At 41.9% G+C, this 113448-nt stretch overlaps 3 protein-coding genes across 9 annotated transcripts in view; 2 read left to right on the forward strand and 1 right to left on the reverse strand.

The window, feature by feature from the left end:
• The window catches only part of TMEM272 (transmembrane protein 272), a 23775-nt gene extending 23143 nt beyond the window's left edge, over nt 1–632 (forward strand). For both annotated transcript variants that reach the window (XM_054272093.1, XM_054272095.1), the window contains one exon: nt 1–632. This exon is cut by the window's left edge and continues 2591 nt beyond it. The gene's annotated coding sequence lies outside the window, so the exon portion shown is untranslated.
• Nucleotides 633–8434: 7802 nt separating this feature from the next.
• DHRS12 (dehydrogenase/reductase 12) lies at nt 8435–34946 on the forward strand. Of its 6 annotated transcripts, XM_054271997.1 has the most exons (10): nt 8435–8502; nt 9101–9234; nt 12163–12245; nt 18666–18758; nt 19563–19644; nt 29056–29117; nt 29849–29953; nt 30495–30585; nt 31901–32038; nt 34584–34946. In XM_054271997.1, the coding sequence occupies exons 1-10, from the start codon at nt 8447–8449 to the stop codon at nt 34709–34711; spliced, it is 972 nt and encodes a 323-aa protein (XP_054127972.1). In that variant the 5' UTR covers nt 8435–8446; the 3' UTR covers nt 34712–34946. The 6 variants fall into 6 exon arrangements, 5 of the variants coding, with proteins under 5 accessions (XP_054127972.1, XP_054127974.1, XP_054127975.1 ...); XR_008482855.1 differs by lacking the exon at nt 34584–34946 and having other exon boundaries at nt 30495–31456; nt 31901–31971; XM_054271999.1 differs by lacking the exon at nt 29849–29953.
• Nucleotides 34947–44099: 9153 nt separating this feature from the next.
• On the reverse strand, nt 44100–102157 carry WDFY2 (WD repeat and FYVE domain containing 2). Its single transcript, XM_054272051.1, has 12 exons — nt 101985–102157; nt 73090–73157; nt 67946–68019; nt 61003–61057; nt 54445–54595; nt 52912–53024; nt 51834–51960; nt 49836–49941; nt 47080–47181; nt 46294–46424; nt 45876–45984; nt 44100–45210 (listed from the first exon to the last, which is right to left on the reverse strand). The coding sequence occupies exons 1-12, from the start codon at nt 102119–102121 to the stop codon at nt 45181–45183; spliced, it is 1203 nt and encodes a 400-aa protein (XP_054128026.1). The 5' UTR covers nt 102122–102157; the 3' UTR covers nt 44100–45180.
• Between the last annotated feature and the right edge of the window lie 11291 nt (nt 102158–113448).

The following is a 113448-nucleotide window of genomic DNA, read 5'->3' on the forward strand; positions in this document are numbered from 1 at the left end:
ATTATACTCAGTTGTCAGTGCAAAAGAAATTTAACAAAAACGTAGCTCCACCCATAGGTCCCCTGTACAAACTTCCCAGTTGGAAAATACTGCTAGAATCACTCTTAATCACCAGGAATTAAGGGCTAATACTCCTGACCTAAGTCTGAATTGACTGTAGTGACCTCACAGCAAGTGATGATGTTCTCCTATTGGAGCAAATAAGAGGAGATTTTAGTTCAGCCCAGAGGAGAAGGGCTGTAAGGTGACATTGCCTTGTGTTTGCTGTGTGCTTTTGTGAGCATGGTTACAGCAGCTCAGCAGATGTGCAATGATTTGCCAAACTTCAGCCACACAACAGTAAACCTGAGGCCTCTGCCTCATTCATGGAGGCTAAGATTGACTGATTGTCTACAGTCTGACATGGAGGATTAATTCTTCAGATATGGGAACCCAGGGCATCCACTGACATCTTGGGAAAGTGCTGCTAAGTCACTGTGCTAGTGTTCAACACCTGGTTGGTAGAAACACAAAATTATAGAGGTTGTATTAATGAGGCAAAAGACATTTTTGAAATACTTTGAAGTTATACAAAATTAACAAAACCAAAACACTTTGCTACAACCAAGAGAGGAAAATTCTGCACTGATAATATTTACCTTTACCTTGTATACATCAATACACTATGGCACATTCAAGTGAGAACATCAACACCTCCAAAATAATTGGAGCCATCAATTCTGTGCCCAAAGGGATCTAAGCATGCCTTCTGCACTTTCAGCAGACTGGAATCTTGCAGGACTGGAGCAAGGATACTTAATTTGGGCCTGTGATTAGATAGGCACCTGAGTCACAGTGACTCTTCTGACCCACCAGCTGCATAGTTTCTCTCAAGCTGCCCCAGTAGCACTCAAATCTAAATGAAAACAGTTTAATTGAAGATGCTTTATCTCACTTAGGGGCAAGCTATGAATGTGTGCATGGTCCACAGCACCTTAACTTGCAGCAGTACTTTGAATTACCACAAACTGATGCTGTCCCAGACAAATGCTCAGGCCCTACAGAAGTAGGTGTGGTACCTCAGCAAACAGCTGTGGGGGAATTAAGTCATTACAGCCCAAAGGTCAAGCAACTGAAAATACAGTCTACACCTTAAAATGTTTAATTTGAATTTTGCCACTAGACTAAAATTACAAATTTAGAATGTTAATTTTCTTCCCACAGTTATATAAATGTCTACTGAAAAACTGAACAAAATAAGCTAATTATTATGCACTCAACGTTGACTACAATGCAGGAAAACAGCTCTGTTTCAGTTATATCAGCTCCCCTTCTTGAGAAGGAAAGCTCTATTTCCAGTATTTAAAGGAAAAAAATATACATTACTTCAATGGCTAGGATAGCCAGCTCACTGCTAGTTGTGAGTACTACAGAAATCTAGTAATATGAAGACCCAAAGACATTCTGCCTGCACACACTGACTCTATACACACACATACAAGTGCACTGTCAGGAGCCATGAAACTAGTTACACTTATTACAGTTTATTGCCCACAGTGTATTTGTCCTCCCACTACTCCACCTTCTTTGGCAATAGGCGTAAGATTCCAAAGCTCTAGAGAGTAGCTTTCCACAGCTATTTTAGAAGCAGCAGACAGACAAGCAATCCTTCACTCCAAATGTTGAACACAGACAGCTCCTACCTGCTGGCCCAAAGAAGAGAGAAAAGAAGAGCATCAGACATGCCACAGACCTCATCTTCTCAGGACTGGAAACCAGAACGCTGTGCTGTCAGAGAAGATGATCTCTCTCACAGAGCACTTGCTCTGAGCTTTATGAGGTCCCAAGACATCAGACTTAAAACTACAAGGTAACTGTGCAGAAAAAAAATTAACCTAGAATAGCTTCTGCTTCTTTGTGCCAAGAGCTGTTTCAAATGTCCCAGATCCTGAAATAGGAACAGTTGGTGTAAAAGATCCTAAATGCTTTGACTTTACAGGCAAAGGGCTACAAAGATGAAACTGATGATAACTCATATATATTGTGCAACATTTTAAACTAGACCAGTTTCTGTAAGTTTTCTTGAATCTTTTCTCAGATAATTAATATTCTCCAAATTCTAGTTGGTAGGGACTTTGCAACACAAGGAGGACGCTTCTATTTCTACATGTAATGCAGAAATGATTGTTACATCGGGACTGCGATTTGAAACTGTTGCTTGGTGGCATAGATTTCTTCAGGTTCCTGTTCGCTGCTGGAGTAGATGCAGATCCCTCAGGTATCAGCCATAGGAAGAAACAGAAAATGTTTTTAGAAAGTATAGTACTTGAGGGAAAATAAAAAAGGCTGGCAAGTGCCATCTGATATTGCATAGTACAAGGAAAGTGCTGAAAAGAACAATGTCATATTGAAAGATTTCTGAACAAATTATATGGAATTCTGAGAAATCATGTATACGTGTTTGTAACAATGAATTTCTACCAAATGTCTCATTTGAATAAAAATGAGTGTAAGTGCATATGACTATGTGACTGCAGTCTAAAAATTAAGGTTCTTTACATTTACCAGTCATGATAATTTTAATCAAGCCTGCTGCAATTTTGCTGAGATGAATAGTTATATCAGAGACTGATTTCGCCCACAGATTTGAATCTCAGCCATACTGGCTCTTCTGTATGATTAGTAATACTCCAGCCAAGGAAGAATCCATGATTCCCTTCCCCATGCTGCAGAACAGCAGCTCAAATGTGAGAGATGAAAACTGGGGGCCTGCAAATCACCATACAAGAAAGCTTTCTTTTTACAAGGTCCCCTTAATGCCCAGATGAGTTAGGTACCTGCATGTGGAAGGGAGCCTACAAAAAAGATGGAGAGGGACTTTTTAGAGCATGTAGTGACAGGATAATGAGAAATGGCTTCAAGCTGAAAGAGAGTAGGTTTAGGTTAGATTATAGGGAAAAATTCCTCACTCTAAGAGTAGTGAGGCACTGGAACAGGTTGCCCAGAGAAGTTGTGGGTGCCCCATCCTGGAAGTGTTTAAAGACAAATTGCATAGAGTACTGGATAACCTGGTCTTGTGAAACATGTCCCTGCCCATACCAGGGGGGTTTGAACTACATAATCTTTAATGTCCCTTTCAATGATATCTTACGGATTTGATTGCCAGTCCTTTTGAAAAATATTTAGCCTTTCGGTGTAATATGAAATGAGTACACAGGATGCAAACAGTGGAGAAAAAAAGTCCACTATTCAGTCTTATTCACAAGCTGCTATAGACAGCACGTTTTTATTATCACCGTTTACTTTTGTATTCCTATTCTACTTCTGCTTCTGGATTTCACAACAGTAGTTCATAACAGACAATATTTATTTTCAGAATGTATCAGAAAAAAAGAGTGGCTTCAGTATTTTTTGTGAACTTGTTTTTTGTAAACAAAAAAAAGTGTCCAACTTGTCCAGGTGAAATAAGACTTCAAGTAAACAGGTCTGGTGCTTATTTGCATGGGAAGGTTTGGCTCCACAGCTTTGCATAGATAAATTTCATATATGTCTGCAAAAAAAGTGTAGCAGGACTCACCTGAGTTGATAAGCCTGTAAGCATTCCTGTCCAACAGCTAGTAGTAAGAACAGTAAGATCCAGAAGAAGAGTAGTAAGAAGAAAAACAGGTAGCTGAAGAAAATGTTAGTATAGATAACTGCATTACTGCCACAGCCTAGCAATAAACACCTATGCATTCAAGTATATTGTTTACAGTAGGAACATAAAGAATTTTTCAGTCATGGAAATCACAAAATTTTCTTTTATTGACTAAAGAAATTATTCTCTAGGATGCATACCAACCATAACATTTCACTTTTATTACTTTGAAAACATTCCTAAGCCATCCTACTATTTTTAAAATAATTATATACACTTCAGCTTGCATAAATTATTTTATATATAGTAGATGAACTAGGTTAGCAGCAGGTTTAGCTGCTTCCCCCAGCCAATACTTTCTACTTTGGGAGGACACTAAGCAGACCTTCTCTTCACCAGGACATGCCTGACCCTGGGAAGCCCTGCAGGCTCCCAGAGATCAAGGCCCTCAGCAGTTCATAAAGCAAACCTATACTTCTGATAAGGCACAGCATGAGATTCCCTTTACTGGCCCCTGAGCAATGAGTAATAGATATGATGACATACAGCCACACTTGTTCCTCAGTAATAAAAGGCTATTTGGTCTGGGGAAAGCCTGACTCTTCACTGGAAACAACACTGCTGATGACAGCAGCTGGCAAACTTGGTTATGACTTGGGTACACAACAAAGGAAACACCCTACTGTTCACAAAAACACAACACAGGCCAGAACTTCCACCCTTCCCTGCACTCAGGATGAGCAGCTTTTGCTCTCTCACCCTGCTACTACCACAAGCACTTCAGACACATCCCTGAGACCTCAGGGACTTCATGTTCTTCTTCAACCACTCACCAAACCATCTCCTTCATCCAGACAACAGGACAAGTGTCAACTGCCTCTCCCCAGGCTGCTGACAGCTCTTGATTGCTATTACACTGACTGGGGCTGTGCCAGGTTTCTAAAGCACAGTCTTCAGGTATTCTACAACCAGACCTGAGGCCAGCATGGTAAAAACAGGGTTGGGAGCAGCTCCCACCACAGTGGCTTGCACACAATTGCCACTTCTTTTGGAAACCTGGCCCCAGTTATAGATGCAGAGCTTTCCTGCAAACCTGGCCCTTAAAGCCTGTGCCTGTTCCCACTGCAATCAGTGGCAACTGAATCAGTTCTGATTGATTTAATAGGGGCAGGCATAGAGACTTAATTAGAAAATTAGTAACTGCAAGGAAAGGAGGGAATGCCCAACAGCCTGCCAGATCCCTGAAAGGAAGCAAAGGAGCCAGTTGTCCTTAATACCAAGTTTTTAGCCTCTCACCAAAAAAAAAAAAAAAAAAAAAAAAAAAGGAGAAAAAGGATAATAAAAGAGATTGGCAAAATGGCCTTGAAGCTGTTTTAAACATCTTGTATAATATATAATTGCTTCTCAGCTCTTGAGCACTCTACTTTTAGATCTGTCCTCTGGGAAGAAAATATGAAACACACTGAAATGCACAACCCTTAACAGCAATCAGCATTTTCAACTTTCCTTTGTGCTAGAAGTAATTAAAACTTTGCTTAAAACTTTTTGCTATTTGACAGGTACAAAGACAAATCAAGTCTCAGGTATGTTTTTCATGTTAGCCCAGCAGAGCGCCAGAGAGGTATTTTTCACCAGCTCTTGTGTTTTAAGAAAATTGAGATCCTCAACTCATTACTCCATGAAAAATCTTAATGCCTGGAGGCTCACAGCCACAACACTCCAGAATTTTTATGTACTTGGAGGATTACCTGCAGTCATGGAGGGCTTGCATAACAGGCTTGGGGGCTATTTGCACACTGGTAAATGCCAGCATCAGAACACAGGACCACCAGGGCCAAGCCAAGATGTGCAGTGTTAACTCTCGTGCATCCCCATCTGTGTTTGGGAAAAAAACAACACCCTTTGAGCAAACTATTCACAATGACATTTGAGCTTGTTTTGGACAGAAGCATCTGCTTAATACCTACTGTGACCTGGGCATCAACAATCTTTACCTGTGGGCAATAAGAGGATCAAGGCCTGGAAATTTGCAATAGAGCACTTGAGAGCATAGATATAGGGTAAGAATTTACTTGGATAAGTTTTATCAGGGATAAACACTGAGTTGTGTTTATTAGCCTGGGTGAAGCCATTTTGTTCTGTCCTCAAATGAGGGAAATATTAGGAGCTCAAGAGTCTCTAGCTCTCCCACTTTCAGCTCTGTATGACACAAATATACCAGTTGCTGGCTCTGACAGGGGTCTGAGATGTAGGATGCCAATCCAAGAGAAAAAGTCTTTGTCTAAAAAAATCCTTCATGTTCAGAGCAGCATCCTGTTGGAGTTAATTGCTAAGCTACCAGCAGTCAAGAATGAAACCAGAAGATAAAACTTTTTGAATTTCCAAAGCTCCAGAATAGGTTTTAATTCCGTTAACAAGATGTATCAACCTAGAATTCAGTACAGAAGGCAAGACATGCGGTCAAAACTTTTGAAGTGGGCAGAAATTTTGCCCGTGAGAATACTGAGGTGCAGGCCCTTCATTAGCAGCACCCAGCTCTTGGCAAAATTACATCTTGCTTTTTTCCTGTAGAACCCTTCATCACTGTGATGGCTCGGTTAGCAGAGAGCACTTACACAGCCTCTACAGCCTCCTGCCTCTGGAACAACAGTACAGAAGCAAAACACTACAGGGGATGAAATGAGGCAACAGAAACATCTAGGTGGTGTTAGGACAGTGTACAACAGCTTACTTTTGATGTGAAGGTTGGACTTGATGATCTTGGAGGTCTTTCCTAACCTTAATGATTGATTCTATGAGGCTGCTGAGACAGACAGAGTGCTGCGACAGTTCATTTCTGGGTGCAAGCTTAGCCCTTCAGTACAGAAAAAGCAAGTGTTTCTAAGCAGAAATGTCACAGCTGAATGTACTCAGGGATTGGTGCACTCTGGAAAGGGCATAATTTCTGGGCATTTACAAAATGTCCTTAAACCACCATTTGTTAGAAGGGTACAGCTACACATTGCAGTAGGGGCATTGCAGTATTTATGTAATATTCTCTGAGAAAATTGTGTATGTACCAGGATGACACTGGTAGCCAACATTACATTCAAACATCTTCTGTAATTTCAGTATGAGTAATATGCTGTAATTGCCCATTACTGCTTAACCCCCAAAATATTATGAGCTGCTCCCATTCTCCGCCTGCCATAATCTCTTTTTGTGTCTGACTCATGGACAGCTTCTGCCAGGCATACTCACTTTGGTTAGCACCTCAGGGCTGCATCAACCAGCATCATGCTGATCACAGTCCAAATGGTTCAGCCTGTGAGGAATTCTGTGTATCTGCATGCACCCCATTTACTTTCAGAGGCTGGCAGACTGCAGGGATGAACTTCCCAATTTATGAGAACACAGGCTGGAACTACAAACAAAACACATCAGAGACATCATCCCATTTTGCTTGTACTAAGCCATAATCACAGTTCTTAAGAAATAAATAGGGTAAACACAGAAATGACAAGGGAATACTGTCTTACTGTATTTAATTTTTTTAATAGAGTCTTTCAATTGTTTTAAAAACGAGCATTTTTAGATTTCATGGAAAGGTACAACATGTAGCTGGATGGCCTCTGCATGGAAGAAAATATCACTGTTAAAATATGTCTCTTTGCCCTCTAGAAACTGTTACTTCACATATAATGTACAGTACAAGCAGACGGAGGTGAGTTCAAAAGTTGTAACTTCATGGTGGGAAGTGCTTTTTGTATGAGCCTAATACTCAAGTATCATGCTGAGAAAGTGGAAGACTTCAGTACAAGGCATTTGCCAGAGCAAAGAGATTTGGAGATTTAGAAAAAGAAGTATCAGGCTATAATAAAGAATCAAAAAAGAGAGAACATCCCCATTTCTCCACTATCTGTGTTATTGAAATCAGGTAACTTAAGCTCTTGAAAACATACATAGGGTTCCCAAAGGAGCTTCTCTGCATGTGGCCCTGTACACCCTATAAAATACGTGAATTTATCCAACCTGAACCCAGAACTTTCTAAGCACATAGACCTTTTGCATAATTAAAAGTGTAATTATAGCTATAATGACAATTTCCTTATTGCTGATGTGGGCTATCCAGATGCAGCTCCAAGTGCTTCTCCTGGGTTTCATAGGTCCAAAGTATATAAACAGAAAACACTTTGAATTTCACTCCCCTTAGTGCAACAGCCACTCGGGTATCCTTTCCTTACTGGAATACTTCACTTCACCAGTAGGAGCTAGGTATTTAATGGATTTGTTATGTAAAACACTACTTCACGTGGCACGGCATCATTCTTCATATTTCTCTGGGAGCATCCCTTTGGCAGCTTTCCAGGGCAGAGGATGCAGGCCTGTAGCACTGCTCCCCATTCCCAGAACACAACAGCCTGTTTCCAGTCCTGCCTTAGCCGGCAGCAGCATCTGCCCCAAGCTGGAGCCCTGGGAAATCCTCCATCCTTCCTCCGCCACCACCTTCGCCAGACACAGCCGCCTGCAGCGAGGCAGGGGCTGGCTACAGCTATCCCTCATGGCTAATGGAGGAGAAAACAGAAAGGAAAAGAAGAACCAGCCCACGAATTGCTGCTAAGAAGGAAGCTGGCACCACTACCCCCACTGTCACACTCGCTGCACTGCCTCGCACCCTCCCTTTAGCGCGGCCGGGCCGAGGGGAGCCGCCCCTCAGGCCTTATCTAACGCGGCCGGGCCGAGGGGAGCCGCCCCTCAGCCCTTATCTAACGCGGCCGGGCTGGCCGGGAGCTTTATGTAAGGCAGAGGCGGGGCCGTCCCGGCTGCGGGGGTGGCGGCAGCAGCAGCGCCATGTCCTGGTACCGCAACACCGTGTGGTTCGTGAAGGGGCTGCGGGAGTACACGAGGTATGGGCGGCGGCCGCCCGGGAGGCGGCGTGGGGCGGGCGCAGCGCCCGGGTCGGGCCGCTCCTGTCTATCGGCGGTGAGGCCGTGTTCATGTGGTGTTTTATGGACGGCTGCCCGCCCCCGTGAAGGCGGGCGGATGCCAGCCCCGCTCGCTGAGGGCCGCCCGGCCCGGCCCGCCCTGGGGCTCCGGCCGCCCCCCGAGGGCCGAGGTCGGGGCTGGGTGGGCTGGGGCGGCCGAACACCCCCGCGAGTTGACGCTTTGATTGCAAAGCACGGGGGCAGGCTGCCCGGGGAAGTGATGCGGACACCATCCCTGGAAGTCTTGAAAACAACCTCTGGATACGGCACTTGAGGCCGTGGGTGAACGTGGGTTGATGGTGGGACTTCATGATCTTAAGGATTTTTTTCCAACCTTAATGATTCTGTGATACATTGCTGTTCGCAGTGTCACTGGTATTCATGGCTTGCCCCATGGGTACAGAGAGTAAATAGGGCAATTACTGGATGCTGAGCTATGAAAGTGCTTTTCACCCACACATGTGTTTGTTTTGGAAGGGCTCGCTTCTAGTTTCTCACAGGTGTCTCTTGATTTGTTCAGAGGTGGTTATGAGTCTGCTTCCAAGCGCTTCAACCCAGCTGATGTGGAGGTGGATGTGGCTGGAAGATCCTTCCTGGTCACTGGAGCAAACAGTGGCATTGGCAAGGCCACGGCCAAGGAGATAGCGAGGAGAGGTGAGCAGGGCTGCCGTGGGGCTCCCAGGAGGCTTACAGAGAAGATGGAAGGCAGGTTTAGCCTTCCAGCACTTGCACACAAACACAAATCCCTGGGATGTGGCATCATTTCACAGGGGTCTTAGTGTGGGTTAGAGGTTTAAGCCCAGTCAGTGCAGTGAAAACTGGGATAAGGAGAGGAGCTGCAAATTATTTTTCAAGTGCATGTTTGCCAAAACTATCTGTGTTATACTGGCATCTAAGGATGTTGGTGACAGATCAGTGTCTGTTTAAGGTTAATTTGGTACAAGTAGCAGCCTGGCTGAATTTGAACTGAGGAATCTGCAAATCTATGATATGATGAAAGAAAACAATTGTCTTTACAAAAATGAGATGGAAGAGCATTAAAAACCCCAGTGTAACTGTTCTTGATTTTAATGATAATACCCTGGAGTTTGTGCCCTTTGGCTGATTACATGTAATTATGTTTTTATGTTGCTATCTGTACACAAGGACATGGTGTAAACTAGGCCTAGCTGCTGCTGAAGGATAAACCTAATCCCTTACAGAGTTGACAAAGTAATTCCTGTTGTGCAAGTGTGACAGGAGTTTTGGCATGTAGAATGAAGGGGAGGAGCTTGTGGCTCTTTTCTCTCTTTGTTGTGCTTAGGTTTTGTAACCATCTTATGAAGGACAGTGGCAACTCAGTTAAACAAAACTAATTCAAAACTGTTAGCATCAAAGAGTCTTTGAGTTTAAGGTCTTCATCAGTGCCAACATGTGATTGATTTCAGGTTCCTACCACTGCTGTTGTACATAATCACTTTATGTAAGTACTGCTTTGTCAGGTGACTGTTCTGCTCACAAATGGCTATCTCTACCAGGTTTTGCAAGTTGGAAAGCTGGCTGGATCTCTGGGATTTGGTCACCATGTTTAGCGGAACAACCTCGGGCTCAGACTGTGTGTCTGATGTGTTGTATGGGCATTGCTGTTCACATGAAGTTAAAATGACTTCCTGGTCCCATCCTTGAACATCTCACTTTGGAACTCCATGTCAGCTGTTAGGGCTCAGGCTTCTAGTTGAATCTCTTCTTGTACTCCATGACAAGTGAATAAGGAATTCTGACTCAGCAGAGGAATAATCAGGCTCTGTTGGCTTTACCTTCAAGCACTCAGATATTTCTAACTGACACTTGATATAGTCTGAGTTCAGCTTTTCTCTGAATTGGTGTCTTATGGATATTTGGATTTGGGCTTTCCTCTGTGTCTTGTGAACTGCACTTCCAGTGTGACCGTGTTCACAGGGGTTTTTGAATGAGGCAAGAGATGAGAATGTTGACTCCATGTTCAGAAGGCTTGATTTATTATTTTGTTATATATATATTACATTATAACTATACTAAAAAGAAAAAGAAGGATGAACTTTCCTCAGAACCTGGCTAAGCTAAGAATAGAAAAGAAAGGAATGATAACAAAAGCTTGCTCTCTCGGACTTTGTCTGAGATAGCTCAGTCCTTGATTGGCCATTAATTATAAACATTCAAGATGGCCCAATCAAAAATCTACCTGTTGCATTCCATGGCAGCAGATAACCATTGTTTACATTCTTTTTCTAAGACCTCAGCTTCCCAGAAGAGAAAATCCTAAAGAAAGGATTTTTAGTGAAAAAGATGTCTGCGACACTTGCAGCTTGATACAGTCTTCTCCCAACTAATCTGACTATTCCCATGTATTACATTCAAATAGTTTCAATCGTTACCAAAGAAAATACATTTAAATTCATTTCCTAATGTGTCAGACACACCTAAACTTCCCCCATCTCCTGGTGCTCAGTGGAAAAATCTCTCCTGTGGACAAAAGGTTTCATTATCAGACCCCAGACTGGGCTGTGCAGTGTGTGACTGTATCATCCAGAGGTAGACTTGGTGTTCTGCATTTGGGTTTTGGATACTAAAAAACGTGACCCGACACAGTTGTTTCTATTATGGATTAATTATGTTTCTATTAGGGATTAATTCTTTGAGCTTTCTATAGGTGGACTGCTAGCAGTCCCTAAAACACCTTTTAAAACAGGCAAAATAAGGAGCATAGGTATTCCTAGCACTGAAATTAACACATAACTTGTAACAATCAGAGAATATGTGATGCAAAAAAAACCCCAAAACGTTGCCTAGTTGTACTTTTATCTTGTGTTTGAAGGCTTTCTTTAATATGATTAAGTGATGAGATTGTGGTAAGTATCCAGGTCTCTGAGAAGAGCCTTGCCTTGTGTCTCCTTTCATGGAAAAACTGGTTGGAAGAGACCTCTAGAGGTCACCTTGTCCAGCTTCTCACTTGGAGCAGGGCTGTTGGCAGCAGTAGATCAAACCAGTCATTGCTGTGTCTTGCTGCTTGATACCCACAAGGATGCAAATTATGCATCCTCTTGAGAAAGCCTGTCTATGGAGAAGAAACTACTGAAAATTATTTTTCTGATGAAAAATAATTCAAATGACCTGAGCCTCCCAAGCTGCATTTGAGGCCGTAGTCCTCCTTGTATTATCTCCCACTGTTGAGAATTCTGATATCTGGCACTTTTATTTCCTTTCTGCAGAGCAATTCCAGTCACTTGTATTGTTCAAGCTCTTTACTGAACTTCCTAAAGCATATATTAAAAAAAACCATCTATGTTGCAGATGCCTTAGCTCCAATTTCCCATTTATCTCTGGTATTTCACCCACTAAACATGATGTACAGACTTGACAGAAATGGTTTGAGCACAGTACTTAGAGTGCAGTGGCCTTTTCCTTGCATGATGACCCTGCCTGCCTTCACAGGAACCAAAGCCAAGCAGAAATATTCCAGTGTTTTTCTTATATCCAGTATCTCACCTAATTAAAATGCTGATGTCTCACCCAAATGCAGTTAGTAATTAATTATCTAATGCATTTCTTGTTGCAATCCACCAGGTGGCACGGTTCATCTGGTTTGCCGAAATAAGGAACGGGCTGAAGTTGCCAAAGAGGAAATAGTGACAGAAACGGGCAATCAGGTGAGTTGTTTTTTAACTTTTAGAAAGGTTGTTAATATTAAAGACCCCAGAGGCCATGAGATACTCTTCAACATCTTGATGTTGTGCTTTTAATAGTATTTTCATACAGACATGGAAACATCTAGCAGTTTATAATTCAAATGATTTGAAGGGATTAACTTCAAACCATTTAAATCACCTAACTTCATTAGGTGACATATTCTGTGATTAGTAACATCATCAGCAGCATGCTGTTTTATTTAATGTTTGTTTGTTGATTTGCTTTTTGATGTCCTACTTACTATTCCTAACTATGTGTCTCAGGCTTTTAAAAGTTAATGCATTGCAACACTATTGCAACAACATTTATGAGTCTACAGCATTGGAGCTGAAGGTTTTATGTCTCTGAATAACATGCTCTTGATTTGCTAAGGTTGGCTGCTCTGTGAAGTCCTGTGTGTGGTACTAATTCCGTGCTCTACATGCCTTTTCATTTCCTTTTCTTATAGTACCTCTTCCTTCCCTCTGTTAGACATTCTTTTTGTTTCTGTATATATCACTGTACAGTCCACCTCTATATTTGTCACTGTTGCTTTCATTAATTGTTCAGGAGGGTGTGCTTATGGAGTTCGCTAGTCATTATCTTTCTTACTTGGTGCCCTGGTTTTGGCTGGGATAGAGTTAATCTCCCTTCCAGCAGTTCCACTGGTGCTATGCTTTGGATTTGTGACCAAACCAGTGTTGACAATCCACAGTTTAGTTATTGCTGAATGGTGCTCACACAGCATCACAGCCTGTTCTTATTCTTACACTGCCCCACCAGGCGAGCAGGCTGGGATGCACAAGAAGATAAGGAGAGGACACACTGGGACAGCTGACTCCAGCTGACCAAAGGGACACCTCTGACCATAGGACATCTTGCTCAGCAGTAAAAGCTGGGAGGAAGAAGGAGCAAAAGGTGGCATTCACAGATCTGGTATTTGGCTTTCCAAATCACTGTGGTGTGGGATGAAGTCCTGCTTTCCTGGGGATTGCTAGATGCCTGCCTGAGAATAAGAAATAGTGAATTAATTCCTTGTTTTATTTTGTTTGCACACACAGTTCTGCTTCACTTATTAATGTCTTTATCTCAGCCCACAAGTTCTGCCTGTTTTGTCCTTGTGCTTGTCTCCCCATTTCCACTGGGAATGGAGTGAGTAAATAGGGTTGTATGGGGCTGAGCTACCTACCAGGGTTAACATAGAGCACATGGATGGAGACCTGTCTTCATTTTAAATAATGACTTGGCTCTTGTACACTGTATTTTGATTCCAGTAATAGGTTTTAATGTGGATCAGAAATTCTGGAGAGTTTTTTATGCTTAGAAATGTCATATTGACTAAATTTCTGCTCTTTGATTTCAGCTCCCTAGTGTGACAGCTAGCATTACTCTTCAGTTCTTTAATGGAGGTGAATTAGATCAGTCCTTATGTAGAAATAAACACTTTCCAACTGTCTATAGCTGTGTAATCCCATGGCTATAGTAAGGCTGGTGATTATCTGTGTTGCCTCCTTCTCTAACTGCAGTCAGGCTGCCTGGGAAGAGAGGTGAGTTTGACCTCTGAAGGTTCCTGCATGTTCTGCCTTCTGTCACCTGATGAAAAACACTTGAGGCAAATAATATTCTCCCTCTAAAGGCAGCATAATTACTGAATTTCCACTTTTTGGTAGGCTGCAGACCTGTCATTTCTGTAGTCATGGGGGAGTGTGAGGGCACTGCAGGACTTGTTTGTGACCCTGGGGACAGGGCACTTGTGCAAAGAGCAGCTCTCACTGAAGTGTTAGATGAGCTGTACAAGGGGCCCTGTGGGACACGTGACTGCACTGGGAAGAGCATTTTAATAAGGAGTCCACAAGAATATCCTTCTTTATAAGTGCTCATTCAGAAGCAATACAGAGAGATAATAAAATGCTTTATCTGCAACTTGACAGGCTGTATCCAGGCTGAATTTGCTCTTCCTGATAATTTGGATGAAGATCCTGTTATAGTATACACCAAAGATTTTTTCCATCTTCCACAGTACATGCTGGAGTGCAGTGCTGAAATGGAGTTATTTGGCAGTCACCTGGCCCTAGATCTGGGAGCTGGCAAGTTCTCCTAATTTGTTAAAATAGATCAAGTCACAGAGATTAGGTTTGCTTTGAAAATGGCTTTGCTACTATTGAGGACTTTTTTAGGGAACAGATCTGAATATCCCTTTCCTGAGTCAATATGACAGTCTTCAGCAGATAAGCATTGATTTAGATCTTTTTCAATCTCTGAAATCCCTTGCAATACTGAACATCTGCCCAAAAACCTTTACTTCTTCTGTACCAGTAGATAATGGTAATAGTTTCAAAAGTAGGAAGTTAAAGAGGTATCTAGCTTGAACCAGTAGAGCAGTGTCAAATTTTTGGTCAGAAATTATTCACAAAATTGATATGGTTGGAAGGAACCACAGTGGATCATCTGGTCCAATCTCCTTGATCAAGCAGGGTCATCCTAGAGCACATTATTGCAATGAGAAAATTCTGATTCAAACTCAACTAAGGAGCTGAAATCAACTGACTAGAGAGAAAGTCATGTGCTTTTTTATCTTCAGGGAAGCAGGATTGCAGGCAGGGAATAATGCCATATCATTTCTTCAGCTTCTTCACTTTTCTTGTTTGCTTGTATAATGAGTATTTAAAGAAACAACTTGGAAAGAGAGGAGGCCCTTTAATGATTATTTGTTGTTTTGCAAGAGAACACATCCTCTGCATAATTATTTTAAAACTGCCTTTTCCTGGCATACGTCACAAGACTATCTGTGGTGTGTCTTTGAGACTAAGTGTTGTCTAGGAGAAGAGTAGGAGTTGATGTGCCTTTGTATGCTGGTAAATGCCACTGTGCTTGTGCTGTGTAGAGCACAAATCTCCAAAAAGCAAAAGAATTGTCTGTAGCAAACAGTAAAAGGCTTTTGATGTTTTGGAGGGAGGAATTATTTCTAGCTTTAGTGGTTTAGAAAATGATAACTTTGCTTTATGTCAACCCTTTTTAAATTTTTTTTTCCTATTGCATCCACATTGCTGGGCATAATATTGCACAACATTTGCAAGAGCATTGTGACGTGGAGTGACTGACAAGGGTTTAGCAGTTCATGCAGCAGTTAGCATGCAAGGGGATGCAGAAGGCACCCAGCACTCTGAGGCAGCTGCAGTGGGTGCAGTGCTGCTCCTGAAAGCAGGCTTTACCACCCTGGCTGGAGCAACTGTGCCTGGCACACGGGACACTAGCCTGGACAGAGCTCCAGAGGGATAATGTGGCAGATGTTGGATTGCAGGGTGTGACTGGGACTTTTCCCTGAGCCTGGGGCAGCACGTGATGGTGGCTTCATGTGTTGGATTCTGCTGTCCTCAGGGTGCTGAGCTGCCAGGTGATGTGACAGCAGGAGATGAGCAGGCTGCAGAACCACAGGGAATAGGAACAGGAGATTGACAGGGTCTCTGCAGAGAGTAGAAGAGCACATTGCATGGAAGGAGGGACAGCTAGAAGCTGCATTTGAATAAGTAGTGGATAGAGACTTCTAAGATGGGGAGGAATTAAAGCTTGTGAATGCTGGCAACAGAAGGCAGCTCCCTCTCTGCCTGCAGATGTGCATTTATAGGATAGGTATAGTGCCATGGTAACAGATGAGGAAGAACAGGCTCTGTCAGGGGAGGTGTTGGAGACAGATGATCCTGAACAGTTGTTGACAGTGGGAGGAAGTCGTGGGTGATTATGGCTGAAGGCTCCTTCCTGTGGGGGATGCAGGCACCCGCCTGCAGTCTTGGCTTGATGACTTGAGAGGTTTGTCTCTTGCTGGGAGCTCAGATGTAAGGTACTGCAGAGAGTCTGCTGGGGCTGCTCTGGACCTTGGCCTGGTACCTCTTGTTGCCCAGCCACATGGGCACCCATGACATTGTGAGGGGTAACCTGGAGTTCACTGAGAGTGTTTAGAGAGCCAAGGGCATGGAAGCCCTAGCAGTGGTCTCCTAAATCCACACAGTGAAAGGGAAGGGCTTGGGTAGAAGCATATATGCCCTGCAGATCAACACCTGAATGGTCAGCTGGTGCCACTTTGGCCTTAGCTTCCATGGCTTCTTGGACCTTCTCTGTTAAATGAGCTTAGCTGAGGAGCAATGATGTATTAGAGCAAGAGTGTCTTTGCCAGCAGGTTTGCTAAGCCTACTGAGGAGGCTTTAAAGGGGTTTCATTGGTTTGTAGTGACCAAACCCAGAAGAGTAGAAGAGTCATGGGAGCAGTGAGTGTCTAGGGGACAGCGAAATGGAGGAAGCTCTCACAGTTTTCATGAGAAAGCAGCATGTCTGGGAGCCCATTTCAGATACTTGTTCATGAGTACACAAAACACAGGAAACACAGGAATACATGCAAGACTGCAGAGCTGGGATCTCACTGGGATTAGGCAGAAATAGTTGGCATGACTAGAGTGCTGGAGTGGATGTATACCCTTGCTCATTGTACTGGTTTTGGCTGGAATAGGGTTTATTTTCTTCACAGTGACTTGTGTCTGTGTTTAAGATTTGTGCTGCACACAGGGTTGATAATACAGAGGTGCTTTTGCAATTGCTGAACAGGGCTTACATAGAGCCACGGCCTTTTCTACTTTTTGTACTGCCACGCTGGAGAAGAAGTTGGGATTGCATGGGAGCTTGTGAGGAGACACAGCCAGGACAGGTTGACTAACTGACCAAAGGGATATTTCACACCATATGATATCATGCTCAGTAAAGGAAGCTGGGGGAAGGAAAAAGGAATGGTGAGATGTTTGGGCTGGTGGCTTCCCAAGTAACTATTATGTGTGATGGAGCCTTGCTCTCTGGGACATGGCTGAACACCTGCCTGTCCATGGGAGGTAGTCAGTTAATTCCTTGTAAAAAGTCTAAAGTGCCTGGTATTCTCAGGCAGTTTCCCATCCAAGTACTATCCAGGCCCAACCCCGATTAGTTTCTGAGATCAGACAAGATTGGGTTTTCTCAGGGTGGTATGCTCATAGGCTTGGGGCATTTTTGCTTGTCTGTGGCTTTTGCTTTCTCTATTAATCTATCTTTATCTCAGCCCACAAGTTCTCTATCTGTTATCCTTCTGATTCTCTCCCTGATCTCTTTGGTGACATGACTCTGCCTGTGGACAGGAGGGGAGCAGTGCTCTCCTTAACTTTGACAAGGCTTTTTACATGGTTTGCTATGATATCCTTGTATCCAGTTTGGAGGGATGTGGTTTGAGCTGGTGGATGAAAAGTGGGTGGGAAACTGTCCGGATCATGTGGCCTTAAAAGTAACAATCAACAGTACAGAGCTGATCTGTTAATGATTTTTAGTGGATTCCCTCATGAATCAATACAACGGCAGAACCTGATGACTTTTTAAGAGCACAGATGACAGAATGAAGGTGACAGGTGCAGTCTTTGCCTAGCTGGCTGGAAAGCAGATGGCAGAAAGGGACCTGGGAGTGACAAGTTGTCCCTCTGTGAGCAGTGTCCTGGGGCAACGGAGGCCAGCCATACCCCAGGCTGTATGAACATGAGTCTAGCCAGCAGGCTGAGGGAAGTGCTCTTCCTCTTGATTAATCCTTTGTGAAACCACAGCAGGAGTCCTGTGCCTGGCTTTGGACTCCCCAGGATGAGGAAGTCCTCAATGTCCTGGAGTGAGTCCAGCAGAGAGTGACTAGGGAGGTGAGACATGTGATGGATGAAGTGACTCTGAGAAGGCTGAATTTGCTCAGCGTTGAGAAGGCTCAGATGGGTCTTGCTGTGTTCTACAGCCATGTGATGGGAGTGTGTAGGGAAGGCACTACCATGCTTCTCTTGGAGGTCTTCAGTGGGAAGACAAGAGGCAGCTGACACAGATTGGAACAGGGACAAAATTCTGAGTAGACAGTAGGAAAAATGTGTTCACCATGAGGGTGATCAAATGCTCTGAGCAAGGGGCTCAGACAGACTGGTGAATCTCCATGTTTGCCAAGCAGCCTCCAGAGGTCTCTTCCAACTTAGATTATTCTCTAATGCTGTGACCTTGAACATTTCCTTGGAAAGTTCAGCCAAAGAGAAAGCTGCTAAATTGTTTAAACTGAAATTTTGCACGCTTTGCAATATTTTTCTAGTTTTCTGTTATGCCTGTCTGTCACATATATTTATTTAAGTAGGACTCTCTGTTAATAACTTTGGCATTAAAAATCTGTGTCTCAGAAGCAGCTGAATAATGACTAAACATGTTTTAAGGACTGGAATTAAATTTTGCAGTTGTGCATGTTAGCCTGTATTAGTTGACTTCTGGAGACACTGTTTTTTTCATACTACTTAAATAGCTTTTCACCTAGACAGGCCTAAACAGGATTTCTCTTCATTTTCCCTGTTGATTGTGACTTAGTTTCTTTTCCTTTAGAACATCTTCTTGCATATTGTGGATATATCTAATCCCAAGGAAATATGGAAGTTTGCTGAAAAATTCCGAAATGAACATAAATTAAATGTGTTGGTAAGTTCATGTACTTTAATCATGTGTATCTGTTTTGGGAGTGTGTAGCCTATGAATTTGTCTGACAGGTCATGTAGACTTAACAGTTTGGCCCACAATTCTCTCCTTAATTTTTTCTAAATGCTTTTTTCAGAAGTCTCCATGGTTTGCTTGCTCTTGTCCCTTCTCAGTTAACACAGATGTGCTACAGAAAAAGAGAAAAGCATTAATTTTATAGCCTCAACTTTGGAGGCACCATACATTTTCTCTTTGACTTTCATTGCTAATAACATTGTCCCTCTTAAAGCTAGACCTTCTGAAAGATTAAACTTTTGCAAAAACTCCAATGACTAAAACAGAGCCAGGGAGAGACTAAACAGTTAATCATCATGGTTTGCAAGGGGCTCAGTGCAGTTCCCCATTTATTTAGCGGTGAAAATTTGCTTGGGGGGGCTGAACCACAGCTGAGGCACCTGGAGCAGCTCCTTTGGTGCTTACTAGATGAGGAACATCTGATAAAAAAGAGGAAATAACTTTTGAGGAGTGCCAGAGAACATGCAGGATGGTGTGTAGGGGCAGAGCTTTTTTTGAAGTGGGAAAGAAAAGTCTGAGCTCCTTCTGGAAGGTAAGGCAGAGAAACAAATGTGTCAGAGACTGTGCTAGCTGCACACAGCTCTCATGTTTTATTGAACAAATAAAAGCTACAGTATGTAGCTTTGTTTTGTAGTTCCAGAAGACAGCAAATTAGCATGGACTGCTCATATGTGTGGATTTCCTTGTAGATATTTGTGTTGATTGCTTTTGTTTAAAGGAGTTCTTTTGCAGATCAACAATGCGGGATGTATGGTGAATAACAGAGAGTTAACTGAAGATGGACTTGAAAAAAACTTTGCAACAAACACTTTGGGTGAGTATTGAAGGTTTTCTTCTGGAACATGCTTATTTTGCTTACAGAAGTGTGTTTTTATAGCTGGGTTCGTGAGGTATGTATTCCTGCTCGAAGAGAGATCATAGCATTGCTATGCCAGGGATGGAGCCAGGAAGGAAAAGAAGAAATATTACAGCTTCTTCAGAGTGTCATTTTGTAATTTCTCCATTTTTCAGTTGTTCTGATATCAGCATCTTTATTTATCATAGCAGAAGTGGAAAAATGGCGGGTTGATTCTGAATTTTGCTGGGGAACTTCATTCTGGGCATTGCTGCTAATGATGCTCTTTGTAGTAATTGTTTGTCTGGGGTTTGGATGGAGCTTGGAACACGTTCAGATGTTTAAAGAGACATTCAAATGTTTGAGTGGGCTTGCAGAACCTGTTGTGTGTGACAGAGGCACTGTGCAGGAAGTCTGTGCCCCGGATGCTCTCAAGCAGGTGCAATCTCTAGTCAAGGGATTGAGCAGCAATGGGCAAGTCTTGGGTGCTCCATGTGAAAGGGGCTTTGTGTGTGAACTGTGTGGCACTGCTGTAATAGGGACAAAGGATGGGAAGCGAGTCATGAGGGAAAGTGGAGATGTGGAAGGGCCGGGAAAATGGCGAGCCAAGTGGAAGCTTTGCCCCCAGAAGCTGTGGAAAAGAGGTGAGCAAACAGCCAGCCAGTAGAGAGAAGAGTGTCTGACACTGGTAATATCTGTAAGGCTGAAAGCTGCACCTTTTGCAAAGAGACACATGGTGCTTGCATCGACCCAACAGTCCTGACACTCTTCTCCCTCTGCCTCCGTGCAGGGTAGGTGGATTTCTCAAGAGACTGTCTTCAATATATTCAAAAGTGACACATTAAGGAAGAACCGTGGTGCTTTGATTCTGTGTTTTCCTCATGTTCATCATTATCTGGAATGAGGACTGGGAAAACCTAGTGTATAAAGATAAGGCATTTATAGAACTAGTATAACCTGGAAACCATTGTTGGTCTTTATTCTTAGCCTTTTTCTTGTGTTGGTTCCTTAAATCTTCTTTTTGTTTGAAAACTAACATTTTTGTATAAATGTCTTGTGCTTCGCTGTTATTGTGCGTACAGCTCATTTTTTCTGCAAGTCTGAATACATTAAACTGACAATTAAATAAATTATAAAGGCAGAGATTCATTTGGTTCAGACTTGTTCTTCTGCTAACATTCTTCTGTTTCTCATGGTCAAAAAATTCAAAAAGAGTTTTATATTGCCATCAAATTTCCCTTGGCTGTGTAAGTACCAGAACTTCTATCCTGAGGGATCTATTCACCTTAAATTAGTTTTTATCCTCTTGTGGTCTTTCAGACAAAAACCCAGCAATGTGCAAAGGTACAGCTCTTCAGTAGAGAAGCAGAGTGAAACAAACACAACAGTCTGAATACATAAGCATATTTTGGTTTAGTTTCAGACATTGAGGATATTAAGTGCTGAGGAACCGTACTGGTGCACCACTTGAATTATATTTTATCACACAAGTGGAAGCAGCAAATTCTGCTTTTCCAGCTGTAAATCAGCCTTCCTATTGGTATACAGCTGCACAGAGGAAGCTGAATTATATTTGTAGCAAACTAGGAAAATGCCTGTATTACCTTTAGTGGATGTTACTTATAGATCTCCGTTACTCATTCGTGTATCACTTGCTGCATGATTGTATAAGAAGGTTAAGGAGTTAAATCATCCTCTGTTGTCCAACTTGTTCAGAGTTCAGACAAGGACTGGGTTGTTTGGTTCTCTCTAGACAAAAATTAGGATTAAATTTTGGATCTTTTAGAACAGGGTGGGACTTGGTTGAGCTGGAAGAAGCTGGCAGTGCAACAGGAAGCCTCTGTGCTTGCAGGCCAGACACACATGAAGGACCAAGGCTGCAAACCACAGGATTTTTTGTCAAAGTCAAGGGGATAGGGTAATAAATCATAATTTCTGGAGCTACAGGAGAAAATTGTGTGGAGAAAGACCTGTCAGAGTAGATGCTCTGTTATTTCCCTGAGTACTAGGTGCCTTTGGGTGTGTTTTTCTTGGGAGAAGTTAATTTCTTTCAGTAACCATCTGTGGTTATAGGTTTTCAGAGCAAATCCTGGCTAAATTAGATATGGCTGGATATCGCCATATCTATAGGTTGGCTATAAATTTGGATGTGGTCTGAAAGAACAAACTAAATTCCCCTCTCTGCCCCAGTAATGCTAAAGCCTGAAGGGTGACATGGGCTTGTTTGGAAAATACGCAGTTGTCTCTCACTTGACTAACAAGGTAGAATAATATCAATATCTTTTGCAAATCTTTACATGTAGGGTGTTCCTTCCATGGTTCTTTCCCTTTTTTTCCTACCTTGTAGGATACTTTTCCTATCTCTGGTCTAGTAAAGGAGCGTGTAGGTTGTAACTATTTAAAAATGCAAGACCAAAATATAACATGCTTTAAATACACACGTCACAGTTTTTGAGTTCTGTATCAGATATCTGATTAACATTTCTATAAGCTGTAAAATTGCTCATTTAGGTGTCTGAAATGCTGTGGAGCTTTTAAATCTAGTCTAGGAATGTTTTCCTCTTGACTGATCTGTTAGTCCATTTTTGAGCATGATGGATGTCAGTGTTCAGTTCTAATTGATGATCTGACTTTTGAAACATCCTGATCTTTTCTTGGACTACATGGGACAAAAATGACTGCATAAGTCCTCTTGTATGAATATGTACAAAAATAACAGTGGTCAGAAATAAAAGTAAAATTCCCTTAATGTAAAACACAGCTGACTGGCTCATTGAGGGTGGCTAGTGAAACAAGAGGTGCATAGTCCTCTCTGGTGCTGTCAGAATATGCAGATGGATAAAGTTCATGAAAATGTAAAATGCAAGTTGATAGTTAAGGCTTTGTATGGTTTGTGTAATATTCAAGTTCAAACTGTAAAGTGCTTTGGGCAGGTGGTGGCAGCTGCATCTGTGCTGTAGTACCCTTACAGTGAGTCTGAGGCACAAGTGCTGCATGGCTTGTTGTGGTTCTGTTGTTGCTGTCAAATGAAACACCTTGCCTTCTTTCCCTGCTAGAGGCTCAAGAACTGTTGTCTGATTGCTGGAGCTCAGTGAATGTAGAGAGCAGAATGGAACACTTGGACTCTAATGTGGGAGCACTGGCCAGGCACAAGTCTGAAATAGCACTTTGCTGATTGAAACACACTTTAAAATAAACCAAATTGAGCGACTCACTGGGGGTAACATGGGCAGATTTCCTGCAGACCTGCCAGTCCTGATGGGCAGATTTTTTTCTCTGTCTTGTAGTTTGTGTGATGTTGCCCTTATATTTCTTCTTGTGGGCTGACCATGTACTCAGGGTTGTACCCAGGAGCTGGGCAGCAACAAGCAATAATTTCTTCTGCTGAGTCTTGTAGACTTCTGAGTCAAAACTCTTTTAAAATTTAGTTTTATTTTACTTTTTTTGTATAACTCCCAGCAAAGACTATTAAAGCTGGTGGTATTCCGTCATTTTGAAAAAACCTTCAGCATTTATAAGGAAATAGAGGCAAAAGCAGCATGTTCCTATTGAAACAGTAGGCATTTAGCTGAAACAATCCTTTTTCCTCTGTTTTATCGCCTACCTCACTTTGCATTTACTCAATATATCTTCCTGCTTGACATGGAAAAATGACATATATGTTACTTTTTTATTGCTACTTACCAGGCAAGGGGATGCTAAAACACACGGAGAGATAAATGATGCTGCCAGTACATATCTTTTCTTCAATCTAATGGGCTCTCATGTTTTAATAATATATAGACATATACTTCCACTCTGTACAAGAAGGGTTAGAGCCAGAGGAAGTAAGATGTTTGTCTGCCATAGTGACACTATAGCCCATCTATGGCAAACTGCCTGACCTGGATTCGCCTTTGGCAGTCTCTTCCCTACACATGAACTGTTTCTAACTGGTGTTAACTGAATCCAGGGCAGCCTGGTCTTCTGAATCACTTGGAAGTCAAATAACTTGAATATCAGCTGTCAGTCTGCTGTAAGTTCAGTGCTTGATCTTTGGCAAGACAACCTCATCTGTGAAAAGGAGGCTGTGGTTCTGGGTTTCTTTCTAAAGAGCTTTGAGACTTGTGGATCAGAGGTGGTATGTGAAAGGATAAGGTTGAATATAATTGCACATGCAGAAACTGTACTGAAGCCTGGTTCCCAGGAGACAGAGGAGCCCTTATTGAGATGAGCTTTGTCATTTGTGGGAAATGTAAACCTTTAGTTTGTGTTTCATGTTCATTACCTCTTCCCATGCACTCTCAGTTATTGCTAGTGCAGTGGAATTGGCCCTTGGAGACAGCACACTGTAATCTTCATTCCTGATCTCTTACTCAGGAGAAGAGACTCAGGGATGTCTCTTACTGGGAACTGCATAAACTGCAGGAAAAGATAATCAGGCCAATGAAGAATGGAACTTTGTTTGTTGGGTGGTTTTGTTTGTTTGTTTCTGTGGTTTGTTTTTACTTGCACTCAAGAAGAGCAAGCCCTTTTAACTGATTTCTACCAGATGAATGAGCCATTGAAATCTGTACAGTGAAAGATTTTTGGTGGTGTTGGGGTTTTTTGTTTGTTTGTTTAGGTTTTTTTTGTTCCCACATTTTTCACAGTTAAAATAACACTTCCTAATAATATTGCAGAGCTCAGGCAGATTAAGCACTTCACTTAGTGTGGTGCTGGCTGCCTGCCCTTATTCCAATGTTAGCAGGACAAAAACCTCACCAGCAATGTGCCACTAATTGCCAGATAGAACATCAAGCAAAAAGCATTCTGGAATCCACCAAGACATTTGGGTCCACAGTAATTGTATCATCAATTAATTTGATGTTATAAGAAGGTAGTGGATTGACAATGTTACTTCTGCTGAAACCATAATTTTCTTCAAGGTTGATTTATAAAATACAGATTTTAGGGTCACATTAAATTTTAAAGCAAATCAGAGTATATGTTTGTGTACTTTTACTTTATGTCATATCATATTAATTTTCAGTCTGAACTATGTGAATCCTAAGGAGTCTTCCAGGTTCTGGCAGACTGATTTAAACCACCAGCAGTTTGGAAATCTGCATGCACAGTGTTTGTTTATATTTTCTGTTAGGGCTATCCTGTGTTTTGATTACTTTTATGTTTTAGTACAGCAAGACTTGCAGTTTTCTGTGAGAAAGGCCAGTGTTTAATACACTGGAGACTGCTGTCCTGTGCATTAGGATAGCTTTCATTTTGTTCATGTCATGAGAACCACAGTAGAATAACTGTTGTAAGAACATGCAGAGCTACCTTTCCACAAGACCTAATAAAAGTGTCTTTCATAGAGTCCCCTCAGCTTCTGCATCATGTCATGGGAAAGGCAGCAGAACTTTATTTAGGAGTTTATGAAGCAGTCAGGCTGATTTTTGTAGTTTTTGGTCTTTTTAAAAAAAACCAACTTACTATATGAATCAAATGTTTATCTCCATCACGGTGCCTCATTTTCTACACATATGTCATTAATATTTCATTCTTTGATTGTGAAACTACTGAATTAGTGCTTATCCAGGTTGGCTGGGGAGTTGACTGTATGGAGTCAAAAATTTGATTTGTTAGTTAGAGCACAATATCAGATTACTCTACTGAATTGGGAAGATCTCAGAACAGGTGGAACAATTACCAGACAGACCACAAGGGAGTGCATGGTGATTCAATATTTTTGGTGGGTTTTGTTTTTATATTTTTCAAGTAAACATTAAACTTTAATGTGCATGAACAAAGTATGTTCTGATTAAATGCCATGCTCATTACTTTTACTGGAACAAGCATGTTTAATGCATAGACTGGCAACCCACCCTGTCTACTTTACCATATGATAAAGTTAGTTTATGGTGTGTAATGGTGTTGCTCTATAGAAAAGTTTTAATTACTCTGCATTATATGTGATTTCCTATTATGGGAGATCAGCTCCAAGGCATAAAGCCTACAGAAGATTTTCCAAAGAAAACTAATGTTAAGAGACTGTTTATCTTTAAAATCAATTGTACTTCTATCCTAGGAGCCTTTTTGAGTGGGGAAAACATGGCCAGCCACTACTGTGTCAGATTTCATTACACAGAACAGGGCAGTAGCTTTTCCAGTAGGTTTTGCAAGTCAACTCTTCACCTTGGCAGAGTTCAGTAAGGGCAAGATGAAATCCTGTATATGGGTGTGATAGACTGGGCTCACCTTCTTCTGCATTCTTGCTGCTTCTGAGCAAACTCCCAAATTCATTGTGCTGGACTCCTTTGTGTCACAGCAAATACTTCTCATCAAAGGGAAATGTTGTATACCATTTATTTCACTGATTTTTTTCAGTAGGAGACAAGCATTCAGGCCATGTGGATAATGTACCTTCCAGTGACAGAAAATGGTGATACACAAATCTGGCCCCTGTCACACAGTCCTCAATGCAGGTAGTACTAGCTGTATGTTCAACAGATACCCAGTAATTACTGCTTTCAGTGCAAGGCACAGCACTGTTGAATGTTGCCTTTCCTTTCATGTACTTTTGTGTTAAACCATTTAAAAAATCAACAAAACAACTCAATTTGTACAGTTTGAACACAGTGATAATTAAGCATTAACCACATTTGATATGCCTTATCTTTTTAAATTAAGTTCTGTGGGAGGAAATTTCTCCTTTAACAGACAAGAATTTTTTTGCATCAAGTAAATGTGTTAGAATGCTCAAGTGCTTGTTTTGGAAATACTGATATCCAGTACATTGTTATTAATAATCAAGTATTGTCAAAAGGACATACAGTTTGGATGTTGTCTTGATTTACTTACATAGGGGCAGAGATGAATGTAGTTTCTTCTACCAAATCAGTCTTGGTTTTCATTGCAAAGTTGTTTTTTTTAACAAGAAAAGTTTCCTTCTTTTTTTTTTCTTTTTTTTTTTTCCCATAAGGACGGTGACAGGCAATGCCTTCATTTGCTGCTTCCCCTTTTACTCAGAAATTAACTTCAGTGTTAGTGCCTGCTGTGATGCAGCTGTGCTGGACAAAGTAGCTGCTGTGAGGTGCACGGCTGTGCCAGGCCCTGCAGTGACCATACTGAGCATTCTCCCAATGTTTGAATGTCACCATCAAACTACAGACCAGCTTTTGCACTGATACAAACAGGGAGCTTTTAGTTGATGATGGTGTATTCTAACCTTGCTGATAAAGTTTATCTGTTCTGCTATTAGTGTTCTAAATTTCCAGGCTGTTTTGCCTGACAGACCAACCCAGGCAAATAAGAATGTGCAACACCCAAGTATGTTTGTCAAAGGAATGAGGAGTTTGTGTTCAAACACTTAATATGGAGACAGTAGTTGGTGAAATATTTAGCAGTGGGAGAAATTAAATGCTGCAGCCTTAATTCCTGATGCATTGTGTCTGTGTGTGTTTTCAGATACTGTTGCTTGCCATAGGAAGCTGTGATCAAAACTGCTCTGTGCTCTGTCTCAAAGCAAATGAGCAAGTGGTCTTGTGGGGCAGAAAGATGGAATGCTCTGGCTTTTGTTGTGGGATTTACTGAATTCTTAATAAACTTGAGGAAGAGAGGAGATGTGGGCTTTGCAGTTAGTTTGTGGTTCTAAATAAGCACATAAACTTCTGACAGGCTGTAGTTGCTCTAAGCAGGATTTTTGGCATTGAACATTTCTCTTATTCGGCTGGAAACAAAACAAAGCTTGGTTGTTAATGAGGCAACATTAGTGCATTCATCTTTGCAGCTCTTTAAAATTAACAAATCAACATGAAGCCCTTTAAAAGTGTAAATTAATCTGCAGGACAGTAAATGGAGCATCGACAGAGATGGTGCATTGCAGCTCTGCCTTCAGGAGAGGCAGCTTATTTAACCAAGACGTGATGTTACTTTTTTTAAGAATCCACAGCCAAACAGCATTAAAACCAGTCTCTCAGCTTATACTGAAGTGCTTTTTTTTTTTTTTTTAAATTTTATTTTTCCCCCACATCGCGGCAGCCTCCCCTGGCCGTCAGCGGGAGTTCTTGTACCGATGATGTCACCGCTCAGTCTCCCCGCCGCTACCCGGGAACGCGACCGGGCTCTCGTCATCCCCTGGCAACTGCCTTTGCTCGCATTTTCTGCTGAAGACAGGCTGCGTTTGCTCATCTGCGGTGCACTTGCTTCGTTTGGTTTGCCAGGGTTTTAAATATATTGTGTGTGTATGGACATACCTCTGATTATGCTGTGACTGACAGGGGAACTGCGCAGTTTGTTCACTAGGCATGTAACATGTTTGATTTTGGTACCGTATTTATAAACATGCTGTATTTTAACTGGGTGATCTCATTGCCTGTGTGGAAGAGAGGTTATAAAGACATGCTGAAGTCTTCATGCTTTGTGAAAAACATGGCTTCAGTAGCTCAAGAAAAAAAAAATGCATTTATCACTGGTATGATTGTTGAACTAGAGCCATTTGTAAAGACATGAGAGGAAGTAGATGTAGAAGCACTAGACTAAATGGGGCTAAATTAATTTTGAATTAAATGTAATTTTTAAAAAATACATTTTAAACCAAAAAAATTATTTCTGTGTTGCACTTGATTGCCTGAAACATCACTAGGTGTGTCTGTGTGTCTCAGTCAAACACACTGACAGTTGGACAGTGTTTGTAATAACAAACTTGCTGGTAATGGAATATATTTGTGTGGTGTGTAAAAATCCTTGCTACATGAACATGATCAAAAGCAGGGAAGGACACAATTAAGTTTCCCCAAGTAATCTTAGCTCAGCCTCGGGCAGGCAACATTAATATTTTTTCCCCCAAGGATTCCTTATCTTCCATAATGGTCATGCTGGGGATTTAAGGGGTGGGTTTTGTGTGCAACACAAAAAGTGTCAGTGTACTCTGAGTGATTTCATAGTGAGAAGGGAAGAATGGACAAATCTTAAGTGTATATGCAGTGCCCTAAGAACTGTAAGTATGAAGTACAGTTTCCTTTTCTTGTTCATGACCCAGCTTAGGTCTGTGTGTATATTTCAGACTTGTAGGGGAAATGCATTCTCCATTTCTTCACTGGAATCACCTTCCCCTACCCAAGGAATTCCATATCTGAGCTATTTTGCCTTCAGATTATCACAGATGAATGTAGGGAGCAGTTTTCTCTATAGGTAGAACAAACATGAAAATCTGTAAAATAATATATGCCTTTTGCTAAGTATATGGCAATGTGAACCACTACAAATTGAGCTGGCACACTGCAGATGAAGCAGCAAGAAAAAATCATTGTCAAATTCAGATCAGATTTCACAGGTAAAGAGACTTTGGGTTTTGGGTTGTTAAGGAGGGTAGAGAGAGAAGAAAGCTTTTTTAAAAGGAGAAGTTAATGTTGGTGCTTGTCTGTCTTTTAGGTACATACATCATGACAACTGCCCTGGTGCCCCTCCTGGAAAAGGCAGCTGATGCCAGAGTGGTGAGTCTGTGATGCTGTTTAAAAGGGATGTTTTACTATTTTTACCTTCTGGCTTGTAACAGCCGTTCTCTGACTGTGCTAGCAATGCAGGATTACTTACAATGCTGTAAGGATCTCTAAAATCCTCTTGGATTTTGCTAACAAAAATCTCCTGGTCTAAGGCAAAGCTCCTGCCTGCTGCTCTCAACCCTTCATTGGAAATCAGAGTAAAATACTTCATTTGGGAACTTACCCTCTTAGATTCCCTAGGGCAAGTCAGCTCCTGCAGCAGAGTGCAAAATATGTACAACAGGAGTACAGGCTTAAAAGAACTTTACAGATCTTGGTGTAAAATAAGACAGCAGGTACATTTTTAAAAATGAAATTTCCCAAGTTTTGTATGACTTCTAATTAGCTTTGGTAAGTGCTAAACATACAAACTACAAATAGTGCTATTCTGCTATTTTCCTTCTCCCCATTACTTTCCAAAAGGAAGAAGCACAAAATTCCTGAAATGAATCAACATCACTTTGAATGAAAATCCCTTCTCAAAAATGTTATGTATCTATCATCTCATCTCTAGGTATGCTCTGCTCCTGAGCATAAGCATAATGCAAAGAGTATGCAGAGGAATCCTGCTCCATAGGGACTTCCAGCTATGGCCTGAAGACTACACTGCATGCATGAGTGCATCTGTGGGGAGTTCCTGGTTTTGCTTTTCATTTGTTTTTTTTTCATTCATTTCATTACAGATCACTGTCTCTTCTGGGGGCATGCTAGTTCAAAAACTAAATGTATCTGACTTGCAGTCGGAAAGTGGGCCATTTGATGGAACCATGGTGTATGCACAGAACAAGGTACAGCCCCTGGGATTGAAAACAAAACCCAGCCCTTCTTTGCTAGGCAGCTCATACCATCTGCTTTGCAACAAGCCTGTTGGTCACTGTTGCTTTCCCCACATGCAGATGCACAGGCAGTAATCTTCAGGAGTATGATGGCATGCCCTTAGGAGTGCATACATCTTGCGTGGAGGAGAGCATGGCTAGACTTCGATTTTATATGAGAGAAGTCCCAAGGGGGAACACTGTCTTTAGCTGATGAACCCTGTCTGCCTGCTTAGTTCTTGCCCACAGTCTGCAGCAAATAGACATGGTCAGTAAAAGCAGTGCAGCTGCTTTAAAAGTAAATTTGTAGCCAGGGTATGGATGGCAATGACTGTGGAAGTCTCTGTTGAAATTATCCAGTAAATCCAGCCAGGATGAGCAAGGGTATATTTCTGCTGTCCATAAATGCTCTGGTATTTATGGCACATTTGATGTAGTTTATTTCCCTGGGAACTAATTTGGTGGACAGGCTGTTGAACGTGGTGCTAGTGTGGCTCTTACTGCTCTATCCTAGAGACAGCAAGTTGTCCTGACAGAACAGTGGGCAAAGGCTCACAGAAATATCCATTTCTCTGTGATGCACCCCGGCTGGGCAGACACCCCAGGTAACATCTGCTTCACACTCTGACGATATTTTTTCTTTTCAGGATTAGTTTAAAAGCAAAGAGAAATGAAACTTCCTAGTATATTTTTCCAACAAGTGCAGTAATTTCTTTTCTCCAAGCTGGTGCTTGAAGTAGTTTTCTATCCCCTTGGTGGCTCTATTCTGCACAGTGTCTGCTAGCTGTGTATAGCTAGAGAATAATAATGGGCAGTGAATGCTTCCAGCCCTGCACAAATGCACAGCAGAGACACAGTTCTTTAAGGTAACCTTTAAATTGCATTTGTAGTGGAACTGTTAAACACACAGATGGACCTTCTGCCTCTGTAAGTACCAATGCGCAGACACTGGGAATTTGTGAGGGCATGTAGGAGAATGCACCACTGTGCAAGCCCTCTGCTCTTCCTCTAAACATTTACTGCTATTGAGAAGCAGTTTTGTCTTTGTCTGAGCTGCAGCTGTTCTTCAGTGACTGCTTCTGAGCAGGTGGGCCAGTATCAGTCATACACTATGCATGTTGCATTCCCCAATGTTTCCAGTCCCCAGTGCCCAAGGCTGGGATGCAGAATAGCAGTTACATCTCTAGGTCTTTTATAGGGATGCAGTTTCCAAAATTTGCTTCTGACAACAGAAGCATTTACCCTGTCTATGCTTGAAAACAGCCCTTTCCAACTAAATATCCTGGTATTTCTTTTTCTTTAAAATACATTTATTTTTGCACTTCCTTTGCAGATTTCAAACTTAATGAACCGTAAAGTTACCCCACCTTAAAGTTCAAAGACTCTCCAACCCCCCAAAATAAACACCTACATTGGATGGGCCCACAGTCACCATCTGTTGGACAAAATAAAATGAAACCAGAGTTTAGACAGCAAGTAAGCAATTTTTAAATACAGTGCTGCAACTGATTTCCTAAAACTGGTGAGAAAAGAAGAGCTAAAAATCCCATTACAATACTGCTTTTTGGAATTTCTGTTTTCCTCGTGTTTTTCATCTTTATAGTTTAGAGTGGAATTGGCAGAGGAACCTCTTACAGATCCTGTTGTCAGTTTTGTCCCTGTAATTTGGCCCAAACAAACAAGTGGTGGATCATCTGGTGGCTTAGTGCTATTCTTCCACAAGCCATCCAATTCCCAGATAGGGGGAAATACTCATTTTCTTCCATAAGCTCCAGAGATGCCTCTTCTCCTTCCTACACAAAAAATGGCAATTTGAAGCTGGTATGGTGGGGGTATTTTGTTTTGTTGTTTGGGGTTTTTTTTGTTTGTGTCAAGAAAGCCTTGCATGGCAGGCCAGCATTCCATTGTTACCCTTTCCAGCTGTGAGGTCATCCATGCCGGATTTCTACGAGAGGATGAAGAACTCTCTGCGCACGGAGGCCCAGGGAGCCGACACCGTCCTGTGGTTGGCGGTGTCAGCTGAAGCAACGAACCTGCCCAGTGGCTTGTTCTTCCAAGGTAAGGAGCAGTGTCCCACAGTGCACACACTGGAGATCCCCAGCCTGCCTGAGCTCAGGATCCCTCTCTGGCCAGGCAGGGGATAAAGGCAGCTTGTGCAAAGGATAAAAGCATTCCTCAAAGTTGTTTCAAGTCTAAATGTTTGTGTGAGCATTGTGTTAAATTGTTATATTCCTGCTTTTGTCCTCTAAAGTAGCTGATAGAGACTTCAAAGCATTTCTTTAGGGAGGGTTGGGGATTTTTGTAATGAAAATGGCTGCATGTAGGACTGTGCCAAGGGAAGGTGAATCACAGCAGTCAAACAGCAGCTTTTATGATGCTAGGAAATGAGCATCTTTCTCACAGAGCACTGGGAGTTGGCTCTGCTTTGACAGGTTCTTCTTCCTATTGTTCCATGCTGGCTAAAACTGCCAGTTCCCCCTTTCTCTAACACTGGGCAAAGACTTGAGCACAGTGGCATTTTTGGCACTGAGCTTAGGGAATGGAAAAGTAGGGCAGAGCCTTTCTTTTCTCCCAGGAGAATGACAGGCATCTTTGTAGGAGCAGCTGGAAGCAAGGATGCCTCAGTGGTGATGCAGGTCAGTCCAGAAAGAGAAAGCTCAGGGTAATTTCTTACAGAAGCTTAGTGCTTCTGTTGGATGTGGCAATCAAATCCTGGTTCACTGAATTGCTATATGGAGAATGCAGGAAGCTCAGACTTGTCTGCATTTGGGTTGACTTTGTTCCTTCTGTCCCACAGACAGTCACACAGGGTTGGCTGACAGATACTAAAATGAACAGTTTTCATGTCAGCGTCCGATGCATGTGGAAACCCCACATCTCAGCTGGTCAGCCTTCTTAGTAGAACCAGGCTTTGCCTTTCTTTTACTCCAATCACTTTCTTCTGGTCCTAATGCTTCTGCTCAGTTCTTTCTGTTTCTTTCATAATTTCACCAGGCTCTTCCCTTTGGCCTTTTTCTACCCCCAGCTTTGATAAACAGGGAACACGCCCTGCCTCTTTAGCTAAAGTGACTGACTTTGGAGAGCTTTGGTCCTGGTATGACTGATCTTAAAGCTGCAAGAGAAGTTCTGTGTCTTGTGTATGTCTTGTGCTTACCAAATAGTGGTGAAGTCAGTTATTTCTTACTTCTATGACCTTTTGGAAGCCACAGCTTAGCTTGGGCACTCTTCAGGCCCTTTCAGTGAAGGACTTGGGGTGCAGGAGCACTTTGCTAAAAACCCCACACTTCTGATCCTAGGCAGCCATTTTCCAAATCATTCACAGTTCCCCTCCATTTTCTGCATTCTCTTCTGTTCCCTCTGAGAGCAAACCAAAGCCACCTTTTTTTTTTTTAAACCTGAGAAAATAATGAAGTGAGAACATGACTAGTACTACCAGAATTCTCTGCATCTGCTAAAATATATAGAAACAGAGACCTGCGTTCCAAAGGCTAGAAGCATCTTCTCTGTGATGCTGAACTTGGCTTTCATACCTAGTTCCCAAACTTTAGCACAGGCTACTGGAAGCACTATGGCTAGGTGGGAAGCTGTTTGTATTCAGTGATGGAGAATGGAACATTCCTCTCTCTCTCTCCTCAGTTTTCCATGTTATGTGGTGTGTGCAGTCAGGTAAACATTTGCTCTTAAGAGAGCAAATACCTCTGCTCTCTTGGGAAGCCCAGTAGCAGCCTGATAGGTTTTCAGGGAAATCTGCTTCCCAGGGTTGCAGCAGCTTGTTCTTTTTGTCTCAGCTGGCTGCTGTGGAAGTTGGGCTTGCTAAGTAGATTTAACAGTGCTGCACCAGTGCTCTGTTGTTCCACAGACACCTGACAGCATTGTCATGAGGCTCCCAGGCTCTAGACACCATGTTTTTGGAGGGGAGGATCCCTTAGAGTGGATGGTGGTAACAGCTGTATTTACAGAGTGAGTGACAGGCATGAGATTTGGAAAACAAAGCAAAGCATCAAACTGAGCAAACTTAGTTGGATACGTGTCACTTATGGTGACTGAGCAATAAGCTCAAGTTCCTTTGCATTTAGAATTTAACCATTGTTTCTAAGGATGAAAGTAAGCATTTTAAGCATTATTTATTGAAAATAATCCTAACTACAAAGTCCCAGCTGGAGATTTGTACAGTACTAAAAGGATTATCCAGGAGACAAGGAAAAATGTTTCAAGTGCAAGATCATCCTCTGCCTGCAGCAACGAACTCCAGTTATTGCTGTTTGCCTGTGGGTGCTGCACTGGTGACAGGCATAACCCCACAGGGAAGCCTTCCTTTTCCTAAACTGTCCCCAGCTGCAAATGGGGGCTTGCTGCACAGTCCAGGTCATATTGTGCTACAGAAAAATCACTCCAGCTCCAAAATACAGATTGAATTGGTTTAATTTTTGGTTTAGAAGATAAGCTTAATTAGCATTATTTGCAGTTACCTAGAAGGTTAATTTTCCTGGCTTCAAGACCATGAGGTATGTTTGGGCAGTACAGAGTCTATCAGAAAACCTCCTTTCTGCTATGAGAGAGTTAAATGTACCTGTAAGATTTTTTTTCTCCCTTTTTCTTCCAGACAGGCAACCAGTCCCTACACACTTACCCCTAGCATACACCCACAGTCCACCAGAGGATGAAGAGAAACTAATGGAGGTGCTGGAAGAGTTCTCCCAGAAGTTTAAATCTGCTTCTCCAGGAATTTAGGGTCTCTGCTGACACAGTGTCACCACAAATCTTCTAACTACACAGTAATCTGCTGTTGAGGGGAAGTAGGATGCCATAGGCCTGTTAAAAATGAATTAGGTTCAGGTGTTCTCATAATGAGGTGGTAGAGTGGCACCTGTGTAATTTTTCTCTGCTGCCAAGTCTCTCCCATTGTGAATATGCAGCTGCTGCCTGAAGACACACTAAGGTTGTGTTCTTTGGATTGGAAGAAAAATTGAGAGGCATTAAAATAAGCTCTGAGACTTTGTAAAGTTACCTAGAATAATTTAAAACACTCAGCACAGAGAAATGCAGAGGAGTGTACTTTCAGTAGCCTTTGTGAAGGACTTCAGGAAAGAAGAGGGAATGTTTTACACAACTTTTAACTGCTGTATTGGACAGGTTGGTGGCTTCCTTCACTGCATGAGGGTGATTGGGCTCAAGTATGTAACTGGGAATGCAGAAACTCTCTTGCAGAGCCTGCTTAGTTTAAAGGGAAGGATTCCTCATGGCCTTTAGTTTCTATAAATTAGTGCTGGTATGCAGAAGTGATCTGCTTCCTCATGTTTAAACAGCAAGAATTTAGGAACACTGCCAAATGCCTTCCACATTACTTTATGGAGCCAGGGCTAAATATTATCCCATTTATGTCAAAATACCATGAAGTAGGAGGTTTCAACACAAGACACCCAGACATGGCTGGATCCAGCAGAGAAATGGCTGCATGACTGTAGGCACAAAAAGAAACAACGTGCTAAGGTGTATCTGCTTGCCATTTCTGTGAGAGATTAAAGGGAATTGTTTTATCATTGTGAATGGATTAAGAGGGGAAGGGAGCACTGGTGTGGCACAGGTTTTAGAGGAGAATGCACCTCCTGATGAGAGGCTTGTATTTTGTCTGGGTGTGTTTACTTCCAGACACAGAGGACAGGATTCATCCTGCCTGATCCGTGGACATTTGAGTTACTCACAGAGTTTCTCACTGTAAATTGGTAGAGGGGAAAATGGACTTTTTCACAGGGATTTACTGGATCCAGTTTGAGAAGCACCGCCTACAGTGCTGAATCTTTCTAAGAGTGCTGAAGACAGTCAGCTCAGACTAAGACTTTCTGGTGGGTCTCATTTTGTCTTAATTATTTCAGATTTACTGCAAAGCCAAGACTATTATTAACAAAGGTAACACCTTTTCTACTGAACTGAGTGTGTTTATTAACCAGCTGCCTCCAGAACCAGCCAAGTTGCTGCAGTGTTTCACGTGTGCCTCACACCAGTGTGGTAAGACCAGGGACCTAAACACAAATATAACACAGATGTTCTTGAGCTCTCTGCAGTGACTGGCAGCTAAAGACTGGTGATGGACAGAGGAGAGCTCCTTCTGTCTTGCTTTACGTAATTTAGTTTCCTCCTGGCTGATGATATTTCCTCACTATTCAAAGATCTCCTATTAAGTATCAGTTTAAGAAAAATCTGCTTTTTTCAGCCTATTGTCAATCTCCCTAGAAGTAAAGACTTTACTGTCAGAGAGGCCCTGACAAAAATTTTCCCATGATAAGCAGTGCTGAGACAAGTCAGGCTGTCACAGCTCCTCCTGTAGAGGCTGGGTCAGCAAGCAAGTTATTGCCTCATTTATAAACTTAACTCCTTCTTGCCCTACAGTTAAAGAAAACAACAGCAAGGCTTGTACAGAGGTTTATTTTCTGCAAATTTGGTATTAACATTTTCTATGGTTTAATACAGTTACCCAAAATGAGAGCATGGCTGGAAGCATGTATAGTAACTACATTTCTTAACCCAATAGCTGCAAGGCTAATAAAAACATTTGCATTATTTAGTATTTACATCAGTTTGCTTCTCAGCTCTGCAGTACAGAAGAAAAGTTTAATGACTGGTATTTAAATAGTTCATAAAAGTACAAACTGTGCACTGTATATGTATATATTTAACACATTTTAGTCCACATTCTACACTAGTGTATTTGAATAGCCTATATTTTTCATTTTTTGTCACAGCTTAAAAATGAAGCCAGTTAAGAAAACTGTTTTAATCAAAGTTTGGTCACAGTGTCTAAGAGCAACATGCTATGGTTTAAGAGCACTTCTGATTTAAAAAGAACTAAACAACAGGAACAGCAAGTAGAAACTAAGTCCAGAGTGTCACACACTTTGGTATTATGGTCCTGCTGATGCTTTATTTCAGCCTGATTCCACGAGAGCAAACATGGCATGTGGCTTGAAGCCAGTGAGAGGATCTGTCTAATGCAATCCAGAGTGACTTGCAACTTCATGTAAGTGAATACATTTACACATTCACAGATTATGCTGGGTCAGAAGGGATCCACAAGGATCATGGTGTCCAACTCCTGGCCCTGCACAGGACACCCCAAGAGTCACACCAGGTGCCTGAGAGCATTGTCCAAATGCTTCTTGAACTCTGTCAGGCTGCTGCTGTGATCACTTCCCTGGGGAGCTGTTCCAGTGCCCAGCAACCCTCTGGGTCAAGAACCTTTTCCTGATATCCAGCCTGAACCTCCCCTGGCACAACTTCAGGCCATTCCTTTGGGCCCTGTCACTGGTCACCCCAGAGATCAATGCCTGCCCCTCCTCTTCTCCTCACAAGGAAGTTGTAGACTGTGATTAGGTCTCCCCTCACTCTCCTCTTCCACTTTAAAACTTCATGACAAAACAAAAACAGCATCCAGTGACAGATGAGCAGAAGATGAAGGTGGCACAGGTCCTTGTTAAGCAGTGCACACTGGGAGTCTGAGAGCACATCTGGTTCTTGGGAATGGAATGACAAGCACAGCAGCTGCTCTTGGCACCCTTTCCAGTCCAGGCACAGCCCCACACTTCTTGTGGCAGCTTTGAGGCTTTTATGACTCTGACCTCACTCTGATGGCTTCATATTTTTCTTCATTTTGTGAAGTCAGCTACTTGGGAAGTTTTTGCTCTCAGGGATCTTGCAGAGGAATGTAGCACCACAGAGCACATGTGGAGTTGGTCATTACCCTACATCCTAATGGAAAGGCACAGCCCATCATCAGTGCAGCAGGGCAGTGATGCAGGGGGCCACTGCAACTTCTCTTTTTGTCTTGGATGAAAATTTTAGGAGGTCAATGTAACAGGTATCAAATAATTTTGTGAATTGCATTTTGTCTTTAGTTTTAATTTGTGGGTCGTCTTTATTCATTGTTTAAAAAAACTCAATAAACTAAATCAACCTGCTGTTGATTAAAGTTGTAAAAAATTGTTTGCCTTTGAATGGGGGCACTCCCATAAATACCTCACAATTTTGGAGTGAACTGCCAATACCAATTGTTGGCATTTGCAGTAACACACACTCCAGCTTCTGTGTTCTACTTAGTGGGAACAAGGTATGAGCAGGGCCACCTCTTTCCCTTCCTGTTAAACAAGGCTCAGGTGGATTTTGAATATGCACTGCCTGGACTCCAAGGGAGTTCTGCTATATCCTTCATTACAGCCTGATAAGTCAGTCCTGCAAACCTCAATGGAAATAAATTTATTTGGTGGGGGGATAGTCTCAGCCATTTCAATTGTCAGTACAAGCACTAGTTTGTATTTTTGTAATGACAAAGCCTTTCTAAAAGCCATGGCACTTGAAGCAGTACTAGTTTTCCTCAACTTGGTGAATGAAGAGTCAACATGGAGTTGGTCTTTCAGGGAACAACCTGCTGGAACAGTGGAGGAGGGCACTGAAGCAGTTCAAATGAACCAGTTCAAATCTGTGAGTTGCTCTGTGTGTTACTCTCTCACCCTCCCTGCAAAAATAAAGCACCCCATCTCATGACACTGGATCATACTTATCTAAAACTAGTGCTGGTCAACATCCACCCACAGTCATTTTAGACAGGCAGTTTCCACTCTGGCAGAGCACAGCTTTGCATCTTCCCTAGCTCAGCTCACAGTGTTTCTTGTTTGTCTCAGGTTCCATCTCTTGCTTTGTTAGGAGAGGCAATTCTGGGCACATTGCAGCAGAGCCTGCAACTGATTACAGGAGATAATTTTAAAATGTAACTAAATGACTTGAAAATTCTGTATTCCTGCAGTCTCCCAGAAAGCACTGATCTAGACAATGAGAGAAAGGCTTTGAAAAGGCACCAAATCTGATAGGAAGCAAGTGCAAAAAAACCACTTCTGGGACTAAAAGTGATCAAATCCAAGAACTTCAGTTTGTGCAGTAGGGCAGTATTTATGTTCCTCTCTCTAGAGGGAGCCATCAGATAAAGAAAAATTATGTATTTCTCTGAAGGAAGTGTGTTTTCTATCAAAACAAAAGCTAATGCTCAGCTTTATGAAGGGGCACGGTGTCAGCCTGGCCAAAGATCGTCAGCAGGACAGGTTTCTACCCTGCTGCCAGGAGATACAACTCAAGCCTTTGCTGTACCAGCAGTGCTATTTCACATATAAAAATATTGTCCAAACAGGGGAAGAGTGGTAAAACCTGCACTTGTGCAAACTTCAGGGAGAGAGGTCTCAGGAAGTGCCATTTTCTTTGATGGTTAAAAATCTCGAGCATCTTCCCTTTACTTTTCAGTTCAGAATCCACGATCCACAGGGAGCCTTGGAGTGATGCACAAAATCATGCAATTCCTCTGCTGCCCAGACACCATTTCCTTTGGGCTGCTCACCCAGCCAGGCACTCAGGGTAAGAATTTGTCCAGGCAAAAGACATGTCCATACAACAGCTGTCAGTTTTATGACAATTCACAAACAGGCAGGTGAATGATTCCAGTCAAAACTCAGTAAACCAAATTCCTCATTACACACATAGAGAAGGAAAAGAAATAGCCAAAAGCTGACAGAAATTAATTTAATGGGGTTAAGATATCACAATTTATTCAGCTAAATGGGAGACATTTACATAATGGAACATTACTGGAAAGTGTTACAATGTAGTTGTAGAAAAGATGGTCAACTTGTTGACCTGAACAAAAGCCAGTAGGAGCTTTTTTCATATAAAATCCCTCTAATCAAAAAGACAGCAAAGCCCATGAGGTATTGGTCAGTATGACAACTTAGCAAGCAGAGTCAGAAACAAGGCTCAGCCTTTGGAAAGCTAAACCACAGCCAAAACTAGTGCTAATGACAAAGATGTAGCAAGGAAGTTTGTGAATTTGTTTATTTGTGAAAATTCCCTAATTACTTGGCCGTGGCAACTCTACAGAATTTTCTTGGGACAGGACAAAATAGGGGTGTTAGCAATGGGTGTTTCACATCTGAAGGATGCCCTGGCCTGTGATAAAATGAAAGTATGAAGGTGATAAACGCTTTAATAAATTCAGATTATTTAATATCTAAAGAACAAATAACTAGAGAGACTATCTTCATAAGGCCTGACACCTCTTCTGTGCCATCTCAGTAGTTATGTGTCTTTTCCCCATCCTCTTAATATCGAAGTGCTCATGCATTTAATGCAGTCCCAAAAAAACTACTTGAGGTAGATAAATATTATTTGGCAATTGAACCAAAGAACAAGAAATGGAAATCAAATCTTCATAGACTGGAACAACTCTTTGTTCCTTGTGGCTTCTGGATCTGGACCATGGCTGCTGGCTGGCTTACAGTACTGGGATGGGGGTTAGGTTTGGCTTTATAGAGCTCTGATGAATATTCATTTCTATACTGTAGGTGCTTTTTGGTTTGGTTTGTATTTTTAGGTTTTGTTTGTATGATGATAACATTCTTTCTCGGTATCCCCTCTTTGCACAGACTTTACAAGGACTGTGCTCTCTTGTTTTCATTTTGGTTTGAGTTCAATGTCCCTACTTGGCAGCAATTTCAATTGAACTCAATCTCTTTCTCCTCTGAGCAGTACAATGTGTCCTGCAGCAAACAAAATTTCAGAGATGGCCAAAGACTGGTCACAAGGGAAAATCCCCAAACTGGGAAAATGCAATGAAAAGTCACATGTGATCACAGAAAGTTAATCTCAAATCCCAGAACTTCAAGTTATTGGCAAACTAAGGACATTTTTTCCTTCTGAGGAGCAAAAATTTCCTGCCAACATTCACAAGATGCAATTTTGAAGAGAAAAATCTCTGTCTTCCTCAATATTACATAAGAGGTCATCGCTGAAGGGGCACAGCACACCAATGCATCCTGAACAAACAATCAAGTTTGTTGTTACTGTTGCATCTTCTAAGGGCTAATTGAAAACATCCCATGGGCTTGCTGTGGTCTCCTGGAAAAGACATGGCCTGTAAAACCACACATTGTAGCCCTATTTCCTGTGTGCTACAAAACAGAACTTTGGTTGCTGGTATGCAAATCCTGTTTGGAACAGCAAGGCCAGACAAACGCAATATTTGCTAATTTGGTAGTAACTAATTTGGTAGTAGTGTAGATTTAAGGAAAGATAGTAATTTCTTTCCTTCTCTCTGCAACAGAATAGACACAAGGCATTAAGTGGACTTTGAATCATAGAATGGCTGAGGTGGGAAAGGACCTTCAAAGATCATCTGGTCCTGCTCAAGCAGGGTCACCTAGAGGTGGTTGCCCAGGGTCATGTCCAGTTGGGTTTTCTCCAAAGATGGAGAACCCACAAACTACCTGCCTGGCCAGTCTGTGCCCATGCTCAGTCACCCTTGCAGTAAAAATTGTTTCCTGAGGTTCAGAGGAAATCTGTGTTTCTGATTGTGCCCATTGCCTCTGGCCCTGTCACTGGACACCAGTGCATTCCCTTGTACCCTCCCTTCATGCGTTTATACACACTGATGAGATTCCTCTGAGCCTTCTTTTCTCCAGATGAACAGTTCCAGCTCTCCCAAATATACTCCAGTACCTTTCATCATCTCAGCATCCCTTTGCTGGACTCCATACAGTTTCATTTCCCCACTCAGAGGGAACACATCCCTCCCTTTCCCAGTACTGGAGATGCCCATGCCACCCTTAGGCAACGTGCAGTAACCACTGCTGAGGTACTGGGAGCCCACATGCTGACATTCAGGTGATGGCCTCAAGTTCAGGAGGACAGAGCAGGGAGGTCACTTGGGCTTGGCTGCAAAAAGCAGCTGCAGACAAGGGTGCCCACAGCTGAGCACACCAATGTCACTGCTCAGGGTTATCCTCTGGCAGACTGGCTGGCTTGTAGCCCTACCACTGCTGTTTCAACATCTAACCATGACATTAACTTGGATGGGAGAACCATCAATGCTACATTGTAAGCAGATGCCCACATTCTTTTCCCTTCATTTAAATATTTTCAGCTTAAAAAAACTGAAGTTTGGTGCTCAGATTGCCCCACCTAGGACACAAGTGACTCTAGCAAGCTGCTCAGGCACTGTGTATGTGACCAGCACCTGCCCCATCACCTGCCTAAGCCCTTCAGACACTGCTAATTTAAAAACTCAGAACAGCAGGCAAATGCTCTGGAGGACACTTCCCACAAGGAAGCTAAGGGAGAAATGAAAATCACCTTTTCTGATGTGCAGAGCAGAGGGAGTTAGCAATGTTTGTGTGCCCCTTGTCACAGCATGAGGTATCACTAAAAGCTACTGCCCTTCAGCAGCCCCAGGGAAAGGAGGCTTGGCTTCATTAAAGAGTTTATGCATAGTCTACACCTGTATCAAAACACCCCCTCCTCCCATCCTCCAATAGTGCAATTCATAAAAATGAATTGCTCAGATTTCTTATTCAGCAAGTAAAATGGAAAAAAGGACCAGGCAACAGAGATCTCTTTTTGTATGCATCTAGCAGACAGAAGAAACTGAGATTGCTACTCTAACACAGCAGAAGAGGAAGGCAGGCATTTTAACGCTCCCAGTGTCAAATCCTTCTTGTTCCATTTGGAAAGTAGAAGAATTATTGAATTAGATGCATCTATTTTCTCTTCATAATGTCTACATTTCAGCTCTTGAGGGCATTGCAAAGGGACAAATTTTCCTTCTCCCCTCAGCTTCACTTGCAGTTTATATAATTTTCTAAGCCCAGAGCAGCTTGTCCTGAGACTGCAAGATAAGGAGATATTTAACTTAAATCCAGATAACCCTGCAGGTCATTCAGTGAGAAAGAAAACTAGGAAAATTCTGCAAAACAGATTTGCATACTCCACAGCCACATATAAGCAACATTGAAACCACGACTCCTTGGAAGAGAACAGGGGAGTGGCCACGAGTTTATTGCAGAACAGTCCAAACAAGTCGTTCTCAAATGCAGTCTCCTTTGGAATCAGTTCTTCACCTCTGTTTGCACATTAGGCATTCAGGAGCAGGTGCTGACCCAGGGGCAGATCCTCACCTTGCTGGCTCCCTGACTCCATCAGTGTGAGCACAATTCATGCTGGAGTCCCAGCCTTGGTGCCGCTGCTGTCTCCTCAGGAACCGAGCACTAAACAGCAATTGAAATGCTCTTTGGTGCGCCCGTGCTTCTGTCACCATGGGATGCACTCCCTGCACAGCACAAGTCAGGTCTCTGGCCAAAAGGCCCTGAGCCCAAGGGAATATGGAACACCACAGTCCAGCAAAGCTTTGTGTATACTCTTCAGCTGGAATGAAATATGGCAGGCCACTTGCTCATCTTGCATAGCTTTGACAGCCAGAAACACTTCAGTCATCAGAAAACATGCACAAGGTGAAATGAAAAGCATTCCAAGAGGAAACAAGCATCTAGTTTCCAGGAGAGAACGTGGGAAGACTGAGAAAACAACTTTCAAGTTGGAAAAATAATAGTACTGTGTGAATTATGTTTGACAATATGCTTTAAAATATGCTGTTTAGAGGGGAAACAACAACAGGCTGTATGACCAGGAAACCCAAGGTGGTGTTATTTCAGAGAACATGACTGCAAAATGCTTCATCACAGGTTACAAGATGTTCAAGAAGAGAATTTTCCCTAAAAATACATAGCAGTCTTGTGATGTGCATACAGAATTCCACTCACCCTTTACTGCAGCAGCGCACTGGACCAGAATTAATGCCATGGATTGAGATAACCATATTTTTTTTCCCCTCAAAAGCAAATTGCTGCTGGGCAAACAAAGGAGAAGCTTTATTTTCTTTTGGCATTCTCTCTCAAAAGAGACCACAAGGCTCTTCCAGGTAGCAGTGTGCTCTGAAGTGGCAAATGTCATGGCCTCCCCACTGCAGAGGGAAGAAGGGAAGTCCAAAACAGGGCAAGACCGAGCACCACCAATGTGATGCAACCACAATAGCTACAACCACAAGGCCTGCTGAAACAGGAGATGCAGGAAAGCCTTTGCAGAGCAAATTCTCTACACCAATTTCTTTGAAGTGTGTGAGTAGTGCCATGCTAAGAAGTAACATGGATTAATGGAATGGAGAGTTGGCTCTTCAGAGAAGGTCCCTTTGGAAAAAAGGGCTTTTATAGATATTCACCTTGACAATGTCATTCTAAAAAGGTAATTTTGGTCAATCCAGGTTTTTAAATACTGTTTATTATTAAGAGAAACTGTAAAGTATGACAACAGGACAATGGGCATCATTCAGCAATATCACTTCTGGGTCTATAGAGAAAATTAATAAAAACCATCCGCATTTAAAAAAATAAATATGACTAACCATATGGAAAACAGGAAGAACAAAATTCATCTTCAACAACACAGACAAGTATAAATGCTGAAATGTTGCTGTGCAAGGTAGAGGTAGAGGTAGAGATAAACCAGACTTTTCAGATCTAGACCAGTTTTAGATCTGCCCCCCTCCATGCACACACTCCCAAAAGTTCCTGTTGCCAATAATTTCATTTGAATCAGACTGTCAGCATCATCAAACTCAAACAAGTCTGTGTGCTCCTTAGAATGCTCTGAGCTGGAAAACTATTTCAGTTTTCTGTAGAAATCAGTTGCTGAATAACCTGACCCTTGGTTCTGCGACTTGTGCAGCAAAGGGAGAGGCAGGAAGATTATACAGACCAATGAATGCTCTCTGGATGATGCCCACTAGGACAAGTAGATGGTAGAGCCCTTTTAGGAATTGCAATAATCCATCAGCTCCTCAGTGATGCACCCAGAGACCATGCCTGGATTTCCTCCTCTGGAGAGAGCATGGTCAGCAGGAATATCCCAAACCAACAGGTACTGGCTGCAGGGAGAGCCAATTGCTTTACACAGTCTGTTGACACCGAAAACTCACAGAGGAAGACAAAACCCAAGAACCCTCTGTACAAAGCAGCAAGTATCTTGACATACTGAAATATAAAAACTAAAAATTGCACTGCACACAGATTTTTCCAAACGAACTCAAGACAACCAAAGTCAGATCGTACAAACCGTTAGTTAAAAAAATACCTTCTTGTATATTTTGAGAAGAAGTGGAAAGAGTCTTCGTGCAAATGTTCAGCCTGGATCAAGCAGAGGACATAAAGTTGTTGTAAACACATTAGTTCCTTTCTCATCAGCCATATGTGCCCAGTGTTATCTATCTTCTGCAGTATAATTGGGGTTAGGAAATCCGTTTCTTCTGTAAATATCACCTTTCAAGTTCCACTGATGTAACATCAAGACACTACTGGTGTCATATCCCACAACTGTTAAATACAATAAAATAGAACAACATAATGAATAATAGCAAAAATAGAATCTTTATATAGTATAATTTACACATTTTTCTTTAATTAAGAGGCGCAACATGGTTAGAGGTGGATGCCACAAGTCTGAAGAAGTTTGATTTCATTTTCCAGCACTTATGTCAGAGTGGTGGAAGCTGACAAAATGACATTCTGTATGTCACCAGCTTTCACCTGTATGAGCCAGATTCATATCTGGCCTTAAAAGAAACAAAAAAAAAATCCCACTACATTACTAACTTCAATGATCAGAACAGTCATAACACATTGTGAGGGTTTTGTTTTTTTCAATTACCTAAACTGTTATAATTTAGTCATTATTTTAGCTATTTCTTCATCTAGCCACACTGAGATTTGGCATGTTGAAAAACAGTTGGTCTTCCTCAAGGGAAAGATACAGTGAACACTTGTCCCAGCCCCTTCAGGCAATAACCTCATAGACCAAGACCTCCTTGGTCCTTATTGGGCAGGAATCCCAATCCCAATCCCAATCCCAATCCCAATCCCAATCCCAATCCCAAGTGAGAAGTCTCTGGGTAGAAGAAGGCAGGTATGACATCCTGCAGCCACAGGAAAGAGGAAAGGGAAATGAAGTACAGGAGCCGGAGCACATTCTTTGCTCCTACCTTAATGACCTTGTCTGTCCCCGAGGTCAGCAGCCATCCCCTGGTGGCATCGAAGTGTACGTGAACAATGTTGTGCTTACTGTCATGGAAAGTAGCTGTAGGTGCTCTCCTGAAGAAAGAAATCCAAAATCAGCAAGAACTGTAACTGCAGGATTTCCCCCCAAAATGTTCTCTATTGGGGAAAAAATATTTGACTGCTGCTGTAAGTCGTTAATTCAGCAACCACTCTGTAAACAGCACTTTGAGACCTTTCTGGCATGAAAGGAACAGGGGCGAGGGGCTCTCTATCCCTTCTGGCTTGATCTCCTCCTGTCCTGCTGGGAAAGCCCAGGGAGCACCGTGCCAGGCTGCTCCCTCCTGGAGCCCTGCAGCCCCCAGGCCCTGCTGCAGGGCAGTGCAGCTCAGTGCCCACACTCACTCCTCGTCCGTGATGGACTCGTGGCAGCTGTCGCAGACCCTCACTTCGAACTCGAAGCCCATCAGGGGGATGGAGGAGCGCTTGGAGCTGCACTTCCCGCACACGGCCTTCCCGCACTTCCGGCAGTGGTGCTGCACGACACAACAGGCACAAACACTTCTCAGGCCACAAAGCCAGCCCAGCTCCCTGCTCAGGTCTGCTGGCTCTTCCATCTCACTCCAGCAAGACATGAGGCAGCTCAGCTCTGCCCCAGACACTCATTTCTCAAGTTCCATGAGCACATGCAGCACCTCTACACCCCTTCAGTAAAAGTCTGCAATCTTCAGCCCTCTCCTGCTAGGCAGGAAAACACAGCATGTTTCAAGCAGACCAGTGAGCCTTTCCCAATACAGCCTGAGCAGGTAGAGACGTTTATCCAATCTCATTGAAAACAGCTTTGGTTCCAGCACAATCTCCAAAAATCAGCTGTAAATTTCTTTCTGTAACTTATTTGACTAACAATGAGCAAAGTCCCCCATGGCTAAAGCCATGGAAGGCCCCAGATATACTCAGCCCAAGGCCTATTACATGCTTTTGCTATTGGGCTTGATTGGAAAAAAACCAGTGTGTTCCTTTCAACCACAAAATCAAGCCACAGAGGGGAACCCACTGTCCCACCCCTGAGCACTTGGTGGAAGAACAAAATGCAAATTCTCAAAGCTTTAGGGGGCAAAAGGGTTACTAGAATCCATTATGAAAGAAAAGCTTAATAGCACCATGTTAACACACCGAAGGGCACATACAAACCTGCCTGAGGCCTATTTTCTTACTGTCCCACATCTGCTTGAAGTTCCAGAAGAAAGGCTGGTCACATTTTTGACAGGAGTCACTATCCAGCCACTCCGGGGTCTGCAACAAACACATAAACACAAAGTGAGCAACAAGTAGAAAAATTTCCAAGGGAGCCTAGAGGCAGGACAAAAAAGATGTGTTGTGGTGTGGCAATATGGCCAGCTAAGCTTGATTTAATATCTCCATTTTCCCAAGATGCCATTTTGACTGTTGTTGATGATGACAAGATGATATTTGTTCCCTGGGATGTCTTTTCTGGCTTAGCTTGAAGGACATGGAAGGAACAGTTCTCATCCCATCCAATCTTCTTCTTCCAATCATGAAGAAGAATTTGATAATAAGACCACAGAAACAACCCTATTTTATATAAAAATATTTTGTTCTGTCCTGTCTGGACAGCATTTACCATCTGCTATTGCCTCTGGTGGGAGCTGGGGTCAATCAGTATTTCCAACAGCCAAGCAAATAATCTGAAGGGAAAGGGAAGTTATGGGAAGTGCTGATGTTGTCGGAGGTTTTTGCATTCTTTCTTTTTTTAACACCCTTAAAGGAGTTCCTGCTCTCAGAGGTGCCTGTGCTACAAATCACACACAGGGATCAGAAAGATGTGATTCAACTGAACCAGCCTAAGACCCGAACCAAACCCAAGCTCTTTTCCCTCATCAACCCATGAGGTTACATAAACACTAAATATTGTTTAACACTTTGTGAGGAAGTGCTATTAGCAGACTGCAGTTATCTTGTCAGAGCCACTGGTTTCTCACGTGCTGCAAATTAAAATGACAAGAAACACAGCTGAGATAAAGAACTACAAACAATAGAAAAGCCAGGCAAAGGTAAGTTAAGGATGGATTGAGACCCTCAGCTCCCAGCATAGCTTTGACTCCCGGCAATAAAGCAATCACCTGTTTCATATCCTTCTGCCAGTTATTCTGAAGGCAGTTCATTCTGCTGGGGAAAAGCTTTGTCTTTTCTACCCACAACAGTCTTTCTTTTTAATGCCTACTGATTTACATCTCTGTGTGTAACTTTCCATCTCTTGGGCATTTGAACACTACAGATGAAGAAAATATTTTGTTTGTGACAACCACTTTGAAGTCAAACAGAAAGACAGCTTATAGCACCTTTCAAACACCTTCTTACAGCTTTTTAAAAATTGAGTTGAAAATAAAGAATCAAGGGCTAAAATGGCTTAAGTGACTCTAACACAATCTCAGTAATGTGGGAAAGTCTGATAGCAACAAAAAGAGTACTGAGCATGGATCACATGGAGAAAGTCTTTAAATATGAGCAAAGATACAAAAGCCAAAATGCAAAAGAAAGTGATCTAGGACCCAAAACCAAGGTTTGATATTAAAATCTCAAAGATTCATGTTTTGGGGGTGGTTTAGCACCAAGAACACCCTGCTGTGCTGCTGATAACAAGAACAAGCCCACATAGCCATAGTCTGGGAAAGCTGTGCACCATTAGCACCTGCTGCTTGGCCTTTATTTGGCTAATAATATTCCTCCTCTATATTTTAAACCAGCCTTCTCACTGCCTATTTGGTGACAAGCCAATCTTAACCCTTACTGCAGGCTTTTGAAGGCAGCAAATAAATACAGGTTTTAATTTCTGGATGTTTGAATTGCAGCAAAAAGGAAACATCTGTTGGGAAGGAGGAAACTGCTCTGCTTTCGTTTCAATTTAGGAGCTGATGACATACTTGGCCCCTGGATTAGCAATTAAAGAGAGTCAACTGGAATGCTAATTCACATTGAAAAGGGAGCTCAGTTTCTGCCTATGCCTACTTCAGTAGTTTTTTAAAGTCAGGTTTTCCACTTAGTGTTTTTTCTTCCTCAAGGGAGACACATTCAATCCCATGCAAGCCACAACTCTTGAGAACCAGCAAAGCTGGTGAAAGCCCACACTGCCAAAAACATTCCTCTGACCTACCCCCTGCAGCTTCCTCTGCAGGGCAGAGGTTTGCTGTGACTCATGGCACCAGGATTTGCCAAGCTCCTGGGCAGGGCTAGTGCCTGACTCAGCCAGCACAGAGCTCACCCTGACACCTCTGAGTCAGGACTCAGAAATTGCCAAGTGGGGGCTGCTCCCACAGTGCCAAAGACCTGAGGAGCGTTTTTGCACCCGCTCAGATTTGTTGGCCATGAAGCACAAAAGCAATTAGGAATGTGTGGGTGAAATCTTACCGTCTGGATCTGCAAAGCCATCGTTTACCCTGCTTCTATATGCTTACACCAGAGGGAAGCTAGACCAATTGCTTGAAACCTTAATTAAATGTGCTCTTATCAAGGAAAAAAATGCTGGGTTGTGTTTTTCCAGACATGACCAAGAGCCTTCTTGTTTCACTTTTTTAAAACCAAAATGAATCAATCATTCCATCCATTTACATCTGCACTGGTATTTCTCCTGACGTGCAGAAAAACACAGCAGAGCATCTCAATACCCTCCTTACAGAATATCTTTCAGAGCAGTAATGCAATGAGCAAGAGCCATTTAGCAGCCTATTTAATACAAATTTCTGCCAGCCGATTTCTCCTGTACCATACTATCAAAGGCACGGCGCAATTGCTTTATAACAACTGGAGCACATCCAGAAACATTTTTAAAGCTTGGAATGATCTTGTTTAGGTTGAAAGCTGCACATTTTTGAAAGGCTCCTTCTTCCCAGGACTGCTTCAGACCAAACTGACAAGAACTAAGCATCTACCTCCTGCCTCTCCACATCCATGTTCCAGACGACGATTCCCCCGTCTGCACCGCAGGAGATGAGCTGCCGAGTGTGGTGAGCATAGGAAAGAGACTGGACTTTATCACTGGGAAAGAAACAAGACAGTTAGCAATCAACCACCTATGGCTGCTGCACAAGTGAGCACAGAATATCAATAAAGCAGTACAAACCATTTGTATGCCCATATGTTTCCCTCCACCACTCATTGCACATGGCATCCATCAGATGCAAATCAGTCTTTGCTGTCAGACTGGGACCAGAATGAGAGTGTTGCTCATCTGGGCAGCATCCACAAAAGCAAAGACCTGTTCTGATAACTGTTTTTTCTGTTCCTGGGAACAGGAACAGGCAGTCCCAGCTGCACTGGGAAGTCTCAACAAGGTTGTAGCTTCTGAAGACACATCTGGATGCATGAACACAGCCCTGGTAAGATACCTTCTTGGCAGAATGTCAGTAACAACTTTGTTTTGTAAATCCCTGCAACATCTAGAAATGAATCACTGAAAAACTACTGAAGATTTTCTTTTGACACTAACAAGCATAAGGAGTTTGAAAAATAATATAGGAATGACACTGAATTGTTCCTAAACCTTCTCACAGTAAGGTGGAAAATTTAGGTGCTTCTGTTTCTTCTTTTAATGAAAAAACAACATGGGAGGAACAATTCAGCTTAAACTCCCAAAGATGGGCTCAGTCCTTCATAAAAGAGTAAATTCAGGCCTCATCTCAGGCTGTTCACAACCTCGGATACAAAGACTGTACAACACTATTATGGAAAAAACAAGGTTGTGAAGACACAGGAACTGAACATACTTTGACTGGAAATCATCCACAAGATTTGGTTTCCTTTGCTACCACCACTGCTCTTGTCTGCCAAAGGACTTGTATGCTAACACATTTATTTGTGCCTATGGTTGAACCTGAAGAGAGGAATGCATTCATGGGAGAGCTTGGAACAACAGGGCCACCCTTCACAGTGCCTGCCTGCAGACACCAGAGGCACCATCAGGATGTGTAGGATGCTGTGTTGTACAGCTCCAGCCGACAGCCATCTCACAGATTAAGGTCCAGAAGCTAATTTCATATTAGAACTAATTTCCACAGCAATAAATCAAGTGGTGATGCATTAGCAAGCACCACTGGTAGAGTATGATGTTGATCTGGTAATTTCAGTTAGAGCTCTGCAGTGCTCTGAAATCCCAGAGGCATCCCAATCACTCAGCAGAGTGCAGCATCACTCAAAAGAAATGCATGAATATGTAAGAAACTGTTAGCTCAAAACCACCACGGGATTTTATCTCTCCAGACCTAAGCCTGGCATGCAAGTCCCACATATATGCAGTCCCAGTACTCTAAAGCCAACTTGCTGCCTTGCCAGAGTTAAAAGGTGAGGAGTCATTGTCACTAGAGCCGTTCTGATGCGTAATCAATGCCCAGCACGGGCTTACCCGTCTTCAAAGACACCAATGGCTGTGCAAATGTACTTGCAAAGATGATGCCTCTTTGCACTGAGGAGATGTGAAGGCAGCTATGATTAAAGGTAAAAGCACATCACTTTGAATTCAGGCTGTAGGTGAAAGAGCACGGAGGAAAAAGGGATTAATTGTCCAAGCCCGATGCTCCCTCTAGGGGAAGGAAAGACCTTGACACCTGAAACCCAAGAATTTCCATGCAGCTGTTCTCATTTGAGGAGCCTCCTCTTTCCAACACAGGCACAGGCTCTGGCATAATACTTTCAGGACTACAGATTTTGTGCTTTCCTTCACCACCCTCTGCAGACTCTTAAAACAGCCTGTGGGCCCAGCACTGGAAAACTTACTATAAGCAAAATATTCCTGTTGTATATGGACCCCAGGGAGTCACACATACAAGCTTGAGGCTTGTGAAGACTGTAACCTTTGGGCTGTTTGCTTCCAGATGTGGCTTCTGCATTTAGCTTTTCTCCTATAAAAGCAGGAGGAAGGGCTTTGAACGTACTTATGTCCTTGCAGCTCGATGGCTGTTCCTTTTCTTCCTCCAATATCCCACATGATAATGGAATGATCAGAACTGCCTGAGAATAAAACTCGCTGTATTGGGTCCCAGCAGAGAGCAGTGACACCACCTGCAACAGGAACACACACATCAGTCATTTTATTACAGGAAATGGAAGATTAGAAGGTAGCTAAATGTAAAAAAAAAAAAAAAAAATGGAGTGATTAAAATGCATATCTCTTTGGCAAAGACTGTGCAACCATGTGCCTTCCAGTGGAAAACTAACAGTCTAGAAAAACTACTGAAACCCCATCCTGCTCTTCTGTGGGCACAGGGCTTCACTGCTGTTTGCATAGGTGAATCCATTGAGCAGTAAAGTGGGGAAGAAGAATGGTCACAGTGGGAGCTACACAACTTCCCATCTCCATAATTTCCAGAAGATTAAAAAATAAATAAGTGTGGAATGCTATGGGCATCTTCTCAGGCCCCTGGCACAAGGACTGAACTACATTGTGCTATCTTGAACTATTAGCACTTAGTTAGAGAGGAGGGATATGAAGAAAAAATGCTGAGGAATGACAGCATCTCTTCTGTTAGATGGTAGGATCATATCCAGGGTTGCTCTTTTCAAAGAGTGATGGGGCACAAGTCCCAGCAGTGAAACAAACATTTAGTGCCTCCAAGCGGTGCCTATTCCACTTGGGATGAAGTGTCTGTCAATACAGATCTTGTCTTGAGCAGCATCCTTTCTCCCACCCTGAACTACTACAATTTGGTTCAAGACTCTGCTTTAATAAGCAGATTGTGGCATTTTCTGCCATAGATTCTACTGATTGTGGCATCTTCTTCTGACTGCGGCATTTTCTACCATAGATGTGCTCTGCTCAGAGCTCTGATGGCTCTTGTTTTTACCAATACAGCTTCCCTGAAGTGTTGGGACAGTTTCAGAGCCACATCCCTTCCATGCTAAGCACTGACACAAGCCATCCTAGTGTATCACAGGACAGTCAAACCATCCTGATGCTGAGCACAGATGAAGACCTTCCTGAGCACCTTTCTGGGTCTCCTCCTGAGGCCTTACCTGTGTGTCCTTTAAATGTGGTGACAAGGCTGCAGGACTCTTGCTCTAGTTTGAGGATGGTCACTTGCCCAGAATGGTCACCAACAAACACATGCCGAGTTTCTACATCAAATCTGAAGGATAGATGCTGAGGAAAACACATTATTTACACAATCTTTGCATTCCTTTCATGACTTGCCAATTCTTTCGACATGAGCATGCTGCAATCTTGTGAATAGTGCTCCAGTCTCAAGGAGGTATTCAGAGTGTACTTTCAGGCACCTGTTCATCTTAATAATGCTCATACCTGTTCATACTAATAGTGCAGTATCCCTGAGTGAGAAAAAACAAGACTGTTCTACGACACAATTCATGGTTTTGTTATGAAACACCATTGAAGTAGCCCTTCACCATGAACATAAGAGTGTCTCCTCAGGCTTTGTAACTTAAGTACTAAAGTTGGATGGTATCCACTCTCTCCCTACCCAAAATTATACAAAATACAAAGGAGTACTGATTTTAAGCACACAGGACACTGCAGAACAAAAAACCCCAAACCTGCCCTGGGTTATGCCAAATATTTTTGCAGTATTTGCCAGTGATTCTCCCTTCCACTGCTTCCATTGCCCTCCACTATCATAATCAGATGACCCAAATAAAATTGTCCTCCAAAAGTTTTAATCAGCCAAAATTGGCTGTTCTCTGGTGAGATTTAGGGAACACAGGGCAAATTCTTGCATCTTGCTTTCAAAAATATTTATCAATAAATTAGAAAGTACGTTTAGTCTTTCTGCCATTTAGATTGGCTGAATTACCAGATAATATCAAGCAAGTCCATCTTGAAACAATAATTTTCAGTCAGTATCACTTCTCATGAACTAGCAAAACATGCATCATCTATAGAACATACACTCTGGGGCATTAAAAAGTCTGTTTATGCTAACCCCTGTTTTCAGCCTAAGAGCACATACTTTTCCATTTCTCTTTTCATTTGCAATAAAGCTGAATTAATATTTCTTTTATTGTCAGGCAGCTGGGGCAGCTCTACATGAATAAGCCACCTGAGTGCCATTTCTGGAGTAATTTACTCTTTAGTTAACCCAAATTCCCAACACATAGTGAGCAGTTCCAGAGTGAAGGACAAGTGCTCATTATTTTATATTAAAGTAATTTAATTTTTACCATGCACACACAGAGGCACTCTGACCTGATCACCAACCTACTTTTGCTACCATTAATTCTCTGAAGAAAGCATGCACTGCATGTTTAAATGAAGGCCCTACCCATATTTATTACAATAGCAGACCACAATAGGTTGCAGATCACCCATTGTGGTGCTCAAAAATGCTTAGACCTAAATATGCCACAATGCATTAAGGAGACAAAGCAAGGAGAACTGACAGTTTTTTAAATTGGATTTAAATAACAGTTTCTCTCACAAAGCACTGAGTCCATACAGGGCACAGAATGTGGAGGACAGCTAGACAAATAAACGAAAGGGGCTGTTTGAGTGCCCAGGAGCAGAGACAGCGCAGAGGGCCCAGCAAAGGATACTGCAGGCCGCAGGCGCCGGCGCTGGTGCGGTACCCGCCCAGCCGCTGGCCGCTCTCCGAACAGTGCCACGTGAAGTGCTTGTCTTGGCCCGTGCTCAACACCCACTCCATCTCCAGGACAAACAGAATCATGATGACCCTGCTCTGATGAGCTGAAAGTTAAGCAGACAGACATACAATCACATTGCAGAGAAGAACATGGGGGCAGACAACCATTGCAATCACCAACTGCACCCGACTCCTCCACTCACACTTCCCTGCAGAAGCAGCTGGTGTTTAATAATCCTGTTGACATCAGCTTCTATGGAAGCTTGTAAGGTCCCTGCTCTGCATGTTCAGCGTTTGCATGAGAAAGAGTGGAAGCAAGACTTAATTCCTTCCATGCCTAATGCAGTCATTTATCTTCTACATCAGTACAAGTCTTCCCTCCATCATTGTATCATCACTAAGAAAGCTGCCACTGTGGAATGGACTTGGGGCTCCATTTAAACCTCTTTTGAGCTAGTTTTTTGACAGCAATGAAAATGCCTACACTGCTGCTCCTCTTGCTGTGAAGTTTTGGTGGATCCAGGCTGTGGTACCCCAGCAGAACAATGAGTTACAGCACAGGCACAATGCTGCACCTCTGGCTGTGAAGTTTTGGTGGATCCAGGCTCTGGTGCCCCAATAGAACAATGAGTTACAGTACAAGCACAATGCTGCACCAAAGGGAAGTTTCAGCATTAAAAGGTTACTAGAATAAAATTTAAATAAAAGAAAATATCACAGCTGTGGTAGATGCATAAAACTGCTGAAGAAATAAGCTTCAACTGCTAACAAAATAAAGCCATCAAAAGGTTTTCATTAAAACAAGGGAACACATGCTTGCTTTTTGTATGAATGACCAGTGGGCTTGGTCATGAAGTGCTGATTGAGCTGATATTCTAATAAAACAAGTGGCTGGAAAAACATTCAGAACTATTCCCAACTGTAACTTAATGGTGAAAGCCATACTCCTCTATCTGGAGCCCTACCGGCTTATTACTGTTCTAAGACACAGCAACATATGTCACACAAAACAGACTGCTCGTATTTGTTTGTGCAAAAGCTGACACAAAAAAAGACTGAATATGTTTAGAAGCTTAAAAACCAGCCCCAAGCCTCCATCTGAAATGCAGACAATCACCTCAGAACAGTACGGGAACACTGCTGTCTGCCCTATAAAAACATGCTGCATACATGAGAGATGTGTTCAAACGCCACAAGGGAGAACTACCTGAAAGAAAGAAGAAGAGGCTCCCAAGAGCCAACACCAGCTCTGATCCACACTTTTTCAGACTGAAATTCCCTGAGCAGAAAAATCAATAGATGTATTGACACAACTTGCCATAATGGTGACTGGCAGCTAAACCAAAGCGTCATGTGTGAACTGTGCCCAGATGCTTTCACCCCTGCCCATTAGAAGACCTCAGATTTTTGCTGTCATTTCCACACACTTTTACATTCCAGATAAAAGAATGGGGACCATTCATTCAGGAGTCATTTGAACTATTTCAAATAAATCCCATCTCCTCTCTACCCTTGCTTTCTCTGGGAAGAAATTCAGTGGCCCCTGGGTGGCTGAACACCTGCACCAGCCAGTGGAGTGCTGCACTTAGAGAGGGACATGACTGCTGCCACAGGCACCTCATGGGCTCACAAACATTCCAGTTTGTGTGAACCATCAATGCCACAGACATACCCATGCATTTCCACGGGATGTGCAAAGCTGGCTGAGATCAGACTGCTCAAGGCCTCTCCAGGAATTTTTTCTCAGCACGTGGCAAATGCTACTGCTAGTGACAGCTTCTTATGGTTTAAATTGGTTGTGAGCATAGCTGGCACCACCCAACTCTCCTAAATCTCCTTCTACCTCCTAAAACTTCTAAAAGATGGGGCTTGTAATTTTTGATAGAAGTAGTGCCTGTGGATGCTGAGGCAGCTCTTTCTGGCAAGTAAAAAGCAGATATTAAAAGATGGTACTTGCCAAGAGGTGGATGAGGTGTACATGACAGCTTTGCCTATCCTCCCTCCCTAAAAAGAGCTTTCAATTTAGCACTCTGTTGTCCACCTGCACATATTAGCTAGTGCAACCAGACATGTGCTAATGGCAGATATATCTGAAACAAGTGAAAGTGTACAGTGCAGATCATCTAAGTAAAAGAGCAAAGAGAAGACAAATGCAAATAGAAAGTCACTTGTCATTAAGAGGGAATTTGACTCCTGTAAGGCTTAAAGAAGCAAAATATCAGTAGATTGGAAGGTGATAGAAGAGCAAGGAGGGGGTCTGGACCCTAGGATTAACACAGGTTCAGCATCTTGAAGCAGCAAACAAAAAGCTGGTCCTTTACGTATTGAAGATTTGATCACCATTTTTATGCAGAAAAAATGTGGAGCAAACAATTCCAAAACTGCTCAAACAGCAGGATGGAGATGGGGGATGATGTGTGAATGTGGTCACAGCACAGGAAAACTCTCACCAGGCAAGAGCAGATCTGTGTAAGCCAGAATGAGAAGAGAGCCATTTGTTGGGAAAAATCATGCTGTACAAGAAGGGAGAGAAGGAGCAGAGAGGAGAAGGCCACAGGTCCATGTGCAGCTGGAGGGCAGAGGGAGCAGGATGGCTGCTCTCCTCTATGAGAAAGCAGCATCAAGCACTATGCAAAGAGCAGGTTGGAGAGAGGATGGAAAGGCCGTGCCCAGAAAAGGGAAGCTGCAGCCAGAAGGTGCAGCAAGATGTCAGCAAAGGAAATGGAGGGTCAGTGCTGTGCATAAAGGCAAAAGTCTGAGAAGCATGGCCAGTGCTCAGCCACACAGTGTCGGGCAAGAAGCTGTTCTGAGGGATTACAATAGTAAAAAGTATGAGCAAACACCAAAACAGAGGTGGAAATTGCCAGGAAGAAAAAAAAGCTTAGCATGAGCAAGAAAAGCACAAGTGAAGAGGCTGTGCTTAGGAGAAATCAGAAATAAAGGCATGTCATGAGCTAGCCTGAAAGCAGAGGGACAGAGGGGCATGCTTGAAACAGGCAGGCTGCACAAAACATGGGGCAGAAGCAGGCCTGCAAATCTGGCTAGGCAGAAAAATGCGTGTCAAATAAATAAATAAAAACCAAAACACTGAACTAGGAGCTGTTATCTCATCCAGAGGGAGCCAGCAAAATGGTCCAGCTGCAAGAAGCAGGTTAGAGAAGGCCATAAAGAATTGGAAGCACTGACAGCCATATGGACCAGCCTGTGAGGGGCTGGAGGGGGCTGGAATCCAAGGCTGCTGAGGGGAGGGAAAGGTTTCTTGGAAAAATGTGGGAGGAGCTGCCCAGGGAGGGAGCAGAGGTTGTCTATACCTTCGGCTGGTGTTATGACTGAAGAATGGGGATGATGATATGGGAGACAGACACACAATGAAAAAAATGTATTTCCCAGGGCGTCCCAAACGGCACTGATCAAATGCTTGCACTACTCCTCCTTATGCAAGGGAATGAGTCAGTGCCTGCAGGAGGCCAATGCCACAAGACCCACCCCGGAGTCCTGACTAATCCTGTGTCACATCCCCCACCTCTGCATTCAGATTCCTTTAAAGAAATAAGATTTCACAACTCCAGACACAGTGTTGCAGCAAAACCTCCACAGTGCATGTCCAGCCATGTACATCCCCAAGGCCAGGCTCCATAAGCCACCAGGCCCAGCTGCACACCCCTACCAAGACCAAAGCACAGCCTATCCATGTGCTGTTGCTCTCTGTCACCAGAAGATCATTTGGCCAACATATTCATGGCCTTTCAAGACACAATAAATGTTCTTTAATCACTACAGCAGCCTCAGCTATTTATAATAATGCCTCGTTGTGGGAGATGATCAACAGCCCATCAGGAACAAGGGCACTGCTGACCATTTACAAAGCTAGCAAACACAAAACCAGCCATCATGATTCAGCTAAAGCTACTTACTATCAATATTTAGCCACTTTGTAGGCTAAATAAAAGTACTTACTCCCCCTAAAATACTTTTGAAGAACATAAAGGTCTTACTTGAAAACTTTAAGCAAAACTTTTCCAAAGTAAGACTTTTAGCAAATGAACCACTAGAAGGCCACCAGACCCACCAAACCACCTGTTCCTTTTTAATTTTAATTTTTCCTTGCCCAGGTTTTAACAAGATGCTTATGCCAACCCCAAAACTCAGTATGGTCATGTGAGAAATGTGCACTGCAGGGATAGGATTGTGGAGGGAGTCCTACTGCTCCATGTGAGGAGCACACATCTCTGTTGGATCCTGATATCCCTACCCAAAGGACTACACTGCTCTTCACTGCCTATTCTCCCATACAGCATGTTGAAAACATGGCTCTTTCCTCCTTGCTGTGTGCCAGCTGGTCTTTAGACCCAGTGAGGCCACTGGTAAGCCCAGATCCAGTGTTCTGGTTGGAGGCAATAGCAAGAGGAGCATGAAAGTGCCTGACACTGTGTGGAGCAATGGAACTACAGGATCCTGTGACTGACAGCAGCTCACAGAGCACCTCACTTTTGCAATGTTTCCCCAGAACTCCAGACCTCCAGCATAGGCCCAGGGACCAGACAGATAGAGTGCTACACTCCTTCACCAGCACCTGGTGTGAGAGTGGAGGATCCAGAAGCATGTCTTTTTGGAGGGAGCTGCTGGGAGGCACTGTGCTGTGGAGCAGCAGGCAGCCCCAGGTCATTGGTGCCCTGAAAAAGTGGGGATTCTCTTCAGGTTTTTTTTTTTTCTTTTTCCAGTCTTGTCCAGTCAGAAAACTGTTCACTGCAATTGTACAGGTGTGTGCAGTGAGACACTGGCACAAGTTGTCCAGAGAAGCTGTGGATGCCCCATTTCTGGAAGTGTCCAAGGCCAGACTGGATGGGGCTTTGAGCACCTGGTCTAGTGGAAGGTGTCCCTGCCCATGGCAGGGGGGTGGAACTTCCTGATCTTTATGGCCCCTTTCAACCCAAACCACTCTATGATCCTATGAAAAACCTTCCCAGACAGGCTAGGAAGAAGGGGACTCTAGTTAGGAGAGTGGTCACCTAACTCTCTTATCACATAACTCTCCAGTGATGTTAATGGACACTCACTGGAATCCTTTGCTCTCCAATATTTGGGGAAGCTGAGCTCTTGGGTTTCCCCCAAGGACAACCCATACAGGTTCTCCATGACATCTTCCTATCCAAAGGCCTCCTCTAATGTTTGCAACACATCTGGTATATTGCAGAAAGCCATAAAGAGCAGCTTCCATTTTCCTTTTTTAATGTTATGAGCATTTTTGCCCAGACCTTCAGTGGGCTGTCACAGCCAACAGGCTTTTCTGAAATACTGCCAAGAAATGCATTCCCCTCTTACAAAATTTTCAGCATTTTCCCTGAAGAACTCATCAAGAAAGCTGTTCTCATGCCTATGTTGTTCTGCATATACAGAAGGAAAGACCTCAGCTCACCCTCTTTAGTGACACACTTAAATATGAAACAAAGCTGCATTAAACTTTGGTGACTGCAGAGCAATCATAAATTTGGATATTAACACCTGTACAGTCAGACTGCAACAATCTCATCTAAGATTCATAAATATAAATATTTTATATAAATATTTTATCATTATAGGATATTTTTCTTCAGTTTTTACAAGCTAAGAAAAAATGCAGGCATTCTAGCTTAATTTTACAACACACTAGACATTCATGAAACACTCACATGTTAGCCACGCTCTGCAAAAATCAAGATTCTCTTCTTACTTTAAAATTCAAATGTTACAAAGTGATCCCCAGAGCCTCCATTTAGAGATTTAAATTACCCTTTCAAGGTATAAAACTCAAAATATATGAGTAAGAACATATTTTAAAATGTATGTGAGAAATGTCAAGCTAACATGTCAGAGCTTCTATACAGAAACATAATGCTTAGTATATAACATGACACCATAAATTATCATACCACCTCTTAGTCTAACAGCAAAAAAAGTATATAAGAATAAATTGTCATATGTATTTGTTACTTTTATAAGAATGCCTGTCAAAAACAGTGTCCTTTAGAGGTTTGAAAAGGATAAATAGGTTTCTGAAAACATCACATTAGTGAACACCAGACTCTAATTAGAAAATTATGGACCGGCGTTTCTTGACCTTTTACTAGGAGAGGTATTCACTGATAATTATTGTGGTTATTGGAAACGATAGCTACTGAAATATAACCAGACTAATCCCAAAAGCTTCAGCCTTAAAACATGGTTTAGTTTCCTAAGTTGTTTCGGTAGATACAATGGATTACTGAAGATTGAAAATTAAAACTCCTATTCCCCAACGTGGACATTCCAAAGGAACATTTAAAAGGAAAAACAGAACATGAAACAGCTCTTTTAAAATTCTTGTAATCTCAGAACAAAACATAGTATAGATCTATTGATAAAACCAGCATTTACATAAGTTTAAAAAAAAATCTATCATTGTAAGGGAAACTTTTCCATTCATACTCCTTAAGAAAACACTAACAAAAATCAATGACAATACAAACTAATTAACATGGGTCATGGTTCTTACCCTGGTAACTTTTCACTAGTGTCATCTTGTTGTAATCCTCCGATAAAATGAATTCCTGAGGGAGGGAAAGGAAAAACAAATGAAACAGGACTTAGAGATGTGAAGTGTTTGAGACTGTTTACATTTGAATACTTTACCTACATAAGCTCTCCCTTCTTCACAACCACAGCCCTATCTATACTTTTAATAATTTTGAGTACCTGAAACCCTGAATTATTTCACTTTTTAAAGCTGCCTAAGGCAATATTATGAGTGCTTCTGAATGGAATGGACAAAAGAGGAACCATTAAAAAAGAAATCAAAAAAGCTGGCAGAAATGACTGGCTGTGAGCTGAGGTGCCACAAAATAAGGAACCTGAGACCTGGGGAACACCTGCTGCTCAGAAACCTGCCCGTGTGCACAGCTATGTGTGCCCACACGTACATTTGTGTATACACATGTATCCATGTGTGTGCATACACTAAATACACCCCAACCTGAGCACTCAGGAAATACAATATAAATATCTAAGAGACCCTCCAAATTTCTCAGTCCAGACTAGGTAGCAACAATACATGATAGGAATGGAATGCACTTAAGGTTTCTGTTAAAAAGCCTCTCAGTGTTTCAGACAAACAGAAACCCAAACTTCTCTGTGTCCAGGCAAGAGCACACCTATAGGGACAGGCTCTGTTGTCTTGGTGCTGCTATTCAATTTCCAATATGGCTTTTGCATGGGGAAATGGCAGCTAAGAGTCTGCATGGCAGCCTCAGCTCCTAAAAAAGTCCCAGGTGGGTAAACTCACTGACCACCCAGGTGTTCCTGCAGATTGTTCTGAAGAGGAGAGTTACTCAAATCTGGGGAAACAGAATGGCCACTACCAAACTCATGCAAGATCTCTTTGGAGAAAACACTCAAGCAAAGGGCAGGCTTTGTGGCAGCACCACATGAAGTAGCTTTCAGAGAGCTGTCAGTTATCTATGTACATACATCACATATTTAGAGAAACACAAAGTAAAAAATGAAGCAGTTTAAAACCACATCATTTTAATAATTTATAGCAGACTACACAGAAACTCCCTGTGCTAATCGGCCTAGAGGATAAAAAAAGTAAAACCTAACTCATTTAACCTGAAATAGGATGGAAAACTAAAATAAACATTACAAACACAAGATAAGCGAATTTGATAAACATACAGTTGTGAAATGTTCTTGTGCACATGCCAAAAGCACTAGAGAAAACTGGACTTCAGAAGCCTACAGACCATGTTTAAGGCAAACCAAATGTTTAATGCAAAAGAGCAAAAGACATTCTAACCCCCAACAGGCCGGTATTCCCCCCCCAGTTTCCAAAGTACAATTTAAAAACAAGTCACTCTGGATTTTCTGTTGGGTCACTGCAGGTAATCTGCCTGGCCTCCAGCACCAGAATTATTCAAACACATCACATCTACATCTTGGCACCAAGGTGGAGAGGTTACAGTACTCATCTGTGGAACATCTACAGATCCCAGCTTCCAGAAAAACAACTGTGAGTGATTTGAGGCAGCTATGTATTCCGCTCTCTCTATGTTTCTGTTCATAAATTTGTTACAAATACATTCTCTTAAATTGCTCTCCACTTTTTATCTTCCTTTCCTTAATCTGCTCCAGCTCCCAGTAGGTTTCTCTGGCAGCTGAGGACTACAGTGGGGAGTGTTACTTAAACAGCAGTAACAAATAAATTAAGTCAGCTGGATTTCTATACCAGGGTCACCCTAGCTCTACAAATCACAGAAAGTTTAAAAACTGCTGGATCTCTATAGCAGGGTCACCTTAGCTCTACAAATCACAGAAAGTTTAAAATCTGCTATACCTTTCCAGCAAATAACAGGGGAACTTGTTTTCCTTTACCACAGCCTGAAGAATACTGTATCACCACATGAAATGCTTCACTACAAGCCTGTTTGAAGCAGGACCCTGTGCTAGAATGCTAATTTTCTGCTATTGTTACCTAAAGAGAAATTGCTCTAATTGCTGCAGCACGTGATAGGAAGATCCATCTGCCTTTCCCACCAATTTGGCTGTCCTTGTCTCTGACTGCAGTGGCACACAGATGCTGGTGACTTCAGGTGGCATGTAGAGAGTGGATTGCATTCTCATTTTTATTTGCCATTTTCTCTCAACATTTTGATGTTGCCATTCTGTTTTGTGATCCAAAGAGCCCTACAGTTTCATTGGAAGACTGAAAAGGCTTTTGAATATCTCCATTATAATACAATAAATCAAACATGTGTGGTTTGTAAGGTGTATCCAAGTACTGATTACCACTGTATTCTTAAATATAAACCACAGCTATGTACTATCAATACACTACCCCATCCAAAATAAGGACAAATATAGTACAAGATAAACACAGTTTCAGTTAACCTAAATACTGGATATAATTTTTTTCCCTCAAAGACTTCTTGCATATTATTTTCTTCTTTGAAATCACATGATAATTTGTGATGCATTTTTGAATCTTTCTGCAGGTCTCCCCACTCCCCTTTACAATCTCTTGTGTTCTTCCATTGCACTTATTGCCCTCACCTTCTTCAGGCCAAATGCATTAGTTGTGTCACTAGGCAGGTAATTTAGCACAGGGCACCTTGCTCAAGAAATTCATGCCCTATTGCACATAAAATGTGTAATCTGCACTACAAAAACACCGACTACATCTCTTTAACATTGTACCAGCAGAAGGTGGTTTTTTTTATCCTTGCCTACGTAGATGTTTTGCTCCTCTCAGAGCTGCTGACGCTCAGTTCTCATTAGGCAGCTTCTGGCTCTTCTTAATGAGCTGGAAAAGCTGGGGTCACCTACACAGCTCACTCAGTGCTTGTTAACAGAACAGAGAAAGACGTCTGACTCCTGTGCATCCCTTTTGCATAGGAGGGGTTGGGACACATCAGAGCACTCAGGATGGTAAAACCAAACACCCTCCTTGCAGGGATTAAAAACAACTTTTCTGGCAAGATCACTCTTTATCCTTCAGAGGTGGTTTTGGAGCTACTTTACTCCCTTTTTGTCACAATTAAAATGTTAATGCTCAGTCTTGCCTGTTTCAGTTGAGCTTATTATTACAACAGCAACTTGGTAGCATGAAAGTCTTCACAAAGCACAAAAGAGAATTCTTGAAGACTGTCAAAATCTAGCTGTCCACTGATGTACAAAGATTCACAACTATTCCTTTGTGTAGCACACCTCCTTCATACTGAAATACGTACACCCACCACAAACTTCTCTTGAGCAAAAGGCTTCTGTAAAACTTCATCCTAGAAATAGTGTCAGCATCTTGTTTAAATAATTCAGAGTCCTTGGCTATGGGGCTGAGTAACATGGTCCAGGAGCTAAGGAAGATCCATGCCTTCCCAGAGCTCCATGTATGGAGAACTCTCCTTAAGCAACTGAATCTATTTCTGAGTTAATAATCTTTATATATTAGTTATGTGTTAGCCATGCACAGGCTAGTTCCCACCCTGGGGAATTTACAGTCTGCTCTTTGATAGATGATGCCATTTTGACAACACACTACAGATCTCTTTATAGGCTTGACTTTATCCTGTTAACACAAGTGACTGACTGCACTCTCAGGTCTTCCAGAGAACAAAAAAACTTGCTTCAGAAATGGAAGAGAATGGAAACTCTTAAATCTTCTGTCAGACACTATATCTATATCTGTTGGGGAAAAAAAAACAAGTCTCTATAAATGATGACAGCATTTTCACTTTATTTATTATATAATTTCATTTCATTTCTTGAGGTAAAAAATACTAAACTCCCCACAACAGCAGAGGGAAAGGCTGTACATCAGTAGGTAGAGCCTGACTCAGTCTCAGATATTCAAAATACTGTTAATGATCTGGTCAAACTTGTAGACAGCTGCAAGATCAGATGAGGTGGAAGATGAATTTATCTTAATAAGTACCATCTCCAAGGACAAATTCTGAAGGGATTATTCTGGTGCCCTGTTGCCCTTGTGACTCTGCTCGAAGTATGTAACAGCTTCATACAGACTTACGTATCGTCAGCAAAAAAAAGGAGAAATTTAATTCATCTCCAGGTACCTAAAAATTAAATCCCTCATTCCAATCTCCCCAAAAATGAAGAAAGAAATTTATGTCATTTCATAACAGTTTCTAGAAAAACTAACGTGGGTGCATCCAAAGACAATTCATCTCTCCTGTAGTGCCTTCAGAACCTAATGCTTAACTTTATCTAGGAAATGAGTTTTCATATGGATGAAAGAGGTGAGAAGTCTCATCTTGGCAGTGGAAATCTCCTGTTTATTGCAAGTAGAAGACCCTTCTGTTTCTTGTGCTATCTTAAGAACCTTGCAGCCATTAAAGTATGTTTTTTTCCAGTTCTGAGCAAGGAATTTATGTCCAGGATAAAGTCTTTTGGCTTACAAAAGGGATTTCAAGCAGTCTCTAAAATGTCATTTCTTCTCTAAAGAAGGTTTGCCAATTGTAAAAAATGCAGATCACAGAAAGTTTTGGTTTTTTACATTAGGTGCCACCACTCTTCAAGCAAGGTGCTAGCCAATCTTTACTTGAGATAATGGTGTGCTGTGCTGCACAAACGTTTGTGCAGCCCCCGTGCTGAGAAGTGACAAAAGGTTAAAAACAATCTCTTCTTCTCTGTAGAAGCTGAACTTGCTGCCTTGTTTCACAAAAGAGGTGGCCATACGAGCTCACCTCAGGTGGCTTTGCTGGAACTTCTTTCTGTGCCAACAGTGCTGCCCATCCTTCTCAAAATGCAGAATACGCATTCCTGAGGTGCCACACCTATAACCAAAATCCATACAGCTTACAAAAATTTCAAATAGAATAAAAAAAGGCAGTTCTACTTTCTTACCCCCATTTACACCAGAAAGTACTTCCTTGCACTGTAAAAAAAAAATCATTTGAGATTATGTATCACTCTCATTACTATCAGCTCACAGCCCTTACCAGGAATCCTTTCTTGTTTTACCCAAAGTGAAGGTACAGAATAATTGTCAGGGTTTTATTGGTATGGTTGGATGGTTTTTGTTTGGCCCTGCACCCAGCAGCCAAGTGTTCTGGGCATTACAGAAGTACTAATGTGGAGCAGCTGACTAATTCCCAAATATTTCAAGCTGCTCAAGCAAATTGTCTGTACTTTCCCTTTGAGGAAATTAAAATAAGGGTACTTAGGTCACCTTGCTGCAGTAAGTTCTCTTATTTTGTGGTCAGTGTGCCCTGCCTATGTATTCTTCTGCTAAACTAATCATCATAGCTGGGCCCAGGAAAAAATAATTTATCCTTTCCTCAGGAGGGTGGTTGTAACCCCTGTTCAAGTATCTGGGGCTGTTCTCTATGCCCCAGTATTTCTGGGATTTGAAAACAGGGCTCCCCTTGCTCATCCATTCCCATGTCCACCACTTCTTCCAGCACATTACAGTTGTGACTACTCTTACAAGTCGTAGGTTTGCTACAGATGAAAACATTTCATCCTTTGTACAAATTTTTGGAGCGCATTTTTTCCCTACCACACAAGTGCTTGCAGCTTACAGAAGACTAAATCAAGCAACACAGACAAGCACTTCCCCCTTCCTATATACTTGTATCCAGAAGACTGGGAAAAGAAAAACCCAGCTTAGCAACAAATAGAATCTGCCTTAGATGTGGCAATGAAAACCTATAAATATCCAAAGTCACGTGTAGGTTTATCACCTGCATATCTCATTTACCTTTTTTAGTTTCAGAATGGAAAATATTTGACCCCATTTACTCTGAAGCATCCTCTGACTCTTCAAAACAAAATGCCCCCAAGATGAAGGACACATCTCCCATCATGCCAGAGTATTTAAATACCTTATTTACAGTTGCCCTCACATTCCTCAAAGCCCTGGTGAAAACAAAAGTGCCTAGTAGGACCAGCAAATTTCAGCTATTTCAGAGTGGGAAGGAGAGAATTTCAGAGGTGCAGAGAACTCTCTGGAATCTGTCTCATCTTCTAGATAAAAAGGAAAAATCTCCTACAGGCACACAAAACTCTGCTACCAGGCATTAACAGCTTTATGGGTCAAAACCTTCACATCTTTGAGGGAGTTACAGGCAACAGCTAAAAGTGTCACATCCCCTGCCCCAAACACCATACTGGCTTTAGTGCAGACAGCTGCCCTTCTATCAGTCTGAAAACACTCATTCAGTTATAAGGCCCATAAGGCAGAGATAACAGCAGAAAAATCTGAAGTGATGGTAAACTGATCTTAAACTGGAAGAGGAATCTATTGTGAAGCATATGTGAAAAAAACCTCTGACCCATGACTCTTCCACTCTTCCAAAGTGATACAGCTTTTTACTCATTGTACCACAAGAAAAATCTGATTAATAAGGTAAACTGCTACCCTCTATCAGAGATCAAACAGACAGACTCCTCTTTTAATGTCCAACTTCCTTTCCACACATCTCTATCTCATATGTTAATGAACCGAATCTCTCAGCAACCTCACTGCCAGTTAGAAGCAACTCCTCTGAAAGGAGAGGAAAACAAAATCTGAACTCTGAAGTTTGGAAAAGCAGATAGACACAGAGCAGAAATCCACCTTCTGCCTCTAAGAAGATGATGTTTCCTCCTCTTAATTGCTGCTTTCAGAAAACTTTGGTATCATGTAATTAACAAGTCACTTAAATTTAATAAAACAACAGCTGTTTTTCTGTGTTATTTTTAAAAGATATGCAAATTAAGACAGTTTGTTGACTTGCCCAATAAATACAGTAAACCCCACTCGATCTCTTTGTGGCAGCTGGAATAAAATTTTTAATTATCTAACATTTTCTGTACTACAGATTTAGTTCCACTATCATTAAAAAGTCTGTCACCCAAACACTAGGCAAAAATATTCTCACCACATCATCACACACATACTTCTCAAAAAGGAAGCATTTCAACTAGAAATCTTTGGATGTACTTACTGAGATTGTACCATTGTCTAGACCTATGGACAGCCTTCTGGTTTCCGGGTTAAAAGACATGCATGAACATGGAGCTGAAAAAAATGAACATGTTGATGAAGTTAACAAAACTGTGATTCTCATTTTCTTGAAGTTCTGGAAAGCCAAAAATTAGCTAACATGCTTTATGATGCTGTGCAGCATTTTGAGCTTACCAATAGACAAGCATTAAAATAAATGTTTTCTTGCAATTCATTCAACCCTATCCTATTAGGACATGGAAAAATAGCTATTTCTTGCTCCAGTTCCCTAATTTTTTTTTTCTTACTAGTTATCTGTAAACAAGCCTTTCATATAAGAGGAATTGCGCTGCTTTGATACAGCAGGCACTTGACATTTCAGTATAAGTCAGAGATTACTTAGCTGAATAATTTAGTTTTTTACATTTGCCTGAACTGTGCTGACAATAAAACAAAACACTACATTATGTCAGAGGCTTGCATCCTATACCTGCAGTAAGAAAATTTCCCAGTAGGAATCAACACATCAACTAATATTAAGGACAGAGTTCAACTGTCCCCTACTCCAATTCCATCAGAGACAGTACTATGACAGTATCACATACTATGGTCAAAATAATTTATCTAAAACTAGCCATTGCTTGATTACATTGATATTACTCTAATAAAGATCAAGACTTATCCTGAAATTGCACACAAGATGGTCACAGTATGCTCCCTCAAGGATCTGGCAGGATTTGTACCCAGGATAAAACCAGGTCTCCTCACAATAATTCAAGAGCTGTGCTTGGTTTAATTGAAAAGTTGTGAAGTTACATTCAGAAAGCAGGAATTGCTTTTACTACCCAACACAGCACCATGCAGCTGGGAATCCTGCTGTCCCAACAAACCTTCAGGGATTATTTTTCAGGAGCAATTCCCAACTTCAGCTAGGATAACAGTAAGAATTATAAAGCTTTATAAACCATATTCTTATGATAAATACAGAGTACAGTCAGATGCACTTTTAGTTCTGCTTTTCTCCCCCCTCTTGGTTTCCACTGTCCATTGTGATTGCTCACATGTTTGTGTTACTAACAAGCTTGGAGTCCTCTCTTTTGTGATCCAGTATCTTCTCAATTTGTGAAATGTTTCTCTTAGGACTAAACAGCCCATAGCTTAGCAAATCTTCCTTGATAGTTTAATTGGCAGCAAAGCTATATGAAGAGGAGTCAATGTTGACTGTGTAATAAAACTTGTTCCACTTTCAGTATTGACTCCCTCTTGAAATGTTTCCTGGAGGACAAGTACCATAAACAGAAAGCCCATCAGATCCACATCCAGGCAGGCACCTCAGTTTATTCCTTTCCTGGAAGGGCTGACTGAACTGAATCAATTAAAAGGCTTCCCTTCAAGGAAACTGACACAAAGGAAACAATTAAATCCTAGTAACAGTGACAAAATTGCTCCTTCCTGTACCTCTCCCTTAGAAAAGGCAAACTGGAATCACCCCTTCCAGAAGTGGTGCATTACTATTACACTGAGGCTTCTATGCCTGTAGCAGAATAAGAGTTGTAGGAAAAAAATGGACAGAAAACTCTCCAATTCTAAGCATAATAAACATCAAATAAGTTTAAAGGCGCTTAATGCCAGAACAGGTATATCACACAGCAGCTTTTAAATGCTGGACACTGGGCATACATTGAAAGAGCTACCAGTATCAATGAAGGCAATGAGCTGCTCACTGAGAAGTTGCCTAAGGTAAAATAATTATTTGAAGTATGCTTTTCCCAAACACTTCAGAAGCAAATGATGCAAGCAATTGCTTGACACAATTGCAAAAGAAGTAATTTCTGAATTCCATAGCTGTGTGTACACAGTCATAGCAGCGTCAAGATACTTATTTTGCTATAATGATATTTCCCAAGGGAACTCTTTAGTAATGTGCACTTAAAAAAATCATTATGACAGCACTAAAATTATGTCCATACCAACTACACTGATGTAGTCAGTCGTGCTACTTGTAACAAGACTGCAGCTTACTCTGGTAAAATTAAGACAATATTCAGGTACTTTAGCACTTAGGCACATTAAAAAGAGGGGAAGGAAAAAAAAAGAAAATAACAAAATAAAACCCCCAAACCTTAAGCTTCTGAGATATTTAAGACCCTTTAAAAACCATATCCAGGAAAAATAATACCACTCTGAAGACTCTCTACTTAAGAACTTAGCTATGATTTAGATTTCGGACTGGAAAAAGATTCATCTGAACTGCTGTGGAGGACAAGCAGAATATTCCTGATGCAGAAGTCTGGCTGCAGTCTTTTCTTAAATACAGGGCAAATACACACTGATTTTTTGCCTTTAGAAAATGAAATGTGGAGAGAAATCACAATTATATATTTCATGCTCTCAAAAGCATGTCACCTTCATTAGAGGCTGACAGAATCAGAAGAGAAATAGAGACTTTGTCCCTGCAATTTCTGGGACTCCCCTCTGAAGTGCCTAAACATGACACAGTTTGAGACCAAAGGAGCATGTTTTGCATTGCAGTTGTTTCACCCTGCTGTTCAAAGCAAAGTGTGAGTTACGAAAGCCATCATAAGACAAGCAGTGTATTATCTGCCTCAAAGACTGGTTACTCCATTGTTCACCAGTACAATAAATCTTTTACTCCATTCCACATCTCTAATAGGGTTTTTTGGTTGCATTTAAGTCTTTGTGTGTGTTTTAGTTTTGTTGGTTTTTTTATTGGAAAATTTTACTTGACTCTCGACTACAATTTCTTTACCTTTCATAAATCTGTGTCTGCTAAGCTGTTTTTTTAGTCCTCTGCCCAAAGTGACAGATCTATCTAACCATGGTTACACCTGTAATCAAGAGTACACATCTAACCAGGGTTACATGTTCACAGAGCTCTGTTGTTAATCAGCTGTTGAGACAATGCTGGTGCAAAGGAAATGGATTAGCAAGGCTTCAGCTAGAACTCTTTTTCTTTCTCATGGGCTGGAGATGATGATCAAAAATATGGCCACTGTGCTGTCCAGAATTTTTTCACCGTAGAATCATCCACAGGCAGGACATAAAACTTTCCCAATTAGGAGAAATCCCACCTCTAAGCTCAGAAGAGAGCTATAATCTCAGCCTTTTTTACCATTAGATGTTTAATGATTTTGACATTCAGAATGCATTGATGACCCTGTTTGGGTGCAGAACTTGACCAAGCACATCACTGACTCAACCCAACTCCTCATCCTTCTCATTTCCCAGAGGAGCTAGTCTGCAAACTCAGTTATTGAGGCTACCTGATATCAAATCATAAAATAGATTGGGTCACACATCACCACAGTCAGTCACAACTCATGCTAATGGGGTACCTAGAGGTAGGCTGCCACTCACAGCTTGCTAAGCAGCACAAAGGAACCATTGTGCCTCCTACATTTTTACACAAAGAAACTCTCAGCAGTCATTGTTCTTTAAACAACAAAACCCAGTATGAACCTAAAGCAGAGCACCATCAAAAAGGTGATCAACACAGAAACAGACAAAACCATCATTTCCAGTCAAGTGCAGACTTGTACAGATTCTGACTCAGAGCCCTTTCTATGATTTCCAAGCTCAGAGGCATGACTGATTGTAATTGCTTCAGTTGTTAATTATACCTGATGATTCTTGAAATTGTTGAATAACACAATATAATTTCAATATCTCATGCCTCAAAAGCTTACCAGCCTATGAAGTGAAGGAGCACTGCAAATGTTCAGATTTATGAAGGAGCTTTGAAATAGTCCCCATTCAGTGGAACTGGATCTACTCCATCATTTCCACTGAAACAGTTATTACTGGCAATAACACAGCTTTGCTAAGACCAGAGGAGAATCTAATGAGATTCAAATATGCAAATGTATACAACAATATCACATGGAAAAAGAGAAGTCTCAATGCCAAATAGCTAGAAAGGCCATTTCGTAACAGTTTGGCTGGGGAAAGCAAACCTCTTAGGACCAGTCAAGGGAACTCAGGCCACTGCCAGTGATCATGACAGAGCTCCAGAGACTGCCACACCATTCGCCAGTTCCCAATACCTTCTTGGCAAAATCTTGAGCAAAAAGTACCTGTGAGGATTGACACGTTCTTATGAGCTAGTTCATCAACAAAGGAGGATGAGGGGGGTCCTCCTCTCTACCAAATTGTTTTCTTAAATCAGGCAAATACCATGGCTGCCCTAGAGTCCCAAATTGATGTTTTTCTACTAAAACTTACACCTATTAAATATTTTAGCTATCATGGAGACAGATGCTTCTTACAAATCTACCTATCTTAGCTTAAAATAATCCTTTCTCCAGACAGTATGAATACCTCCATGAGACCTGATATGTGCTCCCCAATCTGGATTTAAGGTCAGCTTTACAAGCTTTCCAAAGAAAGGCTAACCCAGCACATCTAATTGAAGCTGACTGAAGAGCATTAGCATATGCCTGCCTCCGATGACCTACAAAATTATATTCCTGCACTCAACACAGGGGTTACAGCAAACAGCAAGGGCTGTCATTTCTTCAACTCTCTCTTGGGAAAATGGACATTGATCTGCAGTTTCTCAAAGCATGAACACTCTCTTTGGGAGAGGAGACATAATGGAGGGATTCATCAGGGAAATTTGGTTTTCCACGTTCAGTTGCAAAGGTAAAATGATTCTGCTCCTAAATTGGAAGAGCTTCCTTCCCTGTCTAGTATCCTCTCTATCACATTAGGTGCCATGGAATATTAAGTTCTTACCAAATAAAACCATTTACCATTGCACTCTAATGGACTGAGCACACACAGTAGGAAGGGCAGAATGATTTATACCGGAGACTTACAAAGCTTTATGGACTCCATTAGGGGCAGAATGCAAGACCACATTTTGAGTTCCCATATTTTAAAACCTGTGTTTGCATTAAATGCTCATCCCTTGCTAACATGTCTGTATCCTTTAACTGCTGTAATCTCTGATGCCTCTCAGAAGCATTAGCATGTAACTTTGTAAAGCATCACCAGTACCAAGAGGATTGTTAAAGAATAACATTTGATACAGAGATGTAAGCGTGCAAACAGTCATAAGCCTGAAGCTTCATCAAAACTACTTTGCAAATCCACAGTAGATATTGAACATCTCCTTATACTTACATGGCATTGCATGGTATATACTGGGCCAGTACTGCCCACTGTCTCTCTTCAGCCAGACACGAACTGTTCTGAAAAGAAAAAGCACTACATGTGAGGAAGAATTAAAAACTAATCATGACTGAATGAAAACAAAGTGGTCATGATGAATGTGCAATATGTTCTTCAAAATTAAATTATTTTGCTGAGAGGGAAAGTAAACTCATGAATTCCTACACCAGTCTGATACATCAGCCTCAGATTAACCCCTGTAAGGTGATAAGCATTGACTCCTTGGTTCCATTCAGTATTCAACAACTTGGCTAAACATATCTCAACAATATTTGGAAACTGCTATGGCTTTTAGTTCTTTGCTTTACAAGGACTTTAACAGGACTGTTCATTCAAGGAGAATTTGGGGCAGCACAGGTAGCCCAGTAGAGCATTCCTGTATCAGTGCTTCCAGTCTCTGCAGAAACCTTCTCCCTGCTCTCAGGGTAGGCCTTGGCCCATCTGCTGCCTGTTGTTCTGCTTCAGGAAAACCCCTAAAAAGAAGAAGGAAGTTCTGAAATTTTCAGCTGCTTATTACTAAGGTTATGTCCATTTTTGCCAAAAACGACCTCTTCAGCTTCAGGACCTTTCCTCTCCTCCATACACACAGAGTGCTATCAGAAGAAGCCACTGAGCACAAAGAAGCCAAACTTATCCTTCTCTGAAGAGGATGACAAATGTGACAAGCAGCCTTGCAAGTCTCCTCTGCCTCATCAGTTTGGAGTTGGTGTCTTTGAATAGAGGCCCTTAGAATCAATCACACAGTGCTCCCTACAAACACATCAGCAGTTTCCTCTCTTCTAGAAGATCTTCCAAATGTATCTCAGGATTACTTTTGCTTTCTCATAATCATATTATACTGTCAGATGCCTTTTACTCAATCCATGCCCTTCAGAGATTTGAGACAATTGTTGCTTGTTTCTACAGCAGAGGATCTGGGCTGATGCACCATCTGGGTTATTAAATATTTATTATTTCAGCCCTCATTACCATTTGCTTCTTTTGGTCCAGTCTCTGAAGCCTCCTTATACTTGAAGCTCTCTCTTAACTTCAGTTCATCAATTAATTTCATCAAAACATGTCTAGTAACAGTGTCAACAGTTAAAGCAGCATTAACCTCTTACTTGTTTCTGCATAGCCCACTGTCACCTCACTTACAGCCCCCTGTTCCTCTAATTACTGTTCCTCTAATCCTTATATCTAATATTAACCAGAAAACTCTCCATATAATACTGTATTCATGCTTTATTGATTTACATTGAATGTATTAACCTTCTCTAGAAAACACAGTTATCCAAGACAGCATCATGTTAGCACAGATTTTGACCCAGCACCCACTTCTATTCAGTCAAAATTACTATGCAACAGCAAATGCAGGAGGGATCTAAAAACCTATTGCTTCTATAACTTGCACTTGATACTATTAAGAAAAAAGAACAAGCAAGAGTGGCTCTTTCCAGTACATGAAACATGGAAATACAGCTTACGGAAAAGACTGCATGATCATTTCTATTGTTACCTCATTTTATTCAAAAAGAAGATTGCAGCCCTCTTTAGTCAGTACAAATTCAGAGCAATGTCATAATACAAGAAATACATCATAAAGGAATATAAATTGATCTAAGGCATTACATACACAAATATAGTCTGAATTGAGATGCTGTGCATAATAAAGCAATTCAAGAACTAGTAATCTATCCTTCAAACTTCAAACTAAAGGCTGTACCACTTTGTCTTCCTGTGCTGCTTATGTCCAAAGTCAAGTCTCTGCTCATCTTACCCTGCCTTCAGACTCCTTTTACAGCAAATAATTCTGAGACCTTGTATATTTGGGCACTACACAAGCTGGATCATTGTAGAAATATCTCAACAGGGTATCTTGCTCTAAAAACCAACCCTTCACTGGGTTAACTCTCACAAATTTAGAAAGCTCTCACAAATTACACAGAACATGTAGCATTCATTATAATTATGTCTTAAGTCTAATGGCCTTTTTGTGTTGAACACAGCAGCAGCTCTGAAGCAAAGCTGCCAAAACATTTTATAAGGCACAATTCACTGGCTGATAATAAGGCTGATGTATCTTTGATGGTGAGAGGGACAGACAAATCCTTCTGTCATTTCTCCCCACAGCTGACCAAGGCTGTTGACCAGAAGCTCTAGATGCACATCAACCACTCAGTTTCCCAAATGGATGAGCTCTTACAAATGTGTTTGTCCTTACAAGTGAGGTCATTGTGGCAATGAATGAGTGTGTACAAAAAAATAATGGGATGAATCACAGGGAGCTGAAATAACTGAATATGAAACTACCCTGAGGAAATGCACCTGTGAGAGACCTGCCTTTTTTGAACATCCCAATCTAGGTATTCAAGTGCTATCTGTTTCAAAATCCCCAGGCTTCAACAACATTGCCCTTCCTCTCCACTCTGACACTTCTGCAAATAATAAATCCAGTACAACATCTTACAAATAATTCAGCTTGCTAGGAAAGGACTGTGTAGAAGAACAGATCTTTCAAAAGCTGGAGGAAATAAAAATGAATTTTATGTGCAAAAATGGCAATAATTTGAATGCTTTGGGTTGGTTTTGTCATTGTTTATTAAACTGTACCCACTGCAGAATTTCTAATCAATTTGACAGTTACATCAATTTTAAGACTTTTAGATGAATGATAATGAAGCAAAACATATTTTCTAGTAAAATTTAAAACAAACAAAGAAAAAAACTGCTGGAGGTTGTGTTATGAGTGAAGCTACTTCTACTAATATAGGCCTCTTCTATAGGTACACAGTATGCTCATTTCTTAGTGTAGTCAAATATATTTCCATTCAAGGACTAAATCATGTGACTAAATGACAACTAAATGAGAAACAAAGTGTTCTAAGAATAAAAAAACTATGAAAAGATGCCATCTAACTATAAGGTGTGTGAAAAGAAACATAACCAGCAAGTCAGTTCATGCAACTCTTCAGAGAAATAAGTATCTTCCCAGTAAATGATCTGAAGATAATAAAAGATCTTGTTAACAATTTATTTTAAAATTAAGGACGATTACTATGCATGTCTTTTAAGCAAACATTTAAAATCGATACTAAGCATTATTATGGATTTCCAATATCTATCTATAAGTTCATGTAAAAGCATGAAAGTTATTCTTTATGTCAGGATATGACGACTCAATTTTCTTCTCTTAAAGATCACTGAAATAGAAAAAGCGTTTTATTGGAAGAAGGAAAACCAACCTCAGTTCAGCACCCTTTTCTAGGTAATTTTTTCCCAAAGTAGAATTGGGCTAAAGACTGAACCATACCAACTACTCAGTTTGGGAGAAGCCCAATAGTTCTTGGAAGAGCACATCCTTTTTCAGCTGAAGTTCCACACATTTCTATATACTTTTTTACAGAATACTACCTACTAGATGTGAAACCCAGAGCTTTCGGAGCTTCTAAAGAATGCAAAGAAAAAAGTCCAAGAATGAATGAAAAAAAGCTTTTTTTATGGATATCCAGCATGTGGAGTACTTGCTGTTTGCATGGTTACTGGACTTAAAGATGCACCCACCTGGGTCAGGATTCATTCTTCAGCTGCTCTAGAGTGATTCAGTCAGCATCACCATGGAAATGAGTTGTCCATTCATTTTGTTGCCAGCAAATTGACTTGGGAAGATTTTTAGAAGCTGTCAAATCGATGGATATTCTTCTAGTCTTTTCATAACAGAGATGATTTATTTTTAAATGAGACAGGCTATATAGACATAATTCTGCCATACAAAAGACAGGCTGTGTCTTCATATATTAAGGGGATGTGAAAATTGCCAATTTTAAAAGAAAAATAGCTTCTCTCTGTTATGATGAAGAGAATGTGCTAAGGTCCAGGTGGCTGTGGATGTACCAGCAGGTCTCAAGCACACTGCCAGGCTGTGTAGGAGGTGAGCTCACTTGGGCACCTACTACTCATGGAGGTGCCCATGTCAACAGCAGCACATCCACCTCGATGTGGCAGCTCTGTGCATCACCATCTACAGAAACTTATTCAGTCACTAGTATTTCAGTTCTGATAAAAACAATCTGTTCATACAAACCCAAATTTGTTCATCCAGGCTGCAGTGTGCCTTGTGAAAATGTGCACAATGCTGCCAGGATGGATGCAAGATTCTCTGCTCTATCCCTACTCTGGCCTGAAAACTCAGTATTGCTTGGAGTGCTGGAGTTGAGTTTCTGTGAGTGACTCACAGCAGGGCTCCTGTCTTTCCTCCTTTGTGCCTTGCATGAAACACTGGTGTTGCACACAGTACAGACATACTGATGTGTCAAAACACTGGCCCAAGATGTTTGCATGTTGCAATACTGGGAAATCTGTGCTAGGGAGATCCATTACCACAAGAAACAAGATCCCTACAACACTCCACTTCTCCAGAATAACCATAAACCCACCAGTTCTAGTTTCACAGTTTGAGTGAGGAAACTTAATATATCTGTTTCCCATAACAGATGCTTCCTCTCCTGTTGATTTTTTTTCCTTTTTCACTTCTGTCTTTTTAAAAGTTTCTCTTTGATGAGATGCACTTCTGTAATATTATCACCTTCATGCCCCAGACATACACCAGTGGACAACACATATGTGCAGAGGTAACCCTCAACACATACAGTTTACTACATTATTTCATAGGTATTTTACTACATTATTTCATAGGTATTCTTGGGATTGTTTTAAATGGCATTTTAATGTAGTCCTTACTGTTTGTACCTTGGACCATGTACTGCAGGATTATTTTATCTCTTGTTTTGCTGAGTGACCAAAACCACTAAGCATCAAATGAAACGTGAAATTATTTTAAAGTTTTTTATTATTATTTTATAGTTTTATTCTTATTTGTAGCGAGGACACAAATTGCAGAGGTACAGAAGCTTTAATCTGTCACTTTCTAAAGTAATCAGGCTTATTCTGAGACTCTTTGCACATTACAGCTCCTTGGGAAAGGGGGATATGTCAACAGTGCAAATGACATTGTTAAAAAGAAATGCCCAATGGGCATTTTCAGGGGCAATAATACTGTCCACTGTTCTAACTACAGAACTGATTTAACACCATTTCAGAACAGCTTTGAAAAAGGAAAAGGAATACACTAAACTATAGTGGAAAGTCCTTTAAAACAGTCCTCCAACTATTCATTGATAGAAGAAACAAAAAGATATTATGATAATGTTATTTAAGCATTAGTGCAATCTGTGAGGTTTCAGGCATATCTGATAGAGTACTAGCAGATGTTCTTACCATCAATACACTGAAGACTTCTTTAGTGTTGAAAAGAAACTCCAGCTATTCCTAAATATCCAATAACAGACAACTCAGAAGTATTCAAAAGACATGTTTCTGTAGAAACGAAATACCTGCATTTGTGACAGCAAAAGCTCTACCTGATGTCATTAAACAAACATGACAATAGCAGCCTTTGAAGTCCAAGTACACTGCTGGTGGCTTTATCACCTTTAGCAGGGACACACTGCCATTAGAAGTAGGATAAGAAAAATTATTTAACAATTGCATAAACTGAATTATACAGTAGTATAAATCCCTCAATGTGTCCAGAGACTTTTTGCAGAGATGGGAAGAGATTCTGACTTCCCCTGCTTAGTGACATGGAACCCTACTGTGAATAAAGGATCTTTCATGCTTAGTGGCAGCTCAGGAACCACTGCAGGGTACTGGAACCACTGATGAGGAGTTCCATCTCTCCAATAAATTTTGATAGAAAGTATATGAAAGCAAAAATCAAAACCAGAAGTAGTTTCTGGGCCACCTTGCATTTCAGAGAAAACAAATAGAAATGTAATAGCAGAGTGCCAAAGCCTCAGGCAACAAGAGGACTTTTTCCTAACAGTCCTTAACCTATGTCCTCCTAAATGAAAAGCAAAACAAAAAAAAGCAAAAATCAAGACAAAACCCCAGTACTCAGATACCACCCCCACTAAACCCAACACCAAAGGCCCAGGGAAGAGCATGACTGTCTCCCATTCAGACTTACCCATACTAATTCCCACACAACTATCACACAACTGTGACAGAGGGTTCTGCATAAACCCTGAAATGCTGGGGCACATTCCAGGTGCCACCTTGTTTTCCCTGGTTTTGATGAACAAATGTGTGATTTCAGCTGAACTAGTCAAAGATTAACTGACGGGACTTTTTCTGAGACTGAGGCCATGTCCAGCTATGCAGTGTCCACACTATAAGAAGGATATAAAGCTATTTAGAGAGCATGCAGCAGAGGCTATAGGGATGGTGAAGGGTCCTGAAGGGGAAGCCACATGAGGAGTGGCTGAGGTCACTTGGCCTGCTCAGCCTGGAGGAGACTGAGGGGGGACCCCACAGCAGTCTACAGCTGCCTGCCAAGGGGAAGTGGAAGGGCAGGTACTGATCTCTTCTCTCAGGTGGCCAGCAACAGAACCTGAGGGACTGACATGGAGCAGAGTGAGGGGAAGTTGAGGTTGGATATTAGGAAAAAGTTCTTCACTGTAACAGGTTCTCCAGGGAACTAGTCACAGCACCAAGCCTGCTGAAGTTCAAAAAGCATTTGGACAAAGCTCTCAGGCATGTTGTGTAATTTGTGTGATTCTTGGAGTGTCCTTGCAGGTCCAGGAGTTGGACTTGATGATCCTTGTGAGTCCCTTCCAAGTCAGGATACCCTATGATTCTGTGATCACTGTAGATCTGGTCTAGGGTCTTGTATATTACAAAAGAGCAGGTTGAGCTTCTGAAATAAAGTGCAAGAGCTACAAGTTCAGGAAAGGGGGAAAATGTATGGGGAAAAGATTAAAAAGTTCTGAAAGATGGACTGTTTGGAGGTTCTCTCTTAGCACTGATTACATAAAGGCATTTCTAGAAGATAAAATGTCCTCATGGTAACCTTGGTCTGTAACTTATCATTGGGCTTCCCATAAAATGGAAGTATTTTGAATAAAGATAAGATACTCTGTATCTGTATTTTGAATAACTGAGAATAATTTTGAATAATGAGAGATACTCTGTATCTCTCAAGCCCTGAAGCAGTAAGATCTGACTTCAAGAGGAGCCTGGGCCAGCTCCCAACAGCCAGCGCCTTTGACATCCTGCTGTTTTATCCAAAACACTGCTGCCATTGTCACCAATCCAGGAACCCTCACGCACAAAGCTCAGAAGCATCAGAGAAACAGCAAGGAGGGTGAACCAAGCAAGGACTTCACACAGCCCTGGATGTGAACAGCACAGGGAGCACACCAAAACCCATGTGCTGGAGGCAGCTGGGTCTCTGAGCAGTAGCTCAGCCACCAGCTGTGAGGAAGGAAGGAGTCTCATGAGCACTTATACATTCAAGTGCACTGCCAATCCCACCCAGTGATATAAAAAAAACATTGCACAAAACAGAGTGCCAAGCAAGCAGGCAGATGGACTGAAAGGCAGGATTTTTTTCACACAAAGCATACTAAGCAGTCAAACCATGCTTGATAAGATGTTTCCCTATTTAATTCATGCTGCTGTAACTAAATGCAGATGCACATTGCATAACAGGGAAAATGTCAAAGTTTAGGTAGGTTATATGCAGCTAGAGGATTGCATGGGTTTCTTAGGGTCTTATACCCATCAGCTGTACTTGGACCTCAGAGAAATTGACACAATTTCATTTAACACAGTTTTGGTTTACACAGAAGGCTTTTTGGGTATTTTGTGGGAAGTTACTAAAAACCAAAGATTTATAGGAAACAATATCAGGGGAAATTAATTTTTATGACCTACAAAAAAAAAAAAAAGAGATAGTGACATGACAGCTTTACTACTCAGCTGTGAAACAATTTCTACCCATTTTTCAGTTTTCTGGACAATAAGCAATGCAGTTCAGTGATTTTTCCAGTTAGCTGAGTACACATGCCTGGGAGCAGTGCAAGCTCTGCTCTTCAGGCATGGGACAAAAATCACATTCTGACCAGTTTCCACTTCGGAAACTTTGGTTTAAGTAGAGACCTAAGAAAGGAACCAAAAGTCACAACCACAGAAAAATGCTCGATTACACTGAGGTTACTAGAACGAGGTTCAGAGAGCCAAGCTGCCTCAGATCTTCAGCAGCTCCACAAAATCAGCTCTCATCATGTGTCATAAGAAGCAGTGAAGTGACTACACCACATCCCAGCTGTAGGGAAGCTAATTTTTTCTGAAAATGCAGGTAAATGCAGGGCTGGAGTTCCCAGTGAGCATGAACCTACAGCTTTGGAAAGAATTAAACAAGTGTTACATCACATTAGGACTTCTTTCAAGCAAAGTTCCAGAATTACCTCCTCATTAAAAATTGTGGACCAGTCTTCCTTACAGATCTCTGGGGTAACAAAATGATCTTCATCTCTCTCTTACCCACAGACCTTCTTCACCCATACTCCACCAAATTATTTCCCTTCCAGAACAGATGCAGCTTTGGAGCTGCCTGTACTGATCAATTCCTGTTTGCATACAGGAAGCATAAACACACAACCTTTTGAAGGTAATTGCATTGGATGATTTAATTATTGCAATCCAATTACTTTCACCTCCTTCCCACATTCAAATGTTTCAGTAATGGAAGTTATTAGAAAGATCCTCATTAGATTAAAATACAGACCTGCTATGCAGTAAGTGACTCAGTGGAACCATGCTAAAAATACCCAGTGGATCCAGAACTTGCAAGAAAGAAACTCTGCTAGACCCTCTAAATTGCCCATGTAGCAAAGGTGAAGAACTAGAACCCACCAGGTCACTGTCCTCCTTCCAGCTGCCTGGTTGGAACATCTGTCCAGCAAAACAACACTTTTTCTCCAAAAATCCTACTGGCTATCAACTTATTGATAATTTTTAAGTCTTGCATGCTTCACTCTGCTCAAAAATGAATGCATTATTCAATTTCTAAAAAAGTGGATCTGTGAAGTGAAAGCTGAACATACTAATTTTTAATATACATACCACCAGTATGGCACTTTGTAATAAATTAGAGTCACATAAAGGTTAATTTACAGGAGAAGATAGATATTTGATCCCAAGCTCTAAATTAAGTCCTACCCTTAGGTCTCAACTTATTTTTCAATAAATGTTTGGTTAACTATCCAGTGTAACATCTAATAGCTTATGCCTTTACTGCAGAGGAAGGAAGCCACATTTCCACATGTATAGGGTGGCGCCCTCTCTCAGCATTTTAATCTGGACCTAAGTCATCTGCATCATTCGTTGAAACACTCTCTGTAAGAAGAGAGAGGCTTTTGGTTTTTAAATACTGTGAACAATTACAGCACTGTTTTTTCAGAGACAACAAACATATCTACTTGGAATGTATTTGTGTGCTCTGGCCAAACCAAGGTGCCTCTGCTAATGCTCTTCTTGAGGCATCGAGGACTTTCTGCGGAGAAATCACATTTCCAGTTCCTCCAGCTGAACTTGAACAATGATTCATGGGTGATAAAATGTTCCCTCAGCTTTTCTGCTCATTGCCATTTTCCCCTCCAGGCAGCCCGAGTCAGATATTTTCACTGTCCTCAGCTCCTACAGGCTTTGCTCTTCTAGAGAAGATAAGAAGCCACTCTGCTGCTCTGACCCAGCAGGACAACTTTGGCTGGCGAGTCTCAGTACTCTGGGAAGGAAACCAGCAAGGTCAACAGAATTTGCACCAGCAAAAAGGGATCAAAAAAGCAGGGCAAAGCTATGCAAAACAAACCCTGCCCTGAAAGGTTTGTACTATAGCTGCAAAGGAACTGTAACCCTGAAGTGCTTTACCAAGGGCTCTCAGATTTCTTCTTACCATGCATACTGCAGTGTGCTGTGAGGTGCCAGCAAAGCCCAGCAAAACCTAAACTTCTGACTCTGTAATTTAGAGGTGATCTGGCATTTCAAGGGCTTAAAAGCCAGTCAGTTTGTCATCTCTGCATTCCCATGGGGGCTGCATGGGGAGATGGAAATCAACAGAGTTGAACGGAAACCATCTTCAAACCTGTATTATGAGACTGACTATTCCATCCTAAACTTCAGGTTTTATTATTTAAAAAATCTCTCTCAGACATGCGGGGCCTATTTATATTCAGCTACTTCTTTCATATGGCCTAGTTGCAGCTTTTCTATTCTTCAGCATTGTAGTCCATACTGTATTAATTTTATTCTATCATGTTTAAAATAGTAAATTTCAATTTTGAAACAGCAAATTTCAATAAACATCATCTTGCTCTCCTCCTATGAGACTAGAAGTTCTGTTGTCTCCACCTTCTCCACTGGTTAGTAGTTGCTGTGTACACTCATATAACTTCTTACATGCCTCCTCTTTAAGGTAATCAATCTTTCCAGTCTCTTGGAAAAGCTGTTCTTGTGTTCTGTTCCCCTTACCTGCTTTCTAATCCCTCTAATGAGACAATATCCTGTCTGAACTGTCATATTCTGTACTAAATGCAGCAATCCAGACACAAACAAACCTGCTACATTATAAGAGCATTATCATTCTTTTCTTTATACATCTTCTTCCTGTATGTACCCTAGCAGTGTTTATTTGCAGCAGTTGTACACGTTTTTTTCTTCATGCTGGCAGGATTTAGAAACTTACAAACTATGGATGAAAGAGAAAAAACATATTTATCACTATTAGATTCTCTTCGCAATGCACTGCTATCCACTCAGTAATTTCTTCTGCACTCCACATCTCACCAGACCCAATCAGCTTATCTGCTAATTTGGGTTAGACAGCTAGTCCAGACTGTTAGGGAAGGGAACGCAGGATTTGTCAGCCACAGTTCTCAAGGGCAATCCCAGAACCACATGTTTCTGGCAAGAGAGGTGGAAAGAAAATTATAAAGGAGAGCAATAGGCAGAGACTATCAAACACCAAGAAAAACCTTGACCCTTTGCATCAAGCTTTCCTCTTGTGAAAACAGGACAGGAAAGCCTTGTCTATTGAAGCAGTGCTGGGAAGACACAAGACCATCTCTCCTCAGGTACAAAAAATACATTCTTCAAATACGTGAAATGGTGCAACATATTGCCGTGCAGTCTTGAAAAGATGCCTGGTGGGACTGCGTCCTGATAGGACACCACTGCTCAGGTGACTGACCAAACCAACAAAGCCTGTAGCAACTTCAGTTCAATTACCAGGTCACAGTCTCAAGGGTAACTTCCTCTTTGCTATAAGGGACAGATCCTGGTTCATGGCAAAGGCATCAAATATTATAAAAACCTCTTTGCTGGCACCTTATTACTACCTTACTTTACTGGCATTTTTTACGAGGGTTGCACTTTCTGTCCAGATGGTGTCTCAGCTTGCATCCTCCAGATTTTTACTGCTGCCAATCATAGGGGAAATACCAGTATTATCTTGCAAGAAATAGATTTGAGGTTGTGAGACAAAGTCATGTCTAAAGACATGCTTCTCTGCTTGGCAGCCTCTCACTTTTAAATCTTATTACAAGCTAATACAAAACATAACATCTTCAGGTTCAAAAGTAGTAAGTACTTACTACATGCTACTGGGCATGGTAATTACAATAAAGGTGTCAATAATTATATATTTACAGGAATCAGGGATTCAAGACAAAATAATTTCAAAGCAAGGATTTTCAAAGTCATTGCTGAGTTAAACAGTGGGCAACTCTACATGATCACTGGAAAAACCTGACCAACTTTACTCATTCTGAATAAAGAAGAAGTTCCTTACCAGAGAGCTAAAGACCACCTACTTCCAACCCCCCTGCCATGGGCAGGGACACTTTCCACTAGCTCAGGCTGCTCAGGGTCCCATCCAACCTGGTCTAGAACACTTTCAGGGATGGGGCATTTGCATCTATGGATGTTGCCTTCCAGGGGAAGGCTACCAGTTAGCATAGGCAGTGCAAAGAAAGTGTCTGAAGTAATGACTTGGCCTTTTCCAGGGCCATTGGAAGCAGAGAACGGCAGCAGATTGAAGCAGACCCAATCTATTGCTGACCTTGGCAGAGGACACCGGGTTTTAGATGGTAATACAAGGTAGAAGACAGCTAGAGACAACCCACTGGGCTAGTAAATCCTTGTGCTATTAGGTAAAGCATAAAATCAGCTCACAGCATCTGCTGGGGGAAAAGATGAGCTGAGATGGGGTAAAGACAGTAAATAAGAGAAGGGTCCCTTTTGATCCTGTGGCCTTGCAGGCTCAGCACCACCTGAAAAATGAAATCATGTTTGTAACTCTGGCTTGACCTTTTTGCAGGTCAGACAGGATTGCTTCTTACACAGAAGGCAGGGAGGGAGGGAACAGCCTTCCTTACAGACAGTTAAATTACTATGCAAAGAGACAACATGTCCAGTCACCTCAAGCCACGAGATACACATCCCACAGATTAAAACCCCCTCTGTTAGTTTCAAAATCCATGCGTGTTCTGCTGTGTCAAGCAGTTCCTCCTCCCACTCTCCTGTCCTGGTATCTGAGACATGCTGACAACACCCAGGAATGACCTGACAGTCCAGTAAGTCTCTTTCACACGTCATATCTAATAGAAGTAAATTGTATCTTGTTATCAGGCACACACGGTGAGCTTTGGAGGGATGTTTGCAATTTCTGAGCAGTTATCAAGAAATGTAAATTATTAACAATCTGCAGCAGGTTAAGCAGTTTACTTAAATGAGAGATGGCCCAACTACTGAGCATCAGAGGGAGGAAGGGCACATGGAGGCCAGTATTTAGAATCCATTTTCATTCCTGTTGGAGGGGAGGAGACAAATTATTAGACAGAGCTGTTCTGTGGACAGGATCTGGCCCCTAAAACAGATCAGATGGACAATTAGTTGTAAATAACACCAATAGACAGGAATAAGTTTACAGGAGAGACTGAGAGCAGTTACTACCTCAAACACTGCAGTGAACAAATGGGTTGCTTTGGAAGCACACACATATTCATGATCGACACTGCACAGTGGAAATACAAGCTAACAAAGGTTGTTAGAAATGCACAACCATTTCATTCCACAAATGCACCTTTCCCCCTGGCACTGCACCATAAAATACTTGCTTCACACTCTTAAGTCTGAAAGATCAAGGTTTGTCTTTGCTTTTCCTACTCACTTTTTCTTTTTTTCAGAGCATTTAAGGGTTTTGTTTGATCAGTTTTAGAAAGAAAAATATTTCTGTAGAAGGAAACAAAGATTCATGGTATGGCAGCTACATGCTAATTAAAAAGCCAGTGAATGCTGAAGATCTGTGTCCTACCTTTTCCAGTGGTCAACCACTAACTCTATTTAGAACATAGGAACCAAAGAAGACAGTCCAATAGCCAGTTACTTCCAAGCCATGCTCTTAAAAGCTTAGAGCTTATTTTTCTGTACTGCCATCAGTTCTCCCACACTGTCTCTTCCTCTGGCACCTTTCATTTTAACACACATTTCAGCCATGCTATTTCTCTCCCCAGAGTTTTGCCTCCAGCATCTGGTTCAACAACAGCTGACAGCGATTTACAAGACTTGCTAGACTTAGCCTTTTAAAATTACTCATGCTATTGGCAAAAATTTAGGCTTCAAATGTGCATGTGTTTGTGAGAAAGGTGCAGATACTCCCTCTGCATCCCTGTTTTTCTGTTTTCAGGAACACCCATTAACCAGCAGGTATGAGGCTACCAAGGTCACCTCTCCTGGCAGCAGCAAGCCTTCAGCATTTGCACCTCCACAAGCAACTGCAGAGGTAGCCCATGTTCCTCCTCAAGCAGCTGATGTTCCCTTCCTCACCAAGTCAGCTTTGAGGCAGCAGGGCAAAGGCAAATATTGCCATTCCCCCCACCCAATGCAAATGAAAGAAACTCTTCCCATTTGATTTCTATTTCTCTCCTGCTTGTAGCATCCCATCCCACTCCCTCATGTCTGGGAGGCATCACACATCCACCGTCTCTCAATTACTCATAACAATTCAATGCATTTTAATAACATTTAAACAGGTTTTAAAAAACCTAGCAATAAACTGGGAATCACTGTGGACTCTCCTGGGCGACAGAAGCAGAGAGGAGGTACTTCAGGTTTTCAGAAGGCAGCACTTGGCAGATGAAACCAGCTAAGCACACTAAACGCCTTTTCACATCACCAACGTACAAGGTGGTTTTTACCAATTTCTGATGTCAATGATTTTCCGGATCCAAGCTGCCCCATTTCACTTTCATATCAGCTGACTTGGATATTGATATTTAGCAGCATTAGCAAGGATATGCGGCTGCTCCAAGTTCATGCAGGAAGGGGACAATCTGCCTTTTTTGAATTCCAAATTGATAAGAGAAGAGTCACTGAGAGAATTAATAAGCAGGAAGGTGAGAAAATGAGAAAGTGAGTTGAGAGGAGTTAGAGACAGAACACAAATGGAACAGGACAGCAGTAGGGAACAGGATGTAAAGTACAAACAATACAAAGCCTGCAGTAAGGATGGCAGCAAACATCTGGTTTGTAACACTCAGACAAAGAAACTGAAAGAGCACAGAGTTTTGGTAATAACAGGTCTATCCAAATGGAGGTAATGGGCTGAAGACAAACCCTTCAGAACTCAAGACTCTCCCACCACCCCCAAATACTGTGGCAGGAGGGCAGCTTTGCGCATGTTGACTGTCTTTCACAGAAGAAAGGGGAGAAGTCCAGCTCCACATGGTGCATTTATGAAGCAGCCTGGTGACATACAGGGCAATGAAAACTTAACAGCTGCACTCAACAGCTACCCTCCAAATTTGTAAATTGGAAAGTATTTCTCACATTAAGGCTTTTCCCCAAAGTGCAGTTGCACTTTCCTTGATACCTCACAAAGTTCTTGCTGTTACTTGGGACACTAAATCCCTTAGGCTCTGTTTACTTTCAACAGACAGGAACTGGTTTTTGCATTTAAGACAAACAAAGGTTCATTATCTATTGCTGTGAAATATGCATAGAGAAAAAGAAACAACAGTTTGAAAAAGGAAGTTATGACTATTGCAGGCTATCTGAATTCAATGTCAAGCATTTTTTCCCCAACTGCATACTGCAAAATGTATACCTATTTTAAGGAAGAGAAAAAGCTCCACCTCTGTTGCCTTCCTCTTCAGTGTTCATGGAAAGTTTCAAGTCTCAACCCTGGCTCTTAAATTCCTACTCTTTTTTCTTCCCCAACTTGAGTCAAGTTATTACTGGGTCCCATGAATAAAATATTTTTCTGTTCAAAGCAGCTTAGCTTTTGACTAAACAAACACACAGAATCAATGTCCTGTTTAGGAAATATTTACAAAAATAACTATTAGTGAAAGATAAAAACCACATTTGGGATGCTTCTAAATCAGAGCAGATAGCTCTGCTGATCCCACTCCCAGGGTCAGCAGCAAAACTCTCAAGTGACACTGGAGCAGGATGAAACCAGCCACGACAATTTTGATGCTTGTTTGCATATTGAAGCAAAAGGAAATTACTATTTCTTTCTAATAGGAGGCACATCACTCTCCCCAAAACAGTGGGTAAAGGAGAAGAAAAAAGAGGACTGAAATACTGTCTGAATCATCCACCAGATACTCAAATGGAAACAGCTTGTACAAAAACTGTAAGATTATGAAAGAGACTCCCCACAACACTTCGCCCCAACAACACCTTTAACTTCTATTACATTTTCAGTGTCAGTTAAACCAGACAAGGCTTGGGCAAGAGAGACCTTGATAGTTATAGAACAAGCATCTCTAGCTATAAAGTACTTTCTACTGAGAATGTGCTTTGAAGACTAATTTAATTATTGTGTCTGAAGTTTCCTTGCTTTTTTTAGTTAGAGGAGCTCACAAGCTATTGAGGCTATTAGAGGAGCTCACAAGCTATGAAGAGGAAACTATTCCTCTTCATAGTTTCTTTGTGGCGTCACCAGTTTTATTAGGAAATGGAAGTTTCTTATTTTCTGTCCTCCTTGAAGTTTTAATACAACCTACCTACCTATTTGAGTTTTCTACAATAATTTGGCAGCAATACCAAATGTATGGGCAGAAAACTGCTTGGGGTAAGGTCTGTGACCACATCTGTCTTATTTCAAGTATTTTAAGAATTGAAAGGAGCACAAATGTAATTTTTATGACTGAAGGTCTTTTCCAAGATGTAATGCTTAGGTAAAACTTCCCAGCAGAGGGTCTCTGGATTTCCTGGATCTTCTTCAAGCTATGCTCTAGATTTGGATGGCGCTGATGAAGAATTCTCTCCTCAGCACTTAATGTCCTACTGTCTGTGTTTCAGATGCAGATGATTGGTGACTTGTACTTCAAAATTGGTCATTACTTCAGCTTAGCACTGTTCTGTGACTTCAAACATACGGGACCAAAGCTTCCACATGGCCTGAAACAGTGAAGGGACTGTCACATTTATTAGAACAAACCTGGGTAACTTTTACTGGCAGGCACAATGCAGCTGCAATGACACCAAACCCACTGGAAGGATGCCACCCTGGGATGGTGTAAGCAGGGAAGGAGCTGGCATATAAGAAAGCATTCATGTCCCATCTCCCACACCTACAGGACGTGCAATGCTCTTCTCAAGCTGGCCAAAGATACATCTCTGGGTGTCAGAAACAAAGGCTCATGGAGAAAACATATCTTGCCAGCTATTGGGAAATGCCAGAAGATGTATCCACATTGGTTACAGGTCCAATGCTTGGGCCTCCTGTGGTGCAGGAAGCAAGCACAGACATCTGACTGGAGAACTTGGCCACAGAGGCCATGAATGCCACTTCAGTGCTCCAGCTGGGTTCCAGCCCTGGCTGCAGCCCTGTGGGTCACTGGCTAATGTCACACACAGGAATTTGGCAAGCACATGCACTTCTGCTCAGCACAGGGGCCATGGGAGACCTGTCCTCCTCAGGATGTCTGGTTGAAGTTATCTTGAGAATCTCAAAATACTTTGGTCTCAAATTCAGGTTTTTTTAAAGTTACTGTTGCAGATCTCCAACCACCAGAAACATTTACAGGCATGACAGCTTCAAGGGCTGAGTTTTGTTTAAACCAGTGGCTTAGCTGGTTTGGGGTTGTTTTTTTTAAATCACAGAATGAATTTCCTGTAGGCAATCTGATACCCTACCAGGAGGAACAGCCACATGACCTGGGTGTGCCGGGAGATGTGAAACACACCGACATTAATAAGTGACACAGGCCTGGGACCAGCCTCCAGCAGTGAGGCCACCTGGCAGGGAAACAGCGGCTGCACGCGAGCTACGTCCTGGGAACAGTCCCTGGTACAAGCTGACTTCCAAACCCTCTATGGGCACTTTATGTCGCTGTGCAAATTGGCTCGTGGCAACAACAGTGCTTGATACCAACAAGGAGACACCACAGCCAGCCAGACCTCCGTGCTTGAAATATACTCCAGCACTATTTCATTGATTAGAAATACAGTCACTATAGCTGCTGGCCATGGGTTCAGCAGCCCATTTCTCCCAGCTGGTTCACAGAGCCATTAAAAAAAGGAAACAGTATTGATTCCTGTGTACACCAACCATCTTATTCAATACTGGGCTTGTCTAAAAGAACAGGGAAGTGAGAACAAGGGGTTTGGCGCTTATCCTCACAAGAACTCTTCTTTCTTGTTACATTGTACACCACAATATTATCTCAAGGTGGTCCATATTTTCCCACTTTCCCTCCATTTTTATTAGTTTGATGTCAGTATAATGGCATTGGTCAATAATTGAATAAACACCATTTTTTAGCTTGAAGTTATCATACACAGCAATAAAAGGAAATGAAACTCAAAACAAAAAGATGACCATTGCCAGGATAATGCTTCAGAATATCACAACAACCAGCTTGCAAATCAGGAGCGTGCCTTCAAACACAGGCAGTATCATTTCTTTCTGGAAAAATACCATTGAGTCTGTGGTGTAAATACACGCACACACACCACTTTTTGAAACCACTGTTTGCACTTTCTAATCCACATGCTAAACACAAACACAGATCACTAAGCAATTGCCCGTGCCCTTTGCTTTTCCTGTCTCCAGAATTGTTGTCAGTGTTTGTTTATCTAGTTCTCCCATATCATTTTGTGTATACAAAATACTTGCCTACACATTTAATACAGGTTTGGTGCTTAACACCTGTCTAACAGTTAACACCTGTATAATACCTTTTTCTAAAAGAATTTGACTCTTAAAACCATGTAAAAATGTCTGCTCATGTCAAAAAGGGCATGTGAACACAAGTTTGATTTCAGAGCACAGGAAAGACCACAGGAAACAGCAACCAAGGCAGACCAAGCTTTTGGTTAGGTTTAGCCATGCTTCCTGCTGGTAACCTCAATAATTGCAATTCTTGGGCCATCTATTCAGGTGTGTTCACACCTCATAAAAACCAGACAACAATGTTCATGCCTGCCTCCTTGAAGAAGAGGTTTTAGGTCATCAGGTTTTTAGAAGAATGAGCATAAGCTGTGATCAAAAGGGTTCTGTGGATGAAACTAGTTGGGGATGTCAACTTCTTGGCTTAGTTTCTTGGCCACAAAAACTTACTAAGGAAATTCTCACCAGGCTTCTCTCTCATCTACTAAAGAACAAAGGAAGAAGGGAAAGAAGGAGCAAAACCATCTGAAATCACAGAGGAGCTTTCAGAATTCAGATGAAAGTCATGCATTTTTCAGCCACTACAGCATGTAATTTTTTTTAAACAATCAGTACATTCATAGCTCCCTTTTCCTACTCCTTTCTCTGGTATATAATATGGATTAGCAACAGTATTTGTGGAAAAGTTTATTCCTGGAAACCGAAGGACCTTGACCAACACCATTCACAGCATTTCTTATTTAACAAAAAAACCCCTACCCTTACTTTTCATCTTCCACTACAAAATCAACACTTTGGAACCTAAATTAGTGGTACAAGCTACCAAGGGATTTCCTCCCTTCCCCTGGTCTTGTGCTCCCCAACCATATTAGCAAACATAAAGAGTGTGCAAAGGGGAAGACGAAATGCCAAACACCAGAGGTCTCAAATACTCCCCCAGAGCAAAGCCTGCAGCTAGGCAGCCTGTAGAAATCCTGCCTGCAGAACAGCTGAGAAAAGATCTCTGCATCAGCCCATCCCAACACGGCTCCTCACCTGCTGGTGCTTCACAGCTCAGACTGCCATGGTACTCCAAGCACCACAGCAAGGTCGCTGTAATTTTATGTGCTTTGGCCTTTTGGCTACAAATGAACTTGGCAACAACAGAGATCAGAGTTTCAAGCTGGAAGTTCAGTGTTTGTATGGGTCTGTCCCTGCTGGAAATCTGGCAGGATCATTTATCAGTTGATATTTTCAAAGCATGATGATGGATTAATTTATCTGCACTCGTTTACTGGCAGTTACAGAAGTTACCAAGAAGAGATCAGTTTATGAAGTCTGATTCATTTCCTGAAGAGAAGAGACTGAATTCTTCGTTGGAAATGGATTTGTGCCTATACATTGTGTAACCAACCCCTGTATGTAACAGATAATGCCAAGTTTAGTGGTCTACCACCCACTGCAGCTGATACTCTTACATGAGCTGCTTTCCCTGCTTGCTCCTGCCTGAGGGAATCCAGCATAGGTCCATTCTTAGCTGCCAATGCCAGCTCATGCAGTCTCAAAAACTTCAGATGTAACAGAACTTAGAAAACTTGAGGTAATATCAGACAGCACTAAAACTCCCAGCTGCTAAGGCAACACACATGACAGCCCAGGCAAGGCTTTGGTAGACCCAAAACACTCTTTTCGGGCTGAACTGTAGTTGTTCTGACAGAATGAGACATAGGTCTCAATGGAGCAGAATAAAATACGTCACTTGACTGCTGCAAAAAGTATTAACTTCTTAATTTCAGTAATTAAATTGTATCAGGGGCCAATAAAGTCAAAGGTGTCAATTTTGATTTGACAGATACATTACCTCTTCACCCTCTGCCCTCATCACAATTAAAGTTGACACTGCTCCAATCCTCTTTTCCCCATGTTAGTACTACCACATTGCCCTACTTAGATCTCTAGTTTTTATCAGTATTTGTTTCTGCCTATGCTAAAGTAAATTGTTCCCATGGCAGATTAAAAGCATAGAGAACATTTATCTCTAGCAGAAAAACACAGGACTATTCAGCAAAGACCCTTTCACCTCCCATTAAGCTCCTGGCCAGGAGAAAGCAGGTTAAGGTGAAGCTTGATCAAGTGCCACAGGAGTTTGAAGCAATGGGACCAACATGACAAGAACAGGCACAAGGGCTATATGCCTGATGCTGGAGAATAGCACAGGCATGACCTTTCCTGCTGGACTTTCAGTAACTGCAGAAGGACAATCATCCTTTGACAACTGCTTATTGTTGGTGGAGCTGCTGAAAGTGAGTGAAGCCAAGGAATGATTCCTAAATCCAAACAAGACGTGTAGAGGACCTCCACTGCCATCAAAATGCTGCAGCTGCCTTTAGCCAACCCTGCATGCAGCAAAAGCTAGGCTGGACCACAGGCCACTTGCCATAAAGCTGAAAGCATCTCCTTGGAAATCCTAGTTTTATTCTATACAACTAATGCACATGGTGCTGCAAAACATGAAGCCTTTGAAATGTCAATTTGAACCGTTCATTGGATGACTCCACAGCCCACATTTGCTCTTGCAAAACACAGAGCTGAGAGGAGAGGCTGAGTTTTTCTCTGTATCAGATGGGGAAAAGGAATGGGATATGGGAATGAGAATATATTGATTAATAACACTTAGAATCAAGAAGAAAATTATAAAGTGAGGATAATTTGGCACATAAGCAAAATGAGTGCAAAATTTAAGGCCTCACAAAGTGTTCCACAAAGTAGATGCACCTCCTGCTTAAGAATACAATTAAAGCTTTATTTGCTATTATAAGTGAATTTGAAGCCAAAGGTAAATTTACCACATTTGCACTCACTGCTAGAGGTGCAAAATCTCATCTCTCACGTTCTCAAAATAGGCAAGGATCTTCTCTCCATATCCCTTCAGGACAAAGCACTGTACTTGTTCTGTCACCTGAATCCAGATAATTCAACCTGATGGCAAAATAGGCCACTTCACATTAGGACAGCCTTTTCTCAGATTTCTCTCCACAGGACTCCACTCCTAATGAAACCATGATTACATTGCTTTAAAGGTCAAGAGCATTGCTTTCTGGGGCTGATCGATCACTACTGTTATTGCAAAAACCTGCTAAGTACATTGATCTTTCACCTCACAATAGGAGGGTATGGTACAGGACTTGGAGAATAAAAGACAACATTGGACAAAACTTTGCAGTAAACTTGGCAGCAGAACAGCAGGGCTTTTACCCAGAACTGTGCTTTGGCATCGCCTTCGATTCAGTGCTCCAAACCTTAAGAGTTCCCTGAAAAACTTAATTTAAGCGGTGAATACACATGATGTGACAAGCAAAGCCCATATGTTCAAAGTCTGGCCAAGGTTAGTTACACAATGCTATTTCCTGCAGCCTGACTAAGAGAAAAATTGAAACAACACATTTTTTAGCCCAGCCTCCACAACTGTTCTCCCTCTCATGAGGATGAAGGCAGTATTTTGTCCATCTCAAATTTTGGCAGTCTAATTTGTAAAATGTAGTATTTGTTTTCTGACAGTCCAATATCAATTTTGGCCATTATTTATGCACAGTTTCAAGCCATCAGGCATGCAGATTGTGACATATGAAGAACCCCAAGAGATGCATATGGGTTGTCTGGTAAACTTGCCCTCTCCTGCTTCTTCTTTCACAAAACTGTCCCTTTCCTTCTCCAGGATTGCTCCAGCCACTCACCCAAACAGCTTGCAAGGGTACCTTCAATTCCTGTGTGGACGTTTGTTTTACAGTTTTCCCGTTCACAAAATTTCTTTACCTCACAAAAGTATAAAGAAGGAAGCTTTGTTTTCTCTTTCCTAAAATGCTCCATATAGGATAAGACTCTGCTGAACAGGATGCACCCTGCTATGCATCCTCAATACTCCATGCCTGCTGCTCCTATTCCCTCCCATGGTGCCCCATCCCATCCTGTCACATCCAGCAGTGCATGGCTGCATCCATCCCTCCTCACATGGTATGCAGAAGGGAAACAGCTGTGTTTTTTCTTGCTTCTGGTCTTGCAACAGACTGCATTATGGACTGCTGCAATTCTTATAAAATCCCTGGGCAAATACATGCAGATACCAGAAGCTTTATACAAACCCACTCATATTTGGGCAGAGTGTGATGAAGCAAAAAGAGCAAAGCAGTGTTTTTAGGTAAATAATCCTTCAGTGTCTGAGAGGTTACAGTGCACAGAACACAGTGATGCACAGAAGACACTTGTACAAAAGCCAGTTGCTTCCCTTAGGGCATTGCTCTTCATTTAAGAAGCTTTTAGAGCTCCTGACCATGGAAGCACCAGGAAGCACCAACACAGTGCCAGCATTATGTCCCCCTACTCTCTCCTTTCCATTTGATCTATGAGCTGCCAAGTATTTTCTGATTTCTCTCAGGGCTATTACAAACACCATTTTACAAAACTTGTGCCACTTTTGAGCAATTCTCTTCCACACAGTATCACACAGCTAAAAGACCTTGCTGGGAAATCTATGCACAGATCAGTGTTGGCAGATACCATGCAGGCAACAGCGCAGCTGGAGAGAAGGAAAGAAAAGAGTCTGTCTCAGTAAACAAAATAGTGTAAAGTAGCTCAAACAAGCTACTGACATATTTCTATTGTGCTACAATGGTCACATGCTATTTGAGAGCTTCAGTCTGCTAAGTGACCCACAATGAAAGGTCAGCCTTACTTAAATAGCTCAGTAGCTTCAAAACCATTGCAATTCCTTTAGTTTAAGATATTGCAGCCATTTTGTGTTGCTGCCTCCTCTAGACATCCTTATCTTGAGGAGAAAAACCAACAAGTTTCCTGCAACAGTGCATTTTTAGTTATAAGCCATCTCTGTACTGCATGGACTCCATAACTGGCATTTGTTTTTCCTTCAGGGTCCACAGGCCACACACAGAGGTGGCATTGTGCAGTCAGTCCCCTCTCGGCGAGAAGCACTGTTCAGCTGCAGAACTGGAGAGACTGCAGGGGAAGGTCACCAAGCCTGAGAGATGTGAGACACTGATGAGAGATCCAGTCTCTGTGTAAACAGATGCCAGGGAAATTAGGATGGGGTCAGGGAAGACAAGCAGAAAAATGAGAACTGGTTAATACGGGAAGAAGATGCATCATCCCAAAACTTGCTGAATCAAGAACACTGTTCAGCAACAGGCAGAAAAAGAGGCTATCAGGAGGTAAAAAGAAGGTGCATTAAGTAGCTCTTCTTCTTTCAAATAAAGCTTGTAAGATAAGATAAATTCACCCACATCTTTCATAGAAGGAATAATCTCTAAAACAGAGAGGGGACTAAAAGCCATTGCACCCCTAACTCGAAAGGCTCAAGCATCTAAGGTTCCACTCTATCATGCTGCCCAACTGTGCTGCTGAAGATGGGTCCAAGTCACATCAGAACACATTTTTGCAGCTGTTGCCTTGAAATCAAGACATGAACTTCATCACAGGGGCCCTTAGCTCAGAACGACGCAACTGAAGAAGTTTCATCAATCTGTGCATTGACCTACATGAGCTAGTAGTTTCAGGACAGCTCAGATCAGAGAGATGATACTAAATGCTTGTGCTTTAATTCTTTAACTGACACACAGGAGGAGAGCATCTTTAAGGCAAGGGATCCACAAGCTCAGACAAACTTCAAGAGGTGGTGCCAGAAAGTGCTGCAGACAGTTAAAAAAGCACAACGTTGCAAGGTCTCCCACGAGTTAATAAGTGGAGTTTATCACTCCCAACAAGCACTCAGCAGGACATTTTATGTGCTAGTCTCAGATTTTGGCATCTCAACAGGATACATGTTAGTCAAATCCGGAACAAGTACTTTTCAACATCTGCAACAATGTCTGTTTCCAAGCACTTTTGGACCTTATATCTTTTCTCTTAAGCCTCTTGCCAGCATCCGCTTCTTCCTCGCCAACAGCCAGCACTATCCTCCACCCTGACCTTTATTCCAAACACATACTCATCTAATTACGACATATCCAAAAAACTTAGTTTAAAAACACACACAAAATAAGAGAGCAACCAAATTCCATCTACGGCCATAGGTCTCTTAAATTCCTATCAACAATTTTATTGGTGACTGATGTTTTTACCAAAATTTAAAGAACCTCCTGGCAGGAATAAGTCCTTTTACACTTGAAAAGAGCATCCACACCTTCTGCCTTGCTTGAGCTACTGCTCATACTGCAATCATCTGGGTGTGAAACCTACAGGCTAAGACTGATAAACACACACAGACAGCATCAAAATCAGTTCTCACAGCACCTGTACTTCTGCTGTGAACCAACAGCCACACACAAGGAAGAGCAGAAATCAGTGATGTAACCCTGTGCTTAGATAAGAATTACAGACCTGTACAGCAACCACACTGCTGGGCAAAGCAATCACTTTCCACCACAGGAGAAAGGAAACTCAGTTTAACAAGGATCTGCGGTCCCTTGCACCCTGCTTGAATACAGCACTGTGTGAAGAATCCCACCTTTCCATCAGAGCTTTTTCACAGGCATGAACTATGACACTGTATGCTCAATGTTCTGGATCTGGACAGGAAAACCACAAGGAGAAAAGGATTGCTTTTGATTTACTTGAGGGTGGAAGATCACGGTTCTCCATGTTAGAAGTCATGTCAGCACAAAGCCAAAGACAACTCCCACATTTCTTGTCACATACACATATTCCCATTCCCAGTCCACTGTTAGTTTAGCAAAGAGATTTTCATTTACGCAAGATGGACATTAAGTTGTCATGCCCCCTAAAAACCTGCTCGTTAGCACGCCCAGAACACAAGCCTTGGACAACAGCTGAAGTGCACATCTGTATTTAAAATCCTCAAACTGCAAACCAAACCTAGCAATACAAAACTCTGCATAGTTTTCTCTATGTGACATGAAGACACTAATAAGATAGGCAGTCTGGGCTCACTGTTTATACAGCGATCCCTATGAAGAAGCTGAGACAACTGAGTTCAAAAAGAACTTGAGATAATACAAGGTAATAGAGAAGACAAAGGTCTCTACTCCCTTAATACATACACACAAAAGAAAAGCTATCTGATAAGGGATAAATATTTTTCTCCTATATCTTGTCACCAAGAGACTAGAATGCCCATTTTTAAAATAAAAGGATTTTGACAATTTTCAGTTGACTGTGAAAACTTTTACTTGTTAACAGTTCAAGGAGAACAGTTCTTGACTGCAACACGTACACTTGGAAGGTGTGTAGCATGGAAGTGAGCACAGAACTCCCACCCACAAGAGGGCACAGACCAGAGTTGGTAATTACCAGGAAAGCTGTTTACACCAGACTCTGTGAAAGTTTTCCTCACTTACAATCCAGCTAGGGGTAAAAAGAGAGCTATTGGCAAAGTGCAGGCTTACCGCGATGACACCCAGCCCCTCCTGCCAGTCTCGCACGGTGACACACGATCAGCACATGGGTGACACACGATCAGCACCTCTCAGAGGCCCAGCTGAACTGGCACTCACAGCACTGGCAGGCTCTTCAGGCTCTTGAGAAACACACAAGTGTGCCAGCACCAGGAGAACTGCTTGCACTGAGAGCTGGGTGAGTCAGTGCCCTTGTCCCACTGTATCCCATGCTCAGGTAAGATTAATGACACTAAATCTTCTCTGGAGCACGGAGTTAGATATCTCTGAACTTGACATGCCAGTGACCTACTTTTCAGACATGCCCAACACCCACGTCTCCCTCTGAAGGCAACAAAAGACAAGGATGCTGTGCAACTTTGAAACAGAAGTGCATGCTTTTAACACTGAGGAAGATGATGACAGCTTAGGATCAGCTGTGCAGATTAGGAAAATCCCACTCTAGCTCCACATGAGCATACACTGCTATGGATCACTCAAGACTCTACATATATCTCTGTTGATTCCATGGCAGGGAAAGAGCATGGATGAAAGCTAGTAACTTCTTAGAGTCATCCTGCATTAGATTTACACATTCCTGGATATCAAATTTTGCCACTATTTTAACTCTCACCTGTCTAGACAGGTGCATCCTTTTTCTTAGAAGAAAAACACAAAATACCTTATCCCTCCAAGGCATACCAGCTGTACTGTAGATACAGGCTCCGTCTATTTTGCCCAGATGTAGAATTAGAAAACCCACTAAGATTAGGACACAATGAACATCACTCAATTATCACAAATGACCAGGATTCAGAAGAGAAAATCTATGTGCATCACCTGTACAAATGACACATACTAAAAAGAAACTCCAACCCTGTTTGGTATACAAAGTTTTGAGAATCTAGTTAAATATGTAAACCTGCTTTGCCCCCCGCTGCCCCCAATTCCTTCTTTTCCCCCCTACTTTGTCTTTCTTTATGAGGAATAACCACACTCTCTATTATTACATAGTTTTAATTTTATTTCTTAAAATATATGCACATATGTGCTACAAACATGCATGGCTATATAATTCATGACTATGTCTGCCAGCCAAAGCTAAAACTACTTTTGTGTCTTTTAAAACCAGATAACACCACTGGTGCCATACAAAGTTGGGTCCAGAGACCAAACTAGCTCCTGCTTTTAAAGGTTTAGGTGCACAGGGCCACATCATGCAGCAAAGAAAATCTTTAAAGTGGCACCTAGCTGTTGGGTATGCAAAGACTACCAGCAACTTCCATAATGATGTGTTCAGCCATTCACCCGCAAAACAATTCCTCCTTCAGGTACAGAAGATTCCCAGCCTGAAGCAATTGCTGGAGATGTCAAGTCATTCCAGCTGAAGATCTCTGCAGAGGTTTCAGAACATTTTCCTCATATGAGCAGTGCATATCACAGGCTGGGAAATGTGGACAAAACTCACTTATTTGGTTAACAAGTAAAAGGACAGATAAAATCACCATAACGATCTTTAACAGTTTCCAGGAAGCTCTAAAAGCTCTCCACATTCCGTGGCCATTAAACAACCACATCAACACTGACAGGAGAAGGCAGGTCCAAACAGGAAAAGGTGCCATAAGGATCTGCACAAGCCTAATCATAATACACGGGTATTGAAAGTCTGACAAATTATGCTTTCACCCCAGGTAGCCTAAAACCTGCAAGTTAGACTCCCAACCTCCTACTCTTCCAAGTCAGTTTTAGACTCTTAATCTTTTAATTACAATAGAAATGCTAATGCAAGCAGGAAATGAGAGACCCATCAACCAACATCTTCATGTCTGAATAAATAAAAGGCAGGATCACAGCTTGTGTCATAGCACGTCAAGGATGCTGCAAACAAGTCCCGCAAGCAGGCACATTACCTGGTTAATTCCTTTAAACAGAAAATAGCCTGGGAACCTCCAGACTTTCCTAGTGTGAAACTCCTGACTTCTTGTCACTGCTTGCTTATGGAAGCTGACATCTCAGTGGAAATAAAGATGTCTCATCAATCCCCTTCCCTACATAGAAATATCAAACTGGAGCATCAGCCTGTCATCAACAACAAAAGTTACGTACTTTTGCTAAGGTGAGGGAAGATTGAGAGAGACATCTATATGAGAGGAAATAAAGTTCAGGAATACCTTCCTACAGGTAAAAAGAATTGGCTAAGTAAGCCTAACAAGCTACAATGAACCAAATCAAGCTCAAGCTTTATTCTACATCACTTTAAATACATAAAAAATGTGAAGACAATAAAATTGTGATCACATAACAATGTAAAACTCTACTTGAAGGTTCCTTTGACCTTATACTTGTTTTAAGTAGCTCAGGTCCTCCTGCAAGCAGGCATATGAGAGTTCATTTGGAAACCTCAGCTTAGGTGAACTTAAATGATCCTAAATTTGCACATATTTGACAGCTGAAAACTAAGTCACAGTGAGGACAAAGATGAAAGAAAATATTGTCAGTTTTTCAGAAAGCCTGCAGAGACATAAAAGTAGACACTCAACAGAACAGGCATCCATGAGAAACAGTCCATCCAAATACCTGTTTGTATCAAAACATATTGACGTGCTGGTCAACTACATGTGTCTTTCAATCTTAGGACACAGGTTACACAGTTCACCTGAGCTGCAAAGAAACCCCGCCTAAAATAACTATTTATAGATGCTGCAAGAAAAATAAGCACTTATTTTGAAATAAAAGATTTCCAAGATAGAATTTTGAAGCTGCAGAGCTGAATTAAGTTTGAGCTCTTTCAGAAGAGACAGAGTTGCCCCTGGGCAGCCTCAGTCCCTGCAAAGCCCTGTTAAAGGGCCTGAAAGCATTCTCCTCCTTGGCAGCTTTTCAACACGGGATTTAACTCCAAGATCTTATCGCCGATACACGGTATTTTTAAACAATTACCAAGAAACGTTTGGAGAGGGGAAACGGGAACCAAAACTACTGTTTCAGCCAATGCCACCACAATCTTCAGGCAAGGTCAAAGATCTCCACAGACTCTCCGGCAATCCTCGTGATGAAGGGGATCTCAAATCCCATTTTTCCCACGCTAAGAAAAGTCACTCAGGTCCTGCAAGTTTCAGCGGCGCCCCAGCCCGGTCACTGTCCTGACCCACAGCGCGACACTTCGCTGGAGACCCCTGCTCCAGGCTCCTTCCCCTCCGGGACGTGATGTGTCTGCCTAAAGCAATGTCCCCATGCTGGACCACCGCCACCCTGACCCTAGCCCGGTCTCCGAGCAGGGGAGTCTACAGTGGCACAAGGATGCTGGTGGTCTGCCTCCCCCATCCCTTCGCGGCGAGACCCGCCGGTGAGGGGGGATCACGGTCAGGACCCCGCGCCGCGGGCCCAGCGCTGCCACCATCACCGGCAGCAGTGCTGGGAGCTGACGGACCCCCGCCGCGGCCCCGCCGAACACCCGCTCCCGGTACCTGTCCTCCGAGACGCTGATGACCCCGTCCTCCTTGGGCACTATCGCTGCCATGTTCACCACATCCTGCGAGCCCTCCACTTTGTTGAGCAGGAGGGGCTTGCGAGTCAGCGCCTTGGGCTGGGGCTCCGCCGCCATGGGGCCGGCGGGCACCGCCGCTGCCGCCGGAGGAGGCTACGGCCGGGGGAGGGATGGAAGGAGGGAGGGAGGCGGTCCGCAGTGCCGAGGCGGAGGAGGGACTTGCCGGAGCCGGGCGCTCCCTGGGAAGCGGGGACAGCGCGGCGGCACCGCCCCCGAGCGGGTAGGGCCGGGCCGGGCAGGGCCGGGCGGGGCGCGGTGCGCGGAGGGGCGGGAAATGGCGGTCCCCGCCGCCATCTCGCAGAGCGGGGCTGTGGAGCGGCGCCTTGGCGAAGGGAAAGCTGCGGTCCGGCGGCGGTGGGAGCGCTCCTCTCCCGCCAGGGCTGCCCTCCCAGCGCCGCGGGTCCGCCCCGGGGGCAGCCAAGGGATCGCGTCCGTCTCTGAGCCGTGCCTGGTTATGGACTGTCGGCACCGCGCGGCTCCGTGCGGTCCGTCCCACACTGCTGTGGCCGCCGGGCGAAAATAAAACCCAACACGAGTAAAGATTAAACGGAATGTTGCGCAAAAGTGGCTCCGTCCCTGTGTTTACATTCTCCTATCTTAGTTTTTCCTGGGACTGAAGGTAAACATGGGATTTCTGCTGCTGCATTAGACAGGGACGCTGGCAGGCAGGGCTGCGCCGCGGCGCCAGCAGAAATTCCCTTTCAGAAAGCTTATTCCCAAGAGAAACGCAGCAGACTTCCAGCAGCTCGTTTTCATCAAGCGCCTTCTTTTCACTCGCTTTTCCTGACAGATTCATTGAGCTCCAGGAAAGTCAGATCACTTGCCCAAAGCTCTGTGCTGAAACCAGTGAAAAGGCAGCTTCCTCTCGAGGCATATGCCAAACTTACTTTCATAATCTGTCTCGAAAGATTCTGGAAAATCATGCTCAATGTCTGAGCTGCTGTCCTACATTGCAGAAGTTGTCAGCAGATTGGAAAGCGCTATTTCAGCTGCAGCTTTACGTTTACCCACACTAAGCCCAACGAGCAGTGGTTTTCCAAAAAAAAAAAAAAAAAAAAAAAAAAAAAAAAAAAAAAAAAAGTCAGGTATGAAAAAAATCCAAGAATCCAAGATCAAGAGATTAAATTCTTTTTCTAGGAGTAGAACACAGCAGTATCTGCAATAGGACAAATCTTGATTGCCCACTCAGCCCACTCACACTTCTATGTAGTAGACAGAGGCAACAGAGGAAAGATAAAGTCAATTCCTTGTGGCAGAAATGAAATTTCACCATATTTAGTAATCTCATAAACAAACCAGCAGTGTCTGCAGGACCACATTAAGGCATTTAAGCTTTCTCAACTAAACATGACAGGTCCACAAGTGTACTGTAGAGGGAAAGGTCTGGTCAGCAACAGCTGGATTACAGGAAATGAATCTGCAGTCTCAAACTGTTTCCCTGAGGATGTGTGATTGGACTAGATAATAACTCTTCCTCATCATTCTTAGAAGGGAGCTACTGTTGAAGAGTCAAAGACCCACCCTCTTTCTGCAGTCCTAGGCTAGACCTACAGATAGAAATGCTTGTCTCACTGCTTGGTGAGGTATGAGGTACTCTCTGAAGATTGATACACTTGTTAGTTTTCAGAATATATCTAAAAATGTCTTTTAAATTGAAGTCTGGTAAGGTCTACTGACCTTGCAATAGTTTGCTCTCAAGATTAGGCATTTTGGATCACTGCCAGATAAACAGGGGCTGAGTGTGTGCTGGGGACAGCAGGCTGCAGTGCAGGCTCTTGGGAGACCCAGAATTCATTTTCCAAAAAGGCTTTTAAGGAAGAATCTAGTTGAGAAAATGAGTGTCTTGATAGGCAGAGGTGTGGGTCACGGGACTGGAAGGAGTGGTTTCAGTTGCCTGCTGAAACTCTTCCCAATCATCTTCCCTTGTCTCTCTTATATCCTTAAACAGCCCCAGGTTCCACTATTCCTTCAAGGTTTTTAAGACACTGTTTAGAGGAAAACACTAAAAGGCAGGCATACATTTTGGACTGAAGTGAAATAGTAATATGATAAAATCAAATATATGCTTTATGTAAATGGTTGGTCTTTGGAAATAACCTTTGGGGAGAAAGGAAGGAGAGGAAAAAAAAAAAAGACAACACAATGCCAGAGAGATTCAAGAATTCTGGTGGCTATTCAAGATAAAATTCTTGAGAGCATTTTTTAAAGCTTATCTGTAATGGTGATTTCCTCTGCAAGACCAGGGAAGTAGTTGAATAATAGAAAGGTGTCCTGAGGTTTAGTACATCATTTTACCAGGTGTGCAAACTTGAGGTCAGTGCTCTACTCTCCCTGATGAGATAGGGAGCTAGGGTTGAGAAATTATGGCACACAAAAGCAATTTTTCTAAGACTGATGGAGGAAAAAGTAATGTATGGAAACCTGGGGAAAGGAGTATGGGAGACAGAGAAGAAATAGAATGATTTCAAAGTGAGAACCTGGAACTTCCTCTTGCATTCTCACTGACAGACTTAGAGTATTGTGATGGTGGAAAAGGCATGGAAATTACCAGCAAGATCTGAGTGTTCTCCCAGGTCTACCACTGTCACACACAACAATAAAACACCTTTTAAAAACAATTTTCCTATAATGACAGAAAGTTGGTAGCATGTCTTGTGTGACAGTTCAGACAAAGTTAGAATTGCTGTAGACATCAAGTTTAATGAGAACTTAGAGAAGCAAAACTAGGGTAGTTTAGAGAAGTGTTTCCCCATATAACTGAAAAGAAAAATCAAGCAAATAAATCTCATAAATACTTCCTAGAATAACTTTTTTCATTTTCTGTCATAGCTTTCAGGTCAGATTGCATGGATTAAAAATATTGCTAGGACTGAAAGCAGGACAACTTAGTATCTGAATCTGAAGCCAAGAAAAGCAAGCTTTTTCAGTTATTTTTCTGGATTTAAAAATGTTGTAGGATTAAGAATTATAAGATGCTCCTCTGGTATTTGCTTTTTGCAGGAAATTGCAAAAATTATATGATGACATCATTTAAAGGTGATGATGACATCATTTCTTGCCTAGTAGGTAGGCTTGGTTTATGTGAACTTTCTTGGAAGAGTGTATCCACTAGTAAGACAGAATGAAAATCAAGCTGAAAAATGCAGCTTACTTTATATCAAAGTAATATTACCTCATCTTTGGTTCTTAGTGTTATTTCCCTTTCTCTGGTGTTCTGGCATGACACCACAGTAAATGAAACATCCATCCCTCTGTTAGTTTTGGCCTTTCTGTCCTTGAGGCCGGGTGATTTTCCCTCTTTTGATTGGGGTAGAGCAGAGTTGGGCTCCGTGCCTCTAAGCAGCAGGGTGAGGACAGAACACCCTGAGGAAGCAGCTGTGATGCATTCACACACAGTGGAGCCTCTTTCCATGCCCTTATACTGCATCGGAGTCTTGAAGGACTCTCTCCAATTCCTTATCTGCAGTCTTGATTGGAGTTCAGGAGTTGGAGCAAACCGAGTTCCCCATCTTCTCTGGCAATTTGCTTTAAAAGCTTCTCTCTGGCTCCATCTTCTGTTTGGTTGCTTGGGTTTGGGATTGGTTTTTTACGTCTATTTATTTTGCCATAAAAGGGCGAGATTCTTCTGAGTTTTACATACTGAAGTTGTTTTTAAAAGTAGGTGATCACATCTTGTGTGACAGTCTAGACAAGCAGAGAGAACCCCGACCTGCAGATGGAAAGAGTGGCCCAGAGAGGAGGGAGCTGAAGGTTCCTGTCAGCCCTGTATTTACGAATTCTCCGAAGCTGTTACTCTGGTTACAAGATGAGGTAAAATCCTTTGACCAAAAAGCATAGCAATATGTTCTGTTTTGGTGTAATTGTACTTTTCTGCATAATTATGGCCATTACATGATCTGGCAATGTAAGTGACATCTCTCATACATTTCAGCTAAAACTGTCAAGCACTGGGGCCACTGAGCAGGCATAGGACAATTTATGGACAGATTGGTCTTTTTGTGGGTGTTTTGAAAAACAGACCTTTTACAAAGTGCTCGACAATAATAAGAGTAATAGTAAAAGTCATGAAAAGAGGCCTCTAATAAAGAAAAACTGGTTTATGGTGAATTAATTTTTAGGCCCAAACTATTCATGCCCTTTTGAGGCATTAAGTAATCGGATCCAGTTGCTCTCACCCTGCCAGAAGGGAACTAGTGTGGGAGCAAAACTGCACTTTGACTGATTCAGTGCTGAAATTTAAAATTGCTTTGTTGACAGCAAGCCAGATTTTGGCTTCTGAGGCCTCTTACTTGGTCACCCGTGCAAAATCAAAGAACTTACATACACAAAGATAACCACATAAAAAAGCTAAAAACCATTTGGCAACAAGCAGAGTTGCTTCTCAGTAGTCATTGAATACCGTGTTTTACTCTCTCTCATGCTTTTCTTCTCTGCTAGTTTGTAAACTAATGTTTTCCAGCTTTACAATATATGGGATTTACAATTTCCTCTATACCTGCACTTCTATGCAACTGCAAAAATACATGCTTAAAATTCTCTCCTTCTCCTGTTTTGTCATCACTGACAGCCTTCATAAGATAGTTACTGAAAAGTATTTTTAATTTCAGATGCTACATCATTCTTGGAAGACTGTGGAAAACAAATATAGATGAGCTCTTTATATAGGAAGGAAAACTTCATGAAGTACCAAAATGTTCTGTGGAAAATGTGCTTGTCCATCTTGCTTAAATAGTATCAAATATGAAACTTGTTACAAAAATGCACCCTCAAATTTAATCACTGCTCTTTATTTTGCTCCAGATATTTATCAGTCACACAATTAATAGTTTACCACCTATCACACTTCTATTAATAAGCCCTACATGCTCATTGGGACAGTTTTCTTCTGTATTTTATTAGTTTTGATTTATGCGTCCACTGAGAAAATGAGGACCTATGAGAAACAGAGCCTGAATATGCTCTGGGTCAAAGTTATGGAGAGAAAGATTAGCATTACAAAATAAACATGGCAGTACCACTGCATAGCACCTTCTCGAGAAAATATATACTCATTTTTAGCTGCCATGCAAGTGCTGTTGGCTTTGTAACTGACTGTGAACATGTGAGAACAAAAACAGTGATGCTGTGTCAGTGTGTGGGCTGCAAATTAGAACTCCTGGCTCATACATTTTGCCCCATAAGCAGTTCTGGCATTGTATGCAGTCTTATTGCTATTTCCTTTGTCCTCATTGATCCTGCTATAGTGTTACTCACATTTTGGGCACCCAACTTTCTGTAAAAAAACCTCTGTAATTTAATTCACTGTCTTTTTGGTAGAACATTCTGACCACTAATTCTTCTAAGCTCATTATTCTCATATTTTTCTAGTCCTAAGGATTAAAGACCTTTCTTTTTTTCTTTCCTAAATCTTCTCTCTGTGATATTGAAGAATGATAAAGTATCATCAGCAAACACAATTGTGTATCTGGAAAATGCATTAAAATCACCTATGTAACCTGCATGAAAGGTAAATAAATTTGTCTTACATAATGCATTAACTATATAAAAGCTTTAAATTATTTCCTTTTCTTTCATCTAAAGTGTGCAATTAAGAACATATCCAGGAAATATCAAGGAACATCTTCTTACAATACCTTTTGTACATTTGGCTTTTTTTTTTTTAAATTTTTTCTCACTTTTATAGCACATGGGTCTAGATGTTGTCGGATTGACAAAATGCTTTCAACCATCTGAAACCTCACAAAGTTCAACAAAGCCAAGTGCAAGGTCCTGCACCCAGATCAGTGTATTACCTATACAAGCCAGGGGGATGAATGGATGGAGAGCAGCCCTGCAGAGATGATCTTGGGAATACTGGTGAGTGAAAAATTTGATATGACACAGCAATGTGCCCAGAAAACCAGTCACACCCTGGGCTGCAACAAGAGCAGTGTGGCCAGCAGGTGCAGGGAGGTGATTCTGCCCCTCTGCTCTGCCCTTGTGAGACCCCACCTGGAGTGCTGCATCCAGCTTTGCCTCCCCAGCACAGGAAGGACATGGACCTCTTAAAGCTGCTCCAGAGGAGAGCCACAGAAATGGTCAGAGGGCTTGAACACCACTCCTATGAGGAAAGGCAGAGAGAGTTGGAAGCTGTTCAGCCTCGAGAAGAGAAGGTGCCAGGGAAACACTGTTGCAGTCTTTCAATATATAAAGGGAGCCTGTAAGAAACACAGAGAGACTTTTTACCAAGGCTTGTGGTGGCAGGACAAGTGGCAAGGGTTTTAAAATGAAGGAAAGCAAGTTTAGATTAGGCATTATAAGAAACTTTTTGCAAGGAAGGTGGTGAGGCACTAGCATGTTGCTCCATCCCTGGAAGTGTTCAAGGTCAGGTTGGATGGGGCTCTGGTGAGAACCCCAGAGCAACCTGGTGTAGTAGAAAGTGTCCCTGCCCATGGCAGGGGTTTGGAACTCAGTGATCTTTAAGGTCTCTTCAAACCCAAACCATTCTGTGCTTCTATTATCTGAGTGAAAGAGAAAAACAAGAAAACTACTATTAAAATATAAAAATGTTTGTTATTTGGTAATATTGAAAGTACCTTTGAAGAAGGAATGAAGGAATTATTAAAAAATTGATACAAGTTATAGCCAAAAGATCTTAGCAATGCTACTGCTAACAAAGCTCTGTCATCATTGTAATACATACTTTTCAACAGAAAGTTTTTGGAGCTGGGCAGTTTTCTTGCAGTCAAGCTATTTTTACTCCTAAGTGCAATTACATGGAAAGCTCCATATTGTACAAATGAAGCATCTGAATCCTTAAAAAATTGGTGGAACCCTTGCTAAGCTGCCAGTTTTGTCAACTCAAATCTGTGACAAAAGATTGTTTTAAAAGCTTGTGGTTCCTAAAACAGGGCAGCTGAACTCATCCCTCCTGTGGAAAATTATTTCTGCAAAGGAGTCCCACAAAGCAGCTTGAGAGCAAAACTGCAGAAATTTCAGTGTATACAGGGACTTATGACTCACTGCTGCAGGGCTGCTTGGAGGTAAAAAAGAATCCCAGACTGTCCAATCAAACTTTTGCATGTCTTACTCGGTGCCAACATTATGTGCCACCTTCTCTTTAGCAGGCAAGTCACCATTTCTGGCCATCACTGTGGAAAGAGCTTCCTAAGCCTGTGAGTACATACAGACATCTCAGTAATGCCATATTTAGATGGGCTTTATCACGGATGGTGTTGTAGAGCATTTGGTTCTGATTACTTCCTGGCCACTCCTGATAATTTTTACTTTAGATAGATTGCAGCCAGAATGTCTGATTGCTTTGAACATCTTGCACTGTAGTAGGCCCATATGTTTATCGTCACAATCTACAGAGTGCCCTTTGATTTTGAAGAGAGAACCATATCTGAGTCAGGTTTAAGTGCTTTAGGGAGACTTCCTCTGGGACAAGAGTGGGTGTAAAAGCACTGGCCCACTGTAGGACATCCACCAAATGTTAAAATTCATGAAAGTGGGAGAAATACTCTTTCTTGTAAAAGAGGAAATGCTCTAGAGACAAGAGGCCACATGTGTTTGGAGGACAAAACCAATTATTCGGTCATGTCCTCATCTGTTACTCCGTGACCTCCTTGTATAAAAATATCATCTGACAAGACAGTCGAAATACTTCTGTGAAGACTGAGGATCTGATGAGTGTACAGCTTGTACATCTGAAAGTGCACAAGGAAACTCCAAATGGGAAAACATAGAAAACCTGTGAGTCAGTCCAGCTGGGAGAGAGGAGGAAAATAAAGTTACACTCTCAGTAGTTTTCACAGCCCCCAAAATTCAGACTAACTAGCCCCAGAATAGCCTCTATATTGTATGCTTAATATGAGCACTGGACAATTTTCACACAGAGGCTCTAAACCAGGTATCAGTATCAAAAGATAAAGGTGCTCTAAAGATTCCATGGGAGGCCAAGAGATGCTCCTGAAATTAAAATAACTTGTCTGGCATGTTAGATCAGTTCCCAGTAACAGGAGGGGACTAGGGCAATGGTTATTTGACAGTGACCAAGACAAGAAACAATAAGAATTGCCCATGTCTCCCAAAGTGTTCAAGTGAGAAGACACTGGAGAAGAGGACAAGTAGTAATTAAGAACATGTAAAGATCCTTTCAACTACACTGAATGAGTGTTGGAAACAGGTTTATCCATCTAAAGAAAAACAGAAGTAGATATGCATGTAGGCACATACTTAAATTAAAAGAAAACAAAAAAAAAATCCTCAAACTGCCCCCCACCAAAAAAAACCAACCCCAAAATCACCAACAAAACAAGCAAACAAACAAAAAAACCCCAACCAACCAACCAAAAAAACCACAAAACTTCACCAAACTGAAAAAGAAACTTTTACCAAAGCTAGAGAGACCAAGACCAAAACTGTAGCAGGAAATTCAGGTACCTGCACCAGCTCTCTAGCTCACAAAACAGACCATTGTTCTTTGGGTTCTGAGGCCAAACTGTATGTCCCAGCTTGCTTTGCAGAACTACATTTTCTTCTTCACCCAAAAGTGATGATGTAAAGTCGCTTTTGAGGAAATGACTCCTGCTCCATGCTGTTCTCCAAGCCAGATCCATGTACCATCTGAGAGGCTGCCAGGAGCATCATGCCAAAATTGCCAAGTAATCTGCCTATACATTAATTCCAAGAGCTTTGCATGGAATACAAGAGCATTGGCTTCGGAACCTTACCAGTGTAGTTCCAGCTGATGAACCTTTCTCCAGGGTTTTGGTGCCTTCCAATCCAGCAGTTTGGACACCTCAGCTCTCCCACTGCAGAAGCAGGTACCAGTGAGGCATCTAGCAAACCTCCTGGCACTTCAGGAGCTGTATGGTGAGAATCCCAGGCAGCTGCCAGGACCTTGACTGCTAGAGGAGCACTTGTATGCAGGCAGCCTAATTTCTCTCCTTCACAGTGGCACGCATTGAAGCACAAGCCATCCTCTCAAGCACTTACTTCACTGTGCAGATTTATGTTCTAGGGACTTCTGCCTTGCAGAATATCTCCACAGGGATGTCTGACTGGACCTGTATCAATCAGCATTCAATTCCTTGACTCCCTCCTCTGGGAGATGAGTGCCAGATGTTAGGGACTCTCTTACCTCCTCTTTGATACAATCCTGCCTGACAATTTTCCTCCCACAAGTGCCGATAACTGAACAGAAAAAAAACCAATCTGGAAGAGAAACTAGGACAACTTTCCTATGCAGGGATTGGCTAGAACCTGATCTGATTGGGGAAGAGGAAAGAAGGAATGGTTGTGCAGCTGCAGCATGATTTCATACTGTGAACACATCACTCCAGTGCCTTCAAATCCCATTGTAAGACTACATTTGCCATATGTGTAAAAGTGACAGTCAAAAAGGCTTTGCTCCTATAGACCTTTTTAGATATCTGCCCTTTCCCCAACTTAAAGGTGTGCACTGTGAGTTATGACTTGTATTTATGGGAGTACTTTTTCTCTGAAATTATATATTGATTAATTTCAGGGGGTTTCATTCACGTCCCTTGATTTTGGCCAAGGAAAAATGTGGAGCTATGTGCATCTGTGCATTGCATGTACACATACATGAACAAAGACTCAGAAGAAAATGAGGGGAAAATACCACTTCTGACTAGGCATAACAATTCTGAAAAGAAAATTTATACACATTTTATGCTTTTGTTTTATAATAAGAGGTGACATGCTGCTCAAGTGCTGACTTGTAGCAGAATAGATTAAAAATTCTTGGACCATCAGTAGCAAGAAATCACAGGGCTGTACTTACAGAGGTCATTAACTGTCCCGACATCTGTTGGGTAACAAATTTTGCCAAACATAGATCATGAAGTGGTTCTTGAATTATGCAGAGGATAATTTCACAATCCAGAAAACAGAGAACTCCAGCAGAGAAAGAGCTGTGTAAGACTTTCTTATTGCCAGTTGGGAAAGAATTCACTACAGTGTCAGAATTACAGGAAAGTTTGATGCTAGTGGCAGTGGTCTGCTGCATTGCTAGCAGTGCAAGAAGGAACAGATTTAGATGATGGTCATAATTACAGTTATATACTCCACAAAGTAATTGACATTATGGTAAAATTGGCTGTATTAATTAGAGGCACACTGCAACAAAAGCAAAAACTTCAAATATCTCAGTGAAAACTACTGTAAAGCATATCAACACAAATGTAATAGATTTCAGTATAATAAAAGGGAATTAGGAAACAATGAACAGATGCAGAAAAGGAGAAATTTGTGCTAAGGTAGAAACAGTCTGGAGCATTCTAAACAATTTATAAATTAAAGCATAATTTACTCTAATTCTCCTTGAAAAATGAATACTGTCCCATTTTTCATAAATTAACTGCAGTAGCCAGTTGGTAAAGGATCACAAATGAGTCCGATTATGCCACACTGGACTATAATTGGGTTAAAGGGCTGCCATTTACCTCTGAAATGAGAGCTGAAATGATATCTGTCAACCTTTGGAATCAGGAGTTATTCTGGCATCAGGAGTTACTTATTAGCTGCTGCAGAAGTCCAGGACATAGCATAACCAGTCATTGAAAAAAAAAAAAGAGTGAAAACACTCATCAGGGCCAATTAGTAGTTTTGGCTTTTTTCCCCTTGGCCAGCTGAGGAGAGCCATATCTAAGTAGATAAGCCATAACTAAGCAGAAACGTCCAGAAGAACATATTGTAACTTTTTCTGAAAGAGAAGATAGAAAGGACCAGAAACAGAAGACACAAAGAAAAATAAGAATTGATCAAGGAAAATAAAACTTAAAAAAACTAACCTGCAAACCTTGAATGGTAATGGAATGGACATAATAGTTAAAAGCCTGGTTTTTGTCAATTTTGTATTGCTAAGTTTCATTCTTGGAGACCCCAGTTATATAAATCACTGCTAGCTTTATTCACAAGTCACAAAAACCAGAAACCAGAAGTGCATATATCAGTGTCAAGTTTCTAAGAAAACAGGCTAACAAAACACAGAAATACCTTAAAAGAGAAAAGACCAGGAGAAACTCAGAGAAAATGTTACACTTATCACACAACTGGTGTACACACACACTCTGCCAAACCTGGAGAAGCATACACTTACTGTCAATATGAATTATGGGATGGGCTTTCTTGGACTTTTTATTTTGGCCCCATGTTTGGAAAATAACCATAAATGGTATGTTGCCTTAAAAAGAGCTTACCAACAGGAAAATATTAGAACTGATCCTGAAACGTTCAAGGCTTTCTGATTGCAACATCATGAAATTGAAAGCCATCTCCAACAACAAAAAAACTCATCACTGACAAAAATAGCACTACTTGGTGAAGACTGTTATGAAAAAAAGTTACACTTGTTATTCAGGGTTTGCTGTCAGCTG

This window comes from Melozone crissalis, unplaced genomic scaffold, assembly GCF_028551555.1.
Source record: "Melozone crissalis strain CALT ecotype California unplaced genomic scaffold, PUWL_Pcris_2 ptg000013l_1, whole genome shotgun sequence".
NCBI lineage: Eukaryota > Metazoa > Chordata > Aves > Passeriformes > Passerellidae > Melozone > Melozone crissalis.

What these genes read in the sequence shown, in the direction of transcription:
- DHRS12 (XM_054271997.1), top strand. Translation starts at nt 8,447, where the DNA reads ATGTCCTGGTACCGCAACACCGTGTGGTTCGTGAAGGGGCTGCGGGAG. An exon ending in GGGCTGCGGGAGTACACGAG is followed by an intron (nt 8,503 to 9,100) that starts GTATGGGCGGCG and finishes TGATTTGTTCAG; the next exon opens with AGGTGGTTATGAGTCTGCTT. An exon ending in AACATAAATTAAATGTGTTG is followed by an intron (nt 18,759 to 19,562) that starts GTAAGTTCATGT and finishes GTTCTTTTGCAG; the next exon opens with ATCAACAATGCGGGATGTAT.
- WDFY2 (XM_054272051.1), bottom strand. Translation starts at nt 102,121, where the DNA reads ATGGCGGCGGAGCCCCAGCCCAAGGCGCTGACTCGCAAGCCCCTCCTG. An exon ending in TAGACAATGGTACAATCTCA is followed by an intron (nt 61,058 to 67,945) that starts GTAAGTACATCC and finishes TCCCTCCCTCAG; the next exon opens with GAATTCATTTTATCGGAGGA. An exon ending in CACATTTAAAGGACACACAG is followed by an intron (nt 51,961 to 52,911) that starts GTAAGGCCTCAG and finishes TTCCTGTTGCAG; the next exon opens with GTGGTGTCACTGCTCTCTGC.